The sequence below is a fragment of the Stenella coeruleoalba genome (assembly GCF_951394435.1).
Source record: "Stenella coeruleoalba genome assembly, chromosome: 2".
Lineage (NCBI taxonomy): Eukaryota > Metazoa > Chordata > Mammalia > Artiodactyla > Delphinidae > Stenella > Stenella coeruleoalba.
Genome location: NC_137147.1, coordinates 110,482,077 through 110,624,037, shown reverse-complemented (window position 1 = coordinate 110,624,037; position 141,961 = coordinate 110,482,077). Strand labels below are relative to the sequence as shown.

General features: G+C 46.4%; 6 protein-coding genes across 11 annotated transcripts in view; 2 read left to right on the top strand and 4 right to left on the bottom strand.

Moving 5' to 3' along the window:
• Window positions 1–22,219, top strand: part of TICRR (TOPBP1 interacting checkpoint and replication regulator) — a 51,784-nt gene extending 29,565 nt beyond the window's left edge. The window contains exons 16-22 of one of the 2 annotated variants that reach the window (XM_079907344.1): window positions 11,965–12,055; window positions 13,073–13,134; window positions 14,556–14,690; window positions 15,307–15,464; window positions 17,246–19,418; window positions 19,544–19,669; window positions 20,542–22,219. In XM_079907344.1, the coding sequence (XP_079763470.1) occupies window positions 11,965–12,055; window positions 13,073–13,134; window positions 14,556–14,690; window positions 15,307–15,464; window positions 17,246–19,418; window positions 19,544–19,669; window positions 20,542–20,654 (2,858 nt within the window). In that variant the 3' untranslated portion in view covers window positions 20,655–22,219. Of the gene's footprint in view, window positions 1–11,964; window positions 12,056–13,072; window positions 13,135–14,546; window positions 14,691–15,306; window positions 15,465–17,245; window positions 19,419–19,543; window positions 19,670–20,541 lie in introns of both variants that reach the window. The other variant, XM_079907343.1, reaches the window with a different exon arrangement.
• A 2,021-nt stretch (window positions 22,220–24,240) lies between these two features.
• KIF7 (kinesin family member 7) lies at window positions 24,241–44,943 on the bottom strand. 4 transcript variants are annotated; one of them, XM_079910452.1, is made up of 19 exons: window positions 44,530–44,943; window positions 41,888–42,233; window positions 40,416–40,616; window positions 39,644–40,037; window positions 38,894–39,413; window positions 38,274–38,390; window positions 37,464–37,691; window positions 36,423–36,562; window positions 35,915–36,030; window positions 35,547–35,699; window positions 34,086–34,288; window positions 32,804–33,001; window positions 32,276–32,401; window positions 31,906–32,082; window positions 30,574–30,789; window positions 29,648–29,854; window positions 29,286–29,484; window positions 29,054–29,200; window positions 24,241–28,850 (listed from the first exon to the last, which is right to left on the bottom strand). In XM_079910452.1, the coding sequence occupies exons 2-19, from the start codon at window positions 42,213–42,215 to the stop codon at window positions 28,477–28,479; spliced, it is 4,044 nt and encodes a 1,347-aa protein (XP_079766578.1). In that variant the 5' UTR covers window positions 42,216–42,233; window positions 44,530–44,943; the 3' UTR covers window positions 24,241–28,476. The 4 variants fall into 4 exon arrangements, with proteins under 4 accessions (XP_079766578.1, XP_079766580.1, XP_079766579.1 ...); XM_079910454.1 differs by having other exon boundaries at window positions 24,241–28,844; XM_079910453.1 differs by having other exon boundaries at window positions 41,888–42,227.
• Window positions 44,944–53,524: 8,581 nt separating this feature from the next.
• On the bottom strand, window positions 53,525–64,665 carry PLIN1 (perilipin 1; the record flags this gene model as incomplete). The annotated part of the gene is made up of 8 exons (XM_079913869.1): window positions 53,525–53,879; window positions 54,913–55,158; window positions 55,559–55,753; window positions 57,784–57,956; window positions 58,263–58,527; window positions 59,730–59,812; window positions 61,452–61,656; window positions 64,621–64,665. The coding sequence occupies 8 exons, from the start codon at window positions 64,663–64,665 to the stop codon at window positions 53,538–53,540; spliced, it is 1,554 nt and encodes a 517-aa protein (XP_079769995.1). The 3' UTR covers window positions 53,525–53,537.
• A 4,915-nt stretch (window positions 64,666–69,580) lies between these two features.
• PEX11A (peroxisomal biogenesis factor 11 alpha) lies at window positions 69,581–129,419 on the bottom strand. 2 transcript variants are annotated; one of them, XM_079914085.1, is made up of 3 exons: window positions 129,389–129,419; window positions 73,688–73,803; window positions 69,581–71,093 (listed from the first exon to the last, which is right to left on the bottom strand). In XM_079914085.1, exons 2-3 carry the CDS (start codon window positions 73,782–73,784, stop codon window positions 70,522–70,524), a joined length of 669 nt encoding a protein of 222 aa, XP_079770211.1. In that variant the 5' UTR covers window positions 73,785–73,803; window positions 129,389–129,419; the 3' UTR covers window positions 69,581–70,521. The 2 variants fall into 2 exon arrangements, with proteins under 2 accessions (XP_079770211.1, XP_079770210.1); XM_079914084.1 differs by lacking the exon at window positions 129,389–129,419 and adding an exon at window positions 76,264–76,465.
• Window positions 76,373–117,476, top strand: WDR93 (WD repeat domain 93). The gene is made up of 18 exons (XM_079914087.1): window positions 76,373–76,537; window positions 78,618–78,661; window positions 83,475–83,536; window positions 84,411–84,782; window positions 85,405–85,597; window positions 87,447–87,511; window positions 96,630–96,708; window positions 98,712–98,827; window positions 101,613–101,651; window positions 104,589–104,673; window positions 108,174–108,345; window positions 109,973–110,043; window positions 110,617–110,703; window positions 111,986–112,105; window positions 112,436–112,649; window positions 114,432–114,495; window positions 116,404–116,560; window positions 116,924–117,476. The coding sequence occupies exons 4-18, from the start codon at window positions 84,456–84,458 to the stop codon at window positions 117,127–117,129; spliced, it is 1,995 nt and encodes a 664-aa protein (XP_079770213.1). The 5' UTR covers window positions 76,373–76,537; window positions 78,618–78,661; window positions 83,475–83,536; window positions 84,411–84,455; the 3' UTR covers window positions 117,130–117,476.
• A 1,941-nt stretch (window positions 129,420–131,360) lies between the features above and the next one.
• On the bottom strand, window positions 131,361–132,915 carry MESP1 (mesoderm posterior bHLH transcription factor 1). The gene is made up of 2 exons (XM_079913921.1): window positions 132,039–132,915; window positions 131,361–131,713 (listed from the first exon to the last, which is right to left on the bottom strand). Exons 1-2 carry the CDS (start codon window positions 132,753–132,755, stop codon window positions 131,639–131,641), a joined length of 792 nt encoding a protein of 263 aa, XP_079770047.1. The 5' UTR covers window positions 132,756–132,915; the 3' UTR covers window positions 131,361–131,638.
• Between the last annotated feature and the right edge of the window lie 9,046 nt (window positions 132,916–141,961).

The following is a 141,961-nucleotide window of genomic DNA, read 5'->3' as shown; positions in this document are numbered from 1 at the left end:
TTTTGAATCTATGTTCATCAGTGATATTGGCCTGTAGTTTTCTTTCTTTGTGACATCCTTGTCTGGTTTTGGTATCCAGGTGATGGTGGCCTCGTAGAATGAATTTGGGAGTGTTCCTCCCTCTGCTATATTTTGGAAGAGTTTGAGAAGGATAGGTGTTAGCTCTTCTCTAAATGTTTGATAGAATTCGCCTGTGAAGACATCTGGTCCTGGACTTTTGTTTGTTGGAAGATTTTTAATCACAGTTTCAATTTCAGTGCTTGTGATTGGTCTGTTTATATTTTCTATTTCTTCCTGATTCAGTCTTGGCAGGTTGTGCATTTCTTCCAGGTTGTCCATTATATTGGCATAGAGTTGCTTGTAGTAATCCCTCATGATCTTTTGTATTTCTGCAGTGTCAGTTGTTACTTCTCCTTTTTCATTTCTAATTCTATTGATTTGAGTCTTCTCCCTTTTTTTCTTGATGAGTCTGGCTAATGGTTTATCTATTTTGTTTATCTTCTCAAAGAACCATCTTTTAGTTTTATTGATCTTTGCTATCGTTTCCTTCATTTCTTTTTCATTTATTTCTGATCTGATTTTTATGATTTCTTTCCTTCTGGTAACTTTGGGGTTTTTTTGTTCTTCTTTCTCTAATTGCTTTAGGTGCAAGGTTAGGTTGTTTATTCAAGATGTTTTCTGTTTCTTAAGGTGGGCTTGTATTGCTATAAACTTCCCTCTTAGAACTGCTTTTGCTGCATCCCATAGGTTTTGGGTCGTCGTGTCTCCATTGTCATGTTTCTAGGTATTTTTTGATTTCATCTTTGATTTCTTCAGTGATCACTTCATTATTAAGTAGTGTATTGTTTAGCCTCTATGTGTTTGTAGTTTTTACAGATCTTTTCCTGTAATTGATATCTAACCTCATAGCATTGTGGTTGGAAAAGATACTTGATACAATTTCAATTTTCTTAAATTTACCAAGGCTTGATTTGTGACCCAAGATATGATCTATCCTGGAGAATGTTCCATGAGCACTTGAGAAAAATGTGTATTCTGTTGTTTTTGGATGGAATGTCCTATAAATATCAATTAAGTCCATCTTGTTTAATGTATCATTTAAAGCTTGTGTTTCCTTATTTACTTTCGTTTTGGATGATCTGTCCATTGGTGAAATTGGGGTGTTAAAGTTCCCTACTATGAATGTGCTACTGTCGATTTCCCCTTTTGTGGCTGTTAGTATTTGCCTTATGTATTGAGGTGCTCCTATGTTGGGTGCATAAATATTTACAATTGTTATATCTTCTTTTTGGATCAATCCCTTGATCATTATGTAGTGCCCTTTGTCTCTTCTAATAGTCTTTATTTTAGAGTCTGTTTTGTCTGATATGAGAATTGCTCTTCCAGTTTTCTTTTGGTTTCCATTTGCATGGAATATCTTTTTCCATCCCCTTACTTTCAGTCTGTATGTGTCTCTAGGTTTGAAGTGGGTCTCTTGTAGATAGCATATATATGGGTCTTGTTTTTGTATCCATTCAGCCAATCTGTGTCTTTTGGTGGGAGCATTTAGTCCATTTACATTTAAGGTAATTATCGATATGTATGTTCCTATTCCCATTTTCTAAATTGTTTTGGGTTCATTATTGTAGGTCTTTTCCTTCTCTTGTGTTTCTTGCCTAGAGAAGTTCCTTTAGCATTTGTTGTAGAGCTGGTTTGGTGGTGCTGAACTCTCTCAGCTTTTGCTTGTCTGTAAAGGTTTTAATTTCTCCGTCAAATCTGAATGAGATCCTTGCTAGGTAGAGTAATCTTGGTTGCAGGTTTTTCTCCTTCATCACTTTAAATATGTCCTGCCACTCTCTTCTGGCTTGTAGAGTTTCTGCTGAAAGATCAGCTGTTAACCTTATGGGGATTCCCTGTGTGTTATTTGTTGTTTTCCCTTGCTGCTTTTAATATGCTTTCCTTGTATTTAATTTTTGACAGTTTGATTAATATGTGTCTTGGCGTATTTCTCCTTGGATTTATCCTGTATGGGACTCTCTGTGCTTCCTGTACTTGATTAACTATTTCCTTTCCCATATTAGGGAAGTTTTTAACTATTATCTCTTCAAATATTTCCTCATTCCCTTTCTTTTTCTCTTCTTCTGGAACCCCTATAATTCGAATGTTGGTGCGTTTAATGTTGTCCCAGAGGTCTCTGAAACTGTCCTCAGTTCTTTTCATTCTTTTTTCTTTATTCTGCTCTGCAGTAGTAATTTCCACTATTTTATCTTTCAGGTCACTTATCCGTTCTTCTGCCTCAGTTATTCTGCTACTGATTCCATCTAGAGTATCTTTAATTTCATTTATTGTGTTGTTCATCGTTGTTTGTTTCATCTTTAGTACTTCTAGGTCCTTGTTAAATGTTTTCTTGCATTTTGTCTATTCTATTTCCAAGATTTTGGATCATGTTTACTATCATTATTCTGAATTCTTTTTCAGGTAGACTGCCTATTTCCTCTTCATTTGTTAGGTCTGGTGGGTTTTTATCTTGCTCCTTCATCTGCGGTGTGTTTTTCTGTCTTCTCATTTTGCTTATCTTACTGTGTTTGGGGTCTCCTTTTTGCAGGCTGCAGGTTCGTAGTTCCTGTTGTTTTTGGTGTCTGTCCCCAGTGGCTAAGGTTGGTTCAGTGGGTTATGGTAGGCTTCCTGGTGGAGGGGACTAGTGCCTGTGTTCTGGTGGAAGAGGCTGGATCTTTTCTCTCTGGTGGGCAGGTCCACGTCTGGTGGTGTGTTTTGTGGTGTCTGTGGACTTATTATGATTTTAGGCAGCCTCTCTGCTAATGGGTGGGGTTGTGTTACTGTTTTGCTAGTTGATTGGCATAGGGTGCCCAGCACTGTAGCTTGCTGGTCGTTGAGTGAAGCTGCGTGCTGGCATTGAGATGGAGATCTCTGGGAGATTTTTGCCATTTGATATTATGTGGAGCTGGGAGGTCTCTTGTTGACCAGTGTCCTGAAGTTGGCTCTCCCACCTCAGAGGCACAGCACTGACTCCTGCCTGCAGCACCAAGAGCCTTTCATCCACACGGTTCAGAATAAGAGGGAGAAAAAGTAGAGAGAAAGAATTAGTAGAAGTAGGAAGAAAGGAAGGAAGAAGGAAAGAAGGAAAGAAAGAAAGGAGAGAGGGAGGGAGGGACGGACGGACGGACGGTGGGAGGAAGGAGGGAAGGAAGGAAAAAAGAAAGAAAGAAGATAAAATAAAGTAAAATATAATAAAGTTATTAAATTAAAAATAATAATTAAGAAAAAAAATTAAAAAAACCCAGATGGATAGAACCTTAGGACAAATGGTGGAAGCAAAGCTATACAGACAAAATCTCATACAGAAGCATACACATACACACTCACAAAAAGAGGAAAAGGGGAAAAAAATCATAAATCTTGCTCTCAAAGTCCACCTCCTCAATTTGGGATGATTCATTGTCTAAAGGAGGGAAGGAAGGAAAGAAAAAAAGAAGATATAGTAATATAAAATAAAGCTATTAAAATTAAAATTATTAAGAAAAAAATTTAAGAAAAAAAAAAAACGGACGGATAGAATCCTAGGACAAATGGTGGAAGCAAAGCTATACAGACAAAATCGCACACAGAGGCATACACATACACACTCACAAAAAGAGGAAAAGGGGAAAAAAATCATAAATCTTGCTCTAAAAGTCCACCTCCTCAATTTGGGATGATTCGTTGTCTATTCATGTATACCACAGATGCAGGGTACATCAAGTTGATTGTGGAGCTTCAATCCGCTGCTTCTGAGGCTGCTGGGAGAGATTTCCCTTTCTCTTCTTTGTTCTCACAGCTCCCAGGGGCTCAGCTTTGGATTTGGCCCCGCCTCTGTATGTAGGTTGCCGGAGGGCGTCTGTTTTTCCGCTCAGACAGGACGCGGTGAAAGGAGCCGCTGATTCGGGGGCTCTGGCTCACTTAGGCTGGGGGGGAGGGAGGGGCACGGAGTGCGGGGCGGGCCTGCGGTGGCAGAGGCCAACGTGATGTTGCACTAGCCTGAGGCTCGCCGTGCGTTCTTCCGGGGAAGTTGTCCCTGGATCCCAGGAACCTGGCAGTGGCGGGCTGCACAGGCTCCCCGGAAGAGGGGTGTGGATAGTGACCTGTGCTCGCACACAGCCTTCAACAAAAGCCTTAGCGTCTAATGCCCGTCTCTGGGGACCGCGTTGATAGCCGCGGCTCGTGCCTGTCTCTGGAGCTCCTTTAAGCAGCGCTCTTAATCCCCTCTCCTCGCGCACCAGGAAACAAAGAGGGAAGAAAAAGTCTCTTGCCTCTTCGGCAGCTCCAGACCTTTTCCCGGACTCCCTCCCGGCTAGCCGTGGCGCACTAACCCCTTCAGGCTGTGTTCACACCGCTAACCCCAGTCCTCTCCCTGCACTCCGACAGAAGCCCGAGCCTCAGCTCGCAGCCCCGGCGGGTGAGCAGACAATCCTCTGGGGCTGGTGAGTGCCGGTCGGCACCGGTCCTCTGTGTGGGAATCGCCCTGCTTTGCCCTCCGCACCCCTGTTGCTGCGCTCTCCTCAGCGGCTCCGAAGCTCCCCCCCTCCGCCACCCGCAGTCTCCGCCCGTGAAGGGGCTTCCTAGTGTGTGGAAACCTTTCCTCCTTCACAGCTCCCTCCCACTGGTGCAGGTCCCACCCCTATTCTTTTGTCTCTGTTTTTTCTTTTGCCCTAACCGGGTACGTGGGGAGTTTCTTGCCTTTTGGGATGTCTGAGGTCTTCTGCCAGCGTTCAGTAGGTGTTCTGTAGGAGTTGTTCCACGTGTAGATGTATTTCTGGTGTATCTGGCTCCTAACTGCTGGTGGTTTATGCTATCCTTGAAGTTCCTTGTCTTATAGATGTATCACTTCAATCTTCACTTCTGTCTTCACATGGCTTTCCACTTTGTGTCTGTGTGTTTCAAATATCTCTCTTCTCTTACTAGGATCCCCCCAGTTCTTTTTAAATGTTAGGTAGAATTCAGCAGTGAAGCCATCTAGTCCTGGGTATTTTTTGGAAGTTTTTTGATAACAGTTTCATTTTTTTTTACTTGTTATAGGTTTATTCAGATTTTCTATTGTTTAGTCTGTTTTCAGTTGTTTGTCTTTCTAGGAATTTGTCCATTTCATCTAGGTTTTCTAATTTGCTGCTATGCAATTGTTTGTAGTATTACCTCATAGTCCTTTTTTATTTCTGTAAGTTTGGTAGTTTTATTCTCTCTTTCATAGTTGTTTGAGTGTTCTGTATTTTTTCTTTGTCAATCTAGCTAAAGGTTTGTTAACTTAAAGATCTTTTCAAAGAGCCAACTGTTGGTTTCATTGATGTTTCTATTATTTTTCTACTCTTGATTTCGTTTACTTCCTGTGTAATCTTTATTTTTTCCTTCCCTCTACTTGCTTTGATGTTAGTTTGATCTTTTTCAGTTTTTTTAAGATTAAGGTTTTGTTATTGATTTTTTAAAATACATGCTTTTTTTTTATTTACATCACTCATTGAACAGTTTATCACCACTGTCCTTTTTTTTAAAATTTTTATTTTATATTGGAGTATAGTTGATTTACAATGTTGTGTTAGTTTCAGGTGTACAGCAAAGTGATTTAGTTACACATTATCATATATCCATTCTTTTTCAGACTCTTTTTCCCATATAGGTTATTACAGAATATGGAATAGAGTTCTTTGTGCTCTACAGTAGAAGCTTGTTGATTATCTGTTTTATATATTAGTAGTGTATATATGTTAATTCCCAATTCCTAATTACCCCCACCTTTCCCCTTTGGTAACCAAAAGTTTGTTTTCAAAGTCTGAGTCTGTGTCTGTTTTGTAAATGAGTTCATTTGATCATTTTTTTAGATTCCACATATAAGTTACATCATATTTGTCTTTCTCTGACTTACTTCACTTAGTATGATAATCTCTAGGTCCATCCATGTTGCTGCAAATTGCATTATTTCATTCTTTTTTATGGCTAATATTCCATTGTATATATGTACCATGTCTTCTTTATCCTTTCCTCTGCCGATGAACATTTAGGTTGCTTCCATGTCTTGGCTGTTGTAAATAGTGCTGCAGTGAACATTGGGGTGCATGTATATTTTCGAATTATGGCTTCTTCCAGATATATATGCCCAGGAGTGGGATTGCTGGATCATATGGTAGTTCTATTTTTAGTTTTTAAAAGAACCTCCATACTGTTCCCCATAGTGGCTTAGGTACCAATGTAAAGGTACCAGTTTACTTTCCCAACAACAGTGTAGGAGGGTTCCAGGCTTCTTTTTTGTTTTTGTTTTTGACCACGCTGCATGGCTTGTGGGATCTTAGTTTCCTGACTAGGGATTGAACCCGTGGCCCCTGCAGTGGAAGCGCGGAGTCCTTACCACTGGACTGCCAGGGAATTCCCCAGACTTCTTTTTTAATACAGCTTTTTACAGGTACAAATTCCCCTCTAAGCGCTGCTTTAGCTTCATCCTGTAAGTTTTGGTATGTTGTGTTTTCAATTTCATCATCTCAAAATATTTTCTAATTTCCCTTGTGATTTTTTTTCTTTGGTCCTTTGGCTATTTAGGAGGGTGTAAATTTTCACATATTTGTTAATTCCACAAATTTCTGTTATTAGTTTCTAATTTCATACCATTGTAGTTGAAGAACATACTTTGTATGATTTTGGTCTTTTTAAATTTTTTGAGACTTGTTTTATGGCCTAACATTTGGCCTGTTCTGGTTAATGTTCTATGTGTACTTGAGAAGAATGTGTGTTCTGCTCTTGGGTAGAATGCCTATAGATGTCTGTTATGCCTAGTCGGTTTATGGTGTTCAAGTCTTCTGTTTTCTTTTTGATCTTCTGTATAGACGTTCTATCATTGAAATCAGGGTATTAAAGTCTCCAAGTATTATTGTTGACTTATCTATTTTTTTCTTCCTTCAATTCTGTCAGTTTCATGCTTCATAGAGTTTGGGGCCCTGTTGTTAGTTGCGTGTATATGTTTATAATTATATCACTTAATGGATTGAATTTTTTAAATCAACATGATGAACTTTGTCTTTTGAACCTTTTTTGACTTAAAATCTATTTTGACAATAATATAGCCATGCGAGCTCTCTTTTGCATACAATATCTTTTTCTGTCCTTTTACTTTCAACCTCTTTGTATCTAAAGTGAGCTTATAGACAGAATATAGTTGGATCATATTTTTAAAAATCCATTCTGCCAATTTCTGCCTTTTTTTTTTTAACATTTATTTTTTTTATTTGGTTGTGCTGGGTCTTAGTTGCAGCTCAGCAGCTCCTTAATTGTGGCACATGGGCTCCTTAGTTATGGCAGGCATGTGGGATCTAGTTCCCTGACTAAGGATCAAACCTGGGCTCCCTGCATTGGGAGCACAGTCTTAACCACTGTACCACCAGGGAAGTCCCCAATTTCTGCCTTTTAATTGAAACACTTAATCCATTTACATTTAATGTAGTTACTGATAAGGAAGGACTTCTGCCATTTTCTACTTATTTTTTAATATATCTTATACCTCTTTTGTTCTTTCATTTTTCTGTTACTGCCATTTTTGTAGCTGATTTGTTTTGTTTTTTTGTAGTATACTGTTTCAATTCCCTTCATCTTTTTTTCTGTATATTTTCTAATTATTTTCTTAGTGTTTACCTTGGAGATTACAATTAACACCTTAAATTTAAACCTGTTGAATAATACGACTTAGTTTCAATAGTATACACTCTGTTGCTATATATTTCCATCATATTTAGCAAATTTACAACCATTATTTCTCCCGACTTTTTTCTGCCTTTTTCTCTCTTCTCCTTTTTCTTCTAGGACTCCCAGTGTCTGTATATTGTTATGCTTGATGGTGTCTCACAGGTCCCTTAAGCAGGCTTTGTTCATTTTTCTTTATCCTCTTTTCTTTCTGCTCAGATTGGATAGTTTTGATTGTCTTATCTTCAAGTTTATTGATTTTTCTGCCTGCTCAAATCTGAGGTTGAACCCCTCTAGTGAACTTTTCATTTCAGTTATTGTACTTTTCAGCTCAAAAATTTCTGTTTGGTTCCTTTATATAATTTCTGTCCCTTCATTGGTATTCTCATTTTATTTATCGTTTTCCTTATTTCTTTTAATTCTTTGTTCTTTTTTTTCCTTGAGCTTGTTGAGCATGTTTAGAATATTTGATTTAACATATTTGACCAGTGATTCCAATGTCTGGGATTTCTCAAGGGTGGTTTCTGTCAAATTCCTTTTTCCTGGACACACTTTCCTGTTTCTTTGTATGCTTTGTAATTCTTTTTTGAGAATTAGATATTCTGAATATTACAGTTGGTTAACTCTGGAGATCAAATTCTCCCACTTCTGAGGAATTGCTGATCTTTGCTTATTGAGGGTCTGTCCATTTGTGCGTTTTCCAAACTGTTTTTTACAAAGCGTGTATTCCTTCTTGTGTGGTCACTGAAGTTTCTGTTCTGTTATCTCTGTGGTTAGCCAGTGGCCTGACAAAGATTTCCTTAAGTGTCTGGCTCCAAAAAGGTGTTCCTGTCCCTCTAAATCTTCTGTTAGATGCAGTGGGGGAAAGCTGCTGCAGCCTGAGAGAGCAGAAATCAAGGCAAATGTCTGCACCAGCCCCACAGGACTCCGCTCTCCAAAGCACACTGACTGAACCGTATAACCGCAAATTTGGAAGACAGGGTCCCCACTGTCTGCCCTACCACCAGCCAGCTGCTCCTAGAATGTGGGCCACTGTCCCCACAGCTACAGCAGGGCTGAGCAAAGGAGGCTGGTAGCTGGTTCGTGCACGTCATTTACTTACTAAATATCAGCCTCTCCCTTCATCAGGCACTTCCCTGGTTGTCATAAGTGCCAGTCAGGTTCCAGAGTTCCAAAATAGTTTACTCTGATAATTTTTTTCCCTAGTTTACTAGTTGTTTGGGGGGAGGGACCAAACCCTAGAGCTTCCTACTTCCCTGTTTCATGTGATGTCACTTTTTCTGGGGGTTACAATTAAGTATCTTAATTTATCTAGTTGAGGTTAATACCAACTTAATTTCAGGAGTATACAAAAACTTTGCTTCTGTATAACTCTGTTTTCTATCCCCTTCGTTGGGCTATATTGTCATACAGATTACATGTTTATGCATTGTATGCCCATCAGTACATTTGTAATCATTGCTTTATCTTTTAACTCAAAGGAGAAAAGAATTACAAACAAAAATACTTTTTTTTTTTTTTTTTTTTGCGGTACGCGGGCTTCTCACTGTTGTGGCCTCTCCCGTTGTGGAGCACAGTCTCCCGATGCACAGGCTCAGCAGCCATGGCTCACGGGCCCAGCCGCTCCGCGGCATGTGGGATCTTCCCGGACCGGGGCACAAACCCGTTTCCCCTGCATCGGCAGGCGGACTCTCAACCACTGCGTCACCAGGGAAGCCCCAAAAATACTTCTATTCTGTTCTTTGCATTTACTTGTATAGTTGCCTTTACCAGTGCTCTTTAATTCTTCACGTGGATTCATGTTACTCTATAGTGCCCTTTCCTTTCATCCTGTAGAACTGATATTACTTTTAGGGCTGGTCTGCTAGTGTCAGATTCTCTCAGTGTTGTTTTTTGGGTGTTTCTTTGGAGGTGGAGAGGATGTGCTGATTTCTCCTTCATGTTTGAGTAACAGTTTTAGAGGATATAGAATCCTTGAGTCTTTTTCTTTCAGCACTTTGCCTTTCATCTCAGTGCCTTTTTGTTATCCTATGTTTCTGATGAGAAATCAGCTGTTAATCTTATTGAGGGTTCCTGGTACATGATGGATCACTGCTTTCTTGTTTCTTTCAAGATTCTCTCTTCCCCTTTGGCTTCTAACAGTTTGATTATGATTTGTCTGGTGTGGATCTCTTTGACTTTATCATACTTAGGTTTGTTGAGCTTCTTGGCTACGTAATGTCTGTCATCAAACATCGGAAGTTTTCAGCCAGTATTTCTTCAAATATTTTTCTGCCTCTTTCTCTCCTCTTCCTCCAGGACTCCCACTGTGCCTATGTTATTATGCTTGATTGTGTCGTATGGGTGTCTGAGACTGTTCATTTTTCTTCTTTTTTCTTTTTGTCCCTCAGACTGGATAATCTCAATTACTTGTCTTCAATTTGTTGATTCTTTCTTCTGCCACCTCATATCAACTGCTGGGCCCCTCTAATGAGTTTTTCATTTTAGATAGTGTACTTTTCAACTTCAGAATTTCTATTTGGTTCTGTTTTTAATGATATTTCTCTTTATTGACATTCTCTGTTTGGCAAGTCATCAGGCTCATTCATACATTCCTTTAGTTCTTTAGATATGATTTTTTTTTCCTTTGGACATATTTCAGATAGCTAATTTAAGGTCTTGGGCTAATAAATTCAGTGTCTGGACTTCCTCAGGGATGCTTTCTGTTGAATGATTTTTTTTTTCCCACTGTGTGTGGGCCATTCTTTCTTGTTTCTTGTCTCATATTTTTTGTTGACAACTGGACATTTTAAATAATGAGTCAACTCTGATGATCAGATTGCCACTGCTCCAGGGCAGGGTTTGTTGTTACCATTACTGCTTTTGTTTGTTTACTTTCCTGAACTAAGTCTTTTAAGTCTGTATTCTGTCATGTGTAGCCACTGAAGTCTCTGCTTGGTTAGCTTAGTGGTCAGCTAAGGGTTGGACAGAGATTTTCTTACATGCCCAGAACCAGTAAGTTTCCCAGCCTTTGCTGAGGGGCCCTATGTGTGCATTGGCTCATGTCTTCAATACTCAGCCAGACATTTTACAACTCTTTCTGTTTTCCAGAGCCTCAAGGTCAGCCAGAGGTGACAGCTAAGGGCCTTCTTGGGTCCATCCTGGGCATGCACACAGCCCTACCACACATGTACTTTTAGGGTCCCAGGAGTGTGTCAGAAGTCAGCAGAGTCCCTTAGGGACATCTCACTCCCCAGTTTTCCCATCTAAACTTTTGGTCAGCTTGTGGTTTGCACCAAGTGTTATCACCACCTCAGGCAGCTGTGATGTTTACAGTTGCTGCTGATTGTTTTCAGTAAATGCTCCCTGGAAAAACGTTGTTTGCATTGGATGAGTTCTGAGTCAGGTCAAATAAAGACAGGCCTTGTGAGTGGGATTTTCCAGGGAACCGCCAGACAGGCCAAATTGTTATCTGGAAATGGGGCTTTGGAGGAGCTTGGATCCCATTCTGTTCCATCCAGAGGCTCCTGGGCTGTTGGTTTTCACTGTAATTATGGGCTTTTGGTTCTCAAGGTTACCACAGGCCTAGGGAGAGGAGGTTGGGATTGGGGCAAGTTAAAGTTCCACAAAGCTTGCTATTCTTAATGAGATTCAGCTGCTTTTGTTGAATAAATACTCCCTGGATTGTTCCAAACTGGTTAATTGCCAGAGTTCTGGAAAAATTGATTTTGAACTTTTGCCAGTGTTCTCGTTCCTTTAATGGAGGAGAGTTTTTTTAAGAGGTCCTTACTCCACATTCCTGCTGACATCACTCTTCTTTCTAGTCATTTTTATCTCCCTTAAAACCAGTCCTCCCATGAGTAGCTTGCATACCTACTCTATTGAGAAAACTTATGCCAGAGCATAAGTTAGATTTATCGTTATATTAAATATCTTATTGTATGACACATCAGCATTTTCACATGCTTTATTTCATTTAATCATAAATACAAGAACCACCAAGTAGGTGCACCGATGTGTTAGCCCAAATAAATGAGAACTTTTCACTTTTTCAGGAATATTATCTTAAAATTTTATAATATTTTACATTGGCTTATTTATTATTAAACTCCAATAGTGTTGATAAATTGTTATATCATGTTAAATTGAGTCTTATGGTTAGACCTTGGTCCAAAAGACCATTAAGAGCCACTCCGGCTAAACATTAGACCATATTTAAGTTCAAACTGTTCCCTTTGCCTTGCTCTTCCTTCTTGATAAGATTATGTGAAATTTATCCTTTTTACATTTTAGGTTATCGCAAGCTGCTAACCAAGAGTGTGGCCGAGACTCCAGTACATAAGCAAATCTCCAGAAGGCTGCTTCATAGACAGATCAAGGGCAGGTAAATGACATCCTTGTCTATCTTCTTCATACACCTGCACAGCCCTCCTAATCTTATGGGCCATGTTTACCTTCTCATGACCTTTGTGATTCTAGTCTCAACTGTGTTGCTTATAACCAAAGAGCATTCTGTAGATTTTATGGGGGCTGGAGATCCATACAGAATGCACTCTTTGTGTCTCGCCTCTTTCACTTGGCATAATTATTGAGATTTATCCATGTTGCATATATCAGTAGTTCCATTTTATTGCTGAGTAGTATTCCATTTGAATGCATACTGCCTGATTTAAAAATCTATTCATGTGTTGACCTGGGGAAGGAGGGAGTCTCACTGCCAGGCAAGGCTGGAAGTCTGGGATCCCAACTTGGCCTGTGGTGGGACCACAGCTTGCCATGGCACTTGGAGTAGGGCAGTTCTGGTCTGAAAGTTTCTGTCTTGCTTGGCTGCCTCTTTCCTGGTTCTTTGGCTAGGAGAGCTAGCTATCCTTAGGGCAGTTTTCATCTGCACCTCTTGGTGTATCGGGGTTGTCAGGTTGTCGGGCGCCCAATCCAGGAGCTCCGGGGGCTCGCTGCCCTGTCTCTTCTCAGGTCCTAAAGTCCCAAGCCTCTTCTCTCCACCTTTGAGAGTCTTATGCTTCCTTTATATGTAATATCCAGGGTTCTTAGCTGTACATAACAGGGAGAATGGGGAGAAGTGCATCTACTCCTCCTTGTCAAGGCTCCATTTGGACATTATTTGTGTGTGGATTTTACACACTTGTGCATGTTTATCTACAGGGTAAATTGTAAGAAGTGAAATTTGTGGGTCAGAAGGTATACATATTTTTAACTTTATGTTGTCAAACTGCTTTCCAAAAAAAAATATTCTTACCATTTCATTCTTGACAGTAATGTGTGAGAGTGCTTGCCAAAGACCACTTGTGGTCTTTGTTACCTTGTGAGGTGTGAACCTGTAGCTCTTTGACATGCGTCATTTATGAGTGGTGTTGAATAATCCTTGTACTTGCTGTTCCTCAAGGTCCTCTGATCCTGGTCCTGAAATTGACGTTGTTGAAGAGTCCCCGGAAAAAGGAGATGATGGTATTACCTCCTTTTGTTTTTTTTTTAGGGTTCTCAGTTTTTGTGTTTCCTCTACTTTCTGTGAAAGCTATTCTATACTGGTATTATCGCTCAGCATAGCCTAAGATACTTTACAGACATTATGACAGCTCTGGGCCCACAACGTATATCAGTACATATTTACTGGTGAATGGTCTTTTACATAGAATGTACTAAGAGTTTCTGGAGAAGAAATATTTTTACACAAGAGAAATGGGATTCAGGGTGAAAGCTAAACTACTACGTTAATATAAAGTGCTGTGGCTTTTTTAAAATATATATATATATTTATTTGTTTGTTTATTTTGGCTGCACTGGGTCTTAGTTGCAGCATGCAGGATCTTTTACTTGTGGCATGCGGACCCTTAGTTGCAGCATGCGTGCGGGGTCTAGTTCCCCGACCAGGGATTGAACTTGAGTCCCCCTGCATTAGGAGCGTGGAGTCTTACCTACTGGACTACCAGGGAAGTCCCCTGTGGCTTATTTTTAAAGTATACATGATGATGGGGCTTCCCTGGTGGTGCAGTGGTTGAGAGTCCGCCTGCCGATGCAGGGAACACGGGTTCGTGCCCGGTCTGGGAAGATCCCATGTGCCACAGAGCGGCTAGGCCTGTGAACCATGGTCGCTGAGCCTGTGCGTCCAGAGCCTGTGCTCGCAACGGGAGAGGCCACAACAGTGAGAGGCCCGCGTACCACAAAAAAAAAAAGTATACATGATGAAGGAGGGGTTTCCAAAAACTAACTTCTTTAAATCAAGTAGTTTATGTTTATTGTAGAAAAATTAGAAAACACAGAGAAGCCAAGAATTTAGTTATCACTTGGTAATCCCACAAATTAGAAATAAGTCTGTTGAGGGAGGAGATATGGGGATATATGTACACATATAGCTGATTCACTTTGTTATACAGCAGAAACTAACACAGCATAGTAAAGCAATTATACTCCAATAAATATGTTTTAAAAAAGAGAAAGAAAAGAAATAACTATTAACATTTAGCTTTAATAATACTCTTACAGGTGTTGTTTCTATACAAATATGTGTAACATAAATATGAAAACTCATTTTTAAACTTTTTAACAACTCACACTATACAAACCTTTTTTCACTCTACATCATTCTTAAAGGTGGCAGGTTATGAAATTTCTGCAGATTATAGTGGGGGGGGTCAGGGTTTTTTTGGTTTTTGGTTTTTGTGGGGGTTTTTTGGGTTTTTTTGGTACTTTGTTGGGGCCACGTATCATATCCCTCTTAGCTTTGTCTCACTTCAGAGATCTCAAAGTCAACAGCTTGTCAATTTTCCATCTTGTACGTGGTGTTACATAAATCTTACCCATTTAATATGTGGGGAAGCGTCAAGCTTGCATTTCTTCTTGTCAGAACTAACTGTGATTAGTTCTTGTAGAAGTAAGTTTGAGACGAAGTCCTCGAATCAAGCAGTTGGCATTCAGCAGGAAAAATTCTGGTTCCTTCTACTCTGTGTCTCAACCAAAGTCTCGAAGTATACAACGAGTTCACTCATTCCAGCAAGTCAAGTCAGGTAACAGTGCTTGCCTACCTGTCTTCAGAGGTCCATGCAGATTTGGTGGGAAGTGTTGTTGGGAAAAGAATGAAGTTTGACGTTGGAGAAATAGAATAGGTATAAATATTTGAGGTTCAGAGTGATGACCAGATGAACAATCCATGGCCACCGTTATCAGAGTCATCCGTTTAGATTCCTATGGCTGGCTGTCCACATTATCCTCGTGGGTAATTCATTCATTCAAGAGGAAATTACCTGTAATTTCTACCATATGTTCAGATCCTACAGAAAGGCATCTCCAGGTGGCAGGTGCTGTTTGTCCTTCATTCTTTTATCATTATTAGCTTGGATTATCAGATATGTCTTTTTATATTTGTCTTTGCAAATTAAATTATTTCAGTTGCCTACATCTCCTAACACAGGGACTGGGCTTGATATGCAGTGTTAAAATTCAAGAAGGCAGCAATTATTGGACTGCTATCATAATTAGGTGGGATCTGCCCCTATTTGCTCTAAAAGAATTATCATCTTTCTCATATGGACTGGCTGTTTTATGGGTATTTGGTGCGGGAGGCGGGTGGGGGGCGCAGGAGTTGAGAAAGGATGAAATATTGTAACTGTTTTTGACTTGCAGACCAAAGAGAAAATTCTCCAATCCAAAGTATTCGGTCTCCCAAGAGGCTTCTTTTCGGGGCAGTGTCTGAGATGATCAGTCCCTCTGAGAAGGGTTCAGCTCGAATTAAAAGGCCTTCAGGAAACACATTGGATTCTGAAATACCTATAGCTTATCAGGTATAAAATTACGATGATGTTTCAGATAGTATAGTTTGGGGAGCATGTAGTCGTGGACAAGGAAAACCACTGAGTCCAGTAGGGAAGAGAAGATAATAACAGAGATTTGAGGTGGTTGGGGTTGACTTGAATGAACGATTATTGGGTGTATGGGGACTTAGGTAGCAGTTGGGCTGAGGCCAAGGTGGCAGGGAGGAGATAGAAAGATCTCGCCCTACTCTCTTGGCTTCATCTTCCATTTATATTGGACACTACGTATATATCCTTCTGAAATGTGCAGTAGCATTCATCTGTTTCTGTTAGATTGCCCACTCGATCCAGTCACCCATGTTAGAAACCTGGGAGTCATCCTGGACTTCCCCCTCTCCTCAGGCCTGGCTACTCAATTAGTCCTGCCCATTTTACTGACAAACTATCTCATACTCATTCCCTCTTCTCCATCCCTGCAGTTCCTGCCCTAGTTCAGTTCTGCCTGGAACACTTCAGTAGCCTCTTCTCTCTCAAATTTATCCTGTCCCCAGAGGTCAGAAGGACCTTTGTGACCCCAGTGGACGCTCCTCTGACCACATCACTTTGCTTGAAGCTCTATAGACTCTTCATCTGTTAAAGCAGGGTTTTCTAAGTTTTCCTAAAATGGAACCCTGTGTTCAAAGATAATAATCTTTGTTTGGAAACCCAAAAACTGCTTAGGATGGAGGAGGATATGGAGGGAACTGTGGGGAAGGGTTTGAAAACCACAGATCTATAGGACCATGTTCATTCTCCTCCATGGACAGGCAAGGACCTCCATGATCTGATCCCTGCTCAGCCATCTCTGCTTCACACTCCACCTTTCCAGCAGCCTCAGATGCACACAACTGCTGTTTTTTGCTTTTGTGCCTTTGCTTACACTGTTTTCTATGCCTGAAGTTCCCTCTCCCCCACTTTCCCACCTTTTGTCTTCACTTGCTCACACCCATTCTTTTAAGACCTGACTCGCTATTCCTGTTCCCTCTTTCTCCCCTTTGCTGGGTTAGATAGCCAACCCTCCCGGTGCTCCCACATTGTTCCATGCGTGCCCCTGTCATTGCATTGGCCATACTATATATCTGTCTGTATCCCACATGAAATGCCAACTAGACCAGGACTCCCTTGAGATGATCAGGTAAGATTAAACAATAGGTGTTGGACCTCCTTACCTGTTGGAGTATTTAACTGTATTTTTGCAAGAAAGAAGGGAAGTTTTTTGCTGGAGAGTTTCCTTTCTGAGATGTTATCTTTGAGGCTGTGCCTTATATATCCATATATTCCATGTTCCACCTCATACCCCCGGGCCTCCTCCTGCACACACATTGCCTAGCACATAGCAGGTACTTAAAAGCACATGCTGAATGCAGATCAACAGCAGGTGATGTGGCTCCGAAAGGTTACTTTAGGCAAAGATCAGAAATAGTTGTCTCATTGAAGAAGATAGCTGTGAGTAGTGGAGTGACAGAGTTAGAGTTAGAGGCAAAGCATGTTTTGGCTGTAGTATGCAAATTATTAAAACTATTTGTCTTAGGAGAAGAAACTAAGATTGGATACAGCGCTTGGTGCTAGAAAAAGTGGACATGTAAAATCTGGGTCATGTTTTGGAAGTGGAAACCTGTCACTATATGAAATCCAACTTAAGATCATTCCTTTGGCTGACTATATAAATCTTCCAAATTTGACTTTTTAATCAACTTAGACATTATTAAAACACTCTTCAGAGAATATGGGTTATGATGTTCAAGCACTGAAATAAGCATTTTTCTTTACAGACTCCTGAGAAGAATTGCTGGAAATCTCCAGTCTTTTCTAAAGCTACACCAAGAAAGTTCCCTCATACGCCACGAACTCCGTTGCGCACTCCTGAAAGGCTGCAAAAATCCCCTGCAGAAATGACCCCTGCCAAACAGGTCATTTTTAAGGAGTTCTTAAAAGACTCCTCACACGGCTGGCATTCGCCATCTCGACGAAAAGCCACTCCTCAGAAAGGACACTCCCTGGCAGAAGGTCACTCTCCTCTTGAAAAAATACTGAGAACTCCCCAAAGACAAGGTGGCCAGCCACCTAGATTTTTGCAGAATTCTGCTTGGCCACGTTTGGTGAATTCTAGTCCAGAAAGCACCTCCTGTCCGGCAGCCCTGGTTTCGTCAACTGCCCAGACCAGAAGTGAGTGTCTGACTCCCAGCAAGTACTCTCCTCGAATCTCTCTGAGGGCAGCAGCCTCGGGGGTCCGAAGACGAGCTGCCTTCATGGGCACACCTCCAAGTCAGAAACGCCAACTCCTCCGTGGCTCCGGAGCATCTCAGGCAGAGAAGCTGGTGCAGCCATGGAATGATGCTGTCGGAACCCCAGAGAAACCAGGGAACACAGCTCTGACTTCTCCAAAGAAACCTGTTCCCTCTCCTTCATGTGGTATTTCCGAGAAGACTCCATTTGGGAATTTTTCTATAGAATCTCCTCCCTCTGGAGAACTGGATTGGCAGGAGGCCCAGAAATCACCCAGTATAGCCACATCTCCATCCTGTCCTGCTCCCTCGACTCCCCACAAAGCCTCACAGATAGCTAGATCTGACCTCCTACCGCCTCCACCCCCTTCTAAAATTGGGAAAAGGCATAAAAAGACTTCTAAAACAGAAAGAAACTTCCAGGAGGGCCAGCCTAACAGCTCTGCTGTTCTGAGAGTTGCCACAACTGATAACCCAGCTGCCATCACAGATGCTAGAAAGAACCAGAAGGAAGAGACCCTCTCTCCTCCATCTCCTCCTGAAAGACATAGTTACCCTGGGACTAGCTTTGGGAGTCACTGGCATACATCCTCTCCTTTGCTTATTGCAAGAGACTCGGAGTATCTCACTCTCCTGGATGAAGCTGCTGAGCACCATAGCAGTGATAACTTAAAAAGCAACGTTTCACCAGTGGAAGAAGGTGAGGGGTCAAGGATGGGTACTTATGAGAAGCCGTCTCTGTGTAACCCCGGGATTCCTCCCTCTTCTCCTTCCTCTGGGCCCAGCTCTCCCCTGACACCCTGCTACGACCTGCGCTGCACCGCAGACAGGAAGCAGCGCCAGGCTGCCGCCCAACTAGAGAATCTGCAGGCATCAGCCTGGCCCTCCAGAGCCTCTGCCAGCCCACAGACCTATGAGGTTGAGCTGGAGATGCAAGCTTCTGGCCTTCCCAAGCTTCGAATTAAAAAGATAGACCCCAGCTGTCTGTCAGAAGCCGAGCCCCTGCGAAGGGAGGAGAGCTCTCTGGGAGAGGAGAGCTGCCTCCCTGGTCTCAGCGTGCCCAGGGCCAGCAAGTCCTCAGGCAAACCCGAAGCCACCTACCTGTCGCCCCCCTGCCTTCGCCCCTCGCACGGCACCCCCGGCAAGAGCGGGGGACAGACCTATATCTGCCAGTCCTGTACCCCCACCCGCTGCCCCTCTAGTACCCCCTCTCCATTTCAGACAGAAATCGGGGTTCCTTGGACACCATCCCCCAAGCACAGCGGGAAGACAACTCCTGACACAATTAAAGACTGGCCCCGCCGGAAGAGGGCAGTGGACTGCAGCCTCAGCTCCTCTGCTGGGAGGAGCGAGGTTGGTACAGACCTTCCTGGGGGCGTGTCGCTGCTGGAGCCGGAGGGGAAGGAGCGAGGGCTTGAACTCAGCATCACCAAGACCCCCATCTTGGGGGATTTTGAGCTCGAGGGGGTGTGTCAGCTGCCAGACCAGTCACCTCCCAGGGACAGTGAGCCTAAGGCTGAGGAAGCCTTCTCCTGGGGACAGTTTGGGTTGGGATCTCGGAAGAGACTCCTTTCTGCCAAGGAGGAGGCTGAGTGTCAAACCAAAAGAGTCTGTGACAAGCAGAGAGGAGACTCCCAAGTCAGTAAGAGTGAAGACAGGTCTCCAGGCACGGGTGTGCGACAGCTCCCCTCCATGGCAGGCGACGAGGTGTTTGTTTCAGGTGAGTTGGCTGCCGTGCAGCTCTGTCGGGTGTGTTGGCCAGGAGGCACTGTAGAGACGCCTACTGGGATGGCTGGGGCTTCCTTGTGAGGGCTGCGGGCTGTGCTGACCGTGCCGTTGCTGCAGGTGCCACCCCGCCTTCTGGCTGTGCCGTGCGGAGCTGCCTCTCTGCCAGCGGTCTGCAGGCGCTGACCCACTCTCCGCTGCTGTTCCACGGGAAGGCACCCTCCTCTCAGTGTAAAGACACCAGAGGTAATTTGTTGAAGGTCCTAAAGATGTTACCAGGATCAATCGTCTGTCCTTTGGTTAGCTCTATCCCAAGCTAGCTCGGGGTTTTCAGGCACTTGCATCTTGCAGGAGTCGTAGGGACTGCCACAGTTTGGGATGGTTTTATCCCTGCAGTGTCATGTGCCCTTCCCAGAGAAATACCACTTTAGAAGTTATGTGTATTTGAACCAAAAAACCCCTCAACATCCTACCAAATTACTTCAGCTTCTTGAAGACAGTGACAGAAGCTGGCACACAATCACGTCCTGCTCGTCTGTGGTCGCTGGGATCTGAGGGGAAAGCAGCACGAGTGGTAGGTGGTGTGTGCAGAGCCAGTCATTTCCCCTCGGGGGTTACCCGTGTTTCCATACATTCAGTCTGAGAACGGACTGGCTATTATAATAAGCCTTCAGACCCTAGGATTCCCCTCGACCCCACCTGCAAAGAACGGGATTCACCCTGTTAGCTGCACTGGTTAGAGAGGTTTCCTCCTTCTGCTAGAACTGCAGCGGGGTGCAGGAGGTGGGGCTCTTCAGTGGCTCTCTTTCCTCAAGACCATGATAGAAATCATGCAAAACCGCCACAGATCTGAGACAAAAAGAACTGCATGGTATCAAACTGAAGTGCCACAGGTATTCTGCGTTTTCACAATTACTTGTTGCTGTCAGCTCCGTGCTGACGGTAAGGGCAGAGGGCCTTGAAATAGTATAGGTAGCGTGTCTGTGGGATGAGAGAACCTACAAGCAATGCTGGTTTTAAGTCCATCTTAACGTGTAACCCTCTGCAGTTGAAGCCCATTTTCTTTTGTTCTGTTCTCAGTTACTTCCTGTATGCTAAGTCTTTCTGCCTTTTTCTAGATGAGGATGTGGATGTATTCTCCCCCACGGCAGAAGACTCTCCTTTCAGCCGAGCATTCTCCAGGAGACGTCCCATCAGCAGAACTTACACACGGAAGAAGCTGATTAGCTAGTCAGGATGGAACTGGTTGGGGGACTTATAACTACAAACACTACTGAGCCTGCCCAGAGCTACCGCACTTCTTAACAGAAGTGCTCTGACAGCAGTTTTCTCTGGACGTACAAGGAATTCCAGACATGTATTTTAAAAGAATTCTTAGTAATGTACCCAGAAACTCGGTTCATTTGAGCCAGGGCCCTACTGGTCTGCTCATCATATGTAACCCTCAGTTTGCTGCACAGAAACAGGAATAACCAAGGCTTAATGGAACTTAGGAAATTTAAAACATGAAGGTGAGGTCAGCCAGGTCCCCATGGGCATAAAGAAACTGGGGCCTGGTCCCAAGCCTCCTTTACCATGATCAGCTTTCAGATTCCCACGTGAATGCCTTCAACTTTTCAAATCCCCCTTGTGGAGTCTGTCCACCTCCAAGCCTAGCCCTAACCCACAATGCCTGCCCTACCTTAGTAAGGTGGTATAGCTGGTGGTGTAACTTAGAGGCAGCCTGGGAGTCAGGAACCAGACAAGGAACTGTTAAGATCAGGATCCCATTCCACCCCACCCCAGCTGTGACCATGGCAAGTTCAGACCACTCTGCTTCACTTACGAAATGGGAGAAGGACCCCTACATATGAGTCCCTCACAGAGCTGCTATAGGCCAGGAGCCCAAGACAGAGGCAGTGCCTGGAGGTGGAAGCAGCATCCACCAAACGGAAGACTGGCATGGGGGCAGAATAAATCTTTTGCATTCCCTGTGTAACAATAAAATCATCTCTAGCTACTTGGCATGCAGTGCATTTCTGTATAACATTCCAGCCTGAGGTTAAATGTGACCAGGGTCCAGCTCTAGTGGTTTCTGGAGCAGCCACATCTCAAGGTCTGCCCCGAGAGTCAGCTAGTCCCTGGCACAGTTCCCACCATTCACAGGGAGACTCACCTGAGTCGTGGATATGCCCAGAGCACCCCGTGGACCAGTTTGCTGTCAAGTCTTGGCCAGGAGCTTCGCTAACAGAGCTGGTTCAACAGTCTCATGGTCTCTGAAAAACTTTCAAGCCTGTTGTGTTCCCAAACCTGAGTCTTACTATGATCTTGTAAATCAAACTCTAAGTGAAAACTCCCATTTCTCCCTCCAGAGGTTACTGTCATTTATTTTAAAATGGTTTTCGAAACTTGATACTACTAAGCTTTTCAGTCCCCTCCCCCCTGCAATATACATAAGACCATTTAAACCACAACCCTGTTGCCATTGACTGTTCTGTGACAAGCCTTGGCTGAACTTCAGAACCAACAGCACACACATCAGCGTGAGACCAGAATCATCCTTCTGAAACTCAAGCCAAAAGGTGGCAGAAGGAGAGAGACAAGATGGCAGAGTAGGACTTGAGCTCACCTCCTCTCACGAAAACACCAAAATCACAACTGACTGCTGAACAACCATCAACAAAAAAGACTTGAACCTACCAAACAAGATATTCTACACCCAAAGACCAAGAAGAAGCCACAACAAGACAGGAGGAGGGGCACATTAGTGACATAATCAAATCCCGTATCTGTGGAGTTTCTCCCACATGAGTGAAAGTTCTGAGCCCCACGTCAGGCTCCCCAGCCTGGGGTTCTGGCATTGGGAGGAGGAGCCCCCAGAGCATTTGGCTTTGATGGCCAGCTAGACTTGAGTACAGGAGCTCCACAGGACTGGGGGAAACAGGGACTCCATTCTTAGCACACAAAATGTTCACAAGCACTGGGGCCCAGGACAAAGCAGTAACTTCATTACAGCTTGGATCAGACCTACCTGTGGATCTTAGAGGATCTCCTGGGGAGGTGGGGGTCAGCTGTGGCCCATTGTGGGGACAACGACACTAGTGGTGGATGCCCCAGGCAACACTCATTGGTGTGAGCTCTCCCAGAGGTTGCCATTTGGCCATCAAGACCTGGCCCTGCCCTGCCCAACAGCTTGCAGGCTCCAGTGCTGGGATGCCTCAGGCCAAACAACCAATAGGGTGGGAACACAGCCCCACTCATCAGCAAACAGGCTGCCTAAAGTCATCCAGAGCCAATAGCCTATAAACACCCTTTGACATGGCTCTGCCCACCTGAGGGACAAGACCCAGCTCCACTCACCAGTGGGCAGGCACCAGTCCCTCCCACCAGGAAGCCTGCACAAGACTCTTAGACCAACCTCACCCACCAGCAGGTAGGTACCAGTACCAAGTATTAAAATTCTGCAGCCTGAGAAACGGAGACCACAGACAAAAGTTAGACAAAATGAGACGGCACAGAAATATGTTCCAGACAAAGGAACAAGATGAAACCACAGAAAAACAACTAAGTGAAGTGGAGATAGGCAATCACCCTGAAAAAGAATTCCAAGTAATGATAGTAAAGGTAACAAGATCTCAGGAAAAGAATGGAGGCACAATAGTGAAAGGATACAAGAAATGTTTAATAAAGAGCTAGAAACTTTAAAAAACAGAGATGAACAATAACTGAAACGAAAAATACACTAGAAGGAATCAATAACAGAATGAGACAGAAGAACGAATAAGTGAGCTGGAAGACAGATTAGTGGAAATTACTGCTGTGAAAGAGAATAAAGAAAGAAGAATGAAAAGAAATGAGGACAGTCTCAGAGCCTGGGACAACATTAAATGCACCAACATTTGCATTATAGTGGTCCCAGAAGAAGAGAAAAGGGGTCTGAGAAAATATTTGCAGAGATAATAGCCGAAAACTTCCCTAACTTGGGAAAGGAAACACTCAAGTCCAGGAAGCACAGACAGTCCCATACAGGATAAACCCAAGCAGGAACATGCTGAGACACATATTAATCAAACTGACATAAATGAAAAACAGAAAATATTAAAAGCAACAAGAGAAAAGCAACAAATAACATGCAAGGGAGTTTCAGCTGATTTTTCAGCAGAAACTCTGCAGGCCACAAGGAAGTGGCATAATTTATTTAAAGTGATGAAAGGGAAAAACCTACAACCAAGAATACTCTAACTCTACCCAGCAAGGCTCTCGTTCAGATTTGACGGAGAAATGAAAAGCTTTACAGACAAGCAAAAGCTAACAGAATTCAGCACCACCAAACCAGCTTTACAACAAATGCTAAAGGAACTTACTGAGGCAGAAAAGAAGGCCACAACTAGAAACAAGAAAATTACAAATGGGAAAGCTCACCAGTAAAGACAAATATACTGAAAAGGTAGAAAATCATCCACACACAAATATGATATCAAAACCATCATTGTGAGGAGAATATAAATGCAGGATATTGGAAAAGCATTTGAAATTAAGAGACCAGCAACTAAAAACAATCTTGTATATATATAGACCGCTATATCAAAACCTCACAGTAACTGCAAACCAAAAATCTACAATAGATACACAGACAAAAAGAAAAAGCAATCCAAACACAACACTAAAGATAGTCATCAAATCACAAGAGAACAAAAGAGGAAGGGAAGAAAAAAGACCTACAAAAACAAATCCAAAACATGATGGCAATAAGAACATACATATTGATAATTTCCTTAAATGTAAATGGATTAAATGAGCCAACCAAAAGGCATAGACTGGCTGAATGGATACAAAAACAAGACCCATATGTATGCTGTCTACAAGAGACCCACTTCAGATCTAGGGACAGATAAAGACTGAAAGTGAGGGGATGGAAAAAGGTATTCCATACAAATGGAAATCAAAAGAAAGCTGGAGTAGCAATACTCAGACAAAATAGACTTTAAAATAAATACTGTTACAAGAGACAAAGAAGGACACTACATAATGATCAAGGGATCAATCCAAGAAGATATAACAATTATAAATATATATGCCTACAAAATAGAAGCACCTCAACATATAAGGCAAATGCTAACAGCCATAAAAGGAGGAATTGACATTAACTCAACAGTAGTGGGGGACTTTAACACACCATTTACATCAATGGACATTATCACCCAAACAGAAAATTAGTAAGGAAACAGGCCTTAAAGGACACGTTAGACCTGATGGGCTTAATTGATATTTACAGAACATTCCATCTGGAAGCAGCAGAATACACATTCTTCTCAAGTATGCATGGAACATTCTCCAGGATAGATCATATGCTGGGCCACAAAGCAAGCCTCCATAAATATAAGAAAATTGAAATCGTATCAAGCATCTTCTCCAACCACAACACTGAGATTAGAAATCAATTACAGGAAAAAAAAAACCTGTAAAAAAGTGCAAACATATGGAGCTAAACAATATGTTACTAAACGACCAATGGATCACTGAAGAAATCAAAGAGGAAATCAAAAAATACTTAGAGACAAATGACAACAAAAACACGATGATCAAAAACCTATGGGACACAGCAAAAACAGTTCTAAGAGAGAAGTTTATAGCAATGCTATCTTACCTCAGGAAACAAAAAATTCTCAAACAACCCAACCTTATACCTAAAGCAACTAGAGAAAGAAGAACAAGTAAAACCCAAAGTTAGTAAAAGGAAAGAAATCATAACAATCAGAGCAGAAATAAATGAAATAGAAACAAAGAAAACAATAGAAAAGATCAATAAAACTAAAAGTTCATTCTTTGAAAAGACAGGCAAAATTGATAAAACTTTAGCCAGACTCATCAGAAAAAAAAGGGAGAGGGTTCAAATCAATAAAATTAGAAACGAAAAAGAAGTTACAACTGACACCACTGAAATACAAAGGACCATAAGAGACTACTACAAGCAACTATATGCCAATTAAATGGACACTCTAGAAGAAATGGACAACTTCTTAGAAAGGTACAACCTTCTAAGACTGAACCAGGAATAAATAGAAAATATAAACAGACCAGTCACAAGTACTGAAATTGAAACTGTGATTTAAAAACTTCCAACAAACAAAAGTCCAGGACCAGATGGTTTCACAGGTGAATTCTATCAAACATTTAAAGAAGAGTTAACACCTATCCTTCTGAAACTATTCCAAAAAACCGCAGAGGAAGGAACACTCCCAAACTCATTCTATATGGCCACCATCACCCTGATACCAAAACCAGACAAAGATACCACAAAAAAAGAAAATTACAGGCCAATATCACTGATGATAAAAAAAAAATCCTCAACAAAATACTAGCAAACAGAATCCAACAATACATTAAAAGGATGATACACCATTATCAAGTAAGATATATCCCAGGGATGCAAGGACTTTTCCATATCTGCAAATCACTCAGTGTGATACACCACATGAACAAACTGAAGAATAAAACCCATATGATCATCTCAGTAGATGTAGAAAAAGCTTTTGACAAAATTCAACACCCATTTATGATAAAAAAAACTCTCCAGAAAGTGGGCCTAGAGGGAACTTATCCCAACATAATAAAGAATTAAAATATGACATATGACAGACACACAGCTAACATCATTCTCAATGGTGAAAAGCTGAAAGCATTTCCACTAAGATCAGGAACAAGACAGGGATGTCCACTCTTGCCACTTTTATTCAACATAGCTTTGGAAGTCCTAGCCTCAGCAATCAGAGAAATAAAAGAAATAAAAGGAACCCAAATTGGAAAAGAACTAAAACTGTCACTGTTTGCAGATGACATGATACTATACATAGAAAATCCTAAAGATACTGCCAGAAAACTACTAGAGCTCATCAATGAATTCAGTAAGGTTGCAGGATACAAAATTAATGCACAGAAATCTCTTGCATTCCTATATATTAACAATGAAAGATCAGAAAGAGAAATTAAGGAAACAATTCCATTCACCATTGCAACAAAAAGAATAAAATACCCAGGAATAAACCTACCTAAGGAGGCAAAAGACCTGTACTCTGAAAACTATAAGATGCTAATGAAAGAAATTGAAGATGACACAAACAGTTGGAAAGATATACCATGTTCTTGGATTGGAAGAATCAACACTGTCAAAATGACTATACTACCCAAGGCAATCTACAGATTCAGTGCAATCCCTATCAAATTACCTATGGCATTTTTCAAAGAACTAGAACAAAATTTTTTTTAATTTGTATGGAAACACAAAAGACCCCAAATAGCCATAGCAATCCTGAAAAACAGAGATGGAGGAATCAGGCACTTTGACTTCAGACTATACTACAAAGCTACAGTAATCAAAACAGTATGGTCCTAGCACAAAAACAGACACATACATCAATGGAACAGGATAGAAAACCCCAAAATAAACCCATGCACCTATGGTCAATTAATCTACAACAAATGAGGAAAGGACATACAATGTAGAAAAGACAGTCTCTTCAATAAGTGGTGCTGGGAAAACTGGACAGATACACACATTAATAAAAGAATGAAACTAGAACATTCTCTAACAGCATACACAAAAATAAACTCAAAACGGATTAAAGACCTAAATGTAAGATTGGATACTATAAAACTCTTAGAGGAAAACATAGGCAGAACACTCTTTGACATAAGTCACAGCAATATCTTTTTGGATCCACCTCCCAGAGTAATGAAAATAAAAATAAACAAATGGGACCTAATTAAACTTAAAAGCTTTTGCACAGCAAAGGAAACCATAAACAAAATTAAAAGACAGCCCACAGAATGGGAGAAAATATTTGCAAACAAAGTGACCACCAACGGATTAATCTCTAAAATATACTAACAGCTCATGCAGCTCTATATAAAAAAAAAAAAAATCCAATCAAAGAATGGGCAGAACAGCTAAATAGACATTTCTTCAAAGAAGACATACAGATGGCCAAAACGCACATGAAAAGATGTTCAGAGAAATAAAAATCAAAACTACAATGAGGTATCACCTCACACCAGTCAGAATGGCCATCATCAAAAAGTCTACAAACAATAAATGCTGGAGAGGGTGTGGAGAAAAGGGAACCCTCCTACAGTGTTGGTGGGAATATAAATTGACACAACCATTATGGAGGTTCCTTAAACAACTAAAAATAGAGCTACCATATGATCCAGCAATCCCACTCCTAGGCATATATCCGGAGAAAACCATAATTTGAAAAGATACATGCACCACAATGTTCACTGCAGCACTGTTTACAATAGCCAAGACATGGAAGCAACCTAAATGTCCATCGATAGAGGAATGGATAAAGACATGGTACATATATATGATGGAATATTACTCAGCCATAAAAAAATGAAATAATGCCACTTGCAGCAACATGGATGGGCCTAGAGATTATCATACTAAGTGAAGTAAGTCAGACAAAGACAAATATCATATGATATCACTTATATGTGGAATCTAAAAAAATGATACAAATGAACTTATTTACAAAACAGAAACAGACTCACAGACTTTGAAAACAAATTTACAGTTACCAAAGGGAAAAGGTAAGGGGAGGGATAAATTAGGAGTTTGGGATTAACATATACACACTACTACATATAACACAGATAATCAACAAGGACCTACTATATAGCACAGGAAACTCTACTCAATAATCGGTAATAACCTATATGGGAAAAGAATCTGAAGAAGAATGGATATATGTATATGTATAACTGAATCACTTTGCTGGACACCTGAAATTAACACAACACTGTAAATCACCTATACTCTAATATGAAATAAAAATTTTTTAAAAAGCCAGAAGGTAGCAATTGGGTATTGCAGCTTAAAGGAAATGAATGGTAGGAATCTGCATCTTTTTTAAACAGTTCTGGGCTGTGGCCCAAATTTGTTGACTCCAATTAGAAAAATCAGGACCTGATTTAGAGTTTGAGGTAAAGACTCCTTCACAGAAGGGAGCACTGACATCACAACTTTCAGCAGGCTCCAAATCTCCCTCCAAGCCCAGCTCTGCCCCAAGAGCCTACAGGGGGTTTTTTCTGACATCAATCATCCCTGGGCTGGTCCTTCGCAGTTCCCGCCGGGGCTTGGGCAAGGGCCCGAGGTTCCGGGGCAAACCCATCTCACCCACAGGTAGCATCCGCCCCACCAAGGGTTCAGCGGCCTCCCGCTGCCGTAGCTCCTCAGGGGAACCCTGCTCCTCGCTGCACAGGCTCGAGCGTTTCCATGTCAATGGTAACGGGGCATGTACCAAGTCCCGCATCTCCTCACGGGGGCGGGGCACACCCTCAGTGACGGGGGGCTGCCACAGAGGCTCAGGTGCCGGGTGGGGCTCATCTTCACTTCCAGGGGCTTGTCTGTTCTCCGGGCACAGGGTCCTCTTCTCCCCACCTGTCACTGGGAATAACAACATCCTTGTCAGAAATGGAGTAGCAGCACCTTCCTGAAGTCCTAGCTTTCCAATGCCCCAGTGCAATAAGCAACATGTGAAATGACCCAAGAGCTGAAGTTAGAGTGGTTTCTAAGCTTTCTCCAAAACAAAGAAAACCTGACGTCAGGGCAAGGCATTGGCCAGCTTGGTGACAGCACATAACAATTACCCCTGCTCTGGCCCGCAGCATTCAGACTACTGAGCTTCTGTTTCAGTTCCTGGTTGATCCACATGTGGCGGCCCAGCTCCTTCTCCAGAGCCTGAATTCTGGTCTCATACTGCCTCTTGCTGTCTGCTAACCCTTCACCAAGGTGGTCTGGAGGGAAAAGGCAGAAACAGGTGGCAAGGGGCTATGGGCAGGCGGCAGTCACCACGGCCTTTGGGGCAGGCCTGGGCCTCACCTCGACTCTGCTGGAGGAGGAGCTGGATGTTCTGCTCATGCTCCTTCTGCTGCAGGGTCAGCTGGCGGTCCATCTCCAGGCGCTGCCGCTCTAGAGCCACCTCCAGCCAATAGACCAGCCTCTGCTGCTCCTCCAGCTGCATCTCCAGCTCCGAGAAGGCAATCTGCTGCTGGTGCTGCTCCTCTCGGAGCGTCACCACCTGTCCCAAGGCCCAGCCAGGCTCAGCCCCAGTGCCGGCTCCCTTCACCCAGGGGATCCTCAACCAGGGGCAGCAGGTATTTGGCCAACTAGCCACCAACATCATCAACCTTCTCCCACTGAGTTCCAGGAGGAGGAGTCGGGCTCGTGGGCCAGTGACCCACCTTGTCAAAGTACTTGCAGAGTAGGGCTCTGGTCTCCGAGGATGAGAGGTAGCTGAGCTTGGCCATGAGGTTCATCTCACACTGGGACAGCATGGAGGCCGAGGCCCGCAGCACCCGCTGGCGGCACGTGATGGCCTCGTTCTTGTACTCGATGGCAGCGTCCAGGGCCTCGATGGCCTCGTCCAGCTGGAACAGCGTCCGCTCCTCCTGCGGGGACATGGGACGTGTGGAGGTGGAGTGCTGGCTTCCTGCTCCACGGAACGCCCGCTCCCTGAACAGGTCCCGGGCAGGCTTGCAACAGTCACACGCAGCCATGACTCAGCCCGTACATGTCCCCTCGTCCTAGCGCAGAGTCAGCACATGGAGAGAGGGGCCCCTGGCCACTACGGCAGGAACAGGGACACTTCCATCTCAGCCTCAGCCCGGGGGGGTACAGGAGGCTGGGGCTCGCCAAGAGGCTGCCCTCTGGAGCACATGGCCTCTGGCGTGACCTGCACTCGGGAGACCCTGCACTGAAGGGAAGGCGTGCTGGGACCACAGAGGCACCCAGGATCTGCTGAAGTCCGCTGCTCTTAACATGGGCTTTCTCTGCTGTCAGGAGGGCAAACCTGTGTGGCTGAGGTGTGCTGACATGGTCCCAACTCTCATCCCACGTTAGGGAGTTGAGAGGTGTGAGCTCGTGATACATACACGAGGTCAACGTGCCGCAGGACGCGGAACGAGTCCAGAGTCCAGCTGGGCGGGACCGAGGGCAGCCAGGCCCCAGCCGTGTGTCCCAGACATGGGGGCTGGAGCAGTGGGGGGGAGGGCCAGTTCTGTGCGTTCTTGGTGGGCTAACACCCGGGAGGAACGCGTGCGTGTCCAAAAGCAGCAAGGCCCGCAACCCAGAGTGGAGCAGGCAGCCAGGGCCAGCCCGCAGGGCGCACCTCAGGCGACAGCAGGCTGCCCTGCCTCAGCTTGCCATCAATCTCCAGCCGCTGCTTCAGCAGCGCGTCCTTCTCCTGGCGCAGGGCGTCGATCTCCCCACGGATCTGCTGCTGGCTCTGGGCGCTGCCCTGCCGCAGCTGCCCGCTCTTCTCGGAGAGCTCCTTCTCCAGGTGCTCCAGCCGGCTGGACACACGCACAATGTCCTCGTTGAGGGCCTGTGGGCGGCACAGCTAGTGATTAGGGAAGAAGCAGGCCCCATCCTCCCCAGGGCGACAGGGATGGCCCAGCCCCACCACAGGATGCTGAGGAGTGCTGCTCCGCGGGAGGCCTGACTCTCAGCTCTGCATAAGCCGGGGAGTGGGCACCTATGGGACCCGAGCCTCTGAAGAGGGGCCCCCAGAGACGGCCTGGAAGGAGGATACAGACAAGCTGAGGAAAGGGCAGTCCTGACAAGGAGGGAACAACCCGGGCAGAAACAGAGCGGGATGGTGGTGGCCTGTTACGGCGATGACGTGACTCCAGCTTGCGATGGGAATTATGGGAAATCAGTGGCCAAATCCCAAAGGCCCTTCTGGGAACCTGATGTGGGAGGAAGTAAGGGCTCTAGTGGCCGAGGGAAGTTCCAGATAATCCAGCTGAATCCTCTTGGACTCCATGAGGGCAGAAGTGAGTCTGGAACCCTGTGGGCATCTAGCCTGAGCACCCGCTCCTGGAACAGGCTCTGGGCTTTGTGTGTGACATACGCCTTCTCTGATCCTCATGACCACACTGTGATTCCATCTGACAGAGGAGGAAGGTATGGCTCAGAAGCTTCCTGCTCAAGAGGAGGCAATGAAGCCTAGCAGAGCTGGGTGGGGCCAGGTTCATCTGCCTCCAGTGCCAGTGAAGGCTCTTCCACTCTGGCCATACCACCTCTCCATACCTGTGGTTCCCTGTTCCGCCTGCACAGTCCAGAGCAGGTGGTTAATGAGGTAAAATGAATTGTGGGATAGATACTTGGAGAGGTTCTTCTATCCACACAGCAGCACCTGCATCACAGACACCCTAAAGCCCTAGAATTCTTGAGAGATCCATAGGATATAGCCTGACCTGGCTGGAACTTACCTGGCAGGGACATCACCTAGAAGAACCGCACCTGTCTAGAACTCACCTGGCAGTGTTATCAAATGGAGAGATCTCACTTGGAAGGACCTCACCTGATGGAATCTCACCTGGCAGGACCTCACCCGGCAGAAACTCAACTGGCAGGCTCTCGCCTTGCTGGACTTCACCTGGCAGGGCCTCCCATGGCAGGGCCTCATCGGGTAGGGCCTCACCTGGCAGGACCTCACCTGGCTGGACCGCAGGCGCTTGCTCTCCAGCCCCGTCTTCTCCTGCATCAGGGCCTCCTTCTTGGCCAGGATGGCCTCCCGCTTGTGGAGCTCCTCCCCTAGCTCCTCCAGCGCCCGCCGCTGCTGTAGGACCTTCTCCATCTCCTGGTCCAGCCACTTCTTCTGCTCTTCAATCTTCTGAGGGACAGTGGAGGCGGGGAGGGAACTCAGCTTTCACCTCTGGCTGCGTGGGTGGTGCAGGCGGCCACCCAGGTCAGGTGGGGAGAATGGTGTACCCACCATCTGACCCCCCGGGGACTCTAGCAACTGGCCAGGCTGCCCAGCCAGGCTGTGGGTGCCCCTGGGGGTGCAGGCTCAGCCCAGGCCCCACCTGCTGCTGCTCCAGGCTGACAACAGAGCCGTTGCTGCCGCTGCGCCGCTTCCTCTGAAATGCCGCAATCTCTTCTGTCTTGATCTTCAGGATCTTTTGCTGCTGCTCGTGCTTCAGCTCCAGCTCCTGGGGATGTGCAGGGTGAGAAGCTCAGTGGGCAGGGCCGTGAGTGGTACCCGCATCCTCCCAGAGCCGGTGATCCCCCAAGCCCAAAGGAGTGCCTACCCTGCTCCCAAGACAGCCCTGTGCAGCAACCCCCAGCCTCGCCACCCCCAAGTCTCGCTGGGGACCCGCAAACAGAAGCAAACATTTGCAAGATGCCAGTCCCCTTATATAATTCATCCTACTGAATTCTCACCCTAGCCCTGAGTTTCCCATAACTCTCCTCATTTTCAAGTAAAAAATCAAACTCAGGGAAGCCAAGTGAGCCGCTTTATAAGGTCACGTGGCTGTAAGTGCTCCCCTGGCTGTGTGCCCCGCCTGGCCTCCTGGCTGGGACACAGGCACCCCACCGCCCAAGCGCCTGACCTTGACACGGTGCTGCCGCTTGTTCATCTCTGTCTCCAGGCGCCGCTTCTGCTCTGTCTCCTCACGAAGCCGCCTTTGCAGCTGCCCCTGCTGCTGCCGCATGAGCTGCACATTCCTCTCCAGCTCCTGCAGCCGCTTCTCGCTCTGGGCCGACAGCGACACCAGCCGCTCTGTCGCCTGTTTCTTCTCCTTCAGCACCTGGGACCAACACAGCCTCTGCTGGGCCACGCGTGGGGGCTGCCGAGAGCCTGGCATGGTGCCGGGCACTCAACAAGGGCAGGCAGGACAGAAGAACGGCACATAGAGGGACAGACAGAAGGGAAAACAGGCAGATGGATGACGGACTAATTAAAATATCAAAATTATAAGAATGTCAAGCTACTACGATGCTTATTACGTACTAAGCGCTACATCAAGTGCTCTCAGTATACTAAATGATCCTAACAATCTGATGAAAAGGTTTTAAAGGTTTCCTACTTAACAGATTAGGAAACTGAGGCACAGAGAGGCTAGGAAACTTGACCAAAGACACATAGCTAGTAAATGGCAGAGCTGGGATTCAAACCCAAACAAAGAGCACAGGCTCCAGAACCTGTGCTCTTAATCACTCTACTGTATGGTCTCTTGGACACCTGAACTGAGAAAAGAAGGAATGAATAATGGATGGACAGCTGCAAAGAATGGATGGCAGGGTGGGTGGACAGACAGATGATGGGATCATATAAAGGTAAAAAACAGGATGGACAGATAATGCAAGGGTCCATCAAGGGGAATAGAAAGACAAATGAATAGACACATAAATGGACAGTTAGTCATACCAACTGATAAAAGGACAATCGGATGGATGGATTAGATAGACACATGGACTGATGGGTGGAGGGACAGAGGGATGATGGTTTGGAGAGGCGGGTAAATGGAGAACTGGAAGGGTAGACAGGTGGAGGGAGGCGGGAGGAGCTGCAGGAGAGAAGGCTGGTTTCTCCCGATGCCCACCCCTCACCCTCACTGGTCTCCTAGATGGTCTTCGGGCAGGCCCCACCTCCCTGCCTCTGCTGTGTTTAAACCTGAGCCGACTCCCAGCACCGCCAGCTTCTACCTAATGCCAGCCTCACCCTGAGAGACCAGGAGGGCGTTAGTGCCACCAGCCGGGGCTGGGGCACGAGGGCCTGAGCACCCACAGGTTCCACAGTGAGCGTGGGCTCCAGGGCTCACATGTCTTGATCCCAGAACCCCAGCCTGGGAGGCAGCAACCACCACCCCCAGGGTCCGGACAGGTCAGTACCTGCACTTGGCTCTGAGCGGCAGCAACCCTCTTGCGGAACTCCTGGAGCTGCGAACACTCGCTGGCGTCCTGGGGCTCCTTGCCCTCAAGCTCCCGCAGCTGCCTCTGGCCTTCACTCAGCTCAGTCCGCACCCGCTCTGCCTCCTGCTCCAGCTCCCGGATGCGCTGGCTGTGCTGGCGGTTCAGGGCCTGGGCCGCCTTCCCTGGAAGAAAAGGCGAGGGTCGTGTCAGCACAGCCCCTCTGCCTGAAGAGCATTGTAGTTCATTCCCCCGGGAGCTTTTCCAGACCTCTGTCAGCCCTGGACACCTACATGGATTTTGCCACAACTCTGTACCCCTAGAACTGTGATTTACTTAATACTTTTCTTTAAATTGACACATTTTTTAAATTAGCCTTATCCATAGCAGTGACCCAGGGAAAATACGGGTTTATTTGTTTTACTTTTAACTAACACATGCTAAAGTAAATATGTAACTTGAGCCTGCATACAACTAAGCCTCTAGAACTAACTTCCATTTGTAGGAAATATGGAGGACAGAGGGACAAGCTAAATGACACCACAGGAAGCTAATAGACAAAACCCAGAACATTTGGAGTTTGTAACATTCTATAGGATGACTGTGTAAAGGTGAGAGAAGGGAGATTTCAGAGAACTAACGTGCAAATATAATGTGTGGACAAGCCCGGAGCTGCACACAGACACTGCTGTAGAGCTGCTTCTGCTCTGGGCATTGAAAGGGCATGAGTTCTGTTAGATGTGCTAATGGCATTTTGGTTAAAATGTTGAAAAAGAGGCATACTGAAAGGTGTAGGGATGAAATGACATGCTGTCCTGGATTTGCTTCAAAATATTTCAGCAAAGAAAAAAGGGAGAGATAAAACAAATGCGAGCAAAGCTTGGAAATGCTAAATCTGGTGATAGGGACTCTCATATGTCTATTTGAAATTGTTCCCAGTGCATTTTGGAATAAATAAAATTATAACTATTAAAATTAAAAAGCTCAACTAGTCACCACCAAAAATCATCCCCTGCTCGTTCACCAGTATCACCAGTAGTAGACGTAGATGATCTGGGGACGCTGTTTGCTCCCAAGGACCAGGAGATTCTGTGCCCAGTGTGGTGCCTGACACACAGCAATTGATAATAATATTGGGTTGGCCAAAAAGTTGGTTTGAAAACCCGAACGAACTTTTCAGCCAACCCAATAATAAGAACTAATGCTTCCTGAAAGCCAGCCTAAGCACTTCACTTGAATCAGCTCATTTCAACAACCTATAAAGCAGGTTCAGTTACTATCTCCATTTCAGAGAGGAGAAAACTGAAGCACAGAGGCATTATCCTACCTGCTCAAGGTCACATATCTGGAAGAAACTGAGCTGGTTTACCAAACCTATGCCACCTGGACCCCGCTCCTAACCACCCTCAGGTGGGAGGCCAGCCCAAAAACCCTCCCCCTCACCTGTGCGGACCAGCTCGCCTATGAGCTCCTCCTTCATGCGGATGTTGATGGCCAGCTCACGGATCTTCTGCTGGGCTTGGGCCAGCCGCCACTCAGAGGCCATGGCAGTGGGGGCCTGGTGGGGCCGAACCAGGGCCTGGCTCCCACCAACCACTGTAATAGGCTGACTGTCAGGGCCGCTGTCCCAGCTAACAGTGGGGGGGAGGGGGAGGGGAGGGGGAGGGGAGGGGAGGGGAGGGGAGGGGAGGGGGAGGGCATGCCCTGGCCAGCAACAGCCAGGGGTTGTGTGTGGACTGTCCAGGATGGCCAGTCCAGGACCATGAAGGGGAAAAGGGGTCAGGACCCTCTCTGTGCCCTACCCAGCTCACCTCTGGGCCCCGGGATGGTTGCACCCAGCTCCTCCAGGCGAAGCTCTGGGCCCTTCCTGTTGAGTGGACTCCCTGGGCGGGCCCCCATCCTCTGGCTCCCCTTACTGATCCTATTCCTGGAGGGCAGAAGTGGGAGCCTGTATCCCTCCCCAGCCCAGCTACCTCCTGGGCCCAGGAGGGGAAGAGAGGCCACCAGGGTCACTGTTACCCCAGGATGTCAGTCTGGCAGAATTCTGAGGCCAGCAGCTGAGCTTAGAGGGTGCAGGGCAGCTGGGGGAACCGAGGGCCACCTTGGAGGTTGAGAACCAGGAAGTCTGGGCCCATCCCCTCAGCACACTCACCCCAGCGAGAACTCTTGATTCAGAGCCCATAGTCCCTGCCTGCTCTCCCCCAAGGGCCGGCCAGGGCGACGCAGGCGAGGGAACCCTGAGACCCCAGTGGGATCCTCCTCCTGCCCAGCCGGGGCCCTGAGCCAGTCCTTGTCAGGTGGGCCGTGGGTCCCACTCACCTGCGTGGGTGCAGGATCCGTCGGGGTGGCTCCTCCTCCCCCCCCGCCTCCTCTTCCTCTGATGCAGCTGAAGAGCCACTTCCCAGCCTCTCTCCCTCTGCCAGCAACTTGGCTCCAGCCTCCCTGCCATTTGTCACTTGCTAGGGGAATGCCAGGTTTCAGGATAGGAAGCTTCTAGGGCATTCTTCATCAGCCATCTCCCACCACCAAGTCTTTGCTCCCACCTACACCCACCTTGCATGCTCCTCACATCTCTACCTCTTCCAGCCCTACTTTACCTTCAGGATCTAGCTCAAATGACACCTCTGGGAAGCCTTTCCACTCTCAAGTCGGAGCAGGAGCTTCCTCCCTCTTCCCTCGCTCCTCCCTCTTCTCCCCCTCCTCACCCCTGCTCCGGCTCCCATAGCAAACCTGGCACTCCTCGGGGGACAACTGGTCCTTTCTGTCTCGTATACAGGTCATCTGCACCAAGTTTTATCTCACCAACAACACCCTGCTAGAGTAGGGGGGCTGCATAACAGGCTTCTGCCAAACCCACGTCCTCCCTCTCCTCAGTCCCTCAGGCCTTTAGAGCTGAGATGACCCAGAGCTCTCAGGCAGATGCAGGAGCAGCCTTTGTCCAAAAGGCCCCAAGTGACAGAACTAGAAACAAGAGACCAGGCTTGAGGAGCAGACTAGAGCTCAGGAAAGAGTGAACTTGCAAAGAAACGCGTCCAAAGATGGAGAGGGTGTGGCCTCGGAGGTGATGAGCTCCCCACCCCTGGAAGTATGTGAGCTTTCCACTCCATACTGGAAGCCAGAAGCCCCTCTATAACCTCCTCACTCTGAGCGATCCCAGGTACTCCAGGGATGCTCAACGGCACCAGATCCTTCTGAGAAGCCCTACGTAAATTTTGGCCATTCCTCTAGGAACCACCAGAAAGGGGCATCTCATAGCTGGTCCCATGAAAGCATGGGGTGAGGGACACATTCCCCAGCATCACCTTCCCCTGCCAGAGCCTGCCCAGGTCAACAGGCCCAGCAGACACGCCACCTCCTCACCTCTCCCCAATTCTCAGGGCCAACTTCATCTCCAGGAAGGCAGGCAGGGGGCACCATGCCCAGCACATGGGTGTGGGCACCCCCCAGGGGGGCCGTGTGAGGCCGGGGCATAAAGGACTCAGGAGGCAAGCCCTGCAAGAGCCCTGGGGCCCCCCAGCCAGGCCGCACCAGCTCCAGCCGCAGCCGCAGCTCTGCCATCTCCTCCTGCTGCTCACGAAGACGGTCGCTCTGCAAGACACGGTCCAAGTGCGGATGGGGCAACGCGGAAGTGCGAAAGGTAGGGTGCAGGGATGCTGAGAGGCAGAAGTGCAGGAAACTGAAGAGCACGTCTGAGGCCACCCTGCCCTCTCTGTGCTAAAATGGAGGAGGGCCAAATACCTCTGACCACCTCTTGGTGTCCCTCCCACGCGCACACACACTGCATCAGTTCCGGTTCAAACTCACCCACCCTGCCACATCCTATCACTCCCTCCATATCCATGCCATTCACTGCCACCAGAGGGCGCCAGGAGCAATGCTGACCCAGTTACCCTGGGACAAAAGGAAAAGCCCAGCTCTGGAGTCTCATTCTGCTACCCCTCCAGTCCCACTTCCTATCCATCCTCATGACCATCCTGCACACCCACCCGCACCAATGTGTTCCTCACCTCCACACTTTTGCTCATACTGCGCACCCCGTATCTCTACCCATCCTGCCAGAACCCGCCCACCCACACAGCTAACTTCCTCTCATCCTGACAGGCTCAGCTCAGTTTCACCTCCCAGCAGAAGTGCCCCCCCCACTTGTGCAGGTGGAAGGGGGTGCCCCACCTGCAGCTTGTACTGCTCCATGGCGTCCTCCAGCGCAGCCAGAAAGTCTCGGTTCTCCTCCTCCAGCCGGGCCACCTGGCTCTGCAGGGCCAGCAGCTGCAGTGCCCCCTCATCTTCCTATGGGGCCGGGAGAGAAGTTTCAGGGCCAGGAGCTGTCAAGACAAGCCTGCCTGTCCCTGAGACACCTCAGCCCTCTCCCTGCCCTGCCAGAGGTTCCCCTAGCCGGGCTTGCTACTCTGCTCCAAGCCCCACCTGCAACAGGGGCTCGAGACCCCACCTGGCCTGCAGTCCCCTCCACAAGCCATTGGGCCAGCTCTTGTAATTATTAATCATATTTTCATTAACAATAACATCACTATTATTAGGAACAACTAGCCTTCACCTGCACTTGTGACACCTTCAGTCCTTACATCACCAGGAGGTAGATACTAATGCTATCCCTATTTTACAGATAGAGACGCTGAGGACTGGAAAGTCATCAAGGTCACCAGCAGAAGTGCCTCTGAATCCCGAATGTGCTCTGCTAATGAGCAAGGGACAGGGACACAGCTAGCTGTGTGAAGACTTTCTTCCTTCCCCATCCCCTCCCCACCCCTAGGCCACACCTGACCCCTGGCCACCTTTCGTCCGCCGGGTCCCTGCATGGCCTGCTCCTCGGCGGAGGCACTCTCGATGCCGCTGTCGGGACCGGAGGCAGAGCTTAGGGCGCTGCGCTCACCCTCGACGGCGCACAGCCAGTCGCGCACCTTGCGGGCGGCGGCGCCAGGCAGCCCGGGCTCGGCCTGTAGCTCGCGCAGGAGGCTGTAAGCGGCGTCAGTGCGGGCCCGGTAGCGAGCGCACTCGGCGCCAAGGCGGGCGGCGGCCGCGGCGGAGGCGGCGGTGGGGCCCAGGGCGCGCCGGCCCCGGTGGATGATGCGCGTCTCCGAGCGGTGTCTAGGCGGCCCCCGCGGGCCAGCAGCTGCCTCCTCAGGCGCCCGCTCGGCCTCAGGCCGCCAGTTGACAGTGGCGCGGTTGCGGATGTTCTGGGCGCGGCTGGCGTAGTTCAGGGTGTTGAGAGTCTCGTCGAAGTCCGAGGAGGAAGGGCTGACGCAAGCGATCATCACTGTCTTGGCATTCCCGCCCAGGGAGTCTTTGAGGATCCTGAGGGCGCCAGGCAAGACGCGTTAGGGGCCCCAACGTCCCAGGTACAGACCCCAAACAGGGTCCGATCCTCGGCGTGCTTCCCCATGGGCCGGATACCTCGAACCGCCTGATGGGGACCCATCTCCTAGTCACCTCCCCCCAACCCCAGAGGCCAGACAGCAGCTAGAACAGACTAGCGTGGCTCTTGGGGCCCCTTCTCTGTGGGCCTGCGGCCATCGGCGGCTCACCGGGTGATCTTGGAGTCCCGGTAGGGGATGTGGCTGCCACGGCGCTGGGGGTCACCCAGGGCGCTGATGACGTTGCCCAGCGCCAAGAGGCTGCTGTTGATCTGGATGCTCTCCTTGAGCCGCTCGCCTGTGCTGCCCGTCTTGAGCACCCTCTCTGAGCCCGCCAAGTCCACGAAGTGGAACTTGGAGATGAGCAGCTGGCCCGCAGCAGGTCGGGGGAGGCGGCTGGGGGCGCGCCCCCGCTGCTCCAGGGTCACGGTGAACACAGTGTGTGAGCGGCTGGAGAGGCGGTTGAGGTGTGTGGCCCCCGTGTGCCGTGCTGCATTGCCCATCTCCAAGAGGCTCAGCACCTCATCCAGGCCCTCCACGTCGACCTCCTTCACTCCACACAGCACTGCGGGCACAGAAGGCCATGAGCCCAGGGCAGGGGCAGCCTGAGACTGACAGCCAGGAGAGCAGGCAGAGCACGGCTGGTCCCCTAAAGCTCTTCCTGACTCAGGGCTCCCTTCCCCATGCCCAGGGGGTCCTGCCCATACTGGCTGGGGCTTGAGGGGGCTCCAGCTTCCCCACGCTTACCTCAATGCCTATCACTCTGGGCACACCAATGTATACTGAACTCAGTAGAGACGGGAAGCGAAAGCAAAACTTTCCAGAGCTTGGTTTCCCAGTTAGGAGGCACCCCCACCAGACAGGTAAGCCACCCTAAGCAGGTAAAGCCTCCCCAAGCCAGGTATCCCGCTCCCAGCCAGTGGTAGACCCAGGAGTTCCTCACCAACATTCCCACGATCATCTTCCCGAAGCTGGATGTCACGGCTGGCGGTGCCCACCTCCAGCAGGTCTCGGAACTCCTCCTTGTACACTTCCAGGTAGGACACGTGCACCAGACAGTCAAGCAGGTCATTCTCATCAATCAGCTTAAAGGCCTCAGCCATGGCCCGTGGGATGATGCCCTGCTCGTCCTCGTGAAGAGAGGCTGAGGAGACACCGCAGGGCCTCCTGCCACCATGCTTTCAGCTGGATGTGGCACCCACAAGGCCCAGAAGCCCCTAGCAGCAGCTGGAGCATGGGGCTCCAGTGTGGAGAAGGCAGCAGCAGAGGCCAGGATGGGCTGGGCAGCCTGAGCCAGGCCATGCCCCAGGGTGGTCAGGCAGAATTTCAGAGTTGGAAGTAACCTCTCAAGGTTCAACCAATCCCTTTCATGATGTAAGCATCCCCTCCACTACATCTCTGCCAGGCGGTCAGATACCCTTTGCTTGATTACTCCTGGAGACTCATTACCATAGTCTATGCTCAGTTACCTAAAGGACCTCCTAAATTTATCCCAAGGAAGTAATAAGAGGATATTCAGAACATATTCTTCCTCATAACTCAATAAAAATGTAAACATCCTAAGTGTCCATCCTAACATCCAAACAGGGGACCTGGTTAAATAAGTTACCTTATACTCACAATGGCATGCCAGGCAGCCATTAAAATTTTTGATTGAAGAATATTTAACGATACAGAGAAATGTTCATGATATACTGTTAAAAAAATAAAACAGGATACAAAAGAGTGGGTACACTATTATACCATTTTTTAACATATACTAATTTTCACCCAGAAAGACTGAAATGCTAACAGGGTGAGTGATTTCTGAAAGGCAATTATCAAGTAAGTTTTATTTTGTGTATGTGTTTTCTGTATTTTCCTAATTTTCCACAACAAACATGTACACTTTTAAAACCTAGGATAAAGCAGTTCATGCTCTTTAAAAGGGGGCAGTTCCTTCAGTTGGCCTAAAGCATCTCTCCCAAAACTCTGCTCCAGAGCCTCATGGAACCAGCCTACTTCCCTGCTATGCAGCAGCCAAAGCATATCTCTTCCAGGACAGTTCCCCTTCCAACCACTCTGACCAGAACATGGATTCCTGACCCCCAGCAGCCATCCTAACAACCTCCAGAGACAAGCCAACTTCCCGTGCCCTTCCTCCCCGTGAGGTCCCCACAGCCAGACAGCATGGTCCCATCTCTATGGAGTTGAGAAGGTCACTCACCTCCGAGGACTCTTCCTGCCTGCCCGACCCGCCCACTGACACAGCTGATCCCACTCCGGGCTGCAGATCTGTTTAGGAAACCTGCCCCTCCCCCCTCCCCCAGCATCCTCATCTTCAACAGAGAATGGCAGCAAGAGGGCAGGGGCAGAAATTCAGGAGACATTGAGGACCCTCAACAAGGGCAGGGGGCCTCAAGCAGGGTCACTCACCCACACTGGCCTCCCCCATGGTGTACGTCTTCCCGGAGCCTGTCTGACCGTAGGCAAAGACGGTGGCATTGAAGCCCTCAAAAAAAGCCTCGAGGAGGGGTTGCACGCAGGCCTGGTACACAGCCTCCTGCCCGGCGTCCTCGTCCAGCACTACGTGGAAGCCAAAGTGGCGGTCCCGGCCCAAAGTGACCCGGCCGTGCCCCGGCTCCACCCTCAGGCAGCTCTGGTGCCCGTGCAGCAGCTCCTTGGGCAGCAATGGGCGGACTCGAAGGGCCACCCTCACTGGGGCCTCCTCAGCCCCTGGCAGCCTCTGGGCCTCCAGCCCCATGTTGAGGGAAGGCTGTTCCTGCGAAGAGAGGAAGAGGCCCCTGCCATCAGCACCTGGACTCACTTTGCAGGTGACCTGGAGCCAGATCCTGCAGCTCCTGACCTTGCAAGGATTAAAAGGGAGGGTGGTCAAAACTCAGAACATCCTCCGTGCCCCAACCTAATGCCCAGATGCTGCAAGGGCCACGATAAAAATCCTACACAGTAACATTTCATGGCTCCCATCACTGGCAAAATAAGGCCCTAACTCCTCCACCTGACATCCAAGGGTTTCTGTGTTCCAGCTGCATCCTTCCCCTGGGACCCTACCTCCTAGAAGGAAGACACACAGACACACACACAAGCAGCACCACATCAGGGATCTCTTCCCTAACACCTATTGGGTTTTCCATAGTCTCTGCTTTTGTCATCTCACATCCCCTGCTCCACCTTCTTAAAAAGAGTCAGCACAGGACAGGAATAAAGATACAGATGTAGAGAATGGACTTGAGGACACAGGGAGGCGGAAGGAGAAGCTGGGATGAAGTGAGAGAGTGGCATGGACATATATACATTACCAAATCTAAAATAGCTAGTGGGAAGCAGCCGCATAACACAGGGAGATCAGCTCAGTGCTTTGTGGCCACCTAGAGGGGTGGGATAGGGAGGGTGGGAGGAGATATGGGGATATATGTACACATACAATGATTCACTTTGTTATACAGCAGAAACTAACACACCATTGTAAAGCAATTATACTCCAATAAAGATGCTAAAAAAAAAAAAAAAAGCAGGGCTTCCCTGGTGGCGCAGTGGTTGAGAGTCCGCCTGCCGATGCAGGGGACATGCGTTCATGCCCTGGTCCGGGAAGATCCCGCATGCCACGGAGTGGCTGGGCCCATGAGCCATGGCCGCTGGGCCTGCGCGTCCGGAGCCTGTGCTCCTCAACGGGAGAGGCCACAACAGTGAGAGGCCCACGTACCGCTTGAGACCAAGCCCCCACCATCAAATACTGCCAATCCCATCTTCTAAATATCAAGTACACCTGCTTCTTTCCATCCTATTACCAAAGCTCTGATCCTGCCCACCGACATCTCGACGGAATGACATTTACCAGCCTCCTCACTGGCCTCAGCCTCCCTGCACCTTCCTATGCAGCAACACGGGCATTTTTCAGAAATGCAAATGCGCTCACATCACTCTCCTATTTAAACTCCCCCCAGAAGAGACTCCCTAATGCTCTTGAGATTCAAAACCTTAACAGGAAAAAAAAAACTTTTAATGGGCCCTGCCTACCCCCTATACCCCACCTTTCCTCACCTTTCTCCTCCTGCAGCACACTCAGTGTTGCCCAAGACTCCTCATCCCTCCAGGCTTAGGCTGGTCCCACCTTCAGGGAGCCAGGGAGGGGCCCCTGCTCTGTGCCCCCACCACTACACATACACATACACACACACACACAATGCCCTGTGGTTCTCCCATCAGCCACTGACCACTCCCTTCCCTTGCAAAAGACAGATTACCCGTCGTCCCCCCCCCCCCACGTCCCAATCTGGGAGCTGGGAGGCAGGGACCCTCCTGTCCCCTTCGTGCTGCATCTTCAGCACCCAGCACAAGGTCCGACGCTTAGTAGCTGCCCAATAGTGATGAATAATCTTCATCCAAGGAAACTTCCCCATCTCCTTCCTCCTTTCTCTTATCGCAGTCCTCACCACTCCCTACCCCCACCCCCAGGTCACAGCACTTTATTTTTCACTACTTAACGTCTCTCAGCAGCTGTAACGGTTCTTTCGTTAATTCAATCATCAGCGCCTGCTGGGTGCCCGGCCCTGGGGCCACAGCGGTAACTGCCACGCGATACTGTGGGCGCCTTCGCGCACCCCTCACCCAAAGCTTTTCCAGACCCGTGCAGTCCCGGCTTCTCCGCACCCCGGCTCGGGGCACAGTGCTCCGCGCACCGAAGGCGCCCGGACAACACCGGGGCGGTCGGGCGCCCGGGGTAGGGGAACCGGAGTCAGAAGCGCCAGGCAAGGGATAGGAGCTCGCGGAAAGTTCGGAGAAGTGATTTCAAATGCGAAACCAACTCTCGCAGCGTGGGCGCTAGCTCCTCCTGGCCAGGCCCATAAGGCCGTCCTCAGGCCCCCGACTTAGGAAAGGGGAGACTCCCACCCGCCCAGACACGGACTTCCAGGAGACTGGTAAGCAAGGATGGGGGAGGTCCCCGTGCTCGGTCAGGGCTCCCCAGGCGTGCCGACACCGTGCCACCCGGTCCAGGCGCGCGCCTCCTCCCTCCTACCCCGGTCCTCGACCGCCACCCCTCCCCGGCCCACACCCACCCGCTCCGGTGTGAGCGTAGTCCCGCCGCGGGACGGTCAGGCTCGAGCCCCAGCGCGGCGCGCGCGGATGCCGTCACCGGGACCCCCGCCCACCAAAACATCCCGCCCCTCATCCGCAACTCCGCCCACCTGGGCGCTCGGGGGCGGCGGCGCGGGCTGCGCGGCGCCGCGGAGTCTGTCGGCAGACGGGGCGGGGCGGGGACAGGAGGGGCGGGGGATTGGGCGTGGCCTGGGCTGAAGTGCGGGGGCCCCTTATCCCTGGGCCCCCAGCACCGTGTGGGGGCACCCAGCAGCGGCCGGAGTCGCGAGCACTATTCGCCGAATTCTGGGGACACAGCGACCAACAAGGCCGCCCGGATTCTCCGAGCTGGAGAAGCCCACCAGCTCCTGGAGCGGGGAGCCTAAGTTTTATAATGCAAGTTGTAACAAGTGAGAGAATGAAAACTAACTAGGAGACATTTTCGTTCCGGGAGGGGAGGGTGGATTTTCTAACCCTGAGACTCCGGTTAAAGTGGCCTAAAAATCAACTACTCTTGGTTCGTTAGTTCGTTTGTTCATTCAAGTGCAGACCTTCCCTCCTTTCCGCCATTGCTACCCTTCTATCGCAGAACTCCCCACGCCCCGTCAAAGGTCAGCAAAGCCTCCACCCCTTTTTTTATCTGATTTCACTACCCCTTCTAAAGCTGAGAAGGATTCATCCCCCCTGAGATATTCGGGGTTGGGATGGGGGCCCACTCCCGGCGGTGTGGCCGAGGCCCTGGCTGCACCCTGGGCACTAACACCAAGCGGTGGGTGGATGGATGAAACCACGAGGGAGCTCCTATTCAGGCCTTCTAGCATTCTAGGCAGAGAGCAGGATGGCTGCTGCCCCCTGCTGGGGGCAGCCTCACCCCAGGGCAGGCCCTGACAAAGTCTGGCCTCACAGTTCTGGCTTGTAAGCCCCCAGGTGGGAATGGGCATGGGATCCACTGGCCCACTGGTGGATTACACTGCCACCCAGCCTTGGGTTCCTGGATGGACAACTGCCCCTAGAAGAGGCCACTGGGAGTTGGGAGCTGCTGTAGAGTTCTTAGCCAACCTCTCCGGTTGGGGAGGCAATTTTGTGGGTGAACAGCCAGTGGAAATCCTGCAGAGGTATTCATCCTGCATCTACCTGGGCAGGTGCTGACCAGGAAACTGCCCCCAAACATCTCTTCCAGCATGCCCCCCACCATCCACCCTATCGCTCAAGCCATCTTTGACTCCTCTGTTCTATCTACCACCAAGCCCTGATTCCCCCTCCTCAGCAGCTTCCAGTCCAGGCAAGTCTCTTCATCCTCCACAACCTTGCTGCCCAAGCCACCACTGTCTCTTGCCTGGGCCACTGCAAAGCCTTATCACTGGTCCCCCTTCTGCCCTAGTAATGCATGCCAGTTTTTAAAAAGCACAAAAGTACAGAAGGAGACAGGTAAGCATAGTCATGTTTTGGAGGGTACCCTTCCAACTATTACCCTCCATGTTGCTTAGTCCACTCAGGCTGCTATAACAAAATGCCACAGACTGGGTGGCTCATAAAAAACAAATATTTATTTCTCACAGTTCTGAGGGCTGGGAAGTCCAAGATCCTGGTGATGGCAGATTCAGTGTCAGGTGAGGCCCCACTTCCTAGATGGCCATCTTTTTACAGTGTCCCACATGGCAGATGGGACAAGCTAGCTCTCTGGTGTCTCTTTTATAAGGGCACTGATCTCAATCATGAGAGCTCCGCCCTCATGACCTAATCACCTCCCAAAGGCGAGCCTTCAAATACTATCACACTGGGGGTTAGGATTTCAACATATGAATTTGGGAGACACAAACATTCAGACTATAGCACTACGATATACAAGCATGTTCATACATATATAATATATACAAATATGTTATACATATTATAACTTGTCTTACTAAACTGTGAGGTCCTTGAATGGAGTGTGCTTTATCTCCAAGTCTCTCTCCCTTGGCCCAAGACCTGGCATAGTCACTCCATGAAGGTTTTTGGTCAAGTTATTTTAGAAAGAAAGGAAAAACTGTCTTTGCATTAACAGAAATATGGGTGTGGATCAATATGGCTCATATTTTCATTTTGCAGGCACAAACGACAGAGTGGTATGTAGAACATCTTTGGAGAATGAGGAAGTATCCTCATGATGGCATCTCCTTACGTCAAGCCTCCAAACTGGATACCAGACGATCCTGTCCTCGGTTCAGAGTCCTTTCTCCACTCATCCCTGTTTTCACTCTCAGCCCTAAACCACCCCTCCGCCCAAAACCAGCAGAAACTTGCATCTCCCTACATACAAAAATGCTTCCTCAGTTTTAAGACGCTCATTTTAACATTTCTGAAATTGAGTTGCATCTTGTAGTCATTGCCAAGGGAAACTGGGCACCAGGAGAGATGATATAGGAATGTCCACGTGCTGCCTGAAAGAGATGGTCTCTTCACCTCTGTGACCTCTGATGGACTGGTTGCACTGGGAGCATCACGCATGGTTGAATTTTAATGAAAATCTAGAAACATCTTTGCGACTTAAAATGTCATTAGAAAAATCAAACTTTGAGGTAGTAACGAAACAATTTATTATATATACAGAAGATTGCCTGTCACAAACAGGCATTATAATTAAAGGCTGTAGAAACTGCCAAGTCTCTTAGGATGGATCTATATTAGGAAATCCTCAGCCTCAAGGAACAGAAACCACACTTTGAAGTGGCTTGAACAATAGGCCATTTGTTATCTTGGTGAACAGAGAGACCAGAGGGAGGAGGGCTCTGGGGCAGGTTGAGTCAGTGACAAGGGACCTGGCTTTTCCATTTCTCCCCTCTGCCATCACCATCAACCATAAAACATCCAGAGGGGGAAGAGAGCATTGTGTCACGCAGCACTGTCTTTGGATCAAAGGAACTTTTCCTAGGAGCCCTACCATCAGCTTTCCCTCACATCATGGCTGAGGCCTGTCCACCCCTGAAATCATCACTGACAAGGAGACAGAATAACTATGGTTGGCTTGGAATATGCACATGAGATGAATATGCATGGATGTTGGGAAGTGTGATGGTTAATTTTATGTGTCAACTTGACTGGGCTGTGGGGTGCCCAAATATTTGGTCAAACATTATTCTGAATGTTTCTGTGAGGGTGTTTTTGGATGAGATTAACATATGTTTGAGGAGAGCCGATTGTGCTCTCCAACGTGGGTGGCCCTCATCCAATCAGTTGAAGGCCTGAATAGAACAAAAAGGCTGACCCTGCTCCAAATAAGGGAGAGTTTTCCTGCCTGTCTTTTAACTGAGACTTTGGCTTTTTTCCTGCCTTCAGACTCAAACTGAAATATCGGCTCTTCCTGGGTCTTGAGCCTGCCAGTCTTTGGACTGGAACTAAACCACTGGCTCTCCTGTGTCTCCATGCTTGCTGATTCAGCCTGTAGTTCTCGGGACTTGCCAGCCTCCATAATCTTGTGAGCTAATTCCTTATAATGAATCTCTTTATATATATATAATATGTATACATATGTATACATAGTATACATACATACATACATAAATATGTATACATATGTATACATAGTTATATATACAGTTGACCTTTGAACAACACAGGTTTGAATTGTGCAGGTCGGCTTATACTCATATATTTTTCAATAAATACATACTATATTACTACACAATCCCTGTTGGTTGAATCCGCAGATGCAGGTACAGAGGGCTGACTGTAAAGTTATGCTCGGATTTTCTTTTCTTTTTTTTTTTTTTGGCCCCGTGGCCAACCAGGGATTGAACCCAGGCCATGGCAGTTAAAGCGCCGAATCGCAGACCACAACACTAACAACTAGACCACCAGGGAATCTCCCTCGGATTTTCAGCTATGCAGAGGGTCGGCACCCCTAACCTATGCAGTGTCCAAGGGTCAATTGTATATATATTTCCTACTGGTATAAATTTATATACTTCCTCTTGGTTCTGTTTGTCTGTAGAACCCTAATACAGGAAGTCATCCATGATATCCACAACCACCTCCTAGAATTTTCAAAGCTAAGAGAGGCTGGTCAACTGATTCATGTATCATGAAGGACCATCATTCTTGTACCAAACATTCATCTGTTAGAAGCTGCCAGAAGCTATGACCCTTCCTACAATATATAATTCAGTTTAGGAGAAACCAAAAATTCAAGCATGTGGGAAAAGTAGATGAAACCCCATTGTTCTCTGATATGCTATAGAACTACTCTGTTGGTCTGAAATATTCTAAAGAAGTTGGGGTCCTCAGCTGGAATGATTCGGAGCAGCCTGTTACCACACAGTCAAAAAAGATTCATTTAGACTCAATGTGAAGAAGCCTAAAACTAAACTTAGATCTTTATGTATGTAAATGTAACAAAAGGTGATCATGATCAGTGAAACCTTGGTATAATTATAATTACAATTTTAAGGTACTTAAGTTTAGAGAAAAGAAAACTGAAACTTTTGTTACAGTAATTTTAAAGATTTTTGTGATGTTAGAGTTCACGGGAACTATCAATGTGAATTGATGACCTTGGAAAGAAATGCCTTTTTTCTAGCTGTCACTAGTGGGTGTGCAGTGTTTTTCTGTCTATCACCAATATGCACATGGAACAATCAGATATGCATATCCAGGGTCCAAATTGTGCTACCACTATTCCTCTTTAAAAGTAGCTGATCCCATGGATTAGGTCAAGAACAGGAATCATTTTTTTGTGGTCAGAAAAAACATGCTTTTAGAATGTTCGTTGTCAGCCTAAAGGACAAAGGCCCCTACTTAAAGGGGCCAAATTGTGACAATTTGAGCATCAAAAGAGCAAATAATAATTATAGTTAATTGAAACAAGCTGAGTCTGTAAATTTTCCTTTTGTAGAATTTGACAAGCTGACTTTATTATTTGTATGGAAAAGCAAAGAGCCAGAAGTTGTAAAGCCCTCCTACAGAAGGGCAATGTGGGGGGCTTGCCCAACCAGATATGAAAACAGATTTTAAACCGTTGTAAGTCAGACAATGTGCTAATGCCACAGGAATAGATAAATAGAACACATTTGGAAACTTGATCTACGACGGAACTGAGAGTCGGGGGAAGCCAGACTATTCCATACATGAAGCAGAACCTGGTCCCTCTGTTCCACCTAGATGCAAGAAAGCATCATTCAGGCATCAGACATCAACAGGTCAGAAGCTTCCAGCTGACTTCTATAAGAAACTCTTAGCCTTCCCACAGTGTACAATTCAATTAAGGAGAAACTAAAAATTCAAGAAATTAGGAAAAGTATAGGATAATCAGTTATCCATATGGAAGAAAAATCAGATTCCTACTTAAACCATATATAAAAATTAATTAAATGTAAAAGGCAAAACTATGAAAATATTTGAAGAAAATACAGGGGAATATCTTCATGACTTCATGGTAGGGAGAGCTTTAAAAACTACTCAAAATTGCAAAACATAAAGGAAAAGAATTATAATTTTGACTAAGTAAAAATTAAGAACTTTTGTTCATTGAAAGAAACCATAAAGAGAATGAAAAACCACACACTGGAAGAGGATATTTGTGATGCGTAGAGTTGATAAAGGATTGGTATCCAAAAAATATTAAAGTCTTCTAAAAATCAATGAGAAAAAGAAAAACAACCAATAGAAAACCGCGCAAAAGTTTTGACAGACACTTCACAGAGGGGAAATACAAACATTCGATAAACATAATAAACAATGTTCAATATCACTGTGATTCACGGAATTAAGTCCACAAAGAAATGCCATTATACACACTTCAGATTTGCAAAAATGATAAAACCAGACAATACCGAGTGTTGGTAAGAACGTTGAATAAGAGGACTCATATACTTCTGGTGAGAATGTAAATCAGAACAACCAAGTTGGAGGACAATTTGGCAATATCTAGTTAACAATACACATACTTTATGACTTAGCAATCCCACTCTTCATCATATTCCCTAAGCAACTCATAACAATGTTTACTGCCAAAAGTATGTAATAGTAGAAATAGAGGAGCAACCCAAATGTCTGTTGACAGGAGAGTGGTGTGGCAGAGATTGCAAGTTGCCCCCCACCCCCAGAATCCACTTCCCCTCCTTTTAAGACCTCAGATTTTTAACTAGATGCCTAGCCACCCCAAATAAAGACTATATTTCCCATCCTCCCTTTCAGCCAGATGTGGCCATGTGACTCTAAGTTTTTTCTAGTGAGTTATAAGCAGAAGTTTAATTTCTTCTACCCCCTTGCTCTTTTCTGTGGCTGGAAAATGGAGCTGATGACTTTTTAGTTTGTATCAACATTTAAATATTTAAAATAATTTGATTAATGCATTTAATAAGTTTGATTAAGTAAAAAGTGCTTAAATGTTTAGGAAAACTATGGCTAATACAATGAGCATTAAAACCCAAGTTGCAGAGATATCTCTCTCCAGGCTCAGAAGTCCTTTGGATATTAAGATCCCAGATAAGTATGGAAGAAAAAAGTGGTAACTAATTGCATGGATAAATGTATGTCTGTAATGGTTGTTTTTCCATCTCTAAAAGCTGTGATTGAGTTGGAGGTGCATTTTATGAGCTGGAATAGAAGAGAAGGGATAGAGTATTTCTCTGGAGAGGAACGTTGGCATCCCAGTGTGAAGGGGGAGTCTTCCTGAGGTCCAGAGCTACCAAAGATGAGTGTGGATGAGCGCTCACATCCACATGAGCAAGAACATGTTCTGTTGTCAGAACAGAGAAAAGTCCCACATCCAACCTGGAGCCAATGAGGCAAATTTCTGCCATTTAGAGAAGAGGCTTTGCTCTCATTTCTCACCAAAAAGTATTCAGAAATACTGAGGGCCAGGCTCAGAGCACTTTACCATCTATTTAATAATAAAAAGAGACTTATATGGCAAGCTGTTTGCTTCCTGGGCTGTCCTGTACTGGTTCCCGGCACCCTGGCTGAGGTCCAGGACAGGGTGAGGGGTCTGTGTCTGGCCAATGGGTGTTCTGACTTCTACAGTTCTCCTGGGTTGCTCCTGGCAGGAGGAGCCACAGGACCGTGGAGGAGTAGACAGTCAGGAGTGTGGTTTCTGGAGCTCCAGGAAGAAAGCAGCATGGGCAGGTGAGGCCCAGGATAGCTGTGTGTTTCTCTCTACACAACCAGACCTGAGGCCAGTTCTCCAGCAGCTGCCCACAGGAACCCTGCCAGGGGTAGGCTGGTACTGCCTTCTTAGCCATGTCATATCACCTTCTGAGGGCCCCTCTTGCCAGATCCATACCCCCTCCCCAGGAAACTGCTGAGTGTGGTGTGGATTGTGAGGTTGGGTGGAGGGCCCAAAGCTAGTTCAAGGTCATGACCATGTCCATATGTGTATGTCCATCAACACTCCCCTCTCCTCATTCTGGGCATCCTCAGATTTCAAAACCACAGATAAAGGCCAAGGACTCATTACACCAAAGATCTGCCAGGGCCCAGAGTCAGTTACACGGAGCTGGACTCTTAGGTGTGCCACAGAGTGGCGGCCAAGAGGGTGCTCATGGATCTGAGGGGGACCTATAGGGGCTGAGTGTATATATATAGAGATGTCTAAAAGGACTGACAGAAGTGTCAGAATTATCTGTGCAGCTGCAGATGACAAGAAAAACTGAGTTTGGTTTGGAAGGCTACTTGGCATTATCTATCAAGGTTTAAAATGAACGTTCCCTTTCACTCGACATGTCATCATTCCAAGTTATAAATTTACCCTATAGCTATATGCACACGTCTACATGAAACGTTTGTATAAAGACATTTACTGTAGCACTGTTCGAAGGAGCAAACAATTGGAAACAACCTAAAAGTCCATGATTAGGGCACTAGTTTAATCAAACATAGCACATCTATATTATGAAGCACTTACTGTGTGGCTGTTAAAAAGAGCAAGGAGGATTTATGATACTGATACAAAAAAGATTTCTAAGATGTATTGCTGAGTGAAAACAGCACTGAGTATAACCTCCCACAGCTTGTGTAAACAGTGGGGAGTATATACACATGTGCCTGTGCATGCACAGTCCGTAATCAGAAAGATACAGAAGAGACTGGCACCATGGTTGCTTTGGGGAAGAGAAACCAGGGAACTCAGGGAGGAAGGCACACATCCTTTGGCAGTGTTTGAATTTTTAACTTATATGTATGCATTTCCAAATGTAAGAAATATTAACATTTTCAAAAATAGGGCTTGGAATGAACAGTGGCTATAGAGTCCAAATATATGGTCTATACTGTATAACAAACGATCACCACTGTCTCCCAGCACTAGGGGCGCCAGCATTCGAGAAGTGGACGGAAGGGTGAACATGCAGGTGGAAAGCAGTAAGGGTGCAAATGGAAATGTAGCTGTGAACAGGACGGTGGCGCTACAGAGCACAGGCCAGGACTCAGCCTGTGAAGAGTGTGGGGCACTCAGAAAGTGATGCTCGTAGGTATATAAACACTCAAGAGCTTTTGCACCTGATTGCTGTTCCCTTCAAAGTAGTCTTCTGAGAGCCTGTATACTCAGAGGAATCTCTGCATTCAGGGCTTAAAAATGTGGCAGGATCTACTGCTTGAACCTTTAGGGTAGTGACACGTTCACTGGTGACAAATATTTGTCTACAGAGGATGGATGTAAATACTGGAAACAGTTAAATGTCACTTGGCCACAAATTTAGTGAAAGAAGTGAGAGATCAAGTTAGGCAATTAATCTTTTGGTAAAAATAACAAGGCATAGAATTAAAGCAGACTGCTAGTCTGATGCTTCTCAAAAATGGGCTCTGACAGCTAAGCCCAAAAAGGATGCTCAGAAGATGATGTGTGCCTTGGCAGCATCCTTGGAATGAGGCTCGGGACCCAAGGGGACTACTTGGAAGAAGTCAATGCTCATTTGGACATGTAGGTTCTGTTTGTTTTCAGGAGACAACAGCCCCAGCGCTCGGCCGGGGAGGGGCGGCGGGCCGGGCCGGGAGGGCGATGGGGGCAGCGGGCTCAGCTCTTCTTGCGCAGCTGGCTGTACTGCGTGCGGCCCAGGATGGGCTCCATGACGCTGGGCCGGAAGAAGCTGTCGCTGACCCTGCGCGCGGGCTTCTCGCGGGGCATGGCCGGCAAGGCGGTGCGCGGCGCGGCGGCCGTGTCCACCCGGTCCTCCGCGCCCGGGCCCCGAGCGCTGCGCAGGCTGCCGCGGGACTGCGCGGGGCGCGACGCGGTATCCGAGCCGGCGGGCAGCGCCCCGGACCCCCTGCGCTCCGCCTCCGGGCTCTCGGCCTCGGCAGGCGGGTTTTCGATCTCCCGGAATTCGCTCTCGGGCTCCATCAGCGACAGCCTGGGGAGCTGGGGGCCGGCAAACCACGTTAGGCCCCCGCCTTGGCCCTAGTCCCTGCGCCTCCCACCACCGCCTCCTCTGCGGCCCTCGCGGTCACGCCTCCAGGGAGCGACCGTCCGGAGGGCAGAGGCCGGGGTGTGGGACAGGGATGGAGGGTGTGGGGGAGACCGCTTAGGTCCTGCCCTCCCTGACAGTGTGCACAGTCCAGACCCCCAAGGCAAGGCAGACAGCCACCCTCTAAAGTTTCTGGACCCCTCGGGTCTCCCTCGGAGGTTCCTCAGTGGGAGGTCAGTGGCGTTCCTGACCCTTCCTTGGACCCTTCCTTGCCCCTGCCTGGGTCAGGGTACCCACGCCTGGCTCTGTTTTGGGCCCAAGGTGAACAAGCTGGCTGCCAAGACCCCCTGCCATGCCTCTTGGTGAGAGTGAGTGGCTGAGTAACCCATTCCCCCACTACCCTCACAGCCTCCCTCAACCCTCAGCTCTAAGGGGCCTCCTGCCCTGACCAGCCCTCCTACTGACTGCTCGACCTGTAACTTGCTCTGGAAAGGGACCCAGGGACCCCCAAAGTGATAGTACTGGCACTCCTTGGGGTTTTCCTGTTGGTGACAGGTGTTGGAATTGGCATGGCGGCAGCTGCTGTCCCCTGGAAACTAGCCAACCCCGCAGGGTGCCCTGGAAGCCTCCCTGCAATGCTTTCCCAGGGAGCAGCATGCAAACCTGCCAGGTCCTTCAGTTCGGAGCTGAGGGGTGAGGACTTGGCCACTGGGACCCCCAGATTAATGGTGGGTGACCTCCCCAGCAGCAGGTGGGAAGGACAGATGTGGGGAAAGGTCTCAGGCCAAGGCCACAGGTCTCTGTACTTTGGGGGCTGCCAAGGCCCCCAGTCAAGGCCATAGTATGTCAAAATGTTTCTGGGGCACTGAGGATCAGAGACTGGGGAAGGGAGGGCAGCTGCAGCCCCTTCAGTCAAATCTGCTTTATCTGTCCTTTCAGGGGTGGGGGGGGAGGGGGAGGGTTAGCCAGAAGGGTAGGGGGACTCACCGGCACATAGTGCACCACGGTGTCCACGACGTTGTCAGTAACGCCCTTCAGGGCATCAGACAGGGACATGGCCCTGCCCTTGGCGGAGGAGACAGCACGGGCTGGCATGAGATGCAGCAACCTCCCTGCCGTGCCCAGCACAGCCGCAGGCACCCACGTCACGACCGAGATGGTGCTCTGGAGGGCCTTCTGCAGGGTGTGCACCACACCACCCAGGAGGTCTTGTGGGCCAGGCAGGGCTGCTCCCTGTGGGCCAGAGCAAGGTCAGTGCCTCCTCAGCAACTCCCCTGACCCTTCCCCTCTCCTCACCATCCCCAGAGCTAGAGGGGAAAGAACGTGGATACCAAACTGAAAAAACTATTAGCCTGGCTCTTGGGCAGGTCACTTCTGCTCTCTGAACCTCAGTTTCTTCATCTGCAAAATGGGGATGACAATCTCTGTCCTGCCTATTTTATGGGGTTGTTGTGAGGATCCTCTGAGAGAACTTTGTTATCTGGGCGTTTGGGGGTGAGGTGAAGAGCACTGCACCCATGTACTACATTCCTGGGGCCCCTGTTTCACCCGGGGCCTCTGCTTCTCACCCCCTCGGTGGGCTGTGGGACCTCCAGGTTCCCGCATCCCGCTCGGCTTCTGCTCTCTCCCTTACCTCACTGAGCTTGTTCTCCTCCGTCTCTGATTCCTCCTCCTCCACCTCTGTCTCCTCCCCCTCTGTGTCCATCTGGTCATTGTGGTCCTCCTCCCGGGTGGCAGTGAGGTTGTGCAGCCAGGGCACCCGCACCTCACTCGACCGCCGGGACACCACCTGTATGGCCGCCGATGCGCCCCACTGGGCCAGGCTGCTCTGAGGGCGGGAAGGTGGCGGGCTGCTGGTTTCACAGCCCCTGCCAGAGGCTGGGCAGCCCCAGCAGGCAAAGCCCCTCACCCCCAGGGTCAGGGTTGGGGGAGGCAAGCAGGGCCTGGCCCCAGCAGACTGTTCTTCAAACTTTTTATGGAGTGGTAACTTACACCCACTAAGGTGCACAAGCTTTAGTATACACCTCTGGGAATTTTTAGAAACACACACCTGTGTGACCATTACAGATCAAGATATAGACATTTTCGACACCCCAGAAGACTCCCTGTGCCCCTCACCCAGTCAGTACCACATAAGGGTGGCCACATTCTGGCCTCTATCACCATGCATTGATTTTTCTCATTTGTAAATGGACTCACACAACGTGTTTTCTTTCATGAATAGCTTTTGTTCAACGTTGTGTTGTGAGATTCATCCACATTACTGAGGGTCAGAGTAGTTCCTCCTTTTTCATTTGTGTCATATTCCACTGAATAAATATACCACAATATACCCATTCTACTGTTGATGGACATTTGTGTTATTTCCAGTTCTTGGCTAAGGATAAAGCTGATAGGAACATTTCCGGTGTGTCTTTGGGGGACATAAGCTCTTATTTCTGTCGGGTGGAATTGCTGAGTCATAGGGGATATGTATGTTTAGCTTTAGTACATACCTCCCTGCAGATCTTTTAAAGAGTGAAAAAAATCAAGTGGGCCAGAGGATCCCATGGGAGGAAACTGACATGGGTAGGTGGGCTGGTGTCCCCTGGGGCACAGCTTGGCTCATTTCAAACCCCTAGGGAACCCCACAAACAGGGTCTCCTTGTTATACATCCTTAGGGGACACCATTATTTTCTTTTTAAGATTTTTTTCTTTTTTGATGTGGACCATTTTTAAAGTCTTTATTGAATTTGTTGCAGTATTGCTTGTTTTATGTTTGGTCTTTTGGCTGCGAGGCATGTGGGATCTTAGCTGCCTGACCAGGGATCGAACCCACACCCACTGCATTGGAAGGCAAGGTCCTAACCACTGGACCGCCAGGGAAGTCCCTGGGACACCATTATTTTCTATATGAACGGTGGTGGCTGAGGCTGTGCCGTTCAGTGGCCCCCGCCCACTAGGGGCTAGGCCAGGGCGCAGGAGTTAGTCTAGCCCCCATGGGGAAGTGGCCCCCCAGTGCAGGTGACAGAGGAGAACTACTACTCCTGTATCCCTACTGGAGCTACAGGAACTGGCACATAGTAGGTTCTCAGCAAACATTTGCTTGAATGAATGAGCCAGGCCTGAGGATGCTTTTAAAAGTACCACCCTCTTGATGGCTGAGAAGTGGTTATCTTGTTTGCTGACATTTATGCGTTAATGCTTTTATTTCCTTTTTTTTGAGGTGGGGGGCTGCTTAGTTTCTTACTAAAGTTCCTATGAAAATAATCCAGGCTATCTCTGCTAAAATACACAGAGAGGTGGAGGTGGGGTGTGGTGGGGAGTAAGCCCTATCTGGGCCTAGAAAAGGCAGCTTTACCTTGGGTGCAGTGGGATGCAAATTAGAAGCCTCTAAAAGGGAAACCAGAACCCTGGGCACAGTCAGAGACACAGCCCAGCTGGGGCTCTCTGCCCAACAGAATGGGTTTTGTGCCTTGCTTATTTACAGATGACACTCCCTAGTGCCTAGAGGGCAGATGGGGCGGGGGGGGGGGGGGGGGGTGTCTCTGCTTCCTCACAAGTGGGAGGGCCCACTTGGGAGGAGGAAGGCTTGGGAGGGTGGGGGTGACTCAGAGGGAGAATGGGAGAGACAGAAGAGGGTGGGGGGCAGGACCACCCTAACAAGCAGGCCTGCCCTCTCCCCTTGCATCCTAGAGGACTAGCCCACCACCCCACCTAAGTCCTCTTGTCCTTAGACCTAAAGTCCCCGCCCAGGCCGGAAGAGAGGAAGTTCCTAGGACAGGAGGCAGAATTGGGTAGGGGATGGGAGGGACCAGGAGGCCCACAGACAGGGTTCCCAGGCCGTGGGTCAGTCAGAGCTCAGGGCAGACACTCACCAGGGGCGCCACACCTGGGATCCACATGGCCAGGGCCTGGCCCTGTTTCAGCACCCGGGCTGTGGTCTGGAAGGTGTGTTGAGAGAGAGTGTTGGCCAGGGCCCCAACCCTGCTCACGAGGCCTGGCTTGGCCTGGGGAGGTTTCTGGGCATGCTGGTGTCCTGGAGCAGGGGCTAGGTAGGAGTTTGTGAGGGGAAGGAAAGGAAAGCTGATCAGAAAGGCACTGGGCAAAGCTGGGTTGTGTCTAGGGTTAGAAAGTGGTCATCCTAGCTCCACCACAAGCTTGCTGGTGATTTGGGCAACTCACTTTCTCCACTTAAAAATGGGGAGAGAGGGCTAGGTGAGGATGGATCCATCTGAAAATCTTGCTGGGCCATCCCTGTTCCAGAGCAGGGGCTAGATGGGCCCTGGCTGCCTCTTCCTAATTCCCAAGCAGCATGGGGGCCAACTCACTCCCCAGGCCCCCTAATGGCAGATACCTGACTCTTCCTTGGCTGGAGGGAGGAGGAACTCTACCACCTTCTCAACACCACCCAAGGCCAAGTCGGCCCCTCCAGAGGCGAGCTGGCCAGCTCGGGTGTTGGCAGCAAATTCGGCAGTGTCTTTGACCATCCCCCAGGCGAGCTCACAGCCAGCCAGAGCGGCCTCTAGGACTTTGTCTGAAGTGCTGGCGATGGGCACACTGATGCTGTTCCTGGCACTGCGAAGGCGGGTAGAGATGGTGTCCTTCAGCTCAGAAGCAATCTGGAGGAAGTGGGGAGGGGAGTCAGGCATTGGATCTGACAGACCCTGAGCCCAGCTTCAGGAAAGCCTCATTTAAAGGGGACTGGCACCAATATTTGGGCAGCTTGATTAAGCTGAACTTAAAAGGAAAAGGGCTCCAGTCCTTCTTGTGCCAACCACTTAGATCTCCTGGCTTCTTTGCACCCCATTTCTACCTGTCAAGATCCTAACCATCCTTCAAGAATGCCCCCCAAAGTCCACCTCCTTGATAACACCTCATGCACACAAGACATCTCCTCTTCCAAATTCCTCTGCTGTCTGCTCTGTCTTGCCCTCATAACATTGCTCACATTCCTATCTGCACTTATGTGGACTTATAGATGTGGTTGATCTTCCTACAGGTTCTGCATTGAAATAATGTCTTTCTCTCCTTTGCCTTAGGAGCTCTTCTGTGACAAAGACGTTGCCGTTTATCTGGAAAAATAAGTGAAGAGCACACGCCTCAGAGCCAAATAGACCTGCTCTCATGTGGCCTCCACTTAAGGCTGTGTGGTCAGGGGGAAGTCACTAGTTTTCTCATCTGTAAAATGGGGATACCCACCCCTATACCAGAGGATTGACAAGAGGATTAAATGAGAGGGCTCTATAAATCATATGTCATGACCCCTGTCATAGGGTAGGGCTCAGTAAATGTTTGTGAGATGGGTGGTAGTTTGTCAGTGAGATGGATAGCGTCTGAGAGTGCAACTTATTCCCCCAAAGCACCAGACATGGCCCTTACCATGGCAAATGCCCAATGAATAGCCATCCAGGTGAAGTGACATTTTCAGTCTCATGGTCCATAAAGTGTTGGATCTTGAGGACATGGGACTGCAATCCTGGGATCTGACGAGTGTGACCCATGATCTCAGGTGGCTGTAGTCACCAAACGGTCCAAAGAGCAGGGAATCAGAAGCAGTGGGCCCTACCCCAAGCTCCTGTTTGAGTTTGCCTCTGGGCTGTGCCTGCTGGTTTCAGAAAGCCTGCCTTCATCTGGCCCCACAGGGAGAGGAAGAAGCCCATCGTATGGTCTTAGGGACAGGCAGCTGCCACCAGCCTTGGAAGGCATTTGCCACAGAAACAAAAGACTCACATTTATGCATCATGGGCTCGTGCCCTCTCCTCAACTGGGAGGCAGTGACAACAGAATGTGGGGAGCCTTAGAGAAGAGGGGAGGGGCTCACCTTTTCGGGAGGATACTGGAGGGCCGGGATCTTTTCCTCCAGGTGGTCCAGGCCTCGGCAGGCCAGCTCGTTGGCAGCTATGACTGGAAGCAAAAGGCCATGGTCAGGTGAGCTCTGCCCCCACTGTGAGAGCCCAGCAGGGGCCTCTGTGCCAAGGAAGGCACCTTGGAGCCCTCAAAACCCCCAGCCCTGCTACCCCCAAAGCATCTGGGAATCTGAGGCCCTCTGCTACCTTTAGCCACCATTCACTGTGACTCCTTGAGAGCAGGATGTTTTCCCTCTGAGCTGGAGCTCTGGAGTCATGCAGATCTGTACTCAAAGCCCAGCACCTGCATCTGCAGTGTAGTTTCAGGCAGGTCGCAACCTGGCTGAGCCTCAAGTTCCTCACTTGTAAAATGTGGATTAATGCGGACAAACCTTGCAGGGTTGTCGTGAGGAGGAAGTGACAGAACCTTTGTGAATCACCAACAGATCCTGGTCTCTCCTCCTCCTACAACCCCTCTTTGGGTGAGCGCTGGGTGAACACGAGGGGGGAGAGCAGAGGTGTCATGGTGGAGGGGCAGCCAGGCCCTAGGGTGGGAACAGGCCTGGCACTGCTTAATTCTAGAGGTGAAAGGCTGTTCTAGAGTTCCAGATAGTCCATGGCCCTTCCTTTTAACCTCTAGGAATGAGATGGTCAACACTGGGAAGAAGGTCACAGGGAAGAGTGCCAGAGGATGCAAATGTTCCCGGGAGATACTGCCCAGGGGCTGCCGAGGACATCAGCTCTGCACACATGACCATGGAGATCACAGTTTTAAAGGATATCTATATATTCTCTTTCATATGTTCTTTCTCCAGATATCCCAGGTTTCTTCACAAAATTCTCAAGCAGCAGAGAGCCCAGATGACTTGGCTGACTTCTGATTGGGCAAAGTGAGACCCAGGGAAATTATTTAAGGAGTTTGCAGGCAGGGAGGTGGACCCAGGCCCAGGTCTTCTTTATATCTGCCCTCTCCCGTTGGCTGTGCCAAATCCTCAGATACCCATAACTCTGTAATCAGGACTGTGGCAGGTCCTAGACTTCTGGAATTTCCCTCAGCCCAGAGCCGTGCCGTGGAGACCATATTTTCCAACGGGGCAGAACAATTTGAACAGGGGCAGGTCTGGTAAGTTGTCCTCACCTTCAGGGCCCTGACTGGTAGCTCTCTGCTGCCCCGGCCTGTCATGGGGCCAGTACCATCAGCTGCTGGACCCAGAGGGCTTCCCCTCTCCCTCCTCTCCCCCCATCCCTGCCAGGCTAGCCCTAGTGCCCACTGCCTCTGCCTCTGTGCCAGACTCTGCTAGTTCCTGCTGCTGCTGCTGGATTTGGAGCCAAAGTGGGTGTCTGGTCTGCCATGGGCCCCCACTCCCACCACTGCCCTCATAGCTCTGCCCACCCCTTCTCCTGCCAATTATGTGGCCCATCATTGTCGTCCTAGGAAAATGCCAGCTGGGCTACAGATGAGGCATCTATACATGAGAAGAGACCTATATCTATATCTACATCTATATTTATATCATCTATATCTGTAGATGAAAAGACTATGTAATGGGATGTAGATACTCAGGAAGGCAGTCAGACAAACAAAAAGGCAGACAGACAAGCAAGCTATCAAACAGACTGATAGACGGACAAAAGATTGGCAGGCAGGCAGTGAGCATCACTGAACAGGCAGACAGCCTCCGAGTGCAAGGACTCACACTGGGTGGACAGCCTTCGGACCACCGGCTCCATGCTCCAGGCTGCCAAGCTGGTGGCGCTCTGCACGCCCTTCTCGTATGCACTGCATACAGAGGTCACCAGGGGGTGGGCTTCCTTGGTGCTGGTGTAGGTCTTCTGGAAGCACTCACAGGTGCTGCTCACCACCGGCAGCTGCAGAACCCGCTGCAGCACGTTCTCCTGCTCCTGGAGTGGAAGGAAAGCAGGTACTGAAGTCATCCCACCTCCTCCTCCCACCTTCTGGGGAGGCAGCCCCAGGGCCATGGAGCCCATTAGGGCTGGCCTGGGTCCAAGAGACCTAGGAGAAACCCAGACTAGAGAGGTCTCTGGAGGCCCCACAGGGAAAACAAGAGCCAAGCTGCCATGCTCTCCTGGTCACAATCCTGGCTCTGGAGAGCTACTGGGCAAACTCTGGCCTCCAGGGGCTACCCCCCAACCCGCAGCCACCCCACTTAAACTTAATGGTAGGAGCAAGTGTGTCGGCGCACCTGCCTGGAGTTTTAGTCCATCTTGGATTGGTAGCTTCATCTGAACATCATTCTGGTCTTTTCGGGAGACTGCCTCCCTGCCTCCAGTGCTTGTCCCACTGCCTAGGATGCTCCCCTTCCCTCCCACAGTCCCTTCCGTCTGGCAAAATGTCACTCCTTCAAGACACGGCTTGAGCATTGCTTCTTGTGTGAAGCTTCCTGACTCTCCTCCTTCACATCAGAAGCCACCACTTCCCTCGCTGGGTTGTTTCCGTATCATACATGGTGCTCGTATTGATCATGTGTGTACTTGGCTCTCTCCCAGGAGACTGTCATCTCTGTATCTCCAGGGCCTAACCTAAAGCCTGCACAGTAATGTTAGTTGAATAGGTGAATCACAGTCAGGGCTGCACCTAAGGTGTTAAGTTTAGATCTGCCCAACCATACAGAATCACAGAATCTTAGGCCTCCAGGGGCCTCTGTAGCAAGACTGCTTCCCATGGTCCCTCTGGGAGGCTTGTATTTGGACGTCTCCTTGCATGGAGCTCACCCCTCATAGAGTGGCCTATGCCCCTTGTTGGACAGCGTGGCTGAGCTGAAATCCGCTCCACTCTCTGCCCTGTGTAACAATACTGAGGAAATCTGTTTCATCATTCATGGGCTGGCCTTTCACACACTTGAAGACAAATATTTCTCCCTTTAGCAGTCCCTTCTCCATTCTAAATAGCTCTAGTTCCTTACTTAGCTTACAAACGGCTCAGCGCCCTGATCTGCTGATTCCCTCCTCTGCACACACTACAGTTTGACATCGCCTTTCTAAAAAATATAGCACTCAGACTTGAAGACAGCATTCCAGGTGTGGTCTGAGTGTGTGAGGTATAGTGAAACCATCACCTCTCGTTATTGGGGTGCTGTGCTCTTATTAATGCATTCTAATCTCAACAGCAGGCACTTAATTAAACTTTAGATCACCTAAGAATCTTAGTGGAGAAACACTGATCTTTGAGGTTAAAAAAAAAAAAGAAAAAGTGGATTCTAATCCTGCAGAGGGAAACATTTACTCAGTGCCATTATGCTCCAGGCACTGATTGGGGTGCTTTCATGATATGACCTCATTTAATTCTAAGAGCGACACTCTGAGGACAGCATTATCATCAGCACTTTGCCAATGAGACAAAGACTCAGAGATGTGAAGTGACTTACCCAAGATCACACAGCTAGTGAGTGGCACTGCCAGGCCAACTCAGGCCTGAAACAGCATGTCTGAGATTTGCTTCAAAATAACACAAGGGGGCTTCCCTGGTGGCGAAGTGGTTGAGAGTCCGCCTGCCGATGCAAGGGACACGGGTTCGTGCCCCAGTCCAGGAAGATCCCACATGCCGCGGAGCGGCTGGGCCCGTGAGCCATGGCCGCTGAGCCTGCGCGTCCTGAGCCTGTGCTCCGCCACGGGAGAGGCCACAGCAGTGCCCATGTACCGCAAAAAAACAAAAACAAAACAAAACAAAAAACACAAGGCTGGGGAATGAATGGGGTGAGGATGAGGCACAATTGTCCATGGATTATGGTTGCTGGGGCTAGTGAAGGGTATTATATTTTTCTGTCTGTTCTTAGGAATATTAAGAATTCTCCACATAAACATCCCAGGTCTGACTCAGATGTTCGAGCTCCTTCTGTAGCTTTGAATATGCACTGTTGCATAGTTCTACTCTAAAGGTGAGGACCTAGCTTCTTCTGTTTGTAGGCGGCTGAATTAGAAGACCCATCAAGGAGACCTGATGTATACTAGACAGCAAGCTGCAATATTTCAGCTTTTGGTCTTGCAGGTGAGTTTGAAATTTGGACTAGAAAAAGATTATGACTGTAAACAAGAAAAAATTTCTTTAACATTTTGGACAGAACCTTCAGGAGTTGTTATAGGCAAAGCCAAAGGAGAGAGGTCCTGGGACGGCAATAAACTATCAATACCTCTTAACTATGCACTTGATCATTTTATGCCTCTCTGTGTTCTATGATCCAATAAAAAACTTAACATGGTGATTACTAGTACAGAGGTTAGTTAAAGCCTAACTTGGGACAAGATGGGTATTATATGGGTTCACAATTTTTAAGTTTCACTATTTGAACTGTACCTAAATTAGAGAGGCCTTGCCAGGAGGCATCAATACACCTAAATGTGTCAAACCACTCTGAGTCACACTGAAAACCAGGTCAGACACACAAACTGGACACACTGCCCCTCTAACCCCTTCCCACATACATAATGTGCATCGTGTAACTCTAAGAGGTGCCATTTACATAGACTGCACCATACAAGAAGCCTCTGGAGTTACAAAATGCAGAGGCTCCATCCCAAATATACATTTCGCCTGGGTGGACAAAGCATGGGCTTCTGTTTCAGGCTTTAGAATATAGTAGTTCCCTTCCTCTCCTTTCCCTCCCAGCCAACTTTTCTGTGCTTTTTCTCCAAGGTACCTAGTTTTTAATAGACATCTTTTCTTCCCCCTCACATTCTCTAACAGCCTTCTGCAAAAGGTAGTGAGGGCAAGAATAACTAAGACATAATGGTCAATGAGTTATGAATATAATCTAGACATATCTTGCTCTAAGGCCCCTGAACTTCTCCTCCCGTCTCCTTCCTCCCCACAGAGTTGTCCACTGTCTCATATAAGCCCAGGTTACTTACAGGGCGGTCTTCATCCAGCAAAGTTGGACCCTTGTTAACTGCCATTGGAGCTCTTCAAGCTGCAAAGCAGAGGGTTCCAGGTCCATGAGAAAGTCCTCAGCCTGAGATCCACAGGATCAGTCCCCTACCTCTCATGGCCATCAGGGGGGCCCAGGCTGTCTGGGAACTCAAGTTCCCTGAAGAGAAGGTATTTGGAGGATGAATGTCACAGACAAGTGGCCAGTCCTTAGAGTCCCATAGGGATGAGTTGTCCCGCAGCCTACTTGTCAAGACCGTAGTTTCTTATAAGGATTCAGGGTAAGAAATAAAAAATGAAAGTAACTTTAAGAGATAAGAGGTTGTAGATGTTTAGCAGCTCTTAGATGAGGGTCCAAAAGAGACAAACAAAGTTTCAGATTTAGTCTTTTTTTTTTAAATGAAAAAGTTCTGCATTAATTCCTCTCTTTTTAAATAAGCAAATCTGCCAGTTACTCCCTCTGTGCTCAACCAGAGGAGAAAGTAGTCATTCTTAAAACCAGCAATTTCAGCTCTGTTCTGGAAAACTAGTGGCCCCAGAATATCTACTCTACACTCTTGGTCATTCACCCTGAATAATCTCTCCCTTAGTGGTTTCCCTGCAGGCCTCTTCATCCTCAGTAAAATTCCCAGAAGACCCTTGCCCTCAACTTCTTTAATTCTCAGAAACAAACCAGGTAAGGTTGTCCCAGGATCCCCACACTCACTCCAGCTGATGCCACCTCAGTCCCACGGAGCCCGGGCTGCAGAGCGTCTCCTCCAGCAGAAACAATTCCAGTTGCTCTGGGGAGTCTTGAGCAAAGCTACTAACACCTCCCAGATAGAGGAGGGCAGAGAGGAAGAGAAAGCTGGTTCATGGTTATTTGACCCAGCGTCCCCTGGGCAGATCTTAACTTCTGTAAGGAGGTTTAGCCAACTAGGAGTTAGATTGCACAGCTGTAGGAAACCATACTCAAAGGAGTTATTATTCCATGAGATAGCTGTTCTGTAACATATTTCTGGCCCCCAGTTCTCAAGAAACTTTTCCAGAAAGAAGATTTTGGGATATGTGTCATTAAACTCATAAGCTCTAAAGTTTTATAATCTTTGGCTCCTTTTCCATTAGAGGGTCCTACGGAACCCTTTTCAACCCATTTGCCTCATCCTTATTTTTTTACTATCAAGAGTGAATTTTGAACAGTAAGATTTAAATCCACACAGGAACACAGTTTACCTGAATGTATTAGTCTTTGATTATGAAGATGAATTGCTCCCAGTGAAGAAGAGAACCAGAGCTGTGGTTTACTCCTTGACAATCTAGGCTTTGAGGGAACAATTTCAATCTCTGCAAAATCCTGGATTTCAAGAAAGTTTATTGAACTCTACCTGGTCTAAGATGCCACCAGAATATGCAGTGGGAAAGCCAACTGGATTTTGTCAAGTTTGGAAAAGTGACAATGTTGACCAAGGCTCTGTTACTGATCAACAGCATCCAGACAACCACCGATCACCTCTCATCCCTTCCTTAGCGATGAATCAGGCAGGAGCCCAGGTGCTAATTCTTGGCTTCAAAGATGATGGAGGCTGTGGTTTTCAGCCATCGTTTTCAGATTGTCTAATAAGGGCTTTTTAATTAAAATGGGTAATAGGACAAAACTTTTTTTCCTTATTTTTTGTAGAATCATATTTAGTGTTGACTCTCTGCTAAGTTGTATACTGTGGGCAATAGGAGAAAGAGGCAGGGAATGGAGAGACTGATACAAAGGATCTATTTGGGTTTTTTTTGTTTTTGTCTTTATTTTTGGCTGCATTGGGTCTTTGCTGCTGCGCATGGGCTTTCTCTAGTTGTGTTGAGCGGGGGCTCCTCTTTGTTGCAGTCCGTGTTCTTCTCATTGCGATGGCTTCTCTTGTTGCGGAGCTCAGGCTCTAGGTGGGCGGGCTTCAGTAGTTGTGGCGCGCAGGCTCAGTAGTTGTGGCTCGGGGGCTCTAGAGTGCAGGCTCAGAGTTGTGGCGCACGGGCTTAGTTGCTCCACGGCATGTGGGATCTTCCTGGACCAGGGCTCAAATCTGTGTCCCCTGCATAGGCAGGCAGATTCTTAACCACTGCACCACCAGGGAAGTCCCCAAAGGATCTATTTGTGGTAGATCCTTTGTATCAATCCTGTATCTAGGATACTGATAAAGCAGGAGAGGGAGGAAAGAGTCAAGCAGTCTCCAAAAGGAGTAATAAATATGTGATACATTTAATACTTATTGATCCAACCTGGGCTTTTAAAATATAAGACAATAATGGAGAGGAAGAGAAGTATCTAAAAAAAGTGGCCTCAGCCCTCACCTCACTTCAAGGTTCAGGACAAATTATCTATGAGGCTGTGTCGAGAGAGTACCCTGGGCCAAAGGGTAATGTTAAGATTTTGAAGCCGTGGCTTTGGGCCAGAGGACATACAGGGCTCTGTGCCTGAAAGCTCTGTTGACAAAGGTCGTTCTTTGGCCGCTTCAGCTGGGCGTCCAGAATGTGGGTGAGAGGTGAGAAGTAGTGAAAGGGTCTAAGGGAGTCCCTCAGGAAGAGTCCACTTTCCAGCAGCAGCTTGAAGGACATGGTTACCTTGTTTTCTTCCCCATCCCTACATGGCCCTCCCAACCCTGTCCAACTACCACATGAGCACAGGGACCTTGGTCATCTTGTGCACAAATGGATCCCAAACAAATCTAAGAATGGCACTCAAACATTCGTTGCTGAATAAACAAATTCTCAGGCAACAATGTTCAGTTGTCAATGTGCTGGCCCATACATCTATTAGAAATGTCTCTGGACAAATATGATATCACTTACATGTGGAGTCTAAAAACTAATACTAACAAATCTATATACAAAACAGAAACAGACTCACAAACACAGAAAACAAACTTATGATTACCAAAGGGGAAGGGGCATGGGATTAACAGATACAAATTACTATACATAAAATAGATAAACAAAGATTTACTGTATAGCACAGGGAACTATATTCAATATCTTTTGTAATAACCACAAAAATATTAGGTTTGTAATAACCTAAAATGGAAAATAATCTAAAAAAATACATATATATCACTGAATCACTTTGCTGTACACCTGAAACTAACACAGTATTGTAAATCAACTATACTTCAATTTAAAAAAAACAAAACAAAAAATACACTTAGTAAGAATACCTACCATTTGGGGTGGGGATGTGCAGGGAGGAGAGAAATAGGTGAGGGAGATTAAGAGGTACAAACTTCTTACAGTTACAAAATAATTGTGTCACAGGTATGAAATGTACAGCATGGGGAATATAATAAATATATCTTTGTCTGTTGACAGCTGGTACCTAGATTTATCATGGTGATCATTTTGAAATGTACAGAAATATTGAATTATTATGTCGTGCACCAGGAACTAACATTGTGCTGTAGGTCACCTTTACTTCAAAAACAAACTCATAGAAAAAGAGATCAAATTTGTGGTTACGAGGCAGGGGGTGGGGAGAGGGAAAATTAGATGAAGGCAGTCAAAAAGTACAAACTTCCAGTTATAAGACAAATAAGTACTAGGGATGTAATGTACAACATGATAAATATAATTAACACTGCTTTATGTTATTTATGAAAGTTGTTAAGAGAGTAAACCCTAAGCGTTCTCATCACAAGGAAAAAAAATTTTTTTTCTCTTTCTTTAATTTTGTATCTATATGAGATAATCGATGTTCACTAAACTTACTGTGGTAATCATTTCATGATGTATGTTAAGTCAAATCATTATGCTGTACAACTTGAACTTACACAGTACTGTGTCAATTGTATCTCAGTAAAACTGGAAGAAAAATAAAGAAATGTCCTTGGTTTTTAGAATCCCTCATGAATGAATGTGGAGGCCTGGAGGTGGGGATGGTTAGTTATAAAGGACAAAGATGCACAGGGAAGGAGGTAGCAGGGCACCATTAAGGTTTTCACAAATTCTAGAAGAGGTGGCATTTCCCAAGCTCTCCACCACCCACCCTAACTTGCAGAGGACAAAACTACCAAGATGGACACCACTGTAAAATGCCATCACAGATTCAAGGCCAAATTCTCCAGGCAGAATCAAAAGCACCACTGACAGGGATGATATAGAGGACCCTCTCCTGGCTAGCAGTCTGGATGAGATTGTCTTAGAGGTCTCTTTCAACCTGGACGTTCTACATTTAAATCTTCCTTCATCCTCTTCCTGAGCTTGGATCTTCCAGCCAAGAGCTTATTTTACCAGAACTCACTCTACCAACTGTGTAGACTCTGATTATCTTTGGATCACCTTATTTTTAACTCTTCTCCATTCCCAGAACACATTCACAGATACATGAATAAATTTTGTCTATAAGTTTATTAGACATAATTTGTTACAGTAGAAGATCTGGACAAAGTAAAAATAGTTAAATTTTTTATTTGCCCTGATCTAGCAGCTTTTCTCTTAAAATTCCCGAAATGTTCTTTCTCAAATCCCATATCTTGATTGGTCACTTTAAAAATAGAGAGCCAAGGACCTGAGTCTACTTTTTAAGAATCTCAATCACATTTATGGGAAATTTACTTAGTGCACATTTCTTTTCTCCTTTCCATCCAGTCCTGTCAGATGGCTTTACTGGCAGGACTGACACTGACCTCTTACCTGATGGTACCCTATTTCTCTACCTCACTTGCCTCAAATTAAGAGGATCTGTAATCACAAATAAGAACCCAACATCCAAGATGAGAAGTAGGAACACGAGCAAGTGGCATCAACTCATCGTTCTACTGTCCTCTTCTCTTGCCCCTTACTGCTCTTCTCCACCTCCCCCAACCACCCTACAAATACGAACTCTGATTTATTGTCGAATATAGTAGAATTTCATCGTATTCGTGAAATTTCTTAACTGCACAAATTTTGATGAAAATTAACGCGTAAGTGCCCAAAATGTTATATGGTTTTAAATAAAACCATCCTGCTGGTGTTTCTAGATATAGTTTTAATTTTTGTAGAACAGAATATAAACCACTGACCAACAAAGGTTCTAAAAAAGGCTTTTCGCACAGGATTCTGGAGAGTCTTGCACTTCCACTCAATCAGGAAGGCAGTGAAATATGGAAAGAGCACTGGATTGGGAGTCAGAGAAATGAGGTTATGTCCTCAGTTTTAACCTCAAGTCTCCTCATCTGTCACAGGGAAACCTGCAGGCACCAACTGTAACTTTCCACATTATTTCTACCTCAAGTCCTTTCTATCTGCTTCTGATTTTTTGTTTCCTTACTGCGCTACTTAAAGACACAATTTATACCATGAAGGTGCCTGATGCACTTCTGATTTTACTACTAGACAGAGGAAAGACAGGAGCGCAGTGATGTAAAAGCCAAGTTAAGAGGCTATAAACCCAGCTCTCCTCCATCCTGGCACTGGCAGCTATGGAGGAAGTGGGATAACTGATCAGAGAATAAGGGGCCTCCACTAAATCTGAGAGAGGGTGTGTATCAGACATACTGTAGTTGGGCAAAAGTAGTGAGGCACATGGCCCAAAAGTTAGTTATATTAGTGTCCACTTGTTAGTTTGGATCCTTTTCAATTTTTCTCTTAATTTTTATCCATTCAGCAACCACTAAGTTCCTAACATGCACATAAAAGATGCTCGATAAACATTAGATGAAGGAAAAATACTCAGAAATTCAGAAGTCACTCCAGCGCTCTAGAAAACACATAAACCTTCATGTTCTTCCCTCCACCATTCTTGGCCCCACCTCTGTTCACATCACAGGTCACTCAGTGCTCATGTGACTAAGTCTGTAAGCACAGTGTGACATGGCTGTATCTAATGCAAATGTCCATTTCACTAACAGGTTGTCTTCAAAGCAGGTACTAGTCTTCAGTCTGAAACAACCTCAGCGGGTCTTCAGTTTCATCTGAGGATACGCCACAGTGATGATGCCTGCTATAGAGGACACGAGACCTCCAAGGCCTATGATGCCAGGATTGGACTTATAGATCCCCAGCTGGTCCAAAGGGTTCAGGATATCACAGAAGTTCTTCACTGTGTCCAGGAGCAAGGGAGGATGCTTCTTCAGAGATTGGAATAAGAGAAGAAGAAAGGACTGGAGCCATTCTGTTTCCTCATCAGCCACGCTATACACAAGAGGATCCTGGGATGGTGATTTCTCCTTCTTTGATCTGTCGTGTGCAACCTGTTCCATCTGCAGGGAGATTTCATACAGATCCCTGACCAGGCTCAGCAGAAGAGAATAGTAGTAATGGCGTGCAGCCCACATTCGCCATTTCTCTTTGTTAATGCCAGAGGCGAGCCCTACACTCCTCACAAAAAGGATGGTGTCACAGATGAAATAAATCACACGGTTCAGGCTGGCTAATATTAGGCAGATGCGGGGCACTAGGTCAGTGGCATGACTGCTCTGCTGAATCATCTGTACAGCATGTACCACATTGCCTAGTCTGAACCCTGCAAGAAGAACCCACAAGAGTTAACAGTTATTTAATCAGTATGTAATAGGATTTTACAGGCAGAATCCCTGCATCAGGGTGAGGGGTCAGCACTTTCTTTTTTTTTCTTTTTTTTTACATCTTTATTGGAGTATACTTGCTTTACAATGGTGTGTTAGTTTCTGCTTTATAACAAAGTGAATCAGTTATACATATACATATGTTCCCATATCTCTTCCCTCTTGCGTCTCCCTCCCTCCCACCCTCCTTATCCCACCCCTCTAGGCGGTCACAAAGCACCGAGCTGATCTCCCTGTGCTATGCGGCTGCCTCCCACTAGCTATCTACCTTACGTCTGGTAGTGTATATATGTCCATGCCTCTCTCTCGCTTTGTCCCAGCTTACCCTTCCCCCTTCCCATATCCTCAAGTCCATTCTCTAGTAGGTCTGTGTCTTTATTCCTGTCTTACCCCTAGGTTCTTCACGACATTTTTTTTTCTTAAATTCCATATATATGTGTTAGCATACGGTGTTTGTCTTTCTCTTTCTGACTTACTTCACTCTGTATGACAGACTCTAGGTCTATCCACCTCATTACAAATAGCTCAATTTCGTTTCTTTTTATGGCTGAGTAATATTCCATTGTATACATGTGCCACATCTTCTCTATCCATTCATCCGATGATGGACACTTAGGTTGTTTCCATCTCCGGGCTATTGTAAATAGAGCTGCAATGAACATTTTGGTACATGACTCTTTTTGAATTATGGTTTTCTCAGGTATATGCCCAGTAGTGGGATTGCTGGGTCATATCGTAGTTCTATTTGTAGTTTTTTAAGGAACCTCCATACTGTTCTCCATAGTGGCTGTACCAATTCACATTCCCACCAGCAGCAGCACTGTTTTTTTTTAACAACTGACCGCCCTCTGAGGCTCAGTCTTTGCTCAGGAAAGGAGGACTGTACAGTATGTTAAGGACACCTAAAATGATCCTGGAATGTAAAAAAGACAGTGACTCTTTAAACTTATTGCCTCCATTTCAATGACTACATTAACAATGACTTACTACACACTTTAGGCAAAGGTCAATCATAAGTGTGGATTGTTACATATGAATATCACCAGCTACACTTCTTTAGAAGGAAGGTACTGCAAATTACATGAACTCCAGATGCAACATTCTTTTGGAGAGTCTGATACCTTACACTGTACTTACTTTCCAGTTAAAAGATTGCTTTAAAAAAAAAAAAACCATTATCATACTGCCATTTCTCTGGTCCAAAGCCCCTTTGGCTCCCTACTGTCAAAAAGACAAAGTAGAGATGGTAGGATTTAGTGGATAACACAACTAATAATACTGTCATATGTGACTCCTAATTCAATTAAATCAACCATTGCAAGGGCATGTCCTTTATCTGAGCATGTAACTCAATTAATCAGGGATGCATCAATCAATAAATATTTACTGAGCACCTTCTCAGAGTAAGTTATAGTCCTAAACATCATGGAGGATACAAAAGAACTATTTTCCCTAAGTGACTATATCTTAGACTCAGCAAACGCTCAGAAGTAGCTACCCTCAGGAAACTTATGATCTCAGAAAAATGTTTTGTATTATTTTATCAAAAATAACACAAAATATGTAATGAATAATCCTGGGTTCCAGTTCTGGCTGTTGCACTAACTTAGTGACCTTGGGTAAGTCTTTTCTAGACTTCAGAGACTAGTGATCTTTAAAGGACCTTTGAGCTCCAACATTCCAAAGAGCCTGAGAACTTCTAATCTTGGCTTTCCAAGCCATCCAGAAAAGCTCCTCCCCATCCCTCTGCTTGACAATCTAAGTCTTGTTTCCATCAAACTAGTTTTCTCATTGATCCTCAATACAATGGTTTGCCCAGAACAGTCCTGAGCCTCCACTAGAGGAAACCACCCTTCAAGAATGTTCTCCTAATCCTTCTCTCTCTTGCCACACCTCAAGTTCCATCTCCTCCAAACATCTTTCTTTTTCTCTACCCCAACCAACATATTTGGTACTAAATCTTAGATCATTATACCATGTGATCTTAGTTCTCCCATAAAGCTCTGGACTATATCTATATGAAGCAGGTACTCAAGTGAATTAAATGAGTACAAAGCACTGACCACTTTTTGGCATTAACATGAAACAATCCCACAAATGACTTAAGAAAATGTATCCATCCATTTCCTCTAGCAATCCCTCAAGAGAAGGGAAAAAGGCAGGGGGTCAAGGATATAGCTATTCTATTCTTCGAGGGTTCCCAGGAGCCAGAAGCTCATGTCAAAGATTGCCAGAACGTTTTGTGATTCTAAGAACTAAAGGTGAACTAACACATTGCATGTCCCACTGGTTATGATTAAGCAGAAAGATATAATGTAGAACCAAATGTGAACATAGGAGGGTGTTTGTGAATGGTGTGCAGCAAAACATTCAATCCTTTTGGCCTGTCATTCCATGAGGGCAGCCTTACTGGTGAACTTCATCAATAAAGTTGATTGACTAGAAAATCATGACCTAGGAAATATTTTGTGAATTACAAGGTCTGAGGATTCTAAACCAGGAGCCACTGTCCCTCAAGGGACAGGGTACTTACATTTACGGCCAGTGCTCACACTGGACTCCAGTTTCTTGAGCTTCATAACAACCTCCTCTTTGTCAGCTTTAGGCTCTAACAAATATCTAAGCAACATGCATGTGTACTGAGTGGCTCTGAAATGGAAACAAAATGAGGAGAACGATTTACAAACCAAATAAAATTTGACTCATGAAGTAGGGGAAGGAGAAACATGTCCTGCTAAAAGCAAAGTTTCCAAGACAATTTCTCATGTAGCAGCTCTTACAAGAGCAAAATTCTGCAAGAGTCACTCCACAGGGCTAAAGGGTAGAACATGTCATGGAAATGCAACACAAGGGTAATGAAAGAAAACTCTGCAATAATACAGTGAACAGCTCCTCAGAAGGCCTCTTGCTGGCACAGAGAAATGGATATAGTCAAAGTAGTAAAACTGCACAAAAATGTTAAGTCTGCAAAGATCCATATTCTTTATTTCTTCCAGTGTAAATTTCTAAAAGATTTTCAAATTTCTAAAAGGATATTTTTTACCAACTACTTATGTGACAGGTCACACACTCAAACCACAGCCAAATGAAAAGTCCACCATTTGCATATTGCTTAACTTTTTATAAAAGGACCAAATACACACCAATACATAAATAAGTACAGATTTGTCTTTCGAAACTAATTAGTATTTTATATAAAATACAGACTCCTGTTTAATAATACTAAATATTCAATAAAGTGATTATTGTCATGAGTACAAATAGCAATGCCTTACCAACAGAAACATAACAAAAATTTTTATATCACATAAACATCTAAATGCATTTGGCAGTCTAGTAAATAAAGTAGGTAGATGCCTGTCTCCTGCTGTCCTGTAACCGCATTTGAATCCCTTTATGCTATAAATATTATTCTCAATAAAAATATAGCACATTTTCCAAAATGGTGAACTTGTTATTGTGAATGAAGTAAAAAGAAACAATCTCTCCTTCTCTTTTAAGCATGCTTCCTGGATAGAGGGCTCAAGCTGGTCAGGTCAATGAATCCCCCTTTTTCAGATCTGGTCTAATAATAGGAATGCGTCCAAACACAAGGCATTATTTTCTTGAATGCCAGTGTGTTCAAAGAAGCTATAGATCACCAAGGGGATTAGGAAATGAATACTAGAGATCTCACATCTTGCTAAATAAGTATATCTTAAACAATTATTTATTTTTTATTATTTTTTTGCCACAGCATGTGGGATCCTAGTTCCCTGACCAGGGATCGAACCCGTGCCCTCTGCAGTGGAAGTGCAGAGTCCTAACTACTGGAACGCCAGGGAATTCCCCTAAACAATTATTTATTAACCAACCTCACTGATAAAATTTGCAGGGTACATTCTAAGTACATTGGATTTGTAGGCTTCTATTTTAATAACGTTTGTACATAATGCAACCATTCTGAAAATCTATCAAATTAATTAGAAAGATAGTATGGCTTGGTAGTTAAAGAAGTGGGCCCCGAGTCAACCGTTTTTTGTTTGTTTGCTTTTGCAGTACGCGGGCCTCTCACTGTTGTGGCCTCTCCCGCTGCGGAGCACAGACTCTAGACGCACAGGCTCAGCGGCCATGGCTCACGGGCCCAGCCGCTCCACAGCATGTGGGACCTTCCCGGACTGGGGCACGAACCCGTGTCCCCTGCATCGCCAGTCGGACTCTCAACCACTGCGCCACCAGGGAGGCTCAACTGTGTAGTTCTAAATCGCTCAGTTCAGTCACTTAGTCCCTATTAACCTTCTACTTCAGTTTCCCCGTTTCACATAAATGGGGATGATTCAGAGAATTTAACCTAATAGGGTTGTGTTGAGGGTTAAATGGGTTAATAGTTGTAACACACTGAGAACAACGTCTGGCATTAAGTCCGCTTCCAAAAGTCTCATAATTATTGGGGCTACTACTGATCTGTGTGTATTAGCACTTGTACACCCAGAAGAAGGAAAAGCTGTTAAATAGAACTGTAACTGTGACTAATTTCTTATTATTGAGCAAGACTCAACCAAATTCCTAAAAGAAACATCATGAATTAGTATTAAAGTCGCAATCTCTTTAATATTTTCGTGTACCTTAGAGGTGCAGTAGTTCTTTCTGAGGCTCTCCACACTATTTTACAGTTCACAAAACTATTTCACATGCGCTATCTCAATGAGATATACGGGACAAGAACGGAAGATAAATACAAGTGTTGGCTTCACTGGTCATAAATGTCAACCCAGAGTTTCTCTTAAATAATTCCTCGGAAGAATGTTGGGCGGAGAAAACCGTCTTTCTCAGGTTAGGAGAGGAGGGTTCGTCGGCTGGTTTAACTGCTGGTTTAACTGCCAGCGCCCCCGAAGCGGCTGCGGGACTTTGGGGCACGAGGCTCGGGACCGGACGCGGTGCGTTCGGCCCAGCCCCACTGAATTTAGGGTGAGGAGGGGCTCCGGACCACACTCCCTCCGGGAGCCGGCAGCGTCCTTCCTGCTTTCGTCCACTGGGCTGCTACTTCCTTCTCCGGATGCCGGAGAACAGGGAACCTTGTACCGGGTTGAGGGACGGGGAAGGGCTAGAGGCCGCGGGCACCGGACTCACCTGAAGAGTCGGTCCCGGCCCTGGGTCTGGTTGGTGAAGCGGATGAAGGCGTCCATGGCACCCAGCCCAAGGACAAGAGTGGCACCGGGTTCTTTTGCGAGTCCTCAAGGGCTGCTGACGAGTCCCCACGGAACTGTCAGTCTCTGCCACCCAGAGGACCCAAGTCTCCCCACCCCCGTGGGGGCGGGTGCGCTTTCCGAAGAGCAACTTCTCGGGCTTCCGGTTTGGGGCCGGAAGTTGTGGTTACTAAGGCAACGTCAAGCTGCCGGCCCAGGTGAGCGAAACTTCGGCTTTTGCCCTCGGGTGCAGCGGCTCCTCACTTGTCCCAGGACTCTCCTCTATCTCTAGGATCTCCTAGAGGGCGATCAGAGGGAGCCCGTCTCCTCCCTTCCCCGGGACGCCCCGCGCCTCCCCTCGGATCTCGGGTACCCAGGGACCCCCAGCGGAATCCCGAATGGAGATTCCTCTGAACTTTTGCTTGGGAACTGAGAAGCCTAATCGTTTCCCAGCTCTGTGCCTCCGTTTCCATTAGCAGCACCAGCTCCAGATCTGGGGAAGGAAATGGTTAGAGCAGAAATAAGCCAATTCATGGAGTGTATTTTAGCAGGAGAGCTGGGTAAAGTGAGAGAATTTTCTGTTAGGATTATTAACACTGAAAGAAGATTGCTACTTGAGGAAATTCTAAAAGGGTTAACGCGAACAAAGTTGGGGCAAAAAGAGATTAAAATGCAATTGCACCACTGAACGTTCCTTCTGTGAGGGCTGAAGACATGAAGCCCCACTCATTCCATAGCAGTAATTTTATAAAATGTACAACCTATAGTCACAAAGTAAGGTCATCTATTTTTGTAATCTTTATTCCCGTGGTCAGGCCTGCACCTAACATTTGCAGGCCCTGGGTAACAGTACAAATAGAAACCCACAAACCATGTTTAAATGTTTAAATCAAGGTAACAAATTGTTGGAATAAGCTACGTTCTTTTCTCCTTCCTGGACAAATGTACCGTCATAATGATCAAGAAGTCCAGTTTAACATTCAGGATTCTTGGACTCCTTGGAATACCTGGAAACATGGCTAGAATATGGTACTGCGGGGAGAGCTGATCTCCAGTCCTTTCCCAGCCCTTTCCACCCCACTTCTGGCTCCCACTTACATCACTGAGAGGGGCCTTGCATACATAGTGTGGATACTCCAAGCCACATGCAAGTTCTGCCCATTATCCTGCAAAGCGCCATGCCTTGTCCACCTTTCAGGTCTAGGGGTGCCCATATTAGCACCCATTTCTCTGCCCTCCAGAGAAAGCTGGGAAAGAGGCTCATGCAGAACCTGGCATCGTTTGGGCAGTAAATTCCAGGAGTACAGGTACCCTGAACATGGTCTAGACTCCAGAAGAGGGGCAGTTTAGGCTTTGGGTGGGGATAGCCTCTTTACCCCACGAATTACTCATCCTTTGCAGAAGGGAGTGCCTGGAAGAGAACCAGAAGTATTCTCTTAATTCATGTCCCAGAGCAGGGCAATACTGCAAGCAATAAGAATTTCAGTGCTAGCACTGTACCAACCACAGTGCTAAGCTCTAGGCCTAGGGCAATAGATTAATGAGGGACACAGAAAAATGGGAAAGTACAACACAGTGATGCGTTAGATGATAGAGATGAGCACAGGGTGCTCCTAAACACAGATTTATATAGTTTGTTTTCTATACCTACAATTCTGCCTTTTCCACTGTATCATAAATTGAATCATTTAGTATGTAGCATTTTCTGATTTCTTTCACTTAGCATTAATGCATTTGAGTTTCATCTATGTTGTGTATGTCAGTAGTTTGTACATTTTTATTGCTGAGTGGTATTCCATTGGATGGATGTACCATACTTTGTTATCTCTTTATCCACTGAAATACATTTGTGTTGTTTCCAGTTTGAGACAATTATAAAGCTGCTATAAATATTTAAGCACAGATTTTCATATGAAACATGTTTTAATTTTTCTTGCATAAATATGTAGGAATGGGATTGCTGAATCATGTTAAGTGTATATTCAGCTTTGTAAGAAACTGCCAAGCTGTCTTCCAAAGTGACTCTACTATTTCGTGTTCCCGCTGAATATGGGATGTGAATATATAGGAGTTTATCTATTCACCTATGATAAACATTTGGGTTGTTTCCAGTTTGGAGCTCCTACAAGTAGAGCTGTAATGAATGTTCATTTACAAGTCTATGTATGGACATATGATTTCAGTTCCCTTATATCACACCTAGGAGTAGAATGACTGGCTATTGTGGTAGGTGTAAACTTAACTTTCTAAGAAATTGCTAACTGTTTTCTACACTGTACTATTTTACTTTCCCAGCAGCAGGTGGAAGAGTTCCAGCTTCTCCTCATCCTCGACAACACTTGGTATGGTCTATCTTTCTAACTTCAGGCTTTCTAATACATGTGTAATTACAATTTGCATTTCTATGATGATTAACCATGTTGAACATCTTTTAATATGCCTGTTTGCCTTATGTGTATCTTCTTTGGTTAAGTGTCAATGCAAATCTTTTTTCCATTTTTAAAAATTGCATCATTTTCTTATTACTGAGTTTTAAGAGTTTTCAAAATATTCTGAACTCAAGCACTTTATCATATATATGACCTACAAATATTTTCTCCCAGTCTTTGGGCTACCTTTTATTCTCTTAAGTGTCTTTTGAAGAGAATAAGTTTATTTTTGAAAGGTTCAAATTATCAATTTGTTCTTATAGATTGTGCTTTAATGTCATTTCTAAGGAATCTTTGTCTAACTGAAGATTGCAAAGGTTTTCTCCTGAGTTCTCTTCTAGAAGTTTTATAGTTTTAAGTTTTATATTTAGGCCTGTGATCTACTTTGAATTAATTTTTGTATATAGTGCAAGGTATGGATTGGAGTTCTTTTTTTCCCATATGGATATCTAACTGAGGCAGCATTATTTATTGAAAGGATTATCCCTTTTCCACTGAATTATCTTTGCACCTTTGTCAAAAATAAACTGTCCATATCTGTGTGGGTCTAATTCTGTATTCTCTATTCAGTTTCATTGATCTATTTGTCTTTTTTTTTTTGTACCTCTTCATTTACCTCACCTATTTCACTTATCCTCCCACCCCCATCCCTTCTGGCAACCACCTGTTTGTTCTCTGTATCTATGACTCTTTTTTTTTGTTTGTTTTGTTTTGTTTGTTCACTTGTCTCGTTTTTTAGATTCCACATATAAGTGAAATCACACAGTATTTGTCTTTCTCTGTCTGACTTACTTCACTTAGCATAGTACCCTCTAGGTCCATACCTGTTGTTGCAAATGGCAAGGTTTTATTCTTTTTTATGGCTGACTAATATTCATTGTGTATATCACAACTTCTTTATCCATTCATCTATCGGTGGGGACTTAGGTTGCTTCTGTATCTTGGCTATTGTGAATAATGCTGCAATGAACATAGGGTGCATATATCTTTTCAAAATAGTTTTTGTTTTGTTTTGTTTTCTTTGGGAAAATATCCAGAAGTGGAATTACTGGATCGTATGGTAGTTCTATTTTTAATTTTTTGAGGAACTTCCATACTATTTTCTGTAGTGACTTCACCAATTTACATTCCCACCAACAGTGCATGAGGGTTCCCTTTTCTCCACATCCTCACCAACACTTGTTATTTGTTGTCTTTTTTGATGCCAATACCACACTGTCTTGATTACTCTGGCTTTATAAGTCTTGAAGTAGGTAGTGATGGTCCTCTAATTCTTTCTTTTTCTAAGTTATCTTGGCTATTCTAGGTACTTTGCATTTTCATATGAAGTATAACATCAGCTTCTTAATTTCTAAAAAAAAATGCCAACTGGGATTATCATAGGGATTGCTTTGATTTTATAAATCAATTTGGGGAGAACTGACATCCTAAAAAAGTTGAATCTTCCAACCCATGAGTAAGGTCTCTCTCTCTCCATTTATTTAGGTCTTCTCTTAGTGGTATTTTACAGCTTTCAGGGTACAGGCCTTGTACATCTTTTGTCAAATTTAACCTTAAGTATTTCATATTTTTATACTATTATAAATAGTATAATAGCATTTTTAATTTCAATTTTTTATTGCTTGTTGTCAGTGTGTAGAAATATAGGAGGTTTTTGTATATTGAACTTTTATCCTGCAACCTTGCTAACTTCATTTATTAGTTCTAGTAGATTTTTTTTAAAAGATTACATCAGGTTTTCTCTATAGATAATCATTTGTCTGATTATAAATAAAGACAGCTTTACATAGTTCTTTCCAGTATGGATAAAACCGTCCCACACTACCCAAAAAAATTCCCTCATGCTGTCCTTTCTAAATAACATTAAATAACATCATCCCTCCTCCACTTATAACTCCTGCCAACCACCGATCTGTTCTCCATTACTCATTTTGATTTTCAAGAATGCCTTGTAAATGGAATCACTGCACATAAATTTTTAGACTGGTTTCTTTTATTCAGCAAAATGCCTTTGAGATTCATCCATGTTTTTGTATGTATCAGTAGTTCTCCCCTTTTTATTACTGAGTAGTATTCCATTATGTGGATATAACACAGTTGGTTTGTCTATTCACCTGGTGAAGGACATTTGGATTGTTTCCCATTTGGGGTAATTATAAATAGAACTGCTATAAACACTTTGTGTACAGGCTTTTTTGTGCCCACAAGTTTTCATACTCTTAGAGTAGACACTCAGGGGTGGTATTCCTGGGTCATATGATTAATATATGTTCAACTTTATAAGACACTGCCAAACCCTTTTCCAGAGTGATGGTATCACTTGGCATTCCTAACAGCCATCCATGTATGAGAGTCCAATTGCTCTGCATCTTCACAAGTATTTCATACTGTCAATATTTTTTAAAAAATTTGAGCCATTGTAATAGGTATGTAGTAGTGATTGATAAGTTATTAAGAAATATTTCCTAATATTTTGAGGTTTTGTATACCTCTAAATATCTGTTATTGATTTCTAAAATAATTTCTGTATGATCAGAGAACATAATTTGTATGACTTATAAATTTATTAAGACTTGTTTATGGCCCAGAATATGATTTTTCTTGATAAATGTTTCAAGTGTACTTAAAAAATAATTTGTATCCTGCTGTTGTTGGGTACCAGGGAAGCCCACATTATTATTTTAGTTTAAACATTTTAGATATCTTTTAAAGGAATTTAAATAGTAAGAGAAAGTCTTTTATATTTACCTACATAGCTATCATCCAGTGCTTTTCATTCCTTTGTGTAGATTCACATTTCTCTCTGATGCCATTTTTCTTCTGCCTGAAGGCCTTCCTTTAACATTGTTTCTTATAATGCTGGTCTGCTGCTGATGAATTCTTTCAGTTTTTGTATGTCTAAATATTCTTTATTTCACCTTTATTTATTTATTTATTTGTGTTTGTTTGTTTGTTTGGCCTCGCAGCTTGCAGGATCTTAGTTCCCCAACCAGGGATTGAACCCAGGCCCTTGGCAGTGAAAGAACAGAGTCCTAACCACTGAACCACCAGGGAATTCCTTCACCTTCATTTATTGAAAGATATGCTTTTTGGCCTGGAATTCTTAATTGACAAATTTTTTGCTGTCAGTACATTTAAGATGTTGCTTCACTGTCTTCTCACTTCTGCTGTTTCCTTCAGGAAATCTCTTGTCCTTTACTTTGTTCCTCTATGCATGCCTTTCTATCTCTGGCTGCATTTCAGATTTTGTCTTTATCACTAGTTTTGAGCAGTTTGATCATGATGTGCCTTGGTATAAATTTCTTCATTTTTAATTTGCTAGGGTTTTTCTTCTTAGTTTTCATCAAAATTTGAAAATTTTTGTTCATTATTTCTACAGCTTTTTTTGGTCTCTTCCCTCCTTTGGGGATTTCAATCACACTTATACTAGGCTACTTCAAGTTATCCTACACCTCACTGTCTTCATTTTTATTCAAAAAATTTTTCTCTTTCTTTCATTTTGTTTCTATTGCTATGTTTTCAAATTCACTGTTCTTTATTTTTGCCCATCTAATCTGTTTTGCTCTGAAATCTTGTTATTAATCTAATCCAGTGTATATTTTCATTGCAGACATTATATCAATAGTCTTCATCCTTAAAAGTTCAGTTTGGGTTTTTTTTTTTAAACATCTTCCACATCTCTACGTAACATGTTCAGCATTTCCTCTTGATTTTTGAACATGTGGAATATACTAATCTAGATATATACTAGAATTATATATCTGCTATTTCTAATGTTCTATGTTGATTATGAGTCGGCTTCAATTGATTGAGTTTTTATTATGGCTTGTGTCTTCTTGCTTTTCTGCATTTGAGGTAATTTTTTTAATTGGATGTTAGACATTGTGAATTTTACTTCATTGGATGCTGCATATTTTTGTAACCGAGCAAGGGCTTATGTGCCTGCAGCGCAGAAAGTCAAACTCTGACAGCGGGTGTTTGCAGCAAAGTAAGGGTTTATTGCAGGGCACCAAGCAAGGAAGTGGTCTTTGAGATAGGGATATCTTAAAGGGGAAGAACAAGGAAACTGGGTTTAATCATCATCTTGCGACATTTCTTAATCAGGGTTTCGGGAGTCAGGATGACTCTGGTTTATGATTCTCTGGCCAGGTGGTCCATGGCTCGGGGGTCTGTGAGTTCATCTTGCCCTAGAGAAACAAGCTGAGTTTATATGTTAATGATGATACCTATAACAGCAATTTTAGTACATTTACGATGTTGTCAACAACTGCAATCTTAGTCATCTGTTCTGGTTTATTAGTGTCCAATTAGCACAAGATTGAGGTCAGACAGGACAAGAAAGGGATTGAGGTCAGAGGAGACAAGCAAGGGAATAAAGTTTTGGATAGATTAATCACAAACTCAGTAAGGGAACTTGGTTTTAGGGGGGCTTAGTTTCATATTTGTATTCCTATAAATATTCTTGAGTTTGTTCTGGTATGTAGTTAAGTTACGTAGTAAGTTTGATCTTCTGACTTCTAAGATTTGGTGGGCAATACTAGAGCAGCGTTTATTCTAGGGTGAATTTTTCCCACTACTTGGCTATGCTCTTCAGAGTACTCTAACCCAATATTTATGAATTATGAGGTTTTCCGTTCTCACTGATGGAAACAGGCATTATTCCTGGCCCTGTGTGAGCTCAGCTTACTGTTCCCACTGATGATTTCAGGTGATTCTTTCTTTTCAGACTCAGACCCAGATAGTCTCTCCTCACTTTGCACTGGAAACATCACAAATGTACTCTAGCAGGTGAGAAAAGATGATGGGAGCAGGGCCTTTATAAGACTTCCATGGCCCCAGGGTACTCTGACAGTGTAAGACCCTATGCCACTACCTACTAAGCATCTTAAAATGTACCCCATATTCCACATTAAATGCCTCTTTTAAACTGTAACATTTGAAAATCTTTTTATAATTTGTACAGTTTTGAGTTTTATAAAGTATAGGTTGCTTGTTCTTTTCTTATAGACTTAAACATTATGCACACACAGAGTGGAGTTGATAAGTTATAAATATTTTTGTAAATATTTAATTATTTTGATTTTGTGGGGGGTTTTTTTTAGTCAGTATTTTTTCAAGTCTCAAACATTTCTGCAGGCCCTTGAAAAATCTCATAGGCTCTGGGCACTGTGCCTACAGAGCTCCTGGATGGGAGCAGGGGGAGTAGAGAGGAAGGAACAAATTGGACAGCAAGGATTGGATAGTGCTTGAGCTGCATATGATTGGAGGGGAGGGAAAAGGAACTGGAGAAGTTGTTGCTCCCTACCCAGCTAGCTTCAGCACAACCATTTGCAGAGATGGAAGAGCCATGAGAAGGCACAAGTTGTAGGAGAAAGGGTGTATTCTATTTGGGACAGAAAGACAGCCACTCTCTTATCAGGAGGTGAAGAAAGGCAACAGGGTGCCAAATTCCTTTCCTTTTGTCATAGGGCACATCATCTTGAGCTGGTCTGGAAGATGTGAATAGTCAATACCTGTCTCTGCTAACACCCTTATTAATATGAAGACCATATCTTAGAAATGTGGCAATAACGCAGATGCCAATCTCTAGAATAAATAGTTCCCATAGGCTAATATGCTAAGGATGATGAGCTGTCTTATGATAACTTCCCCTTTTTTGCAGAGTACCTTGGCTTACTTCCTAGATCAGTTTTTCAGAATTTCATAGATGTTTCCAGCATCACCTTCTGTGATGACATCTCCCAAAGGAAGTCGAGCCCAGAAGCTGAAGCTGCCCACTTTAACACGAAAGGGGACACTGGAGGTGCCGTCCCCTACAGAGAAGGACTGGTCTAAGGATGATGAAGAGGATTGGGTCTTCAAGGGTCCAGATCAAGAGCAGGATTCCCTACCTCAGCCTTATCGAATGATCAACAAGCTAGTGAACTTTCTGTTTGACCACTCGTGGGAAATTATTGAGGAGAGGGATGCATCGAGGAAAGCTGAGCTCAGCCGCATCCAGCCCACCATCTACCCTCCACTTCTAGAAAGCAAGGTATGGAGCAGCTGACAAGGCGGCCTTGTTTCTGAACTGAGTGTTAATAAATGATAACACCTGATCCAGGGAAGGAATTACTACCAGGAACCTTCATTCAATAGGACAGTGCATTTTTGAAAGATTATAGGCATGCTGGTGTTGATTAAAATAGATCTAGTAATTGCCTGGGGAAATGGGTGTTCTGGTTAATTGAAGATTATACAGATGTATCTTTTACATCCTATTGTTATGTAAAAATCTTTCAGAGTGTATTAATCACTCCCTTGCTTGACAGTTGAAAATCTGCCAGTGTGTCAGTTATAGTTCTTACCAGTGTTCTAGTTGAATAAAGTACAGGGAATGGGGCCACTGGTCCACTCACCACAGGGCCTGTGGTCACGCTTAGTGTTGTGAATGAGCATTTATTCTCAACTTCTTTGTTTTCTCTGGCCCCTTTCCCCTAAGAGTAGAATGCTATGACTTTCTTGATGTTTGGGCAAGATATTTAGATGGGCACTGTGTTTGGACATGATACTATAACTAGGAGGGACCTGCTTCCCTCTTTGAAAAGTTAGCTCATATTACTTGCAGATGGTGATAACTGAAAAATCATTCCTTTTTTTTGTTTTTCTTTTCCCAGCTCAACAAAATGCCGAATTGTATGGCTATTTCCCAAGACTATGTGTTTATTGGAGGAACCAAAGGATTCTCCATCTATAATCTGTACAATGCTAAACGAATATATGTTTGGGAGAAACTTAAGGTTGATGTCACTTACATCTGGGCCACAGATTTGGGGAGTGAAATACTTATTGCTTCTGTGGATGAAATGGGTACCCGTTCTTCATCTTCCTTTTTAGCCTAATTTATAGGTACCTGTAGACTGTTGTTCAACTTAATCTCCTTTCCAGGCATGGGAGGGGCCAGACCTGGAGAGTTCTCCCTGGTCATGTAGTATTAACTAACATCTGCAGGACAGTATGGCGTGCCAGGCACTATTCTAACATTTCACACATGTTGGCCCATTTCACCGTCACAACAGCCTTAGTAGGTAAATACAGTTTATTATTCTTGTTTTTCAGAAGAGGCAACTGAGGCATGGAGGTTAAATAACCTACTTGAGGTAATGCAGAAAGTAAGTGGCACAGGCAGGATTTGAACCAGGCAGTGTGGGCCCAGAGTCCACATCCTTTCCAGCACTCAGCAATCCTGCTGCTCATTTAAGCCAGGCTTGCTTTTCTTCCTCAGCCTGAGGATGACCCAGACATGGGGACCATAGTATAGAGAACTATGGACAGTGTCCTGGAAGATACGTGTCTGCAGGAGAGTGACCTGACCCAACTGGCATTTTAGGAAGAGCACCCTGATAGGAGTTTGCAAAAGTCAAATGGAGAGGTAGAGAGACCAGGAAGAGCTAGTGCATTCATTTAGGAGAGAAATTATGAAGGCCTGAACCAAGGCAGGGGCTGTTAAAATGAAAAGAAAATTGTACTGTAGTTCTGTAAGATGTTAACATTAGGGGAAATGAGGTGAGGGATTATAAGGGAACTCTGTACTATTTTTGCAGTTTTTCTCTAAGTCTAAAATTAGTTCAAAATAAAAAGCTTAAAAAAAGGAAAATATAGTAGAAAAACTTGGTGAGTGATGGAATATATGTATGGGGTCAGGGAGTAGGGCGGTATGTGAGGGTAAGTGAAGAAAAATTACTCCTTTCCTCCTTAGGTAATGAGGTGGATGATGATGTCATTACTTGATAAGCAATTTTAGGAGAATAAGATTTCAGGGGTCTGTGAGTTGAGAAATTCCATTTGAGCATGCACATCTTTGAGGCACCCGGAGTGGGAATGTTGATACTCAGGAGGAGTTTGGTGTAAAAAAGGGACTGCATTTATCACACTGCATTATATCTAGTTAGTTTCCTGTCTGTGTGATTCTCAATGTGATGAATTTGAGGGCAGAGACTGCCTTGGTTGTCCCTAGCACATTTGTGGTCATGGAGCAGATATCCCATGAATGTTTATTGGGTTGAGTTAGACTGTCACCCACAGTGATCCAGATACCTCTGCAAGGTCATTATTATGGCTGTAGGGGCAGGTTATGAGTGTCTGGGAGGCACCTAAAGAAAGAGGCAAGAAGTCATGGTGGATGATGACCACAACTAGAGCCCTTAGGTTAAATGAGAATGAGAATGACAAAATTACTTATTGTATCAACAAAATTAACTGCATGAGGAGCTTGTTGGGCTGTGAGAAATGAGGCACATAGAAGAGTAAGATGTGATCCTTTCCCTCAGAGAATCTGTGAACTCACTCGAGGAATAAAAAACACTCACAGGAAGCAGTTGGATAACAATGTGAAATACTATGGGATGATGTGCTAAAACAGGTGAATAGAAATCACGAGTGGATTGGTGTGGCCGAAGTGCTTACAAGAGGATTCTAGAAGAAGAGGGTAGGGCCAGTGTAGACCGAGACGACCCAAGAGGGAGAATAACTTGAACATTTCAAGTGAGGGGTGGAAGAAGGCAAGGAGTCCAAGATGATCACGGGCAGTGGAGGGGCCGGGCAGGAAGCCTAATAATGCATGAGTTTATCATGATATCTCAGAAAGTCAAATATAAAATTTCAACTTTTCTTCGGTTCACCTGCCTGTCTTTCACTCTTACTTATTTTTCTGTTTCAGGTATCATTAGACTATTTTATTTTTATAAGGATGGTCTTTACCTCATCAAAGCCATCAATGAAGCGGTAAGCTCATGTTCTTTCATCTGTAGCTGGGCCAAAAGCCGTAGCAAATCAAGTTTACTTTTAACATGGAGGCAATGACAGCCATCCTAGAGTAGAAAGAAATAGAGACCTCCCTGGCCAGAGAGCCTCCTCCAAAATATCCAATTAAAAGATCCCTCACCATCAGAGGGTACATACTGAATGCCTTGGATTCATTTTCCTGGTTGTCAAGAGAAGAAAATGACTAAGGAACTCCGGTCCAGATTGAGCACCAGACCAACATGTCTAATAACTGCTTACAACTCCCTAAAATTTCCAGGCTGCTTCACATCCTGTTCCCTTGCCCATGCTGTTCCCTTTGCATAGAAGGCTCTCCTTGTCTCCCTACCTACTGTGTGTACCTCTTAAATTTCTCTCATTCTTCAAGACCAGCTCAAATATCCCCTCCTCTGAGATGCTTTCCCTGATATACCCAAGAGAAGTTGATCCCTCCCTCCTCTGTGCCACCACCATATAGGAAAGAATTTCTATCACAGTGTTTTCTCTACCCTCCACACTTATTTGTTTATATGACTGCTTCTTCTCCTGGATGTAAGTTCCTTGAGGGCAGAGGACATGGCTTATTCACCATATATTTCTTGTTCCTAGTACATTGCCTGCATACTATAGGTTCTTAGAAAGTGTCTTTTTTTTTTTTAATTAATGAATCCAAAGAAGAGGCGGTATTGCTCAGAGTATATTTTTAGTTGTAGTTTGTTTTATAAAAAATACTATTGATGGGCACCAAAGCAATTCAGTGGGAAAAAGAAAGTATTTTCAGGGCTTTCCTGGTGGCGCAGTGGTTGAGAGTCTGCGGGCCGATGCAGGGGACGCGGGTTCGTGCCCCGGTCTGGGAGGATCCCACATGCCGCAGAGCGGCTGGGCCCGTGAGCCATGGCCGCTGAGCCTGTGCGTCGGGAGCCTGTGCTCCACAATGGGAGAGGCCACAACAGTGAGAGGCCCACGTACCGCAAAAAAAAAAAAAAGTATTTTCAACAAATGATGCTGGAATGCTAGATAAACAAATGGGGGAAAATGAACCTCAACCCTACCTCACATCATATATAAAAATTAATTTGAGATGGATTATAGACCTAAATGTAAAGGCTAAAAACATTATCCTTTTTGAAGAAAACACAGGAAATGTGTTTTGCAACCTTGGGGCAGGCAAAGATTTCTTAGGACATAAAAGGCACTATCCATAAAAGAAAAAACTGAAATTGGACTTCATCGAAATTAGATACTTTTAATTCCTCATGACATATACAAAAATTAACTCAAAATGGTCATATATCTATATGAAAAATCTAAAACTATAAAACCTCTAGAAGAAAACATAGGAGGAAGTCTTTGTGACCTTGAGTTAGGCAAAGATTTTTTAACTACAACACGAAAACCACATTCCATACAAGAAAAAAATTGATAGATTAGACTTCATCAAAACTAAAACCTTCTGGGCTTCCCTGGTGGCACAGTGGTTAAGAACCCACCTGCCAATGCAGGGGACACAGGTTCAATCCCTGGTCCGGGAAGATCCCACATGCCGTGGAGCAACTAAGCCGGTGCACCACATCTACTGAGCCTGTGTGCTGCAACTACTGAAGTCCCACGCCTAGAGCCTGTGCTCCACAACGAGAATCCACCTCAATGAGAAGCCTGCGCACCTCAACGAAGAGTAGCCCACACTCACCGCAACTAGAGAAAGCCCCCACACAGCAACAAAGACCCCACGCAGCCAAAAATAAATAATAAATTTATTTTTTTAAAAAACCCCTAAAACCTCTGTTTTGCAAAAGACATTGTTAAAAGAATAAAAAGGCAAGTCATAGACTGGGAGCAAATAATTGCAAGTCACATATCTGATAAAGGACTTGTATCCAGAACATATGAAGAACTCTCAAAACTCAAAAGTAAGAAAACAACCCAGTTTTTTAAAATGAGCAAATGTCTTGGGGAAAAAAGGACAGTTTACTAAAGAATATAGAGAGAGGGTAAATAAGATGTTCACCATCATTAGTCATTAGGGAAATGCAAATTAAAGTCATGAGATACCACTGCATGTGTATTAGAATGCCTAAAACTGAAAAGACTGACCATACCAAGTGTTGGCAGAGCTATGGAAGAGCTGGAACTCTCATTCACTGCTGGTGGTAAAGCATAGTGTCACAACCACTTTGGCAGTTTTTTAAAAAAGTTAAACATACACCTAGCATATGATGTGGCCGTTCCACTCCTAGACATTTACCTAGGAGAGATGAAAGCATATCTCCATACAAAGACGTGAATGTTCACAGCAGCTTTCTTTGTAATAGGCAGAAACCAGAAATCACTCAACACCCATCAACAGGTGAATGGATAAGCAAATCATGGTACATACTGCTCAGCAGTAAAAAGGGTGCACGTAACAACATGGCTACATCTCAGAATAAATAGGCTGAGTGAAAGAAGAGAAACAAAAAAGAATACATACATACTGTACAATTGCATTTATGTAAAATTCTAGAAAATACAAACTAATCTAGTGACAGGAAACACCAGTTTTTGCCCGGGGTGAGTTGGGAGAGGGGTGGAGGGAAAGCTTACAAAGGGGCAGGAGGAAACTTTTGGCAGTGGTGGATATGTCCACTTTCTTGATTGTGGTGCTGGTTTCAAGGGATATACATGTCTAAACTAATCAAACTGTATACTTCAAACATGCAGTTTATTATGTTATCACATCCCTAATAAAGCTGCTAAAAAATTTAAAACTTATGCTCATCAAAAGATGCTATTAGGGACTTCCCTGGTGGCACAGTGGTTAAGAATCCGTCTGCCAATGCAGGGTACACGGGTTTGAGCCCTGGTCCAGGAAGATCCCACATGCCGTGGAGCAACTAAGCCTGTGTGCCACACTACTGAGCCTGCATGCCACAACTACTGAAGCCCACGCGCCTAGAGCCCATGCTCCTCAACAAGAGAAGCCACTGCAATAAGAAGCCCACGCACACCAACAAAGAGTAGCCCCCGCTCACTGCAACTAGAGAAAGCCCACGTGCAGCAAGGAAGACCCAACACAGCCAAAATTTAATTAATTAATTTTTGAAAAGATGCTATTAGAGTTCTATCAGTATCAGCGGCAGAGAGCGGACCCCAGAGAGCTCTGAGAAACCCCACCGCCGCCCTGCCTAGTGGCCCTCACACCCCAGGAGGAACCACAGCTGTCACAGCCGGCCCCAGTCACCATGACCACAAGCCTGAGCAAGGAGGTGGAGACCCAGCAGCCCACAGCCCTCCACACTGCCCACACCTGCACCGCCCGTGCAAGGAGTTGCGCCTGCTGGTGGGGACAAGGAGATTATGGCAACAAAGGTTTGGGGAACAGTCAGATTGTTCCTGTGAACAACAGATAAGGTTTCACCACCAGTAAGGACACGAAGAGGTACTTGGACAACAGACTGCCATAAAGAAAAACCCAGGAAGTGCCTTTGCCGTGTAGGAGATAGACCGTGGAGTGTGATGTTGTTGAAGGAGAAAGGGTGCAGAGGCTGCCGATGTTATAGGCCCTGTATGATTCCAGTTACATGAAATTTAGGAACAGTTGAAACCAAGCTATGTTGGTGAGGAAGAGCAGAACGTTGGTTGCCTATAGAGGTGTAATTGACTGAAACAGGGCACTAAGGAACTTATACCTTGACTGTGTGTTAGTTACATGGATGTATACATATGTCCAAACCCATCAAGTTGTACATTTAATATCTGTGCCTTTAACTGTTTTTATTTATTTTATTTAACAAAGTACTTTATTCTTTTCTTAAAATTTATTTATTTTATTTATTAATTTTTGGCTGTGTTGGGTCTTTGTTGCTGCATGCAGGCTTTCTCTAGTTGCGGCAAGTGGGAGCTACTCTTTGTTGCAATGCGCGGGCTTCTCATTGCGGTGGCTTCTCTTGTTGCAGAGCACGGGCTCTAGGCGCGTGGGTTTCAGTAGTTGTGGCATGCAGGCTTCAGTAGTTGTGGCTCGTGGGCTCTAAAGGGCAGGCTCAGTAATTGTGGCGCATGGGCTTAGTTGCTCCGCGACATGTGGGATCTTCCCGGACCAGGGGTCGAACCCGTGTCCCCTGCATTGGCAGATGGGTTCTCAACCACTGTGCCACCAGGGAAGTCCCTTTAACTGTTTTTATTTTATTTTATTTTATTTTTATTTATTATTATTTTTTTTTTGCGGTACGCGGGCCTGTCACCGTTGTGGCCTCTCCTGTTGCGGAGCACAGGCTCCGGACGCGCAGGCTCAGCGGCCATGCCTCATGGGCCCAGCAGCTCCGCGGCATGCCCAGACCGGGGCACGAACCCGTGTCCCCTGCATCGGCAGGCGGACTCTCAACCACTGCGCCACCAGGGAAGCCCCAACTGTTTTTAAATTTTATGTAAAAAGAAATCTCTCTAAAAAAAATACAAGAAATACTCATCAACTGATTTTAGGAGACCAGCAAAACTGTGATATCCAAACTTGACAGGGACATTAAAAAAAAAGTAGTGTTGGTGGATTAGAACACACCAAAAGTGTTAAAAAAAAAGTTAAGTCATTACGTATTTTTTTAAGGACTTCATTATTACCTCTGGAAGTTGCTAGGGTACAAACTCAGTATTCTGAAAACTGATTAGGGAGAGCATCAGCATTTATCTTGACTTTCCCATATAGGCTGTATTTCAGGGTAATCAAATAGTTGATGATGGAAAAATGGAAAGATTTTCTTTATAGAAGAATTCTAACAAATGCAGAAGGAATGATAGAATTGGGGGATATCAGTTTTGTAGCCATTTTGCAGAGTAATGGTCTAGGTAACGACCATCAGTGCTGATGGGGGACTTTATAATTGATGAGCCAGGATGACATCTCTTGTCAATGATCACCATGAACATTATTAAAAGAAAGAACAGGGCTTCCCTGGTGGCGCAGTGGTTGAGAGTCCGCCTGCCGATGCAGGAGACACGGGTTCGTGCCCCGGTCCGGGAAGATCCCACATGCCGCGGAGCGGCTGGGCCCGTGAGCCATGGCCGCTGAGCCTGCGCATCCGGAGCCTGTTGCTCTGCAACGGGAGAGGCCACAACAGTGAGAGGCCCGCGTACCGCAAAAAAAAAAAAAAAAAAAAAAAAAAAGCAAAAGAAAGAACAGCTAGCTATTATGAGCCTCCTCATATGATGCCGGAGGGAGACACCAAACACCTGTGGAGTATTCTGGCCTTTTGTTTTAATTGAGCCTAAATCTAATCAAACCTCTAGAACTGGTTGCTGGTTTACAGGAAATACATGTAAACAATGCCATGGGATGCAATCAGTCCAATCCAGAAAGTGAAAAATTCCACAGGACAAATGAACTGGTTTATTCAATTAAAAAATGGTGAAAAGAAAAACAAATAGGGTAACAGTTATAAATTAAAAGTGACTTAAGAAAAAAAAAAAAAAGTGACTTAAGAGATAAATTAACGAAATATTGGGTTGGCCAAAAAGTTCATTTAGGTTTTTCGTAAGACGTTACAATAAACCCGAATGAACTTTTTGGCCAACTCAATACAATACATGGACTTCATTTGAATCCTGATTTCTCAGTTTTGATAGTGACTTTTTGAAAAAGATTTTTATTGGAGTATAGTTGATTTACAATGTTGTGTTAGTTTCAGGTGTACAGCAAAGTGAATCAGCTACACATGAATTCTGATTTGAACAAACCAGTTGTGGAGAGGTATTTATTAGAATGAGGAAATTTGAAAACAGACTGGATAGTAGGTGGTATTAAGGAACTAGGATTAATTAAATAGAAATATTTAATGAAGTTGGGAGACAATAAAACAAGATTTGTCATGTATTGATAACTGGTGAAGTTGAGTAATGGATACATAGGGTTCATTATACTATTTTTTGTCTTCATGTACATTTGAAATTTCTGTAACCTACAAATTGATATTAAAATACATAAATAAAAATATTTTAAAATGACCATATTACCCAAGGCAGTCTACAGATTCAATGCAATCCCTATCAAAATACCAATGGCATTTTTCACAGAACTAGAACAAATAATTTTAAAATTTGTATGGAAATACAAAAGACCCTGGATAGTCAAAGCAATTTAGAGAAAGAACAGAGCTGGAGGAATCACAATTCCTGACTTTAGACCATACTACAAAGCTACAGTAATCAAAATAGTAGGTATTGGCACAAAAACAGACACATAGATTAGTGGAACAGGATAGAAAACCCAGAAATAACCCATGCACGTATGCTCAATTAATCTATGATAAAGGAGGCAAGACTGTATAATGGAGGAAAGACAGTATCTTCAGTAAGTGGTGCTGGGAAAACTGGACAGCTACATATAAAGGAATGAAATTAGAACATTCTTTAATATAAAAAATTCTTTAATGTTCTAATGAAATTAGAACATTCTTCAATATAAAAAAATAAACTCAAAATGGATTAAAGACCTAAATGTAAGACCGGATATTATAAAACTCCTAGAGGAAAACATAGGCAGAACACTCTTTGACATAAATCGCAGCAATATTTGTTTTGGATCTGTCTGCTGAGGTAATGGAAATAAAAGCAAAAATAAACAAATGGGACCTAATTAAACTTAAAGGCTTTTGCACAGTAAAGGAAACCATAAACAAAATGAAAAGAATGGGAGAAAATATTTGCAAATGATGCAACCAAGGGATTAATTTCCAAAATATATAAATAGCTCATACAACTCAACATCAAAAAGACAAACAACCTGATTTTAAAATGGGCAGAACAATTGAATAGACATTTTTCCAAAGAGGAAATGCAGATGGCCAACAAGCACATGAAAAGATGCTTAACGTCACTAATCATCGGAGAAATGCAAATCAAAACCACACAAAGATATCACCTCACACCTTTCAGAATGACTATTATCAGAAAGAACACAGGGACTTCCCTGGTGGTCCAGTGAGTAAGACTCTGCGCTCCCAATGCAGGGGGCCTGAGTTCAGTCCCTTGTTGGGGAACTAGATCCTGCATGCATGCCGCAACTAAGAAGTCCACATGCTGCAACTAAACATGCCACAACGAAAATCCTGTGTGCCGCAACTAAGACCCAGCACATCCAAAATAAATAAATATTAAAAAAACCCCGAAAAACAAAAGCCCTTAAAAACAAAAAAAGAACACAAACAACAAATGTTGGCGAGAGTGTAAAGAAAAGAGAACCCTCATACACTGTTGGTTGGAATGTAAATTAGTGGAGTGAATGTGGAAAACAGTGTGGAGGTTTCTCATAAAACTAAAAATAGAACTACTGTATGACCCAGCAATTCCACTCCTGGGTATATAATGGAAAAAAACCCAAAAACCCTAATTCGGAAAGATACATGCATCCCAATGTTCTTAGCAGCATTATTCACAATTGCCAAGATATAGAAGCAACCTACGAGTCCATCAACAGGTGAATGGATAAAGAAGACACACACACACACACACACACACACACACACACATACACGCAGGAATACTACTAAGCCATAAAAAGAATGATATTTTGCCATTTGCAGCAACATGGATGGACTTGGAGGGTATTATGCTAAGTGAAAAAAGTCAGACAGAGAAATACAAATACTGTTTGATATCACTAATATGTAGAATCTAAAAAATATAACAAACCAGTAAATATAACAAAAAAGAAGCAGACTCACAATTATAGAGAACAAACTAACGCTTACCAGTGGGGAGAGGGAAGTGGGGAGGAGCAATATAGGGGTATGGGATTAAGAGGTACAAGCTATTACATATAAAATAAGCTACAAGGATATATTGTAAAATATGGGAAATATAGCCAGTATTTTATAATAACTATAGATGGAGCATAAACTTTTAAAATTGTTAATAACTATATTGTACGTCAAATATACTCCAATTTTTTAAGAAAGAAAGTGAGGGACTTCCCTGGTGGTCCAGTGGCTGAGACTCCGTGCTCCCAATGCAGGGGACCCAGGTTCAATCCCTGGTCAGGGAACTAGATCCCACATGCCACAACTAAGAGTTCACATGCAGCAACTAAAGACTCCATATGCCACAACTAAAGATCCTGCATGTCACAACTAAGACCTGGTGCAGCCAAATAAATAAATGAAATAAAAATAAAATGAAAGAAAAACAAAAATTAAAAATGTTTAAAACTCATTCTCCTTAAATAATTTAGGGGACTCACCAGCCTAATTTGTCTAGCCACCTTATGTTGCTAGTCTTAGAGCTCCTTAAAGGTATAGCACAACCGTACACATTGAGTCTTTCTCACCTGGCCCAAAGTTTGAGCAGGTTTCATTGTAGGGTTACATTCAGTCTCTACTTAATATGGACTGAATGTTTGTGTCTCCCTAAAATTCATGTTGAAATCCTAATCCCCAATGTGGGAGGTGATTAGGTCATGAGGGCAGAGTCCTCATAAATGGGATTAGGGCCCTTATAAGACCAAGAGAGCTCCCTCAACCCTTCCACCACATGAGGACATAGCCACAGGTGGCAGGCGGTCTATGAGCCAGGAAGCTAGGTCTTACCAGACACTGAAACTGCCAGAAATCCTTGGAAATCTTGGATTCCCAACCTCCAGGACTATGAGAAATAAATGTTAATTGTTTATGAGCCACCCAGTCTATGGTATTTTGTTTTAGCAGCCCAATCAGACTATGACACTACAGTAGCCTAGACAGAGCCTTTTTTCAAGCAACTTACCAGAGTTTTCAGTGTCATGTAGAACATGTTTCAGCTCATTTTGAATACCTGAGTGGTGGCATAGGTCTGTAGGGTTTGCAAACCTGACAAGGAGATCAGATAGTATGAAATCACTACAAATCATCAGGAGTACTTAAGAAACCAGGAAATAAGTCCCAAACCCTTTAGACAGAAAGCTGAGTTCCACTTCTTTACTTACAATCTTGTCTAATTCCTGTGCAAAAATGGAAAGTTTGAAGCAGTTTGAGGCATTTTTTATGCCTCAAGTTTTAAAAGGATTTATTTCCCTGGTGTGAACTACAAAAAGCCCTGAAATACATTCTCTTCTGTCATCAGGCTGAACTTCCTCTCTCAGTATCTCTCTTCCTTTCAGGATGATACCAGCAAGCAAACCACCTGTATAAAGATGGAGATTTCTGAAGGAGGGGACTTTGCAGCCTTCCTCCTACAAGGTAAGATTAACCAAAGGCTCTTAAGAAGATTCAGATTTGCAATCTCTTCCAGATAATCACTTTTCTCCAAAACCTTTTAAACTTCATTTATTTATTTATTTAGGCTATGCGGGGGGCGGTGGGGGTCTTACTTGCAGCATGCGGGATCTTTGTTGCGGAATGTGGGTTTCTTAGTTGTGGCATGTGGACTCTTAGTTGCAGCATGCGGGATCTAATTCCCTGACCAGTCATCGAACCTGGGCCTCCTGCATTGGGAGCACGGAGTCTTACCCACTGCACCACCAGTGAAGTCCCAAACATTTTATTTAGAAATAATTTACAGAAGAGTTGCAAAGATAGGACAGAGTTCCCTTATACCCTTCACCCAGTTTCTCTAATGCCAACATTTAACAAAACCATGGTACAGTTGTCAAAATTAAGCAAATAACATTGGTATAATACTATTAACTACAGTTTTTTTTTCACGTTTTGCCAGTTTTTCTTCTAATTTTTTTGCTCCAAGGTGCAATCCAGGATATCATATTGCATTTAGTCATCGTCATATTATCTATACCTATTTGTGATGTCTTGACCTTGCCTTGTTTTTCATGACCTTGACACTTTTGAAGAGTACCAGTCAGATATTTTGTGCAATGTCCCTGAATTTCAGTTTGTCTGAATTTTTTCTCATGATTCAACCAGGGTTAAGGATTTGGGGTAAAGTCCCACAAAGGAACTTTTTGTTGTATTATATCAGGGGTGTATGTGATAGCACTACTGCTGATGTTAACCTTGATCATTTAGTTAAAGTGATCTGCCAGTTTCCTCCACAGTTGAGCTACTGTTTTTCCCTTTCCATACTCTAAGTCCAGACCACACTCAAGGGGAGAGGATGTAAACACCATTTCCTGGTTGTAGGAGGATCAAAGAATTTTGAGACATGTTGAAATCTCCACAGTGATTGATAAAAAACTGGGGGGAGATACTTTGAGACTATGCCCAGCATTAAAGTTTAGTCTCTAAACTTTAGTCTCTAAGGAGACTATTGTCTCCTTAAAGTTTTGCCCACCATTTTTAGCATTCAATGTTGGATCTTGCCTCTTGCATTTATTCCTGTGGTGATAGAACATATTTTATTCAAATGATTGTTAGCTTGATTTTTAATTTTTAAATATTTAGACATGCAGTATGGGCCTCCATGTATATTCTTGCCCCAGGCCTCTCATATGTTAGGTGCTAGAGAAAGACACATATTTTATAATGCTTTATGCATCACAAGAAACTTATATACTATCTGTAGTATTTTCCTAGAGCTGCCGTAACAAAGTACCACAAACTGGGTGGCCTAAAATAACAGGTATTTTGTCTCTCACAGCTCTGGAGGCCGGAAGTCTGAAATCAACGTGTCTATATAGATTACTTTTTTAAGGAAACATTTAGCCAGAATCCCATCATAGGAAAGTAACTTTTCCCAGGTTGGCAGGAGTTCAGTATAGAAGCTGAGCATGTTTCTTTGATGAGATAGTCTCACAACCACCCCATGGGTTGTCATCTCCTCAAATATTGGTCAGAAGAATTCTCTGGGGCATCTCTCACAATTCTAACCCTTTCTCAGCCATACCCCTCTCAGTTATTGATTCTATATATGCCATTTTCCTCCCCAGACGGGAATAGCTGTGAGACAAAACATCAGTGGAATTTACCATTGGAAGCTAGAAAACACAGAGACCAGGCAGCACAGACAGTTTGGTTAAAAACTGTTACCTCAGTGCTGTGAGTGAGAGGCCCGTTTCCTTTAGAGGCAGTGGCCTGAGGAGAGGAGCTCTGCAGCTCTCCGTGAGTGAGGACTGGCAATAACCATTGCAGAACTACATCTCCTTCCGTTTGTCAAAGTTGCTGTTCTGAGGGTGCCTGCTGGTCTCTGTGCCAACCTTCACAGAGGTTCTGTGAAGACGGGCCGTTTCTCAGGGGAAACTTGTTGCCTGCTTGCAGTTGCTCAATGGTTCCTTGGTTTCCTAATGCAGGAGCTGGGGATATTTGGCTGGATGTGTATAAATTGCCTAAGGAGTCTTGGCTCAAGGAAGTGGAGCACCCCCAACTCACCATAAATCCAAAGAAAAAAGTCAGACAGCTGCAACTGGTAGGCAACATCCCTGTTTTCAACTGATATGTTTCTCCCTACCCTTGACCCACATCTAGCCTAACTCCTCCTTGCAATTTCAAGATGAAGGAGGCCTTCTAGAGGCCATAAGAGAGGACAAGATGCACACTGGCCCATGTCTCTCAAATCAATTTGCTGTGGTTAAAATAAGATGTTAAAAAGCAGAGGTGTCATTGTATATATGTACCACATCTTCTTTATCCATTCATCTATCGTTGGACATTTAGGTTGGTTCCATGTCCTGGCTATTGTAAATAGTGCTGCAATGAACATTGGGGTGCATGTGTCCTTTTGAATTATGGTTTTCTCAGGGTATATGCCCAATAGTGGGAATGCTGGGTCGTATGGTAGTTCTATTTTTAGTTTTTTAAGGAACCTCCTTACTGTTCTCCACAGTGGCTGCATCAATTTACATTCCCACCAACAGTGCAAGAGGGTTCCCTTTTCTCCATACCCTTTCCAGCATTTATTGTTTGTAGATTTAAATGGGTGGGATGGTGGGGAGGGGGGAGAGAGGGAGGTCCAAGAGGGAGGGGATATAGATATGCATATAGCTGATTCACTTCATTGTACAGCAGAAACTAACACAACATTGTAACGCAATTTTACTTCTATATACATATATATATATATATATATATATATATATATATATATTTGGGAAAAAAAAGCAGAGGTGTTGGAATCCGGTATCTCTCTCATCTAGGTGTTGCCTCTCCACCAAGAGCACTCCCAGGCATTTCTCTGGAAGTGTGTCTTTTTTTTTTGACTCTAATAGATATATTTTTTTCCCTCCTGGGTTGAAATAATCCTTTCATGTCTCCCATTCCACTAAATTCCCCAGATTATGGTATAAAAGCGTTATTCTAAATATACAGTAAGTCCCCTACATACGAACCTTCAAGTTTTGAACTTTCAAAGATGCAAACGTGCCTTCACATGTCTGGTGTACATTGTCACATGCGTGCATCCTCTACAAGTGTTTGTGCTTTTGTGTACTTTACTGTACAGTACTGTATACAGTAGTACAGTATCTTTATTTCAAGCCCAGAATGTCCAGAAGCAAGAGTAAAAGCAGAGGAGATGTAGCCAGTACTACTGTACTTTTCAAGGTACTGTACTGTAAGATTAAAAATGTTTTCTTTATTTTTTGTGTTTCTTTTTTATGTATTAGTTGTGTGAAAAGTGTTATAAACCTATACAGTGCATTACTATATAGCCAATTGTGTTAGTTGGGTGCCTAGGCTAACTTTGTTGGACTTAACGAACAAATTGGACTTACGAACATGCTTTCAGAATGTAACTCGTTTGTGTGTAGGAGACTCACTATATAGGAATACATGCATTCTTCATTTATTCTTAGAAGGTAGGAACTCTACCATTTCAGTTTAGTTATATGTGATCCCTGGGCTTCATGCCATCTCTTTAAAATATAGTTTTTCAGTAAATATTATTTTAAGATGTAATTTTCTTTTTTTCCATTTTGGCTGCATTGGGTCTTCATTGCTGCGCATGGGCTTTCTCTAGTTGTGGCAAGTGGGCTCTACTCTTAGTTGCAGTGCACGGGTTTCTCATTGCGGTGGCTTTTCTTGTTGTGGAGCATGGGCTCTAGGCGCATGGGCTTCAGTAGTTGCAGCACGCGGGCTCAGTAGTTGTGGTTTGCGGGCTCTAGAGTGCAGGCTCAGTAGTTGTGGTGCACGGGCTTAGTTGCTCCGCAGCATGTGGGATCTTCCCAGACCAGGGCTCGAACCCGTGTCCCCTGCATTGGCAGGCGGATTCTTAACCACTGTGCCACAAGGGAAGTCCCTAATACAAAATTTTCTCATCTATCTGATGTGCACTTATTTTTTTAATCAACAACAACAAATATTCATTGAGCATGCCTTTAAAACATACTGTATTAGGTGCTAAAGAATTAGTGAAATTATTAATATAGGAGACCAAGATTGAGACTCAGTGATGCCGAGCTCATTGAGTGGCTGTGAATAAATGCCTTTTCTCTCCAGTGAATGTCTTCATAGCAGGGTGTGATTTTGTATCCCTGGGAGAGTTACTGGCCCAGAGACCTTCCTCCTCTAAACTCTTACAGAATTTATTCTCTATACCTCTCTTTGACACTTCTCACATACTATCTGGTTGTACATGGAAGTCCTTTTCTCCTAACTAGATGATAAATTTCTAGGTTGTTAAGACCATAGCTTCTGCTTCTTTTTATCATCCAACCCCATGGTATCCTATTGGTGCCCAACAGATACATTTTTTGAGGGATTAATTTATTATCCAAGTGGGAGAAGCACCTTGGAATGGGGGTGGTTTCTCGCCATAATTCACTGTTTCTATACACTGAGAAGCAATCAACGAATGCCAGTTACAGTGGTAATTCGTGTCCTATGAATTGTGTTTAGAATTACTTAAATATAATTGTCAACATCACTGATATATTTTGCCAATCAGACATATTCGCTTCAACTTAGATTTTTGTAAGTCTCCTAATTGATCTCCACCCCTCTACTCATATTTCCTCTTAACGTCACTAATGATTTCTTGTTTCCCCAAATACATTTTAAGATCCTAGAGGACAAGTATCATGTGTTAAAATCCGCAGGCCAGAAGACCACACAAATATTGGTCCTCCATGTCTACAGGATGAGTTCACATCTCACGAAAATAATTGGGGGGAAGAAAGAGCATCTCAAAGGATTGAAGGAAGAAGGAAAACATATAGCAAACCTATTGTGAATTAATTTCTCATTTTTCTCCTCAGAACACTCTTGATCCCATGACTGCAGATAATTTAGAAATGGTAAGAAACTTTAAAGAAAATCTCCAAAGAGATTTAAGTTACGTGTTAGAATTTTTATTTTGATTTGAAATTTACCTTAAATATCAAATATACTAATAAAATGTTCTACCAGGGCACTATTTTCAGAATCTCTGTGACTTAATCGTGTGCCTCATTCCCTTGAAGATGGCCCCCTATCCTTGAGGATAATTGACCCAAGTCATTTGTTCAGAGATGGGTTTCCCTGAAGGTAAAGGAGGTTAAATTTCAGGGCCCCTCACTTGTATGGCCCCTTCCAAGGCCATAGGAGGGGCCCTAGCAGTATGTTCACATGACCACATACTTTTGTAAAATTGGAAAAAGTAACATGTTTTAACCGTAATCACTTAAGACCACCATCTCTTCTCACTCAAACTTCCCCTCTGTCACAATTTCCCCCAGACTGAGTGGTATTAGGGTGGTCATGGGCACTTTGTGTTCAAACTTTTGTGTTCTCTTTCTTACAAAGACCCCGAAATCATATACACTTCAGGCCTCATGAAATCCAATTTGCCCCTGCCAAAGTAACAGCCCAATCCACCAAACTGAGGGATTTTTTTTTTGGTGTTGGAGGTTGTCTTTGTATTGGGATACCGTAGAGAACAGAGTGGCTTCCCTGGAGCTTCCTGGCTCTCCCTCTGAGGCAGAGAGCATACCATACTTTCCAGAGGCTTAGCTCTTGGGATTCTGGCCTATCAGAAGGGCAGTGGTGAACTTCCAAATGGAAGTCTCTTTCTAGAGTCCTTTCCTTTTTCCCTTCTAAAATTACATTATGTTTCAAATTATACAAATAATATGTGAACACATCACTCTGGAAAAAGCCAAGTAATTCAGATAGAGCAGCCCTCTCCAGAGGTTATCACCATTATTATCTTGGTGTGTGTTTTCTAGGACTTTAGTGTATATTTTTATTCTGGTATCAGTTTATTTAGAAAAATATAGTTTCATTTTATGGGAATTTTCTTCTATATAAGTGGCATCATACTATATATATTTTCTTACAAATTTGCATTTTTATACTAATCAACTTATTGGCAAAGTTTTGCAATGTCCGATAAACCTACCTTGTTCTTTTGACATCCTGTGTACTATTCCTATTAAGGATGTACCATAGTTTATTTGGCTGTTTGTCCATTGAGGGTGGCTTTTATATAATGCAATGAAAATCTTTGTAAATTCTTCTTTGTATACCCGAGTGCTTCTGAAGGATATATGCGTTTTTAATTTAATGTAGATACTGTTAAATTGTCCTCCAAAAATGGCATGACAATTTACATTTAATCAGTAATTCTCCACAGCCTTGATAAATTTGATATTAATTTTTTGTGTGTGCAAACTGATGGAACAAAATGGCATCTCGTGTTAATTTTCATTAATCTCATATTTTTATTGGCTATTGAGGTTTTATTTTCTGTGAATTGCCTGTGAATTCTTTGCCTATTATATGTTTTCTTGCACTCTGTTGATTCCCTTTTTACTTTGCTTATGTGCCTTTTTGTTATAAAGAAGTTTTAGATTTTGATATAATCAGAATTTTTAATCTTTTCTTTACAGCCATTGCACTTAAGAAGGCTTTCTCTACCTCAAGGTTATAAATAAATTCTCCTGTGTTTTCTTCTAATACTCTTCATAGTTTTTTTTTTTTTTTTTGGACATTTCACTCTTTTATACACATGGGAGTTTCTTTTGTGAATGGAGCAAGGAAGAGATCAACTTTTATCTATTCTTTTAAAATAGCAATTGCCACACAAATATTTTTGAGTAATCCTTCTTTTCCCATTTGTTTCCTGACCTTATCATTCATATGTACGACCTTTATCATTCCTATGTCCTTGCCTACACCAAGACCTTATGAACTTTGAAGAATGACACAGGCATTTAGTGCTACAAACTTATATCTAAGTACTGCTTTAGCTGCTTCCTTTAAATTTTGATATGTTATATTCTCATTTTTGAAAATACTTCAAAATACTTCCTAATTTGCTTTTTTATATCTTTTTTGACCAGTGGATTATTTAGAAGCATGTTATTTAGTGTCCAAATACTTGAGATGTTCCAGACATCTTTCTTTTCCTTTTATTGGTTTCTAACTTAATTCCATTGTGATCAGAGAACATACTTCATATAATTTGAAACCTTTCAAATTTATTAAGACTTGTTTTATGCCCAGAATATGGTTTATCCTGGTAAGTGTTCTATGTGCACTTGAAAAGCATGTGTATTCTTGTTGTTGTTGGTCCAAGTTATTCAAGTCTTCTATATCCTCACTGCTTTCCTTTCTGCATTCTTACTGATTTTCTGTCTACTTATTCTATCAATTATTGAGAGAAGAGTGTTGAAATCTGTGAGATTGTAGATTTATTTATTTCTGCTTTTACACCTAAGAATTTTTGCTTCCTGTATTTTGAAGCTCTGCTATTAGGTGCCTAAACATTTAGAATTTTATGTCCCCTTGAGAATTGACCGTTTTATCATTATTCAATGACTCTTTGATCACTGGTAATATTCTTTGCTCTGAAATCTATTATGTCAGATATTAATACAGCCACCCCAGCTTTCTTTTGATCAGTTTACAAGATGTATCTTTTTTCTATACTTTTAATATATTGGTGTCTTTTTTTTTTATTCGTGTCTTTATATTTAAAATGAGTTTCTTTTTGACAGCATATCATTGGGTCTTGCCTTTTTATACAATCTGTCAATCTCTACCTTTTAATTGGGGTGTTTAGGCCATTTATATTAATGTGATTATTGATATGTTTAGGTTTAAATCTACCACTTTGCTATTTACTTTCTATTTGTCCCACCTGTTTTTCTTCCTTATTCCTCTTTTTCTGCCTTCTTTTGAAATGAGTGTTTTTAATGATACAGTTTTATCTCCTTTGTTGGCTTACTAGCTGTGCCTTTTCTTTATTGTAGGATATAAACATTTATTTTAGAGGAGATGCTAAATTGAGTGTTCCAGTTTACATAATGAAAATCAAACCACCCAAACCAGTTGCAGGTAGGTATAACTCAATGAATACTTTCTTTCCTTTTGCCATTGCTTTATTAGTTTTTTCATTCTCTGCCTTTCTCCACATTTCCCATCTTTTCCATTTATTGGCAGCAATATCTAATTTTTTAATTCATAAGCTCTGAGACCTAAAGATTAAAAATATAAATGTTACAAGGATACAGTTAACTAACAGAATTGGGATATCAGGAAAGAGACATCTTTCCCAAGTGCTAGTGGAGTTCATTCATTCCTACATTCCTGTGTTAGTTCATTCATCAGTGCCGATACTGCACCAAGCACAAAGATGAGTAAGACACATCTCCGGTGCTCTAAAAGCTGCTAGTGTACCAAGGGAGAATAGGAGGAAACCACCATAGTAGGATATGATAAGTGCAACAATGGGGAACATCCAGGGCCATGAAAACATAGAGGAAGGAGTAACTAACTCCGCCCAGGGAATAGGCAGAGGCTTTATCAGAAGAAGGGACATTTGGGAAGGTTTTGAAGAATAAGTGGGAGCTGGTTAAGAGGAGCAGGGGGGAAGTCCACTGTAGACACGGGACATAGAGTCTATCCTCTCAATATTCACATATTCAAAGATATACCTATATACCTACACACATATATTCAAAGATATACCTACAAGAATGTTCACTGCAGTGCTATTTATGGAGGCAAAAGACTGGTTAGATAAATCTGGTACACTCAGAACACTTTACAACCATTAAAAACAAAGAGAGAAATGCAAAACACCAAGGGTAGCCAATTCACTCTTATAAAAGAACATGGTGATATGATTTGCTCCATCAAGATTTATTATAAAGCCACAGTAATTAAGACAAGGTAGAAAAAGTGATGAGTGAATAATAGAAATATATATAAAATACAGAAATATAAATAGATAGAAATAGTAGATAGAAAAATAGATTAATAAAACAGGATAGAGAGGCCAGGACAAACTTAAGCATAAATGGACACTTGATACCTGACGGAGGTGGTGCTACAGAGTAGTGAATGGTCATTTCAGTAAATGACGCTGGTTGTCCATATGGAAACAAAAGTGAATATTGACCCCTGCCTCACATGATATACAAAATGAAATTCCAGATGAATCACAGAAGTAAATATGAAAGACAAAGCAATAAAACTTTTAGAAAATAAGTCAATATCTTTATGACCTCTGGGTAAGGAAAGACTTTTTAAACAAAACTCAAATACTTATATATAATAAAAGTTGATAAGTTTGATTACATTAAAACTGAGGACTTATAATCATCCAAAGACATCATTAAGAGCATGAAAGAACAAATCATGTATTGGGAGAGAAGATATTTGCAAAACACTTAAAACTTATGAATGGTCCACATCCAGACTATATAAAGAATTCCTACAAATTGTTAGGAAAAAGACAGATCATTCAGCATAAAACAGGCAGGAGATTATTCAAATGGCCAACAAACATATACGAAGGTGCTCAACATAATTAGTTATCAGGGAAATGCAAATTAAAACCATAATGAGATACCACTCCACACCCACCAGGATGGCTAAAATTAAAAGAGATTGATCATACCAAGTTGGTAAGGATGTGGAATAATCAGACCTCCCATAGATTACAGTTAGCAATGAAAGTCAGTACAACCACCTTGGAAAACAGTTTAGCATTATCTGGTAATGTTGAAGATAAGTTATATCCTATGACCCAGCATTTACGCTCCTAGGTAGGGCGACCAAGAATATCATTTTGCCTGGGACTAAGGGGTTTCCCGGGATGTGAGGCCTTTGGTGCTAAAACTGGGAAACTCCTGCACAAACCAGAATAAGTTGGTCACCCTACTTCTAGGTGTATACCTGATAGGCCTGCAAGTAACTGTGCACAAGGAGGCATGTACAAGAATGATAATAATGACATGATTTCCAATAGCCCCAAACCATGAAACAACCGAAATATCCATCAATAAAAGAACAGATAAATAAACTTTAGTTCACTCAATGGAATATTATACAGCAATGAAAATGAACAAACTACAGCTATACACAGCAAAATGGATAAATCTCACAAACAATATTAAGCAAAAGAGGGCACATATAGAGTTAACACTGTGTAATTCCATTGTGTACAGCTCAAAAGCAGGCAAAACAAAGCTGTAGTGTTTAGATGCATATTTAGGTAGCAAAAGTAAAATAAATGTCATGAAGTGATTACATAAAAGCCAAGACAATGGTTGCCGCTCTTCCCAGGGGGTTATGACTGGAGAAGGGCCCTTGGAAAGCTTTTAGGGAGGGGTGATAATCTGTTTCTTGACCTCAGTAGAGACAGATGTTTGCTTTATAATAATTTATTAAGACATATTTTTATGCTCTTTTCTGAATGTGTTATATTTCACAACAAGAAAAAGGTTTACTAAATGAAAATAAGCAACGAACAACGAAGAAGATCTATAGTACTGAAATGAAGAGATCTCCCAAGACATTTTGTTAAGTCAAAATGCAAGGGTTCTAGTGTATGACAGCAATTCTGAAACTTTACCTGGATCAGACTCACTTGGAGGACTTGTTAAAACCCAAATTGCTGGGCCCCACCCACCGAGTTTCTGTTTCAGTAGGTCTGGGGTGGGGCTTGAGAACCTTCATTTCTAACCCTGCCAGATTCCTGCTGATCTGGGACCACATTCTGAGAACTGCTAGTTGATATATGCTATCATTTGTTTATAAAATATATACAAATGTACATGGAATACATATTAAAAAATATAATATAATACTGTATATATTATATAATATAATAATATATTGCCATCTAGAAGGGGCCTCTTTCTAGAAATTGATGCAAGAAACTGATAACAATGGTTGCCTCTGGGGAAGGAGACGTGGGGCACAGTGAGACCTCCTGGGCAACTTGAGGGACCTGGGCACTTTCAGAAGTTCTGAAAGTTAGGCTGTGAACCCAGAAAATAAATCACTTATTTTTACTGTGAATTTAGGAGCAGATGAAAAAGAAGGAAATGCAAGGTCACTGGGAAGGAGAGTGATAAGAAAAGTGATTGGCAGAGAAAGGAGATTTTTTTAAAGGAAGGCAGTTGGATAAATGTAAGCACACGAAGACGCTGGGACTGTCGAATGTAGGTCCTCAGCAGCAGCTGAATAGCACAAGTAACGGCAGATTTGGGGCCTTGCTGAGCTGGGAGACAGCAACAGTGATCTAAAGCCTCTAGTGACTCGTGAACATGTCCTTGGCCTCTGGAGATTCTGTAGTCTGGAAACAGGAAATGGCGGCGGGATGGAGATGGAGAAGTGGGAGGAGGAGAGCAGCTGCCCTTTGCCTGTGCTCCGTGAGCTGGTGGAGTAGGAGAGGCTGGGAAGAGGACTGAACACCTGGGCAAAGCAAGAACAGATTTCTGAGGACGAGGGATTCTGCAGGAAATTGGGAAGCATGGAGGAGAAGGGGGAAATCAGGAAGGAGGAAGTCAGATGGTTTGACCAATTCTGGAATATTTTCAACCTAGGTACCACATTTAAAAGCCCCCTGGAAGTCTTTGCAAAGATAGAGGATTGCTGTGGGCTGGGCTCTGGGCAGAATCACTTCATCAAGGACAGTCAGTGGGAGCGGCAGGCGGCAATCTTCAACAACACCTTCAGGAAGTACCTGGATGGGGAGTGGGAGGAGGAGCTGCTCAGGTGAGCCATGGAGGGGCCCAGCTAGAATGCCTCCGCCCTGGGAGCTTCTCCTCCCTGGGCGCACGCAGGAATCAGCCCAAGGACCTGAATTAATTCAAGGTCCCAAAGCTCTCGATGGTTTGGGGGACTTTTCTGAGTGTCTTTTGAAAAGTTGTATGGAGGGACTTCCCTGGTGGTGCAGCAGTTGAGAATCTGCCTGCCAATGCAGGAGACACGGGTTCGAGCCCCGGGCCGGCCGGGAGGACCCCACATGCCGCGGAGCAACTCAGCCCGTGCGCCACAACTAGAGAGCTCACACACGTGGAGCCCATGCTCCGCAACAAGAGAAGCCACCGCAATAAGAAGCCTGCACACCACAATGAAGAACAACCCCCGCTCACCGCAACTAGAGAAAGCCCGCGCACAGCAACGAAGACCCAACGCAGCCATAAATACGTTAATTAAATTTTTTTAAAAAAGAAAAAATTCCTTAGAAAAAAGTTGTATGGAGATTGTTTAAATATAGCTCAAACAAAAACTGATAACAGATTTTAAAGAAGGCATAGACATCTATGGAGATGAGAAGTAGAGTTTATTTTAGAATTTTTTTTTTTTTTGGCCACACCACGTGGCTGGCAGGATGTCAGTTCCTTGACCAGGTATTGAACCCGGGCCACGGCAGTGAAGGCACCGAATCCTAACCACTGGACCACCAGGGAACTCCCTATTTTATAATTTTTTGTATGATAGCGTCTCCTTAAAAAAAATTGTTTTCCTGATTATCTAGACAGCACAGATGATCCTCAAGAGGGAAATAAAAGTCACCACTATTAATATTTTAATATTTGCATCCAGTCTTTCTAAATGTAATACGTTAATGTGTAGTTATTAAAATGTTACTTTCTAATCTCGGTCAGCAGGTAGGCCTCAGTGATTGTAAAAACTGAGCCCAAGTCCTTGAAGTATCTGGTGGAGCAGGTTCAGGAACCAGCTCTCCTCACAGCTACTGTGGGTCTCAGGGATGTCCTTGCTTCACGTGGGAAGTGAAACCTCTCATCTTGCCGTCAAGTGGGCCTTGAATTTTCTCACTTCACACAAAGTCCCAGGACTAGGCCCTAACAGAAACTACCTGAGGCCTGAACTGGAACCCAGTAAGGTTCAGTGCTGTGCTGCCCAGCAAGGTATTTAGGAATTTTGCAAGCCAGTCATTAAACCACTGGTAACTGTCCATAGTGGGAATATTTATACCACAAAAAGCTACGAACCCTATAAATCAGGAAATCAGGGTTTTTTTGGTTTTTTTTAAGAGTGCCAACTTATCAGCACACCACTGGTTGTACTGCTCCCAGGATAGGAGCATTTATGCACTTCACCCAAGTCTGGCATTAAGGGATCTTCCCCAAGATCCCTTGGGGAAGGGATCTGCCCACGCTGGGTGCTGTTCCCGGCCTGGGAATAACTTCCGCCGCTCTACCTACCCTGCCCTCACCAGGACCAGCACATAGAATGTGATTTGCCTCATGGCCCTGAACTCCTGGGAAGGTCCATCTGAACTACCCATTTCTGGTCTTACTACCAAGACTCTGCCAGCATTTCTCCTTGCCAAGGAGTCTGCCATGGCTCTGACCAGTGTCTCTTTCTTTCCCAGTATGGCCACGTTCCACTTCCTCCTTCCTAGCTGCATAATTGCAATGCCAGTGGAAGTTAAGAGCCCCCCAGGTAAATGAACGTGAAGCAGGTTGTCAGCTTGGGGGAATGCTTGGCAAGCCCTCCTAGAGAAGTTCTGCACAGCACACCCTGCCTGCTGGGAGGGAATGAGGTGGAAAGTCGGCTGCCAGCTGCAGCTTAATGGTTTCTGGTTGGACCTGTGACCCCTGAGCCCAGATTCCCTGATATGGAGGCTGGCACTGTCTTCAGGGAGTGAGCTGCCACAGAGGACAGTGTGCACACACGTCCTGCCAGGCTGCTTCTGGATATGAATTCCTTTTGTAGAAAATGTTATTTAAAACACTGACAGCCAAGTGGACATGAATTATCTAGGAGATGTGAAAGCAGCTGAGGGACAGTTGTGACCATCCTCCCTGCACTCCCTGCACAGGAAGGCGACTTGGCCCTAGGAACAGCCCTCCTGGGGGGTGCCCAGACCCTCATCTGGAAGCTCACCCTTCAGTTGGGTGCTGCCCATTAGAATGAACCATTTCAAACTGACTTCCTCTTGGGCAAATCCCTTCACACAAACCAAAGGCCACCCACACTCCTTATGTAATGCTCATTTCCTCTCTTCTTTCCCAGGGGTAGCCTGTGTCATTGGCGTACACTGGACTGGAAGTCACAACTTCTTCCTCTATTCACTTAACCGAACGCTGAAGGATAAAGTTGGTACTTTACTGCCGAGATGGGAGTGGCCTAAGCTCAGGGCTCTGAAAACATGTCCTTCTTCAGCTTAGCTGAGAGCACGTGACTGACACAGCAGCGTGGCTTTAGGGGACCAGAGCTGTGCAGGCAGAGTGGGTGGCTTGGCAGCTGTCATGTGACCCCAAGGCTCTGTCTCTGAACTGTCATGTTTCTTAAAGATGACAGGTCCATAGGGACAGAGCCCCATCAGGTCCACAGGGCTCCTTAGACAACGAAGGTAAAAAGAAGGTGGGCTTGGCACCAGAGGGCCCGTCCCAGCACAACTATCTGCGAACTGTGTAGTCTCAGGCCAGTCACTTCACACCCCAATCCCATTTTCTCATCCAAAACAGAAAACTACTCAATTACACCATTGTTATCCACTGCATGCATTTGTTGTGAATAGCAAAGTTCAGAGTTTCTGTATGTGAAAGCTCTTTGAAATCGAAAGGCACTTAGGAAATATGGGTGGTGGTGGTTTGTTTTTTACAAACTCATGGAAGCAGTTACATGAGCAAGTTCACTTTTGTGAGAATTCCTTGAACTACAACACTATGTTGTACTTCAGAGTTATATCTCAGAAGTAAAGTTTAAAAACTCACAAGGGGGCTTCCCTGGTGGTGCAGTGGTTGAGAGTCCGCCTGCCGATGCAGGGGACACAGGTTCGTGCCCCGGTCCGGGAAGATCCCACATGCCGCGGAGCGGCTGGGCCCGTGAGCCATGGCCGCTGAGCCTGCACGTCCGGAGCCTGTGCTCCACAACGGGAGAGGCCACAACAGTGAGAGGCCCGCGTACCACACAAAAAAACAAAAAACAAAAAACAAAAAAAAACTCACAAGGGAAGAATTTCTTTCCTTCCATCCCTCTCCCAGGCAACCTGGCTTCTCATCTCAACTTCTGTACTGACCAGGCTTATATGACCTTGGGCAAGTCACTTACTTCTCTGCTTCAGTCTCCTCATCTGTAAGACAGGGGTACTAACAGGACCCACCTCATAGGATCCTTGTGAGAATTAAATGAAATGATGCATTAAAGTGCCTACCACGCTGTTTAGCACCTAGTAAGTACTCAATGTCAGCTGTAGTATAATAATGGTGTAACTCGTTGTTATATATATTATCCTGAGGAAGGAGACAGCATTGCACAGAGAGGAGAGAGATGGTGAGTCCAGACAGGCAGACTAGTCTGGGTCTCATGTTGTCCAGGTGGAGGTGATGGGTGGGGCGGGGTCCGGGGGCAGCCTGGTGAGTGGTGTCCTCCCCACTAGATCCCGAGGGCGTGTGGCCCTGTGCTGCACCCATTGCGGTGTCTCAGCTCAGCTGCTGCTGCTCCTACCTGGTGCTGGCCTGCGAGGATGGTGTGCTCACACTGTGGGACCTAGCCAAAGGTGAGCCCCACCGCTGCCTAATACCGCCGTCCCTCTGATACACATTTGATGGCTAGAGTCAGTACCTGGCTGCGTTGTAGCTTCCTTCCCTCCGCTCCAGTGCTGACCCTGCCCCCCTCCATGGGTCTGGTTCCCCCAAATACTTAGAAGGGGTCCCCCTGAAGGGGGCTCCCCTTGGACATTGGGGTTTCTTGCCTTCACCCTCGGGGGATGCTCATTGCTTGGTTTTGCCCTCACGTCCCTCACACTCTTGCTGGTCACAGACCCTGCGGCCATGGCTGCCTCCCTCTTCCCCCTTTTCTGACCTGCTTGTGCCGTTACTTTCTCCAGGACTCTCTCTTGGGGTCATCGCTCTTCCTGAAAGATGTTTCTGCCAAAGCATTCACTTCCTGAAATACTTCTTAGTCCACGAAGGACAGAACATGTATCCCGAGGGGCCAGTGAAATCCCAAATGAAATGTGTGGTATTGTGTACAGATGCTTCTCTCCAACTGGTGGCAGCCACGGGGACCCAAGGACCCACCCTCAGTGTGCTGGTGGAGAGGTCAGTGGCTTGAGGGCAGGGTGGGTACATGATCTGCCAGACAGATGATGCCATTTAATGGTAAAAAACTGACAATCTCTCAGCCTAGAGTCCACTTTCTCTCTAGTCATCACTTTCCCAGTGAGCTTCTCAAGCTCACCAATGTCTTTTACATGTGGGTGTATATATATATAAATTGTATGATGGCACAAATGACATCTTTCATATCCCACATGACCAGGAAGAGGGTCATTTCTGCCAGAAGTTTTTTATCAGTTTCTCCAAGGGTCTCTCTCTCTCTTTTAAATTGTGAACTGTTTTATGCAGGCAAATGATCTGTACAATATGTGTGAGGGGGTGTATTTAGCATACGTATGGGGGAGGGTGAGAACTCCACTGTACCCATCACCGAGCTTAAGAAATAGATCATCACCAATTCAGTTAAGGCTCTCTGTGTACTTCTCCCTGGTCACATCCTTCTCTCTCCTCCTCCAAGTTAACCACCTTTTAATTATCTATTGCTACGTATAACAAACCACTCCACAACTTAATGGCTTAAGAAAACAGTCAGCGTTTAGTCTCTGATGCAGTAGGTCAGCACTATGGGCTGGTCTCGCCTTGGCTCTCACAGGTGCCTTCGGGCAGCTGGCAGCTCGGTTAGGGGCTGGAAGTCTAAGCCGGCCTCACTCACGTACCAGGCAGTTGGCAGCTGTTGGCCGGGGCACTCTTCCTTTCGGCCTCTCCTGCAGGCCATCTCAGGCTCCGTCACCTGGTAGCCTGAGGGCTCCCACCTGCCAGCGAGGTTCACTGATGCTTTCCAAGCCTCTGACACTGGACAAAGCATGTCACCTGGCCACACCCACATTTAAGCAGCAGAAAAACAGACTCCACCATTTTAGTGGGAGTTACTGCCAAATATTATGTCTACTTTTTTTTTTCAATCTACCACATTGCTTGTTTTTTGGTTTTTTTTTTTTACTTTATTTATTTTGGCTATACTGGGTCTTCATTGCTGTGCACAGGCTTTCTCTAGTCGCGGTGAGCGGGGGCTACTCTTTGTTGCTGTGCGCGCATTCCTCATTGCGGTGGCTTCCCTTGTTGCAGAACACAGGCTCTAGGCGTGTGGGCTCAGGAGTTGTGGCACGTGGGCTCAGTAGTTGTGGCTCACGGGCTCTAGAGCGCAGGCTCAGTAGTTGTGGTGCACGGACTTAGTTGCTCCGCAGCATGTGGGATCTTCCTGGACCAGGGATTGAACCCGTGTCCCCTGCACTGGCAGGCGGATTCTTAACCACTGGGCCACCAGGGAAGTCCCTTTTTTCTTTTTTTTTAAATTTACTTATTTATTTATGTTTTCCTAAATTCATCATTTCTTTGTTTTCCTTTAAGAACTAACCACATCCATATGACTGTATCTCCAAGCAATATATTGTTTAGCTGTGCATATTTTAGGGGGCCTGTAAGTGGAATCATATTATGTATATTCTCCAACTTGTTTTTCAATGCTATTTATTCTGTAACTTGCTTTGTGATATGGTTCATGAGAGCCATACATGTTGTATGTAGCTCCAGCTCTTTTATTTTCGTTGCTATATTGTATCCCATTGTATAATGTAACACAATTACTTAAGCATTCTCCTACCAGTGATTTATTTAGATTGTTCCCAGTTTTCACTACTGTGAACATCTCTGACATACCTCCTGATGCTTATAGACAAGAATTTCTCCAGGATATATGCCTAGGAGAGGATAGCAAAACTTGAAAAGTCTTCAAGTCTGGATGTCTGTGTGTCTTGTTTCCTATAGGCCTGTGAAGCACCTGGATGAAGCCATCTGTGCAGTGGCCCCAGTCCAAGCCTTACCCGGCATGGTAGGTTCCTCAGGCCCCTCATTCCTCTTTAGTGAATGTATTCTTTATTCCTTCCAAAAATACTGGGCTGGCCAAAAAGTTCGTTTGGGTTTTTGCCCCATCCTTAGGGAAAACCTGAACGAACTTTCTGGCCAATCCAATATTTGTTGAAGGCCTATCGTGTGCTGGGCACTAGACTAGCTTTGGGCACAGACATGAAGGAGAAAGCACCTGCCCTCGTGGAGCTCACAGTTGAGTTGGGAAGACAGGCAAGCCCCCAAGCAGCTGCCCTAGAACCTGTAAAAGGCTGTGATATATCATGCAAAGGATACTGTGCAACGGAGAGAGGGGCCTCCTAACTCAACCTGCAGAGGCCGGTGGGGAGGAAGTGATGGACAGTGAGCTGAGCCACGGGCACCAAGAGGGCAGCACCATGGAGGCGAGAGAACACTGTGTCCCAGGCCGGCAGGAAGTTCAAGGAGCTGCAGGATCAGACTCCTGTGGGGTGTGGAGAGGGAAGAGGCTGGGGGCTGGGGGCACAGGGGCCCTTGTCTGGGATGCAGCTTGAAGCTTAGAGGGGAGTTGGAGCCAGGGAGCTCCAACTGTGTCCAGGGAAGGGCAGCGAGTGGAGCGGTGTTAGTGAGGAGACGGGCCCACAGCTCAGGGCTGCCTGGGCTGCAGCCAGAGGACAGGGAGGCACTGAGGCTGCTCCCGGCTTGTGGAGCTGATTCTCTAATCCCTACAGGGCCACTGAAGGAAACACAGGCCTGGAGGGAAAGTCTGTGATTCCCTGTGTGGCCCTGCCGGGAGTGAGGGGCCTACAGGACCCCCAGAGGAGGCTCTGAGAGAGCCCAGGGCTGAAAGAGTAGATTCTGTGCTCAGCAACCGGTTAGCGGTAGTTAAAGCCGTGGGGAGCAGCACGGCTGGCCATTGCGAGTGGGTGCGTATAGAAGAGGCTCCCAGGGGCACTACCATCACTTACACTGTAAGTCTTCCGGGACGGGGACAATGAGCTCACGAAGTGATGGACAGGGGCGCCCCAGGAAAACCAGGAGGGGGCTCCTGGCGGCTCAGGGAGAAGGACTGGAAGAAAGCAAGAGCACAGTGTCCTTTGCTGAAGAGAAACCGAGTACTTTGTGGAGACCAGTGTCCATGGCAAGGGGGACAGCAGGGGAGGTCGGGGTGCAGGGAGGGCGAGGAGAGGCTCTCTCAGACGTCTGAGTGTGTGGCAGCGGGGAGAGGATGCAGGGTCAAGGGCGGTTTTAAAGATGGTGGTGAGGGGCTTCCCTGGTGGCGCAGTGGTTGAGAGTCCGCCTGCCGATGCAGGGGACGCGGGTTCGTGCCCCGTTCCGGGAGGATCCCACATGCCGCGGAGGGGCTGGTCCTGTGAGCCATGGCCGCTGAGCCTGCGCATCCGGAGCCTGTGCTCCGCAACGGGAGAGGCCGCAACAGTGAGAGGCCCGCGTACCGCAAAAAAAAAAAAGATGTTAAAAAGATGGCGGTGAGTTTAGTATGTTCACCTACAGAGAGGAAAGAGCCCAAGCAGGAGAGAGGTCTCAGGTCCAACCCAGGGCAGGAGCGGCCGTTGGCTTGAACGGTCCCCGAGGAGGTGGGAGGAAAGGGTATGGCACAGATGCAGAACTGAATCCTGGCCGCATGGAGGGGGAAGTAGCAAGAGAAGCAGGGCCGAGGGGGAAGGACGGGCCATGAACAGACACAGCCCTGGGGCCAGCCGGCTGTTGCTGGAGGCTCCATAGGAGCAAACACGCACATTGCTGCTGTCCCCTGAATGGTATGGCTGGAGCCAGAGGCTGGGTGCCAAGAGTGAAAAAATTCCCTGTTTGTTTTTTATTTCTAGCTGTTCTTATTTCACACGGAGGTGAGTGACAGAGTGGAGAAGTCCCCATTCACCATCTCTTTGCTTCCCAGGTGCTGACCTTTTCCAGCAATGGCTCTGTGCACCTCATGGATGTGGCCAAGCCGCAGATTGTCTGCGCCTTTGCTCCCCCAAGGTCCTACCACCTGGCGGTCCCCTGGAAGCCAGTATTTGTCGTGTCTTTATACCACCCATGTTTCCTGCTCCGAGGTACGGAAGGGGGATCGTGAGGGCTGCTGCCCAGACCTGTGGCCTGCTGACCGTTTCCCTGAATTTCTCAGTCCTCTTAGAAAGCATAGGGTGACCCCACCCAGTCTCCTCCCCACGCCTCATCCCATCCACCACAGGCCAGCAGGACACCACCGCTGAGTCCTCACTTGGCACTTAGATAAAATGCCGGACAAGGTCTCCTCTCTGGGCCCCTGTTCCTCCAGATCAAGTGAGCCCCTCACAGCTCAACCCCAGTGACCCCGGCTTTGTAAGCAGAGAGTGGCCCCTCATGCCCGCCCAGACTACAAGGCCACAGAGAAAGGGATCACTATAACAGAACACGATGTTCCTGTTTCGTCCCAGGAGACCATCCAGATGAAATTGGATCTGCCAGCCAAGCCAGAGACATCCCAAATTCTATTTTCTATTTTAATTTCGAGGCCTACCCACTCCTGGAACAAATCTCAAGAAATTGCACCATTCCTCAAGCTAATGTGTTGGATGACACAACTTTCCCCCAGGTGTTGCCCTTGGAGGAAAGATGCGAGAATTTCTTCCAAAAGAGGTAGAGTTCTGGGTCTCTATCTCCTCCCTGCACCTGGGGTTGTCTCTGGACTAAGGAATAGTGGTTTGCTTGATGGTAAGATCCTTTCGGCATTCAAATCCCATTCAGACTGGTAGAAAAGGAGTAATGAATTCAGGCTGGTAAGAAAAGAAGGGCTGCAAGTTGGTGTTTTCTTCTGTCAAGACTGTCTTTTCTTTTTGCTTTCTCAATTTTTTTTTAAGTATATTTGGATTATCAGACACAGTCATCTAAGACAGGGGCTGGAAAACTACAGCCAAATTTGGCCCACTGCCTGTTTTTGTAAATAAAGTTTCACTGGAACACATCATGCCCACTGCTTTATGTCTCATCTACTTATGTAAGTGCTTCAACAGCAGAGTTGAACAGCTGCAACAGAGACCCTATGACCCATAAAGCCTAAATCATTTACTGTTTGGCCCTTTATAGAAGATGTTTGCCAGCCCCTAGTCTAAGACCCCTTTCCTCTCTCCGTCATCCAGGTAAATGATTATGTGATACATCTTTTCTCTTCCCCTTTCTGTAAACCCCAGCCTCACAGGGACTCTGCTTGTGTTCCTTCCTCCTATAAAAGCATCATTAATGGTACTCAGTACATTCTGGGGAAGCGGGGGTCTCTTCTAATCCATCCACAACAAACTTCTAGGGGTTTTCAAATTCTTATTGACAATTTCTGCCATGATCTGACCATACCTGTCAGGTGGAAGAGGGTTGTCAGTGGAGCCCTGGACTCTCACACCACCTGCCACTACAGAGCTGGGGCGCTTTGGTGGGCTTTCCCTGACAGGGTCTCAGTGTCCCTCGAGGAACGAAGTGAAATGGCTAAGATACTCAGATTTGAGGGTTCTTTTGGTTGCGCTGGGTCTTAGTTGCAGCAGGTGGGCTCCTTAGTTGCAGCTCGCTGGCTCCTTAGTTGTGGCTCACTGGCTCCTTAGTTCTGGCATGTGAACTCTTAGTTGCAGCATGCACATGGGATCTAGTTCCCTGACCAGGGATTGAACCTGGGCCCCCTGCATCAGGAGCGCGGAGTCTTATCCACTGCACCACCAGGGAAGTCCCAGATTTGAGTTATGACTCTATCACTTACTAACTGGGGGAGACGTTGGGTGAGTTACTTAGCCTCTCAAGGCCTCAGTTTCCTTAGTCATTCAAAAATATTTATTGAGCACCTACTACGTGCCAGACTGTGTTCTGGACATTTTGATGATACCTGTTCTCCAGGCTTTGTAGGTATTCAGTGAGAAAATGCACGTAAAGTGCTAGGCACAGGGTGGTCGCTCAGTAAATGGTAGGTACAAAAATGGTGATGGGTCCCCTCTGAGTTCAAGTTCATGCCTGGGAGGATTGTACATATCACCACGAGGGGGCACCACAGCTCTCCTCCGTGACTACATTTACCGCCGCATTCAGTTCCTCCCTGGGTTGTGGCGTGTTGCTCAGGCGGCTTCCAGTACCTCATGGGGGGAAGCATGCCCACCCACCAGGAGGGGAATATGGTCCATGGGACTTGGGGGAGGAGGACAGTGAAGAAGGGGTCAGTTGACATTTCCCCTGATTAAAGATTTACCAAGAATGCTCAGCTATCCCTCACCTGGAAGTTTCTTATTTTGACCCTTGATGATTTGACTTGTCCTTAAGAGATGCAGCTGAAGAATTTAAGGGTCAAGTATTATGATGTCTACAACTTACTTTCAAGTGGTCTAAGAAAACATTTGTAGAGAGAGACAGAAAGAAAGAGAAAATGTTAACAACTGCTGAAACTCAGGAAAATATAGAGAGGGAGAAAGAGAGGGAGAGGAAATGCTAACTGGTGAGTCTAGGTGAAGGCTCGTTGTGCTACTTGCAACTTTTCTATAGGTTTGAAATTTTTCTAAATAAAAGCTGGAGAGAGATTATATTATTTACAGTAGAATCCTGATTTTGAGTAAAAGAACACTAGAAATGTACACACCACTAGTAACAGTAGCTATATTTGGGTAATGAAGCATGTGTGATTCTTTTCTTTGTATTTTTCCTCTTTGCGGCTTTTCTATCAAACATGTGCATGATTTTGGAAAATTTCAAATACTGGTTTTAAAAAAAAGTCAAGAGTGTGAGGCTTGGTCATGGCTGTAGTGGGGCCATTCTCCTGGGTTGGAGGTCATGGTGTGGAGTTTTCTGGTACTCTTGTTTGATGAGGCTTATTTGAGGCTTTGATGAGGCTTATTTGAGGCTTATTCTGGTACTCTTGTTTGATGAGGCTTATACCAGAGAACTTATTTAATGAGCGTGTTACCATTTCTGTCCTTTCTGTGGAACCCCCTCCTTTTACTGGCCTAGGAAGGGTGAGCCTCTCCACTTCACCCAAAAGCCAACTGGCTGCCCTCCTTGTGGGAATGGATCACAGGCCAGCAGCTCCAGCTCTGGGCAGCTTACCTCCTGGCTGGCAGCCGAGGGCCCAAGCAACTCAGGACACTTCAGCCCCTAACTGACATTTCCCGCCCTCAACCAGGGTGCCAGGTGGACGTTACCACTCAGACACCTGCTGAACTCTGCTATTAGCCCAATAAGGTTGCTTCACATGTAGAACTACTACCATAACAGAGCAATTCCCCACTGTAAAAAATGTTATTATTTCTGAGATATAAATAAATAAATAAATAAATATATATATATATATATATATATATATATATATATATACACTTGTAAAATTTGGGAAACAGGACAATACAAAGAAGAAAATTTAAATAACCCACAACCCATCACCCCAAATCCCAGCACTGCCATTCACGTGTTAGTACATATCCTTAAGGTTTTATCCTTAGCATTTTTACTAAGTTGAGATCGTGTTCACTTTTTTAATCTGGCTTTATGTCACTCCAGAATACAACTTAATGACTTTTTAATTTTAAGAAAAACTTCCTTGTCACAGTGGTTTTTAATGTCTATGTAATTTCCGTGGGAAAGGTGTCTATAATACCCTTCCCCACCCCACTATGGTTGGGTCTGCTCTCATGAGAAGACAGTCCCTTCTGCCCTGACCTCCTCCAGTCTCTGGAACCCCAGAGACCTATCCTGGCCCCCAGTGGGAATTGGGAGGGACCCCTCCAGTTCCCCCTTCCCAACTGTCTCTCTTCCCTGTCAACACAGCTTAGCTCCTAGGTCCCACACCCCAACCCCTCCCCGGGAGGGACCCCAGAGGCCGGGTCGGGTGGAGGGGACTGCCTCCCAGGGAACCTTCTGCAGGGAGGAGGGCTGGAGTCAGCAGGGCTGACCAGGTGGGGCGCTGGGGGCCAGGGACAAGGCTGGGGCTAAACGGGCAGTGGGAGCTTGGGGAGGGGAAGAGCTCAAGAAAGTGCTCCCTGGCTCCGGGGACCCACAGCAGGAGCCAGGAGGGGCTGCACTGTGCGGTTGGGGCAGGCCTAGCTTGAGGGGACATTTACTTCGGCCTGATCACAGTATTCAAATCATATTCCTCACGGCAACCCATTTTCTGAATTGGGTCCCAGAGATAATTAGGAAACACTGATTTAAAGAAGGCTCTTCCTGTTCTGCTCGCTCTGAGGTCTGACACCTGGGGCTCTTCCAAAGAATACCCCGCCTCCAACATTTTATTATGTTAAATATACAGCAGCTTTGAAAAAAGTCAGTAAACATCCACATACCCACACCCTAGATTCTGTCATTTACATTTTACTATCGTTTCTCACACATAACCATATATGTCAGAGGATTTTAATCTTATCTTTTTTTTCTCTCTCTATTTACTCCTTTTGTCTGAAACAGTTTCCATTGGCCCTAAAACTAGGTGAAACTTTAAGGCAATGGATTCAGAGTTTCAAACTCCCGATAGTCTGTACAAATTGTTTTTGCAAAACCTGCACTTGGGACTTTTATAAATAGCCAGTGTGAAGAAGCCTGCCTTTAGGACTTTGAAAGGAGCCCAGATAGCACCCAATGTGCCCCCCACCCCACCCCCTCCGCAGGCCTGGCTTCTGCTCCCATCCAGCCTGGGCCTCCAGGGCACCATTTCCATCTGGCTCCGCTCCCTGTTGTAGTATCTGCCATCTCAGCTGGGTCAGACTTCTGATCACAAGACAGAAATTTCAGGACACAGGAAGCTGACAGAAACAAAATGCCTCTCTCTGTCTCTCTCTCCCCCCTGCCCCCTTTGTTCCCTGTGGCCAAGCAGAAAGTGGGCTTCTGGGCTGACCCAACAGTCCCAGCTCCACAGGGCACTCGCCCCCTTGGCGAGGGGGTCGGCAGGCCCTGTATGGACACCAGGTGACATTTCCCTTGAGGGTGGAGGAGGAATCCCCTCCCACCCCACCCCACCCCCGTTTTTACTATCCCTGGGAGGGAAACTGTGGGCCTATCCTAACCTTCCTTTGCCTTTCTTGAGAAACAAGGGGACGAATCCCTGGAAAATTACTTATAGACTCATAGATCCCAAATGTGCACATGCCATCAGGCTACTGGAATTCAGAGGTTTTGTGGGAGGCCTTACAGATGTTCCGTCTCCTCTCCCACTTTGCAGATGGACAGTCCATCTTTTTGGAAATGTATGCACACACATTGCTTCAAAACAATAGACAGCAGTCACATTTGTTGTGCCATCATGGGAAGGAAAACCCTTTCCTTGCTGATGGTGGAGGGAGGTTGTCTCAGTCTCCAGAGAGGGCTTTCCCCAGGGGGCACCTGACAGTCAGCGCCCAGCCTCACATGAACAGGCAGCCTCCCCTGTCCCTCCTCACCGCTGAGCACTGACTACCAAGGGGAAGCACACTGCAGATGTGCTGGTACCACGTGGCAGGCGGCTACCACCACCCCTGCCCTGGCCGTTGGTGGATAACCTCATCTCCCACTTCCCAGAGCATGCCAGTTCCTTGGCTGCCCTCTCACCCGGGTCTCCTGGGTCACCCCCACCCCCTGTCTCCCTCCTGATGCAGAGAAAGAGGCATCCTGCTCATACCCAAGGCCATCTCCTCCCCCAGGACACCCAGACCTTATTGTCCATCTGGTTGGTGACCTCTTCCCCTCCACTGTCCTAATCACAGGCATGTGTCCCGACCACATTCCCATGTTAGAAAACAAGCGAGCCCCTTCCCAGTTCTGCAGCCGCCTTACTTCTCCTCCCCCCAGAGCACGGCTCCCAGCAATCAGTCCTCACCCCACTCCTGTGTCCTCTTTTCCCATCTGTACCCCAGCCCACTGCAGACTCACCATGGGAGTTACTCTGGCCCCACTTCCCCAGACAATATCCTCAACCAGTCATTTTTGTGAGTTTTTCCTAGTATTTCTGTAGGGTAAATTAGAGGTGGACTTTCAGAGTTACGGGGTAGGCATGTTTGAACTGGGATAGTTGTACCCACCAGCCCTCCAGAGACGGTGGATTCACTCTGCACACTCACCCCTTCCCCATACTGGCCAAGAAATGAGGGATAAAAATTGATAGCTCATTACTATTTTAATTTGGAAATTAACAAGGTTGAGCATCTATGTGCTACATCTATTGTATGTCTCTCTCCTTCTGTGACCCCACCTGGGTCTTTTTCTTAAGGAGTGAGTTCATTTTCTTTTGATTTTAAGAGTTCTTTGTTAATATGTTGTGAATAATTTTTCCTGCATTGTCTTTGGATAGGAGTAATTTTGGTTGCTTGTTTAGCCAAACAGAAGTTTGGTATTTTTCCATCTTCTCCCTTAGGCTTTGCTGAGGGGCGGTTGTAAAGAGCCTCAAATGCAGGGTGCAATGCGATGAGGGGTAGACGAGAGCCTCTAGCTGTGTGACAGGTCAGACCTCAGTGTCCTCATATGTAAAACAGTGACAGTCCTATCTCCTCATAGGACATTGCCTGGCACATTCAGTAAAGGTTAGCCATTATTTATTACTAGATCATAGAGGAAGCCCTTCTACACTCCAACATTATATTTTAAAAGTCACCCACATCTTCTTTGAACAGATTAATGACTTTATTTCCAGTCCTCCTTTTAAAACTTGCCCTAGTTCCATCTATGCTCTGCCTCCTGGCTGGTCGCTCACTGATTCCATGTTGTCCTGACCCCTCCGCCCAGCAATTTTACTTCCACTTACTTAGCAGCAGCGATAGTATTATTATAATTAACTTTTACTGGAACTCTCCTACACTGTTGGTGAGAATGTAAATTGGTGCAGCCAACAGTTTGGAGGTTCCTCAGAAAACTAAAAATAGAATTACCATATGATCCAGCAGTCCCACTCCTGGGCATATATCTGGACAAAACTATAATTCAAAATGATACATGCACCCCCATGTTCATAGCAGCACTGTTCACAATAGCCAAGACATGGAAACCACCTAAATGTCCATCGATAGATGAATGGATAAAGAAGATGTGGTACATATATACAATGAAATACTACTCAGTCATAAAAAAGAACAAAATAATGCCATTTGCAGCAACATGGATGCAACTAGAGATTATCATACTAAGTGAAGTAAGTCAGAAAGAGAAAGACAAATACCATATGATATCACTTATATGTGGAATCTAAAATATGACACAAATGAACCTACCTATGAAACAGAAACAGAATCACGGACATAGAGAACAGATTGGTGGTTGCCAAGGGGGAGTGGGTTGAGGGAGGGATGGAGTGGGAGGTTGTGGTGAGCAGATGTAAGCTTTTATATATAGAATGGATAAACAGCAAGGTCCTACTATATAGCACAGAGACCTATATTCAGTATCCTATGATAGGGACTTCCCTGGCGGTCCAGTGGGTAAGACTCCGCACTTCCAATGCACGGGGCCCAGGTTCGATTCCTGCAGGAACTAGATCCCACATGCATGTTGCAACTAAGAAGTCAGCGTTATGCAATTAAGACCCGAGGCAGCCTAAATAAATAAATATTTTTTAAAAATATCCTGTGATAAACCATAATGGAAAGAATATTTAAAAAAAGAATGTATATGTATAACTGATTCACTTTGCTGTACAGCAGTCATTAACACAACATTGTAAATCAACTATCCTTCAATTTTAAAAAATGAAAAACAATTAACCTTTACTGAGCACCTACTGTATGCCAGGTACTATGCTAAGTACTTTGTGGCATATCTTGTTTCTTACTATGATTATTATCATCCCCACAGTACAGCGAGGAAGACAGAGGTCAAATTGCCCGTCCAGGGTCAGCACCTTATAAGTGAAGTAGCTGGGTTTGCACACAAGCAGTGAGGGGCCAAGGCCTGAGTTTCTAACCTGCATAGCCTCTGCCTGCCCCCTGCCCATCCGCTCCCCCCGCAACACACATATATACACACACACACTGCATACTGGAATCTCCAAGCGTCATCAATAGGGAAAGAGAATGAGGCAGATCTGAGTGCCTCCTGGAAGCAACTGCTAGGATACATTTTCAGTGAAAAAGGCAGACAGCACAACAGTGTGTTGCACACATCCATTTAAATTTTAAAAAAGATTATGTGCATGTCTGTACTTGTGTGTATGAACAGTATTCAAGGATTTATAAGGAGTTGTTAATTACAGTTGCTTTGGGAACAGAAAATAAGGATCTGAGGTGAGAAGGAGATTTAATTGTATACTCACTTGTATCCTTGATTTTTTTTTTAAAAAGCAAAGCATAGGTTACTTCTTTAAGTTAAAGGAAAAAAATGCTTTAATGCACTGTGTACCAGACATCTCCATGTGACTGTCCCATAGGCAGAGCCGCAAAAAACTGCAGTCCCTGTCTTTCCCCACAAAAGGGTCCCTTCTCCCGTTTGCCCTAAGCTTTTAAACATTTTTTAAAACGTCGCTCACTCAGGAACCAGAGGCAGAAAGCTGGCAGCAGCCTGCATCCTCTCCCCAGAATGAAGGCCTCCTCCTGCCTGCTTGCTGTGGCCAGCTCGACGTGCAGAATGAGGGGAGACCCTGGGCTTCTCTGATTCTTCCACACTGACTATGCATTTATTTGTTATTTTTTAAAAACCTATTATTTTTTTTTAAAAAACTCAACCCAAAAATCTTAACTTCTGAGAGCACTCCCCAAGCAGGGAGTGCTGCTCTCTGCACTTTACCTCTATAGCTCTTAAATGCCTCCTATTACAAATGTTCTTTTCCTCTCGTCCCTCTTACTAAACTGGGGGGAGGGGCGGCTGTTTTAGTCACTTTGATCTTTCCAACACGTCCACCAGTGCCGGTGGCTAGTAGATGCTCAAGGAATGTTTGTTAAATGTAACTATTGGCATTCGGATGTATTTAACCTTGGTCCTGCAAACAGACTTTTAGTTTGTAAATTCACCATGCCTCGTATCACTGTACATTTCCTAGTTTAGGATGCTAGACCTATATTCTTCCTTCAGTAAAGCTGTTTCGAGTGCCTTCTGTGCAGCAGGCTGAGTCCTGAGAACACAGACAGGAAGCAGATGTGTCATTTGGAGAGTTTCTTATATCAGCCCAGGGTGGTCAGGGTCTGCCCTGGGGACCTAGGAGCCCCCAGGGCGGGGTTGGGGGGAACGTAGCACAAAGCAGGTTCCTCTCATCAACTGTGTGGCCCACAGGTTTCAGAAGCTGGTGAAGAACAAGGTGAAAGAAGAGGAGTACTGGACCCGGCTTCGGAGGTATTCCTCGCTTCTCCAAAGAGAGAACCTCAACAAGTGACAGGGCTGCTGCCCTGGGCTCTCTGAAAAGGTTGGCAGCAGGCAGGCTTTGCCCTGGAATGCTGTGAGGTCAAGAGACACAGTGACAAAGGGCTGCAGCTCAGTAGGCCTAAGGGGCCTAGGCTTGCAGTCTGGGACCTCTGCAGAGCCAGCAAGGGGAGAGGCCCAGTCTGGGGGGCCTTCAACCACTAAGCCACTTGTCGGAATCCTCAGGCGGGCAGATGTGTCACCTAAATAAACAGCGATATTGTCTCCAGACTCCAAAGCTGCTGTGGTGTGTAACCTTCATTCCCACCCAGTCCAGACCCCCAGCAGGGCCCAGGCGATGATGTCAGCCAGAGTCCCAGGCCTTGTGAGGACCACTTGCCTCATAGGACCAGGAGACACTTTGTTCAAATGAGCAAGACACCCAGTCCACCCCAGCTACTGTGTGGCCTCCTTTTCTCTCCACCTACTTCTTTTCCCTCTCTTTGCTGTCTCATAACCTTATGGAATCAGTTTGGAGAGGCTGAGGCTCAGAGAGGTTGAGTGACTGCCTGAGGTCACACAGGTATGAGAGGCAAAGTAGGGGCAGGTGAGGAGGCAGGCAGGAACTGTGCCACTACTGCCTCTTGCCTTCAGGTCTGGGAACCCTAGAGGAGGCTGGGGGACCTGGGGGCACAGGAAGAGGGCGGAGAAGTGCCTTTTTCTTTTCTAGAAACTGTCCTTCCCAGGAAAACTGGGTGGAGGAGTCCCCTGCAGCTCAAGGCCTACATCTGCCTCTCCGAGGACACCGTGTGGTATCTTTGAGAACTGCAAGTGGTTAGTGCCTCCGGCCCTCTCCCAAGACGGCCCACCAAGGCCAAACGCTTACATTGTTTTGTGACCGCAGCTGCTTTTGTGTCCCCATCCACCTTCTCCCCTGGGTCACACACACTCTTTGTTGGCACGACACCGCCCTCATGGTGCTGATACCGACTATAGCTGAATGTCCCCTGGATGAAGACTTCCCCGCCTGAGACACTGCCCCTTGCCCTCCCCAGGATGGGAATGAAAACACAGCAGCAAAAACAACTTTCTACAACAATCCTTTTCCACAGTAGCCATGGTGGCAGCTCTCTCTGAGATGAGGAAGGAAAACTTAGGATGATAGTCTTGGCCTTACAGGCCACCTAAATGTGACGGGGAACTAACATTTACGGGGCATCTACCGTGGTCTGTGTATTTTTCATATAAGCCTTGTGAAATATAGATATCATTACCCCCATTTTACATGAGAGGGAAATTGACACTCAGGTTACACAGCTTGGAACAGCCTGTATCAAATCCTGATGGACTTTTTCAACAGCAAGTGTCAGAAACCCACCTCAAACTAACTTTAGCAACAAGGGGAATTTGTTGGCTCATGTAGTGTAAAAGTCCAGGCGTAATGCTTTCCATGTGGCTGGACCCCGGTGTTGGATAAGAGCAGGAATCCTTCTCCGCCTCTCAGTTTTTTTTGGTTTTTTGTGGGGTTTTTTTGCGGTACGCGGGCCTCTCACTGTTGTGGCCTCTCCCGTTGCGGAGCACAGGCTCCGGACGCGCAGGCTCAGCGGCCATGGCTCACGGGCCCAGCCGCTCCGCGGCATGTGGGATCTTCCGGGACCGGGGCACGAACCCGTGTCCTCTGCATCGGCAGGCGGACTCTCAACCACTGCGCCACCCACCAGGGAAGCCCTGCCTCTCAGTTCTGACTCCCTTTCCAGGTAGGCCCTCTGCTTGAGCGGCACCACGGCCACCAACAGCATCCACAGTGAGTGTCCCTTTCTCGATGGTTCCAGCAAAGTCCTGAGCCTGTTCCTCACCTGCCTGCATGTGGTCACATCCCTGAACCACTCACCATGACGACCTCACCAGCCTGCGCACATGCCCATCCCTGGAGGGGCATGGAGGTCATGGCCACCCAAACTAAGGAAGGGGGAGCTGTCTGGAGAAAAGAAAATGACAGGCCGCAAGGGACGAAGGCAGGAGGGATGCTGAACAGGCCGAGACAACGGAGGTGCCCTGCCCACCCTTTCCAAAGTCACATGCAGCCAACACCAGGCCACCTCCTCATTTCCTAGTGTGCGTGGGGGAAGCGAGGAGGGCTGGGGCATTCACAGGGAGCCTTAGGTGCTGGGGCCCACAGAGTGAGGAAGGACCAGGGCTGGCAAAGTGCCAGAAGATGGGCAGAAGAGGCCCAGGTGGCACTAGGCTGGGGATCCAGGGCACTAGCACTGGTGCACCACTGGGGCTGTGCCAGTGGCCCCCAAAGAGGTCCTTGCCCACTGGGAGAAAGGGCCCCTTAGGAGCAGCACCAAGAAGCTTGGGTCTTCTCAGGGGAGTGTTGGGACCAGGGTGAGGCAAATGAGTGCCTGGGGTACAAAGTTGAGGAGGCACTTACCCTCAGCGTTGTGCAAATGCAGGGTCTGCCCCTGGGGGAGAGCTGGGGAATGGACAAAGTGGCCCTGGCCTCGCCCTGGGATAAACAGGGGCTTTGCAGTTAGGGCTCGCTTCCCTCCCCAGCCCTGTGCCAGCCCGGTTCTCCAGGTAGGGGGTGTTTCAGAATCCTGGGGCATCCATGTGCCCCTCAGACGGACCCGTTTATTTAGCAACGCATGGTCAACGTACGGCCCTCCTCCAGGTGCACCACCTGCCCACTCACGGCTGAGCCTAGCTCTCCAGCCCTGCTACCAGGACAGTCCGCCATCTGCCGATACAGACAACTCATGACCACCAGCCCTTCCCTCCGCCCCTGGGTTCATATGGTGACCCAAGTGGCGTGTCCTTGAATAAATGTTTTGCATGTCGACCAATCAGCTTAGCTGCCCCTCCTTAAAACACTGGCCCGTCCAGCATCAGCATCTACACAGTACAGCTGTCTCGGCGGGAGCAACACGTGTGGTCAGCAGGGAGTGGCAGGTCCCTGCTGGCAACGGCACTGGAGGCCCATGTGCTTTAGGAGCTTTATTTCACACCCCCAACATGCTCACACACTCGTCTGCCAGGCTAAGGCAAAGACCGGATTTGTCGACTACCACCCACCGTTGTCCCCACCCCAATAGCCGCGCACTAGCTTTGTGAAAAATTCCTTGACCTTTTTCTGTGCTCCAGCGTCCTGATCTGTAAAATAGGTATAAGCACCACCTGCCTGCCTCACCTGTGGCTCTGAGGCTAAAATGACTTGAAATTGCTGCTCCATATATGTCTGACCCCTTGGGCTTCGAAGGCGAAAAGCAGGGCAGCACTGTTGGCTGGCGGCGACCAGCGTGCCGGCGGATCTGCAGGCCAGGCCTCTGATGCCATCCTCCCCCTCCTCCCACTTCTAGCAGGACGGTGCCCAGACCGCTCTGGACCAGCCCCAGGTGAGGTGAGGTGCCACCCAGCACCCTCTGTCCTTGCTCAGCTGTCGCAAAGGCAGTGCACCATCGGGGAAGCACACAGGCAGGCCCTAGAGTCACACCCGCGTCCCAGTCCCAGCGCTGCCCCTGAATACCCGCACGGGCGCGTTAGTCAGCCTCTTCCTTCCCTAACTGCCCATCCTCAAAATGGCCCTGCTAACTGGGGTTAGCTCACAGGTTAGCAGAGAACTGAGAGCGAGCACTCGCCTAGGGCTCACCTACCTGGACGCTGCTTGGTCCTCCTCCCGCTGGGTGTGAGTGCGGCCAGCCCAGGAAGGGGGTGGGGGCGTGGGAGTGGTGGGAGGCGCCCCCTTCCCATCTCCAGACCTCTCTTATTAACAGGGACGTGCTAATGAAAATTCACACCCAGGTGCTAATAAACAGTGGGCCGCTCCTGGGCTCGGAGAGCGAGGGGAGGCTCTCCGCAGGGGAGGGGGCTGGCCGATGAGCCCCACTTATCTGTGAAAAGACTTGCTAATAACTTTAATTCCCCGTCCTAAACCACGGGGCCTTTGCCATGTAAATAGATTTTCTAAACTGGGCTGGGTCCTGGAAAAGACTTCCCGTTCTGCTCCTTAGGGCTCTGGGAGGGGAGAGCGCGTTGGGGGTGGAGGTGCGGGAAAGGGGGCGGATCAGCGAAGGTGTGAGGTCCCGCCCCCCTGCAGGGCCTCTGCTTGTGGATCGCACTCTCTGCAGCCAAACGCTGGCCAGGGTGTGCCTGGGCTTCTGAATTATACACAGTAAGCCCCCCACCCCACTCTGAATCACTGCCCCTCCTGGCCTGGGCCAGAGCACTGGAAATGATCTCCAAAGTGGTTTCAAAACAAACCTATCAATATCAATGGATAAATAAACTGTGGTATATCCATACAATGGAATAGCATTGAGCAATAAAAAGAAGCAAAGTACCGGTACATGAGAAAATATGCTAAGTGAAAGAAGCAAGATGCAAAAGGCCTCATGTTATATGACTCCATTCATACTAAATGTCCAGAACAGGCAAACCTATAGGGATAGAAAGCAGATGAGCTGGCTGGGGTGGGGAGTGGGGGAACGGAATCATGGGGAGTCACTGTTAATGGTTACAGGGTCTCTTTTGGGGGGTGATGAAAATGACCCAAAATTAGACAGTGGTGATGGTTACAGAACTGTATGAATATACCAAAGCCATTGAATTATGTACTTTAAGAGTGAATTTCATGGTACATAAATTATATCTCAATAAAGCTCTTATAAAAAATGCCAAGGCCAGTATTTCAAAGATGCTTGAGCAGGGCAGAGGGGAAGAACTGAGTATCCATAGATGGCTGAGGAACCCTCGGACAGAGAGGCTACACCCCCTTAACCCCCCTCACCACCCCCCAGGCTTGACTGCTCACCAGACCCCCTGACTGAGGCCAGGCTCCTTCAGGGCTCAAGGCTCCCCCTTCCCCACACAGCACTTCCCTAACCCGAATCCAAGCCTGGTTCCAGGTCAGCTCTGTGGATTTGGATGCAACCAATGGACCTCTCATCTCACCCTAGCCAGGCCTCTGGGAGGTCACAGTTACTTAAACTGGGGGCTGACCACTGATATTATTTCATGTCTCTAAACCACACAGGAGAGAAACCAGAGTTTCTCTGGTTTGGGAGAATGGGAAAATCCCAGGGTCCAGGCCTAACGCTCCAGCACAAGGGGAATAAGGACTTGGGACACATGCAATGAGCACTTGGAGCTGGTGTCCCCTCAGACCCCAGAATGAATGGAGCTGGCAAAACCCTACCAGAGCTGAGAGCCCAGATTCTGAAGTCATACCTAGGCTTGAGTGCTGACCCTTGGCTTATCCTTCTGCAAAATGATTACTTAGGTATGAAATGTGTAAAGGACCTGGTGCACAGTAAGTACGCACTAATGGAAATGCATTTTCTACAGAGATACTTGGTTTTATTCAGCTCCCCACCAGATTCAAAGAAAAGATGGACAGACTCCGCTTGCTGCCACTTTCTCCGTAGAATCTCCTCCCCCCTCAGGCTAACCCATCTGGAACAGGAGGTGCTAAGCCAGGGCTGGGGAAAAGGAGGAAGGGGTCTGAGCCTGTGGGCTTTGGGGGCTGAAGACTGCAAGAAACCCTCCCAACTCTCCTACGTCCTTTGGAGGAGAAGAAGGGAGCTTTGTGCCCCTGTAGAGAAAGAAGAACTTGCCAAGTGACACCAGCACAAAATTTATTCACAAATAAATAAACACGTACTAGGCAGAGCCTCCTGCCTGCCTCAAAGTGTCTACCCTCTGGGTCCCTCCATCACGGGAGGGGTTGGGGAAGTCCGTCCTGGGTGGGGACAGGCTCTCCCTTTCAGCAGTGCCCATGCCAGTATCGCCAGTGCCCTCTTCCAGGAAAGGGAGTCTAGAGTGGGACCTCTTCGAAGGCGCAGAGGCCAAAAAGGCGTCGGTGCTCACAGAACGGGGCGCCAGATGTCCGCCGTCACTTCAACTACTCAGGCCGGCGGCCACTCCAGGGGCGAGAGGGGCATCCAGGTCTCCAGCAGGGCCAGTACGTCGCCGGGAAAGAGCTTGAGGAGAGAGGGAACAGCGAGACCCTCAGCGTTGGACACCGAGCGTGGGCGTCCGCCTCGCGAGCTCCACTTTCAGGGCGCCTCTGGCGGGGAGCGGGATCCCGCCCCCTGCGTGTACTCTCCCTCCCCTCGCCGCTCGAGCGCCCCGGGCACACCAACTCTGTTGCTCCGGAGGGCGAGCAGGCGAGGCCGGGCCGTCAGTGGGGAAGCCGCACGGGGGCTGGTCCCCGCAGTGCGCGCCGGGGGGCGCGAGACAGTAGGTAGTGCCATCCACTACTGCGCCGCGCCCGGAGGGAGCTCCGCGCGGGAAGGAAGTACTAACCGGAGATGAGGGGCCTGGCTCCATCGCCGGCCCTTCCGGGCACGCCGTCTCGTTGTAAAGCACCGGCGGATCATGCGGCTCGGGCGCCGCTAGGGCTCCGGGGTAGGCGGGCGGGGACCCCCAGGACACCACGGCGCTGGCGGCTGAGCCCAGGTCTGGGCCGCACGCCTGTGCCTGACTCTGCATCTGCGTCTGCGTCTGCGCGGGGCCGCCGTCGGGGCACAGCGGGCAGCCTCGAGGGAGCGCCGCGTCGCTGTGCCGCCGGCGCCGGCGCTGCAGGCTCTCCTCGCTGAGGCCCAGCACGGCCGACAGGTGGCCGATGTAGCGGATGGCCAGGCGCAGCGTCTCGATCTTCGTCAGGCTCTGGCCGGCGGGCGCCACGGACGGCGGCAGAAAGCGGCGCAGCTCGTGCAGGGCGCGGGCGAGCGTGCGCATGCGCAGCTTCTCGCGCTCGCTGGCGCTCTGCCGCTGCCCGCTGCCTAGGCGGCTGCTGCGGGCGCCGCGCCTCCCCGCAGTCGGAGCGCGGAGGGCGGCGCTGGTGACGGGCCTCCCGGGGCTAGACACGGGGCTGCTGGCCGGGGCGCTGCCCCAGGAGTCCGGGGACGAGGCGGGCGAGCAGCCACAGTCCCTGTTGGAGGCCGGCGGCGGCCGAGCTGGGCCCCAGCCCGCGGAGAGGATCCAGGACTCAGAGAGCGGCGGGCACAGGGACTGGGCCATGGCAGCGCCGGCGCGTCTGGGGGCCGGCGGCCAGCGACCGCTTTATCCTGAGCCCGAGGTGTGAAGTGGCCCCTTCCAGGCCGCATCAGCACTTCAAAGCGGGCTCGGGGCCTGGTGGGGGCGGGGCTTGACCCTTTGAACCAACGGGGTGGGGGGCGAAGGTGCCTGCCCGTTGGCTGCGCCAGGTTGGCCCCTCCTGGGTGCTCGCATGGGCACCTGACCCAGACACTCGGGCCTCCTGCCTGCGCCAGTGCCGGCGCTGTCCAGGGTGTTGGGCCAGCTCAGTAGGTTAAAGGAAGCGAGGTCCGGGAACTGGAGGTTCAGTACTTAGGTTTGGGTCTGCCTTCACCTGTTGGGGACCTTATGCAAATTCTTAAGTTTTCTTGAATCTTCGTTTCCAGTTTGAATGATGGGAGCCTCAGGGCATAGTGCAGCCAGGTCTGTGGACTCGTATAGTGACCAGGAGTGGGGCCCTGATTCCTGCCAGAGGCCAGAGTAATCCGTTCCTCCTCTGAGGCAGGTTGGTCCTGGGTGCACCCTTCCCTGGTGGTGGTGAGTGGGAGGGACAAGGCTACCCTAGGTAAATCCAACAAGCTGGCTGAATCTGGGCAGGTTGCTGGACCGTCTGAGTGGAGGGAGAGGAAGCCTGCTGCCCTCCAGGCCACTTTCAGCCTGGCAGGATTAAGGGCTCGGCCTGTTGCCACAGCTGCCACCACTTGCCCCTAGCTGGTATTCTGCCACCTTGGGGCAGGTATAACGGGCCTTACCAATGAAATGTGAGTGCAAATGACACAGAAAAAAAGCATTTAACAAAATTCAGGGGAATTCCCTGGTGGTCCAGTGGTTAGGACTGGGCTCTCTCACTGCTGTGTTCAATCCCTGGTCAGGGAACTAAGATCCCACAAACCACAGAGAAGCCAAGAAAAAAAAATCAGCACCCCTTCATGACAAGAATTCTCAGCAAACTCAGACTAAAGGAGAGCTTTCTCAGTCTGATGAAAAGCATCTACAAAGAAGCTACAGCTAACAGCATACTAAATAGTGAAAGACTGAAAGATTTCCCCCTAATACTGAAAACAAGGTGAGGATGTCTGCTCCTACCCCATGCCTCTTCAACGTTGCCGGGGGGCGGGGTGGTGCATCTAGCTTGTGCAGTAAGGAAAGAGAAATAAAAGGCTTACAGATTGGAAAGGAAGAAATAAAACTCTATTTATGGACATGATTGTCCACATGGGAAATCTCAGAGAATCTACTATATTGCCTGCCTGACCCCTCAGGTTTGAGTTTGCACATTGTCAAAATAGCCATTTCATGCATGGATGTCTGCTCTCCAGCTAGACTGTGAAGTACCTGGTGTCTGGTATCATGTCTTCAAAAGAAGTGGTAAAAAAAAAAATTGAAGAAGAAGTGGTATCTAGGGTCTCTTTCAGTGCCGGCGGTCTACTGTTTTGCATCCCCCATGGCTTCCAGTTCTGTGAGATTGATGGCTGAGCTGGTTTGTAGCAAAGAAAGCCAAGTGGCTTGGTACCTTCTTCCTGGGCATCTCTGCTCACCACCTCCCCCCTCCCCTTGTCTCTTTTTTCTTCTACTGCCCTTGGCCTTTTCTAACACCCTCTATACCCTCTACCCTGCAGTCTGTCCCAGCAGCCCCAGATGCTTATGCCCATGGTCACATCCAGGACAGGCAATGCCAACCCACCATTGGGGAAAAGGGGAGGAGCCCACTCCATGGGCACATGCCATGGGACCCTGTGAGAGCCTGGCCTAGGCCTGCAGCTGTCAGCAGGGTCTGCCCCTTCTGGACCCTGGCCGATGGATGCCTTCCTGGGGTTCCACATCCAAGCCAAGAACCTGGCATTAGAGCCCAGTGATGGTCCCGATCCACTGGACCAGAGCTAACAAATGGTGAGAATTGGTTGTGCACCCAAGCAGCGGGAGCTGCAGCCTAAAAGCTGGACAGGCAGGAGGGGTGGGATCTCAGAGGGCTCTGGGCATTCTGTTGCCAACCTCTGAATGTCAAAAAATTCCTCCACTTCCCACATGATTCTGATTTCCACTTTGTAGCTAATAATTGAGAAAACTCAGAATGACCAAAAACTCCTAGACAATCAGCCACCCTTTTGTTATATTGTTATACATTTGAAAATATAATACACGCACGTGATTAAAAGTTGAACAAGTACAGAGGGTATAACAAATCTCTTTCCTATTCTCCGTCTGAGGCCTCCAATTCCCGGTCCAGAGGAAACCACCATTCCTGGTTTGTGGGCAGCAATGCTCTGAAGTGAAGTTTTATTTTATTAAGTACAAAATCAACTAGACATTCTTTACACAAGAGGCCATATGTGTGGAAGGCAGACTGTTTATCGTGAAAACACAGCTCTGGCCCCTGAGGATGCTCAGATCTGGGACCAAACAGTTAACATTCATCGCTCACTTACATGGGAGCCACTGAGAGATCTGGAACAGGAGAGAAACGCCATGAGAGAGGGTTAAAAAGACCCAGGTGTGTCTGTGGAGGCAAAGAACTCACAAAAATGGCATGAGAGACAGGGCAGATGTGAGGGTTCCACCCCCAACCCCAGTCCTTCAGTCTCCAGCCCTAAGGCTGACAAATTGGATGTGCCACGTGGGAGTCCCTCCCTTTCCTGTTGCCTCTGAGTCTTGGGGCCCAGAGTGTGCAAGGGCTGTGGTCAGTGGGCCTGATGAAGCCAAGTGGGGGCAAAGGGGGGACCCCCAACTTAGATCCTGGGCTCTACCCCCTCCCGTCAGCCAGCCTGCCTCTTCCCTCGCCCCCATGCCTCTCTCACCTTTGATCTCCTTATCGCCAGCCTCTCCGGTGGTTTCATTAGGGAGCTGCCCCAGTTAATGAGTTCTCCGGGCAGCACGGCCCACACCGCCCTCCTGCTGGGGTGAGGACTTCACACCTCTGGGGCCTGTGTTTTGACAAGTGCCGGAGCCAGTGGCTCTTGCTCCCCTGGCCCGAGCCTGCCATCGCCTGCCAACGTGTAAGGCTGGGAAATGAGGCCTTGGGGCAGCCCCACCAAGCGGAGGTGAGAGTTCAGTCAGGGTCCTTGGCCAGGGTGGGGGCAGGCAGGACAGGGCAGCACCCTCTCAGGCTGGGGCCCCCGTCTCAGCCTTCCCGCTAGGAACCAGCCGGCTTCCTCAGGCCAAGCCTTGGTCCTGGGCGCTCTCCCCCTCCCACCTCCCAGCCTCAGCGCCCTCATTTTCCCGGCCAGGCCCTCTGACATAGGAGTGCTAATCAAAGGTGCAATGTCAGTACTGCCCTTGCAGCCCCTAATCCCTATCCCCTTGGGAGCCAGAGGCCCCAGGAGAAGGAAGCAGCTCTCTGCTACCGCCAGCCTGTTTGGCATCAGCAGGCGCACCTCCTGGGAAGCTCCTAATTTGGGTGTTTCCTATTGCCAGGGATCTTCCCGCCACACCTCGGCACCAGCCTGAGAGGCAAGCCCTTTCAGGGGAGCGATTGTTATTCATGAAGTCCCCACCTTTAGACAGCCTAGGACACCCCTCTGGGGTGTGGCCAGTGTGGCTTAGAATAGAACCCCTGCCCTGCCATGTACCACTTGTGTCACTTGGGTAACTCACCATCTCTGGGCCCCAGCCTCTGCTTCTGTGCCATGAGTAATACCTACTGTGCTGATGTGATGTGGGTGTCATTGCCTTGCTTTGTAGTTAAAGACACAGAGGAGCAGAGCGGCGGTCCTACGTCACATGGCTAGTAGGGGCAGAGCTGGGATCCATGTGGCTCTGTCTGGGACCAAAGCCAGTGTTCTGTCCTGCCACCAGCTCCCCTGTCTCCTCTGGAGGACTTGATTGGCTCCTTTCCTCCTGGAGGGCCGCCTGGAGAGTGAGGGTGCCAAGGTGGGGACGACGCCCCATAGTCCCCAAGCCTCCATGAAACCTCACTACAAGTCACTGGGACCTGTTGAGATGTAAAAAGAAAAACGTTTCCGGACCCACGCTGGAGCTGCTTGAACCAGAATCCCTGGAGGAGATTCTGGGTATGAAAAGTAAAATCTCCCAAGAATTATGAAGCTTGGCCACTTTTGAGAAGCAATGCCCTATAGGGAGCACCCCCCAATCCAGAGAGTGGAAAAGGCACGGGGAGTGCCCAGGCCCCCACCATGGAGCCTAAGCCCCACTGGGTCGTGGATAGATGAGGCCGTGCTTGTGCTGGAGAGGGGGCAGCAGCCACCTGGAGCCCAGAGCAGTCAGAGGGCCCGGCAGGAAGGCTCCCAACTTCTCCTCCACCTCCCTCCTTCCCCATCAGCCTCCCAGCTAAGGCCCCGGAAGCTCCCAGGAAGCCCCTTCCAACTGAGATCAGCCCCTCTCCTCACACCTTTAGCTCCCGGAGCCACTGAGTTGGCAAGCCATATGGAATAGATTATTCTGGACCCATGATAATCTGATTAGCTTGGTCATGGATCAGCTGGATGCGCAGCCAGTGGAAGTCACAGGAGGCAGAGGGGTGACGAGGAGGGAGGGGGTGGGAGGAAAGGAGAGAGATTTGTCAGATTCCGGGAAAGGCTCCAGAGGAAGTGCCAGAATCTCCCCTGTTCTGGGAGCTGGGCTGAGAATGCGGGGTAAGTAGATTGTGCCTTTCTCCTTAGGGGTGTCACATTTATGCTCCTTCACTTCATCTGGGTAAGTGGAGGAGGGTCTAAGCCTTACAGTGAAACATGGGGAAACTGAGGCATAAAGGGGTTAAGTAGTTGAACCAGCCCAGAGCAAAGATGTAGACATGTGAATGTAGGGAAACTTGTCACACGGCTCCTCAGTTTCTATGGCTGTAAAATGGAGCAGGGACTCCCAACTGCCTGCTGAGCTGTCCTGGGAGACTGCATGCCTTGATTGCAAGGTACGGTCTCAGGCCAGAGGGCTGCCCCTGGGTGTCCAGTGTCCTTGCGATCCCAGCTACAGACAGCAGAGGGCGCTACCCAACCATCTAGGATCTTGGGATCTGAGCTGGGCAGACCTCCTGCCAACCGGTCAGAGGCCCTTTTTTTCTGGGGCCAGGGCCAGTGCGGGTTGGGGGTGGTGGGCTCTGGGAGCTAAGCAGGTGTGGCAGAGATGCTGGGGCTGGCTTAAGAAATAGGTGAAGCCGGCTTAGTGCCAGTGTGATGGGCCGTGTGACCCCAGACAGGCCACTTGCCCTCTCTGGACCCCAATTTGCTCATCTGTCCACTGGGAAAAACATACACCTGTATGGAGAAAGGCAGAGCAAGATGGAGCCTAGAGGAATGAGGAGAGGGGGATGGGCTCAGGAGGGCAGGGGCCAAACAGGGCTCAGGTCTCCCTACCTTCCCTACACACCTCTGGAAGCAGAGGTTGAAAACAATCAGACCACAAATTGACCGAAACTCTAGGCTCGCCAGCTCCCCAGTGGGGGTTTGCAGGCCCAGCTCAGCTGCCAACTTGGGGCGCATCCAACACCAGCACCTCCTGAAAGCACAGGATGGAGCTCCCTCCAGGAAGGACGCACAGGTTTCAGGCTCCTTCTAACCCCACCCCTGCCCTGGCTGACTGCACAGCAGAACGGTGAGGTGCCAGGACAATGATGAGGCTCCTGCCAAGTCACTGGGTGGCTCAGGCTCTCAGCCGGCTCCAGGTCATCCTTCCCAAGGTCAGGGGAAAGAGCACACCTCTGCCTCCCCTCCCCCGAGGTATCTGTCTTCAGACCCAATAAGAAGCAGAGTGGGTCTAGGACTGAGCTGGAATGCCTAGGCAGGACCTGGGAGAGTGAACAGCCTCTGGGCATAGGATCCTTTGCCAGAGGCTGGGGGACAGTGACATCCCTGGACAGAGCGGAGAACATGTTAGGGGCAAAGATAGAGCTTAAGTTGACCAGATAATAAATCAAACAGAAGAAGGGTCTTAGATGGTCAGTACTGATTATGTGCCAAAGACTAAGGATAGGATGAACTCAGTCCTTGGTTCTAGAGGTTTCCCCACCAAGAGAAATCCAAGATCCAGCCCTTGGCTGAGCCGAGGAAGTTTCCTTCACCCTTGGAGATTACGCACCGCCCCAGGCCCTGGGAGTGCAAAGTCAGCGCCCGGCACAGGTGGCCAGGCTGGCTGAGGCCCCTGGGAGTGCTGACATGTGCCGCTGGTTGCTCACAACAAGGTTGGCCTCAACAACCCACCCCCAAGGCGCCCCAAGGCTGGCCTGAGGCTTCAGAACAGCCACAGCATGCCCTTTGCCCAGCGGGTTCCCTGATGGGGAATTCATCCTGATAAGAAAAAATTAAAGGTGCAAGTGAAGACGTACTGTTGAGTGACAGAAGCAAACTGCAGAAAAATCCCTTCAGTATGACTTGACTGATATAAGGAAAAGCAAAAGAAAACAAAAATCTAAAAACCAACCTCTACACAGAAAGGCATCAAATGATACCATGCATTTTGTGAGGCTCTACTGTATGTATGTGCGTAAATGCATACTCGCCAAGTCTGTGATAATGTACCAGGACTTATTTGGTGTGGGAGTGGAAGAAGGGCTGGGTTCTGAGGTGTGATAAAGGGAGACTTTAATCATATCTGTAATGTCTAAAATTTTTACAAGGAGTTTGCATTCATATGTGACACGTGCAGTTTAAAAATAACTTTTAAGGGGCTTCCCTGGTGGCGCAGTGGTTGGGAATGCAGGGGACACGGGTTCGAGCTCCGGTCTGGGAGGATCCTCCCACATGCCGCGGAGTAACTAAGCCCATGAGCCACAGCTACTGAGCCTGCGCTCTAGAGCTCATGAGCCACAGCTACTGAGCCCACGTGCCACAACTATTGAAGTCCATGCACCTAGAGCCCGTGCTTCGCAGCAGGAGAGGCCATAGCAGTGAGAGGCCCGCACACCGTAACAGGAGTGGCCCCTGCTCACCCCAACCGGAGAAAAGCCCAGCGCAGCAGCGAAGACCCAATGCAGCCAAAAATAAGATAAATAAAATAAATACATGTAAAAAAATAATAATAACTTTAAAAATATAGGTATAAGGATACACCTATGTGGAAAACTTTAAGGCATCTCAGTATATGCTAGAGAATTTGTTACCTAAACTGTAACTGCCACACCATGGAGTACTAGGCACGCCTTAAAAAATCTCATTACAGAAATAAATACAGCTACTGATATGGAAAAGTTATTCATACATTAGTAAGAAAAGGTCACAAAACAACATGCTCTTTATATATCCAAAGAATTGAAAGCAGGGGCTAGAACAAATATTTGTCCGCCAACATTCATAGCAACATTATTCATAATAGCTAAAAAGTGGAAACAACCCAGATGTCTATCAACTGATGAATGGATAAACAAAATGTGGTATAAATGTACAATGGAATATTATTCAACCATAAGAAGGAATGAAGTTTGGGCACATTCTACACTGTGAATGAACCTTGATGACATGAAATAAGCCAGACACCAAAGGATAAATACTGTATGATTAGACTTATATGAGAGGTACCTAAAATAGGCAAATTCATAGAGACAGGATGCAGATGAGAAGCTACCAGGGGCTGGGGGCTGGGGTTAAAGGGGAGTTTTTGTTTAATGGGTACAAAGTTTCTACTTGAGATGATGAAAAAGTTTTGGAAATAGAAATGGTGATGGTTGCACAACATTGCAAATGTAATTAATGCCACTGAATTGCACATTTAACAATGGTTTAGATGGCAAATTTTATGTTATATATATTTTACCACAATTTAAAGGAATTTTAAATGTAACATATAAAAAATATTGAACTGTACACTTCAAACAGGTGAATTATTAGGTATGTGAAGTATATCTCAATAAAGCTGTTATAAAAAAGAGAATATATATTACCAGAAGCTTCAGAAAATGGGAAAAAGAACTCAACATGCTCCCTCAATGCCTCTGTCTCCATACTCTGTACTTGTAGGGATGCTCAGAAAAGGTTAGGATGCAGAGATATGGACCAACGTGTTAACCTGGTTCTCTCCGGGTGGATGGAAGAGGGGGCTTTAAAATTCCCTTCTTTTTGATTGTCTGTATTTTCTCACTTCTTTGTAATGATTATGCATTGCTTTTATAAATTAAAAAAGAAAGAAAAGGAAGGAAGGGAGGGAGGAAGGAAAAGACTTTGCAGCCCCCTTCCCTCCCTTGTTTGCATTCCAGTAGTAGAGCTGGCGGACCCAAGCCCCCTTATAGCTTTTGGAGATCAGGATGGGGAGGCTGGGTCTTCCCTCGCAGAGGCTGCAGGAGTGAGCACCACTCATTCTCCTCCTTTGTCCCTCCCTAGAGCTGCAGGACCACAGATGGTCACTCCTCCCCAGCAGGGAAGTCCCACATGCTGAACACCTGATGCTGCATCTAATCCTCCTGGCAAGGACACCCATTTCATAGATGAGGAGACTGAGGCTCAGATGGGGACTGAGCCCAGGCACGGATGGTCCTAGGCCTGAGCCACCTCTACTGCACCTTGTCGCCCAAGGAGAAGGGCCAGGCAGCCCTGGGGCCTCTGCAGGCCCTTCCACACCAGCCTCCTTGGCTCAGCCTTCTTGTTGGAGGAAGAAGGTCGAGTCCACCTCCATGCCCCCGGCCTGCTGGGCAGCTCTCCAGATGCCTGTGGCCCCAGCCACTAGTGGCCATGTCCTTCCCACTTTTTCCCACGTTCCCTCCTATCGGATCCTCTGCCCACTCCCAGCGCCCCTGCCCGTGCCCCAGTCTAGTCAGCCCTTGCCATGATGTGACCGCAGTCTCCTGGCTGGTTTCCTGCCTCCTCTTTACCTCCCAACCCCTCTCCCTCCTCAGAATTTCTATGGGTCTCATTGCCTCCCTAAGAGTCCAAACTCCTCATTCAGCAGGACTTTCCAACCCCACCCGGCTCCCACTTGCTTGTCCACACCCCTCCCACCCTCCCCACCTCCAACCCAGGGCTCCAGACCACTTGGCATCACCCAAATTAGCCCTGGGCTTCCTGCTTCCAGACCTGGGCTCACACCTTTCCCCCCGGCCAGAAATGCCCCACCTCCACATGGAGAAAATCCACAATTTCAAGTCCCTCCCTTCCTCCTGGGACCCGCACTGATCACCTGGCCAGGTGGCTCCGCTCTGTCGTCCATGGGCGCCCCGCACACCAGGGCCCCACAGACTCAGAGCCAATTTGTCTTTTTCCTCCTCCAACTCTCAGCTCCCAGAGGGCAGCAGAGACTCCTCCCTCCCTGGAGCC

Bases quoted from the DNA above. Each gene is read 5' to 3' on its own strand.
- WDR93 (XM_079914087.1), top strand. From the start codon at position 84,456: ATGTTTCCAGCATCACCTTCTGTGATGACATCTCCCAAAGGAAGTCGA. The intron at 85,598-87,446 runs GTACCCGTTCTT...TTTCTGTTTCAG, and splicing joins TGCTTCTGTGGATGAAATGG to GTATCATTAGACTATTTTAT. The intron at 114,496-116,403 runs GTAGGTTCCTCA...TTTGCTTCCCAG, and splicing joins TCCAAGCCTTACCCGGCATG to GTGCTGACCTTTTCCAGCAA.
- PEX11A (XM_079914084.1), bottom strand. From the start codon at position 76,319: ATGGACGCCTTCATCCGCTTCACCAACCAGACCCAGGGCCGGGACCGA. The intron at 73,804-76,263 runs GTGAGTCCGGTG...TTTCCATTTCAG, and splicing joins GGCCGGGACCGACTCTTCAG to AGCCACTCAGTACACATGCA. The intron at 71,094-73,687 runs GTAAGTACCCTG...TTCTTCTTGCAG, and splicing joins TGTGAGCACTGGCCGTAAAT to GGTTCAGACTAGGCAATGTG.
- KIF7 (XM_079910452.1), bottom strand. From the start codon at position 42,215: ATGGGGCTGGAGGCCCAGAGGCTGCCAGGGGCTGAGGAGGCCCCAGTG. The intron at 29,485-29,647 runs GTGGGTCACTGG...GCCTTGGGACAG, and splicing joins TCTGCAAGTACTTTGACAAG to GTGGTGACGCTCCGAGAGGA. The intron at 29,201-29,285 runs GTGAGGCCCAGG...TTTTCCCTCCAG, and splicing joins CCTCCTCCAGCAGAGTCGAG to ACCACCTTGGTGAAGGGTTA.
- MESP1 (XM_079913921.1), bottom strand. From the start codon at position 132,755: ATGGCCCAGTCCCTGTGCCCGCCGCTCTCTGAGTCCTGGATCCTCTCC. The intron at 131,714-132,038 runs GTTAGTACTTCC...TCTCTCCTCAAG, and splicing joins AGCCAGGCCCCTCATCTCCG to CTCTTTCCCGGCGACGTACT.